At 39.7% G+C, this 133,822-nt stretch overlaps 8 protein-coding genes across 10 annotated transcripts; 6 read left to right on the forward strand and 2 right to left on the reverse strand.

The window, feature by feature from the left end:
- Nucleotides 1-7,156: 7,156 nt before the first annotated feature.
- Nucleotides 7,157-44,875, reverse strand: polrmt (polymerase (RNA) mitochondrial (DNA directed)). The gene is made up of 21 exons (XM_044044769.1): nt 44,631-44,875; nt 43,522-43,620; nt 42,327-43,153; nt 41,773-41,906; nt 38,885-39,071; nt 37,412-37,561; nt 35,818-35,985; nt 35,163-35,333; nt 33,720-33,959; nt 31,263-32,048; nt 30,400-30,522; nt 28,701-28,823; nt 27,013-27,192; nt 25,870-25,956; nt 23,900-24,013; nt 17,700-17,752; nt 14,611-14,709; nt 13,988-14,060; nt 12,826-12,917; nt 11,237-11,310; nt 7,157-7,941 (listed from the first exon to the last, which is right to left on the reverse strand). The coding sequence occupies exons 1-21, from the start codon at nt 44,770-44,772 to the stop codon at nt 7,892-7,894; spliced, it is 3,972 nt and encodes a 1,323-aa protein (XP_043900704.1). The 5' UTR covers nt 44,773-44,875; the 3' UTR covers nt 7,157-7,891.
- A 7,200-nt stretch (nt 44,876-52,075) lies between these two features.
- On the forward strand, nt 52,076-82,458 carry fgf22 (fibroblast growth factor 22). Its single transcript, XM_044043485.1, has 3 exons — nt 52,076-53,072; nt 79,143-79,246; nt 80,596-82,458. The coding sequence occupies exons 1-3, from the start codon at nt 52,700-52,702 to the stop codon at nt 80,788-80,790; spliced, it is 672 nt and encodes a 223-aa protein (XP_043899420.1). The 5' UTR covers nt 52,076-52,699; the 3' UTR covers nt 80,791-82,458.
- Nucleotides 82,459-91,004: 8,546 nt separating this feature from the next.
- On the forward strand, nt 91,005-92,341 carry LOC122780399 (granzyme-like protein 1). Its single transcript, XM_044043308.1, has 5 exons — nt 91,005-91,109; nt 91,200-91,347; nt 91,441-91,579; nt 91,720-91,986; nt 92,076-92,341. Exons 1-5 carry the CDS (start codon nt 91,055-91,057, stop codon nt 92,262-92,264), a joined length of 798 nt encoding a protein of 265 aa, XP_043899243.1. The 5' UTR covers nt 91,005-91,054; the 3' UTR covers nt 92,265-92,341.
- A 2,956-nt stretch (nt 92,342-95,297) lies between these two features.
- LOC122780400 (mast cell protease 1A-like) lies at nt 95,298-97,168 on the forward strand. The gene is made up of 5 exons (XM_044043309.1): nt 95,298-95,384; nt 95,466-95,619; nt 96,009-96,138; nt 96,280-96,534; nt 96,615-97,168. The coding sequence occupies exons 1-5, from the start codon at nt 95,342-95,344 to the stop codon at nt 96,780-96,782; spliced, it is 750 nt and encodes a 249-aa protein (XP_043899244.1). The 5' UTR covers nt 95,298-95,341; the 3' UTR covers nt 96,783-97,168.
- Nucleotides 97,169-98,370: 1,202 nt separating this feature from the next.
- LOC122781110 (spindlin-1-like) lies at nt 98,371-103,674 on the forward strand. Of its 2 annotated transcripts, none has more exons than XM_044044620.1 (5): nt 98,371-98,489; nt 99,101-99,142; nt 100,002-100,249; nt 100,344-100,577; nt 101,650-103,674. In XM_044044620.1, exons 2-5 carry the CDS (start codon nt 99,123-99,125, stop codon nt 101,853-101,855), a joined length of 708 nt encoding a protein of 235 aa, XP_043900555.1. In that variant the 5' UTR covers nt 98,371-98,489; nt 99,101-99,122; the 3' UTR covers nt 101,856-103,674. The 2 variants fall into 2 exon arrangements, with proteins under 2 accessions (XP_043900555.1, XP_043900556.1); XM_044044621.1 differs by lacking the exon at nt 98,371-98,489 and adding an exon at nt 98,538-98,694.
- A 65-nt stretch (nt 103,675-103,739) lies between these two features.
- micos13 (mitochondrial contact site and cristae organizing system subunit 13) lies at nt 103,740-106,020 on the reverse strand. Its single transcript, XM_044044622.1, has 4 exons — nt 105,879-106,020; nt 105,308-105,464; nt 104,427-104,484; nt 103,740-104,179 (listed from the first exon to the last, which is right to left on the reverse strand). The coding sequence occupies exons 1-4, from the start codon at nt 105,905-105,907 to the stop codon at nt 104,082-104,084; spliced, it is 342 nt and encodes a 113-aa protein (XP_043900557.1). The 5' UTR covers nt 105,908-106,020; the 3' UTR covers nt 103,740-104,081.
- Nucleotides 106,021-107,198: 1,178 nt separating this feature from the next.
- LOC122780384 (hydroxysteroid 11-beta-dehydrogenase 1-like protein) lies at nt 107,199-112,060 on the forward strand. The gene is made up of 6 exons (XM_044043283.1): nt 107,199-107,297; nt 108,805-108,935; nt 110,788-110,991; nt 111,085-111,178; nt 111,285-111,450; nt 111,556-112,060. Exons 1-6 carry the CDS (start codon nt 107,213-107,215, stop codon nt 111,737-111,739), a joined length of 864 nt encoding a protein of 287 aa, XP_043899218.1. The 5' UTR covers nt 107,199-107,212; the 3' UTR covers nt 111,740-112,060.
- Nucleotides 112,061-112,652: 592 nt separating this feature from the next.
- LOC122780383 (hydroxysteroid 11-beta-dehydrogenase 1-like protein) lies at nt 112,653-117,343 on the forward strand. Of its 2 annotated transcripts, none has more exons than XM_044043281.1 (6): nt 112,653-112,870; nt 115,045-115,175; nt 115,743-115,946; nt 116,021-116,114; nt 116,836-117,001; nt 117,106-117,343. In XM_044043281.1, the coding sequence occupies exons 1-6, from the start codon at nt 112,786-112,788 to the stop codon at nt 117,287-117,289; spliced, it is 864 nt and encodes a 287-aa protein (XP_043899216.1). In that variant the 5' UTR covers nt 112,653-112,785; the 3' UTR covers nt 117,290-117,343. The 2 variants fall into 2 exon arrangements, with proteins under 2 accessions (XP_043899216.1, XP_043899217.1); XM_044043282.1 differs by having other exon boundaries at nt 112,653-112,752.
- Nucleotides 117,344-133,822: the final 16,479 nt, after the last annotated feature.

Genomic DNA, 133,822 nt, shown 5'->3' on the forward strand with positions numbered 1-133,822 from the left:
CTATGACATTTTTGTCAAATTTTGGACGACATGCTAAACTATGACATTTTTGAGTGATTTTGGACGACATACTATACTATGAAATTTTTGTCTCATTTTGGACAACATAGTAAATTTTGACTTTTTTGACCGATTTTGGACAACTAACTATAAAATGACTTTTTTGACCGATTTTGGACGACATAGTAAATTATGACTTTTTTGACCGATTTTGAATGACAAATTATTCTATGACTTTTGTCTTTTAATCAGGCTTCTTTCTTTGAAGAACAACATGGTGGTGAGATGATGGTGCAGAAAGAAACTGACTGACAAAGGGCTTGCATATCGAATAAAGAGGATTTTATTCGTCACAGATCAACCATCAGATCAAGCACTTCAGTTTACTTGAGAGAGTTTGTTTCAGCTGAATCTCTGAACAACTCTGGCCTTTTGGAGCAGGCCCACACTTTTTTTAAAGGCTAGCTGACGTCATCCTATGCATCGCCTTTGCCCATTGTAGGGCACACTCTGAGTATAGAAGCCACGTGGTGATGGACAGAGAAGTCAAAAAATGGTCCCCGCTGTCTCCCGTTGTCTAGGTATCACGTCCCTGAAAAAAAAAGTATATCTGTTGAACTATATATACATTCTCTAAGATGACTGGAGCCCAAACAAGGCAGTGTCCAGGCCTGAGCTATAGACCTCTGTTGTAAAACTGTCTTTTCTCGTCCAAAATGAGACAAAAAAGTCATAGTATAGTACGTCGTCCAGAATCGGTCAAAAAAGTCATAGTATAGTATGTCGTCCAAAATGAGACAAAAAAGTCATAGTATAGTATGTCTTCCAAATTTTCACAAAAAAGTCATAGTATAGTATGTCATCCAAAATAGGTCAAAAAAGTCATAGTATAGTATGTCTTCCAAAATCGGTCAAAAAAATTATAGTATAGTGGGTCATCCAAAATGAGACCAAAAAGTCCTAGAATAGTATTTAGTCCAAAATCGGTCAAAAAAGTCATAGTATAGTATGTCGTTCAAAATGAGACAAAAAAGTCACAGTATAGTATGTCGTCAAAAATCGGTCAAAAAAGTCATAGTATAGTATGTCTTCCAAATGTTGTCAAAAAAGTCATAGTACAGTATAACCAAAAGTCAGTATAGTAGCATGTCAGTCCAAGATAGGTCAAAAGTCATAGTAAAAAGTAGTATGTCTTCCGTCAAAAAAGTCATAGTATGTCCCAAACGGTCAAAAATTCATAGTATAGTACATCGTCCAAAATAGGTAAAAAATGTCATAGTATGTTGTCCAAAATCGGTCAAAAAAGTCATAGTATAGTATGTCTTCCAAAATCGGTCAAAAATCATAGTATAGTGTGTCAGCCCAAAAATGAGACCAAAAGTCCTAGAATAGTATTTCGTTCCAAAAATCGGGTCAAAAAGTCATAGTATAGTATGTCGTCAAAATGTACAAAAAGTCAGTATAGTAAGTCGCCCAAAACGTCAAAAAGTCATAGTATAGTATGGTGTGTCTTCCAAATTTTGACAAAATTCATAGTATAGTATGTCGTCATTAAACAAAAAGTCATAGTATAGTATATCTTCAAAAAATTTTCAAAAAAGTCATAGTATAGTATGTCTTCCAAAATCAGTCAAAAAGTCATAGTATAGTATGTCGTCCAAAATGAGACAAAAAAGTCATAGTATAGTAAGTCGTCCAAAATCGGTCAAAAAAGTCATAGTCTAGTATGTCATTCAAAATGAGACAAAAAAGTCATAGTATAGTAAGTCAAAATCGGTCAAAAGTGCAATCAGTCCAAAAAGACAAAAAGTCATAGTATAGTAAGTCCAAAATCGGTCAAAAAGTCATAGTATAGTATGTCATTCAAAATGGTCAAAAAAGTCATAGTATAGTATGTCTTCCAAATTTTGTCAAAAAAGTCATAGTATAGTATGTCATCCAAAATAGGTCAAAAAGTCATAGTATAGTATGTCTTCCAAAATCGGTCAAAAAAGTCATAGTATAGTATGTCGTTCAAAATGAGACAAAAAAGTCATAGTATAGTATGTCGTTCAAAATGAGACAAAAAAGTCATAGTATAGTAAGTCGTCCAAAATCGATCAAAAAAGTCACAGTATAGTATGGTGTGTCTTCCAAATTTTGACAAAAAAGTCATAGTATAGTATGTCTTCCAAATTTTGACAAAAAAGTCATAGTATAGTATGTCGTCCAAAATAGGTCAAAAAAGTCATAGTATAGTATATCTTCAAAAAATTTTCAAAAAAGTCATAGTATAGTATGTCAGTCAAAATTTGACAAAAAGTCATAGTATAGTATGTCGTCCAAAATGAGACAAAAAAGTCATAGTATAGTATGTCATCCAAAATAGGTAAAAAAAAATCATAGTGTAGTATGTCGTCCACATTTTGACAAAAAAGTCATTATATAGTATTAGTCAAAAAACGGTCAAAAAAGTCATAGTATAGTATGTCGTCCAAAATCAGTCAAAAAAGTCATAGTATAGTATGTCCTCCAAAATCAGTCAAAAAAGTCATAGTATGTCGTCCAAAATCGGTCAAAAAAGTAATAGTATAGTATGTCGCTCAACGTCAAAAGTCATAGTATAGTATGTCGCCCAAAATCGGTCAAAAAAGTCATAGTATAGTATGCCTTCCTAATTTTGTCAAAAAAGTCATAGTATAGTATGTTGTCCAAAAATGGTCAAAAAAGTCATAGTATAGTGTGTCGTCCAAAATGAGACCAAAAAGTCCTGGTATAGTATGTCGTCCAAAATCGGCCAAAAATGTCATAGTATAGTATGTCGGCCCAAAATTTGACAAAAATGTCATAGTATAGTATGTCGTCCAAAATGAGTCAAAAAGTCATAGTAAAGTATGTCATCCAAAATGAGTCAAAAAAATTATAGTAAAGTATGTCATCCAAATTTTGTCAAAAAAGTCATAGTATAGTATGTCGTCCAAAATCAGTCAAAAAAGTCATAGTATAGTACATCGTCCAAAATAGGTAAAAAAAAGTCATAGTAAGTTGTCCAAAATTGGTCAAAAACGTCGTAGTATAGTATGTCGTCCAACATCAGTGAAAAAAGTCATAGTATAGTATGTAGTCCAAAATTAGACATAAAAGTCATAGTATAGTATGTCTTCCAAAATTTGACAAAAATGTCATAGTTTAGTATGTCGTCCAAAATGAGACAAATATGTCATAGTTTAGCATATCGTCCAAAATTTGACAAAAATGTCATAGTTTAGTTTGTTGTCCAAAATGAGATAAAAATGTCATAATTTAGTATGTCGTCCAAAATGAGACAAAAATGTCATAGTTTACTATGTCGTCCAAAATGAGACAAAAATGTCATAGTTTAGTTTGTCGTCCAAAATGAGACAAAAAGTCATAATTTACTATGTCGTCCAAAATGAGACAAAAATGTCATAGTTTACTATGTCGTTCAAAATGAGACAAAAAAGTCATAGTTTACTATGTCGTTCAAAATGAGACAAAAAAATCATAGTATAGTATGTTGTCCAGAATGAGACAAAAAAGTCTTAGTATAGTATGTCGTCCAAATTTTGACAAAAAGTCATAGTATAGTATGTCGGTCAAAAAAGTCATATTATTCTAAGTCGTCCAAAATGATACAAAAAAATCATAGAACTCGAGTTCCAGAGGGGAGTATGACGACAGTGTGACGACACTGTGATGCTCCAAAGTGGGCTTGGTCTTCTCCTAAATGAGGAATAATATCAAGAAGAAGAAACGCGGAAGAATAACAAGAGATGCTTGCCCTGCAATGCATTCTCCTGAGTACTCTTGAGTCTAACTAATATGCCTTGCAGCAGCAGGCACTAAATAGACATCATGTTGTTTTTGCAACCAGCTGAGTTAGCCCCCTGGTGGTTATCCAGTGTATTCTTACATCCTGACTACCTTCACCCAACAAACTGGAAGACTCCGTCCAGTTTTTGCATGAGCTATGTACAATAGCAAAGAATGTTCCTTAAGAGGAGAAGATTGCACACTCTCCACCTCTCCACACTGTGCTGCCCCTTGCTTCCTCTCCCTCACTGTCACGGATCTCTGGTCCCATTTGCTCTCCACCAGAACTGTGTGCACACTCTGCTCCCTCGCTGGTGCTGCTGAGTGTCGGCCACTCATGACGCCACGGCAGGAGATAGGCTGGGAGATCCCGAGAGCCTGGCAGAGAAATCAAAGTGCTCTCAGTGAGAGTGAGTGGTCGAGCTATCGAAGAGCAGCTTCCAGCTCTGGCATGTCTGGCAGATAGTGAGCAACACTTCTACAGTGTCCACTGTCTGATGATCCTGTGACTGGAATAAAGAGCTCACTAAAAGCCCCACACAACTGTCTGCGCTAAATGTGATACACTTAACGTCCGTGAGTGACACAGTCAGTCTCACCAGATCAGCAAACATGGCGTTTGAGGTCTTCTATTGTGTCTTAAGTGGATATAAAAACAGATATTAAATGATCAATGTTTGAATTTTTAAAGGAGCTGTTAATTGTAGTCCTTCATTTTTACCTGCAGATTTCTAGCTGGAAGCCTACAAGTGTAGAATTAACTCCTTTTCAGACCAGAAATATAATTTAAAATTCAACTGATTAAGAATATTGTGGGGTTTTTTCTGCAAATAAAAAAATCAAATCACAATTAATCCCTGCATGATTTGGTTTTGAAGCACTGACAATCTTAACTCTTAGGGATAATGCACAGGCCTTGATTTTCAAATACAGCCATAGTTAATGGACGGATACTGAACCAATTAAATGAATGGCAGGTGCTCCACTGCCATTCTCATTCATAGTTCGGGGCATTTTCTCCACTCGATGAAGTCCAGCTGCACACCTTCGTGAGTTGGATGAACCCAAGTCCACGTGGAAGAAAAAAAAAAAAATCAAATCTAGGAAACGCTGAAAACAGAAGGTGTGATGTTACCCAGACTCTTCCAGTGCTGAGGAACAAATTGTATTATAATTCAAGCTCAGGTGAGCGTGCTGAGCTCTATTTCAACATGAGTGAGGTATCTCACTACCTCAACAAAAAAAAAAGGCTTTTCAATAAGAAAAAATAAAGCAGGATCACAGTGCATTTACATTACAGCAGGTTGCACTGGTGCAGACATCCTTGGTATCACCCCAGAGAAAGGGGAGACAGACCCATCAAGACACACAGCAGCTGCAATTTGCTGTAAGGACATCTTCAATATCCTGTTTACGCCAGCAGCCAAAGTCAACGGTAGTTTACACGCGACACAGCTTACACAGTGCACGTCATCCCCAACAAAAATGGATGTCAAGATTATCTGATCCATGAGCCACTTCTCTGCAAACCCCCGAGACATGCAGTGAGACGTGAGTGTTGTAGCACCAGTATTTTAGAGTCAGTTGTTAGCCATCACACTCTCCCTCTGGCATGAGTCACAGCTATTGATTGAGCCACTTATACCCTCAGCATCCACCTTATATACTTCACCATACATCCGTTCATCCACCCATGACAACTCCTGGGTTTAAAGCGCAGGTCATGTAGTTTTTTTCTTACGTCAGAAGTTTGGTTGTGAAATGCGATACGTGTAAAGTACGTGCGATCCTCGGAGCACTTTACAGGAGAGAGCAGTGTCCTTGATGAATGACCTCAAAGAGATGAAGGGGAGACGGAGACACACACTGGGCTAATGCCTGCTGCGAGGACACCTGGGCTTAGTTTGCTTTACTTTTTAGATTTAAGGAGGCGTGGTTGAGCTGACTGATGTCAGTTTAAATGAAATAAAGTAAATAGTTAAAGTGAATGACTCTTTGAAAGATGTTATTCTTGTTGTGTAACTAGAGTTTCAATACAGGATGTCTCTGGGCAGCAGAGATGAGCTGATGCAATACTAATTCCTAGTATTGGTTCGACACTGGGAAAAATGAATACATTGGGCAATGGAAAAAGACACACATAAAATCCAATATTCAAAACCCCCAAATTTCACAATATAAGTGCAAAGTTACAGCAATGATGAAGCAATATTGCAGCATTAAAGTTGCAGTCAGTGATGTATTTTTGGCCGAGATCCTTCTGCTGTCTCACTGCGTCACCTTCTGAACATGTTTGTAATGGGGGGGGGTTGGATTATTCACAACAACAAACAGCTTAACCTCACAAGCAGAGAGGACCGCCTCTTTGTGGAGTTCTGACGGTGGATTGGCTAAAGCCTTGCCAGATGCTTGTAAAAGACTTTCCTGCAGACCTGAGGCTGAGACCCATGTCTCTGACTAAACATGAATCTGAATCCTGGACTCATGTACGACACTGGCTCTAGTCCTGTTTCGATAACTTTAAATAAAGACATTTTCCTTTGTTTCCATTCCTTATGCAAAGCTACATTAACATCTTCTGCCTGTAGCTTCACATTTTGTGTGTGATATGAGTGACATCTTCTCCAACATGTGACAAAAAAACAACAACAACTTGAGGCATATTTTTCCATTCTCATTAGAAAACGTCTGCATTAATGTTGTTTTCTGGTGCCATTAAAGGTTTGCTGCTTTTATTTGAAATGTCTATAAACATGAAAAGGGAAATGAGGTTGTGTTATCGATGCTAATCAGGTGAGAACTCCGAAACCCTTCAAACTCAAACTTGTCATTCAGTGTGCGAATGTACCTTTAAATTGGCTGCTTCTCACAGAGAGCAGTAAAAAAACAAAGATGGCTCATTTGTATAAAAAACAAACAGAATCCTCGAGTTTACATCGCCACATATGAAGAGCATCTGCATGGACACGTTGCCATGCAAATCACATGGAAACATATTGTGTCATCAGTACAATATGGCCCCTCCAAGATTATCTCCGTTTCACTAGATTGTCGCTCAGCCAGCTTTGTTTGGCTGAGCCTACATTTCCCTTTGAACATCCACAGCACCTTTTGTCTGGAACTGCTGTAATGTTTCCAGCAACGATCAGATAGCACTTCTGCTATTTTTACTTCTGGAGTCGGCACTGGCCCAGAAAAATAAGATCTGACTTGATTAGTGAAGCCTGCAAAGGCTTTTGTGGTGCATCTAAAGGGAGGCCTTCGTTTTTCATGATGCACAGAAGAATAGAAATATGCAGACTTAACTATATTTCATTTGAACCAGCGAATGAATGACGGAACATTTTAAGAACCACATTTATTTTATCGCGACTGCCAAGTGCTTTGTCACACCACAACCATACGGGTCAACAGGACACCGGGACACAATGCCGTCTGTAAGCACCTCGATTCATCCGTCTTTGCTTGTCTCGTTGTTCCAGGTTACCCGTTTTTGGCCACTCAAGAAGTCTCTTCTGTAATAGTTATTGAGAAAAAAAAGTTTGAAACGTTGAGTCAGAGAGCAGTGAGTGATAGATCGATGATGAGGTGGGGTAGTAGCAGAGGCAGGTCAGTGCTCTGTGGTCTCCACAGCATGAAAACACACACACACACCACCCATCACTAGTAATTAACACACTTCACATGTGATTCAAGTCTGTTCGGCTCATACACACACACACACACACACACACTCATTCTCTCACACCTGAATATGTCCTAAGCATCATTATAAGAGGTACTTTACACTGACTGAAGCCATAACATCTCATTCCCTCATCTTTTTCGCCTGGATGAGTGAACCACCTTTCCCTTCCATCAACACACCAGTCACTTAATCAGGCAGGTTCACTGTGTGTGAACGCCTCCAGCAGCTCCAACCAGCCTGCAGACCAGTAGGCAGGCGGGATGCAGCTGGATCGATGTGCTGATGTCTGGGGGAGACAAGACCAGTTGCGACCCTGGGTTCTGCAGCTCCCCCGCTGCATTCTGTCAATTCCATTCATCTTCCTCCGCCGGCTCGTCCCTCACGAACCTTTCAGCTGAAGAAATAAGTGGATTCTTTCACCCGCTCGAGGTCAAATTCACCTGGAGAGACGAGAGACAAAGCGTCACAGCAGGTTTAAATCAGTGGATAGTTGATAAACCGAGTAAATCCCAAGTAAAGCAGGTTTTAAGAAAGACAGTATGTTGAGATAGTATGCTCACACGCACAGAGATACAGATGTGACTATCTTGCTTTAACACTAATACTCAAACTGTCACCTGGCAGTACATCTTCAAGGAAAAGAGTGACGTTACATGTTCAATAAGCTCTCACAAACTTATCTTAGGAATGGTTTGCTACCAGCATGCTACAATGCTCTGGATGATGCTGCCAAATGAGGAGAAGGGTACACATGGATGAAAATATATAAACACAATTATAGTGGTCATTAAGTCCACGTACCTTGCAGGGAATATACTGTATTCATTTTTGGATTATTCAATCAATTGAAAGAATAATAACCAACTATCCATGTGACAAAAAAATCTGTAGATGATGTTCTATTTGGAAAGATCTGTTCAGGAAGAAAGCAAGTTTTGTATGCACTTATGGTTTGAAATCCACTGAGCGTAAGATGGGACATTAATGCGATTGTTAATCCTAAGACATAAAGAAAACATCTGAACTACATTAAGCCACAAATTCTCCTGATGAATGTGTTTGGCCTGAGGACTGAACTTCAATTGCCATGAACAGAAAAGTAGGGTATTTCTTTTTGTTAGAGACAAATAGGAGATTAGATGTAACGTTATAGTTTTATTGGGCACCAGTAAATGTTCTATGAAATTGAACATAGGAGTAGAATACAAATTTTAGCACTGGGTGAGGCCCCGCCCTTCTCCCTGTGTCTCTCTGAAAGCTACGTACATACACCACTGAGGAAAAGCCCCAATAACCCCAATAACAGTGCAGCTACCTACTTGTGTCTTGGTTCTTGTCAAAATATAACACTTTGGTGGTGTTAATACAGAACAGTCTGCAACTGTATGCCTTCTTGATAACACACATGTACTTTGTAGTTGCTGTTTTGAACTTTTCTGGTGTCATTATACTTTCAAACAGGTGATTATGTCATCATGGTAAAAGACAGACGTCCTGCACTGTGTACCAAAGTGTTGAAGCATATACTGCACTCCGTGATGACAGCCTTCATTTATCTTTGTTGTATTCAATGAAAGTTGAGGTATAAGCCTGAACAGAGGAAGGACATGGGCACACTGAGTAACTTAGTGCATTTGCTATGCCTCAGTAACAGCCACTTTATCATCATATAATTCAGACAAAAAACATCTGTGAAGTTATTCAAGTCCTCTCCAGCCTTTTCTCCGCCAGGTGTCTGCACTGACTCATGTGATCTCCTCATGCATCACGTACGAAAGCACGATTCATATGACTAATGAAATCCTACAGAGTGAACAATTCAATGAATTCAGTATATTATTGGAGATTTAATACGGGGAGCACACAGGGACACAGGCAAACACACTCACCCCTCAGGAGCACACCTGCCTGATCTCAGCCACATAAGCTGATTATGCAGAGGAGGAGCAAAATTAACAGTAATCAATTTATACAACCCAGCTGTCAGAGCCAAGCTGAGAGTTAAGTGCACAGATGACGTTGGAGTGAAGGGTTACGCAAGAGCAAATCTCCCACCCACCTGAGAGACAGAGACACTCTGCCTCTGCTGCTGTACAGTGCATTCACTGCAATAGACAGACACTTACAGTGGCATCAGAGGAAACCAAGGGGATCTGGCACGAGCACTTGACATGCAAGTACACATGAACACACAGTGTATCATGTCAGCAAAACAACAACAACAGCAACAACAACAACAAAAGCCCGGGGAACACAGGCAGACAGCTGCAAAAAACCACCACAGACAATGCGCTGCTGCAAAAATCACCAATGTCTGTCATTAATTATAAAACAGAGCAGGAAGCACAGCAGAGTTATGATGCTAATCTTAACTGGAGAAAAGCCAACCCACTGAAACCAACTACGGAGTTTGTGTGTGGTATGATTCTATTAAGTGTAAAATAGAAGATAAATCAAAGCATCTATACTGGGCGTGGACACCGAGTTTGACAGGTAGTGCAGTCCAAACGGTGGACAAAGACTTCTGAGTAAATATGGTTACTTGGTATTTCCAAAAACCAACATGGCTCCGGCTACAATACTAAACTCAAGGCTTTAAAGCTTTCAGTGATTTTTGTTGTTGTTTATGTTATTATTCTGTCTCTGCTTGGCTGTCAAGCAATACCATCAGACCTGATTGAGGGAGCGTTTGTGTGTGTGTATAGCAGCAGTGCCGGGCGGGCGGGGGCAAGAAGCGTTAATCCCATCAAATTGATGACAGACGAGGGTTTTTTTGAGCAGTAGAATTCCCTTTTGAAACTTTTTTTGTGAGCGCTTCTTTGTGTTTTCAGTCACACTCCAACCGGTTTGCGGTTGCAAACTACAAGAGCACTGTTGTTCTCTGCCTCTGACTGTAGCTCGGCCATGTCACTAGGCAACACAAAACATTAGAACTAAACACCTATACACTGAGAGATACAGTGAGGAGCTCACAGGCTTCACCAGCATTGTGTGAAGTCAGTTGATACTAGTTTGAATGTGACAGATGTTTGTTTTTATAAGTTACAGACTACAGTTTTAAAATGGTAAACTAGCAGCTGAAGTCACAATAGGTGGCCAAACACTGTGCGTGTTCACTAGGCCCAGGCCTAACTACACAAACCTTTGTGGTTATCAAAGTAACTTCAGGTGGACACTATGTTTACATCTCAATAACTTATATCACCATGGCAACACATAAGATGACCCCTTATCCTGCTCTACAGCACATTAAGTTGAGAGGATCATATTACAACTTGTCGACGGCCAAACTACTGACCAGTCAGGTCACTGGTAAACCAGAGTCATCACTTCTACTGGATGCAGACGGAGAAATGAAGATATTTTTATAGCTCAGTGGACACATTTTTACTGTTCCAGACATTCCATGTGTCCTTTATGGTTAACAGAATGTCTTTAAACAGAGGGAACATTTATCACACCTAATGAAAACATCACAACTAATACTTTACACTTATTTTTTGCTCATATTATACTTCTCTATTCTGTAATGCCTCATTGTCATACGTCATATTTATTTGTGGTTTTGATGATGATGATGATGATGCAATTCATTGAGTTGATGACCAGTGAGTTCAGGGTTATCCAGGACAGTGGATATTAGGCTCAGTGAGGCCTGACAACAAAATACATTATGAGTGTGTTGAGCATGCTTTGTAGTACAGGCCCCAGGTGTTAAAGAGGCAGAAAGCTGACCTGTCTCAGGCACTTTGGCCAGCAGCTGCATCAGTGTCTTGTACTCCTGGTACTTCTTTTTCTTGGCTTCAGTTCTGCCACAGTGAGAGAGAGAGAGAGAGAGAGAGAATGCAAATGTAAGACTGTAGAAACTTGGTGTTCACAGAAGCAGTTTCTTTTTTTATTTCACCAAGTGGTACACTGCAGTTAATCTTGCCATGATACATTATGGAACGGTAAGCAAGGATGTGGTTTGTGCTTTAAAGCAATAGCTGTGTCAGCTACATAAACAGCATGACACCTTGCCAGCACAGCACAATTTAGCCTGCCAATAACTCAGATATTGTAAAGAATACAACCCATTTACCACTCCTGTATGTTGACATTGTTAAAAAAAAGAGTACCACCCTTTACTGTCGGTGCCCTTCTGCTAGAGTACCCAGCACAGTGATGTGTGGGACGGTACGGACCACTTACTTCGGTACCTTTCATAAGCTTTGATAATCAAAAATCACATAATTAAGTGACATACCAAAATGAAACAAAATGTTCCGCTAAGTGGAAAAAGGACTTGAGGCAGCCAGACTTTCAAATTCTCATTTAAGTGCCTTCATCACCTTCGTTGACTGCGATTCCAACAAGTGCCACATTCGGAGTGGTTAAGGTTACAAATTGGTTGTTTTTTAAGATTAGTCACTCCCACAGGTACATTTTACAGAGGCTCTGGGAGCTTAACACACCACAGCTTAAGAAGGAAATAGACAAAACACAATACAACACAACTAAATAGATAAAACACAGCGCAGACATAAATTATTGAATAAAAATGGAACAGATGGTAACAAACTTCAATTGGTTCACATTGTGACAAGTGAATCAACCTGAGCATCTGCAGTGAAGTCCCACATAACCACATCTGAGAATGAGATTAGGTTTAGTTAACAGCTTTGTGTGTGTGTGTGTGTGTGTGTGTGTGTGTGCGCGCTGAAGAGACAGAGGGAGAGACACAAAGGGAACGCAGTAAAGGCTGTAGAGAAGGTTTCCAATTATCCCAAAGAGAGAAAAACACAGTCAGATGACGAGCATAACCCACCCTGAAGCCAGGAAGACAGATACACGGAGAGAAGAGAGGAAAATCTCTCGTCTAATGTCACACACAAACTGGAGGAAAAACTCTGTCACACCACTATAACTTTTACAGTCTTACAATCAAACTTCTTCCGTGTGGGTACATAGTGTTTGGACAGTTTTATAATGTGTGTACACGTGGGAGTCGCGTATCAACTGTATGACAGCATTTGTCTATACCATAAAAGTCCATAAAGATTACAGTGTAGCATAAATACACACACGGACGGATGGTAATGATGGCTTGTTGTGCAAGAACAATTCAAGCAGAAAGAGAGGGACAGAATGCAGGTGGGGGTAACGGAGTGTAACTATTATATAATATTTTGTACGGCATATTTTATGTGAATAAAATATAGACACTGCGTTTGTCTCTAGTAAATTTCGTTCGTAAAAATACAGGCAGATGAGCAAACTACGGTGTAGCTCCTCGGACGTCAATGTGTGCGATACTGTTCCTACATGCAGGTGTATAAACTCACATGGGCCCAGTGCAGTATTTCTTTAGCAGGAAGTTGGACAGCTCTTCAAGGATTGGCTGGCTGTGCAGGGCGACAAACTGTTCCCGACATATCTGTCAGGGGTAAGCAAATTTCAAATAATTAGGCATTCATGTTCTGTACCGATTGCAAGATATCAGGATCACTCCTACAGTATTCAGTATTTCTTGTTTATAGTTATAAAAATGTGTGTTTATCAGTAAAAATGAGTGTGAGCACATACTTTTATACATACACTCTCTGACCACTTTATTAGCTACACCTGCAATTAGCTAGTAAGCTGTCTCAGATTTACAAACCACCTTTCACCTTATTAAAAAGATCTAAGACACGTATTAAATTACATTTCATTACATGTCATTTAGCAGACGCTTTTATCCAAAGCGACTAACAATAAGTCTTAAATCATGGAGTTTTCCACAGAAACAATCAGTCCAGACAATAGATGGGTGAAGGATAAAAAGAAAAAGAAAAAAAGAAGGTATTTATTAGCCCCATCTCCCGCTGTTGTGTGAAAGCACCTGTGTAATGAGGAGGGTTGACACTCTCACATCAGGAGAATGAGATAAAAATGTGTGGCTACTTTGGGTTGGTAGATTGGGTGAAGACATAACATTGTTACAGTGCTATGAAGCTACAAAAAAACAGAAAATTGGGGCTTTATGGTAATTTAGTCCATTTTATTCTACGCTGTGTTTCAGTCGGTGCCTGATGACAGGGTACTTTCAGACGGCAGAGACACATAGTCATTAATTCAGCGCGACAGACTCTGTGTGACTGTGCTACCTGCAGTCAACAGCCTGTTTAATTTATGAGGCAGCGAAGGCAAAAAGTTGACTTTACCTTAATAGAAACACTATGTAATAGCACGTACAAATATGTCTCGTGTTTATTCTAACTGTCAGCATATTTATCTACAAAAATAAACTAAAGAGGAGCCTGGATCAGATTAACAGACTTGTATGTGCAAAGCCACATTTAGCTTCAATTAATCAGCAAAAAAAAGGGGAGAACATAAACCCTAACGATCCATGATCGGACAGGATAGAAATAGCTGTGGTGGGGAATAACAGTGAGGACGAGGAACAGCGAAAGAGTCTGGACATGTGGGAGTTAAAACAATGGTCGTACTGTAATGTGATACCTTGTTCATGGTGTCCACTGTGAGGGCGTGTGTCCAGAAACAGTCGTGAACTGAGACGAATGTCAGACCAGCACTAAGATTGAAAGAGGGGGAGGGAGGGAGAGAGAGAGAGGGACAGGGGGAGAGGAAAAAAAACACTTGATAACATGTTACATTCACAAAGGTATTTGAGGTCATACTTAGATGAAAAGACAATTTCAGCTCTCATTAGAAACAGCATTTAAAAATAAAATCACTTTATTTTAGAGCTGAAACAAGTACTCAATTATCAATCGATTACTAAATGAATCGCTTTTTTCGTTCAACTTCAGCTTTTTTCAAGATTAAAACATGATTTCTGATTGTTTCAGTTTCTTGTATGTATGACAATTTTCTGGTTTCTTGGCTCCACATAACAAAGAAATCCTTACAACTGAATCATTACGGTACAAGGACAAAACAAAGCATTTGAGAATATCATCATTTCCAGGTTTTGACAACATCCATGCCATTTTATGGACCAAACAATTACTCAAATAATCGAGAAAATAATCAACAGATTATTCGATCATGAAAATAATTGTTAGTTGCAGCTCTACTTTATTTAATATGTTCAGATAATATTGCAGTACGGTAAAACATACCTGTAGCAGTGGAGGGCAGTCAACATCATGTGCGTGGAGTCCAGAGAGTGGATGAAGTTTGGCGGGAAGGCGTTCTTTTGTTTAACCGTGTCTGGCCTCCTGTGAAGGGACAGAAAACCAAGCAAAGACATACTTTATAAACACTCTATTGTTTTGTGTAGTGTTTCTACTCTTTCATGTTTTGGAATATAACTGGACATTTTAGCCAAGCTGCTTGATTACTCTTAATTCACTGGTTTTCACGTAAAATGCCTCGAGCTGCTTTAAAGTTGTAGTACACATAGTTTTAGATTGGTGAGTCTCATCTCCACGTATAATAATTTGGGATCAAGGATCAAGTCCGTCTCACTAAATGAGCACAGGCAGTCACAAAATACTTTGCTCAGACCAGTTTATAAGAAACAGATTTCTCTCTGGAAATGTTACCATGACAACGAGAGGAAAGTGCATTTTATTTTTAAAAATCATTTAAGAAAAAGAAGATTTTCATATTTTACAGATTAATACAGAGCTGCTGGTAGTGGCTCCACACAGGGTCAAAAAGTCCAGTGGCCCTTATTTTTTTGGCAGTGATGCAAAGTGCAGACTCGTTTTTTATTGTTGACGTTTAAATATAAACACAAAATAAGTGTAACTGCACTGGCAGGAACAGCACTCGTACAGTATTACTGAAGACTGCATCATGAAGCGTTGTTACTTTCCCTTGCAATGAGTCAGAATCTGTGAGCCCAGATTTCAGCATCAATATTTATTCCCTACTGCGTGACCCTCAGGTGACTTGCATCTTCTAAACAACAGTCAATATTAGAAATGTATGATGTGGTGTAAAAGAGGTATTACAAGGTAATATAAAGGCAGTGTCGCTGCTACTGATGATGGAGGAGGAGGCAGTAAAAAAAGAAAAAGAAAAAGAAAAACTCCTGCCAATTTGCATCACCATATTCCCATTACACTGAGCCTATGCCATTCAAATCCTCTGGGCTGCCACAGACCAGAACGCTCTTCTAATGGAAATGCAAACAGAGCGGAGAGATGTTGGTGTGAAAATGTTTTTAAATGTGCTTTGAGTTTTGCTGTTTAAGGCAAAAAAAACAATAATGCGTAGAGAGTGTCTTTCTCTTTCTCCTTCTTTGTCTTACATCTCCTTTTGCACACAAAACAAATATGTCACCTTGAAATCCACATGGGCCTGACTGACTAGAAAGGTGCACAGTCAGTACTCTAAGGGTTAGCAACCACAGCTCTCTGAAGTGGCACTGTTTTCCCTGTGGAGCTACAGAGCAGGATGAGTTCACTTTATATAAACAACGCAAACTTGAACCGTGTGTATTTATATATATATATATAGGGTATATATGTATAAATACACATATGTGTGTGTGTGTTTATTTTCCACCCTGCAGTTAGACACCTGGATAATACAGCTGAAGGTTGTCACAGGTCTGTTTTTTTTAAGGATCTTTAATTACAGTGAGGGAAAACGTGGGTGCTCCCATTTGTGCGTCTCTCTTTGGAAGGAAAAGCCAAAGGAAATCTGCCGTGAAGATTGCATCAAGTTTAGCTTCAAATGTCGCCGTAGACTTCACATTTCAGACACGGCAGCCTTTCCGAGTGTCACCCTGCAATTCCACTCCTGCCTAATTACTCCCAATTTCCTCCATTCCTTCATCCCTTCACCCTCTTCTGACGCATTCACACCGCTGGGTCTGTGGAATACTGTGTAGACGCCAAACTGAGGTGTCAGTCTGTCAGTCTTCGCCATCTGTGTCTCCAGTGATCGTGCACATTCTTCCCTCACCCTCTCCCCTACTGTCATTCAGGTGAAGAACATTAATAATTCAACATGTAGTGTGTTGACCCCATTTACATTTTAAATATCAATCGCCCCATATGAACCTATTGACACTTAAGTCCTTTGTCATTTGTGATGCGCAGCTGCACTGCAGTGAAACAAATGCACATTTAGTTCTTTAAGCTGATCACGGACTAAAAAACTAATCAAAGAGCTATAAACACACATAATTACACTACACATATAGTGCTTAACACATTTATTAGACCACCACCCAAAGCCACAGCTGCCCCAAATTAACAGCATTATTAATTATCATTAATAAAGCAATTTGTTATGTTGTATGTAGGAGCTATTTAACCGAAAGGCTGTTTTTAATGCTTATTTCTTGATAAAGAAGTACAATTATAGTTATCTACTTACATTCCTAATCAAAGAAATCTGTGTATAATAGTTTTGAATATAATGCTTGATTAACGTTTGACTTCTCAGAGAAAAAGCCCAGTGAGCCGGCTCAAATGTAGGTATAAAAAGTTTATTATTTGCCAAATAAATAATAATAAACAAGTTTTTGAAGATTTCTAATATAGTTATGTTTTCTGTTTTTTATGAAAGGGGGTCTAATAAATAAAACAGATTCATGTGCCGATTTATTATTATCAATATTAGGTACTATATTATACAACTGTATTATTACGGTAGGGATTATATATTGCATTTCATCCACAGGTAAAACAGCCACGAGTCAGCCATTCTGTGAGGATGTTGTCTATCGCTTTCTGTCATTTCGCTGCGTCTTTCTATGGCTATCATTTCTGTGTGTATGCCAGCTTGTTGTAATAACTAGGCAGATTGGTTAGTGATGGACAGATACACTAGCAAATAATTCCATGTGGTATGAATGAAATGATTTTGATGTGTGCATTACACAACAGTTTATTTTTCCTTATGCCATGTCTTATATTTGCTCCCATTTCATACTCCCTGTTTTGTTTTGTCATACTCTTTTCTATGTTACCACTTTGAAATCAAAATCAAAAGGTGACTGATACATAAGCTTTGCTTGCTTAATAACAACATTAAAGACCCACTGCTGTAAACACAATTTCCTATTAGCAGCCGCTCTGTGACCTTGTTCCAGGTCAGTCAAATTTGACTAAATGGTGACATTTCTGGCCTAAAATGTCAGTGATTACCATGAGAGAATTAATTAGTAAGAGTGCAATTCTTGGGGGTCTGTGGTGGAATGAGAGCAAAGGAACAGATGGGAACAGAAGTTGGCTACAGGACAACTTACTCTTTGGCGTCGTAGTTGATCTGGAGGTTGATACATTGCATGGTGCTCTTTATCTGCACAGGAAAAACAGAGACACGGTAAAGACAGGGTTAATAATATCACTTCCATCAGGCTGATAGTGGTAGTTATAATATCATCGTAAATCTACAGATTGTAAGGTTTTTGTAGATTTATGGCCATGAATGAAATTAATTAAGTTCACACCAATTTTATTTCATGATCACTCGCGAGAATGAAAAACAAAAATAACTATATAAAAAAACATGTTTGATAAAACCAAGATTTTTTTTCTATTAATCCACATTACACTTGGCAGATGCTTATTTAGGTCAGTGGCCACAGGGAGCCAGGTGTCACTGGAGCTCAACACAAGCTCCACAGAGTCTGAGAGCTGTGACAGCGGTCCAAGAACTTCTACTTTCAAGTGCATTTTTAAATGTATATTACTGTAAAAAATTTAATTACTGGCTTTTCAACCAAATGTGATGGCATTCTTTAGGGAATGTCCAGCAACCCATAAAGGCACTGATAGACGTAGGAGGTACAGTGTAGCAGTAAGAGGCTAAACTAGGCTAAACCTGGTCATGGTCAAATGTGCCATGTGATGGGAATTCCCCGGAAAAGTGGCAGATGTTATTGTCCCCTGGAAAAAAGTGAATCTTTACGGGTTACCTCACCCTGAAAGCAAGTAAATGTAATCAAAACCCCAAACAGTGATGCGTCACAGCCGATATCAATCTTAAAATGTTGTAACATCGCATTATAAGAGTACATCTAACCACACACGGGTGGAGAATTAACTTATGGTGACAGAATAGATATGGAAAGCAAAAGCCATGCAGGGAAAGGTTATTGATTAAATAGCTGGAGTATGCCACAAACCTACAGCTAACAAGAGTTAGGCGGTAATCATAGTGATTTATGATTTGATTTAGTTAAATGAAAATATTACCTCATCTTCTCCACAATCTCAGCTGATTCTAAATATAGAATAACTTACAAAAGACCCACATGCCTAAAGCCGCTTTCAGACAATAACTCTGGAAGATTGAGTGAAGACATTTTGCGGAATTCGCCATTCACTTATTAAAAAAAGCAGTGGGAGATTATCTGGGTCAGATGCATTCACAACAGCAGAGCGGGAGGCAGGATGCTATGAATTATCCAGAGCTTTGCTGTTTCCTACTGTGATCTCACATGGACACACTTGGACATTATCTAGAAACATGACTAGGGAACGGGCAAGAGAAGTTAAAGAAAATGTCCTCACGACTTCAGCACACCTCATGTTATGGCAGGGTAGTGGAGGAATGCCTCACTGTGATCTGCGAGGTTTTCTTCACCACTTTTAGTTTAAAAAAAAAAAACACTCAACACCTCAGCTACAACTGACAGTTGTTCTTAATGTGGAGAAGAGTTAACACTATAATCACCAAAACTGCAGTGAGCTGTGCCAAGGCATCTGCAACAGGTCACACTTTCACTGACCCTTGGAACCATGCCTGGGTGGGAGCGACAGGCCACTATCAGGAAAGCGATATGACTGGCAGAAGGCAGCCAACTCCATGCAAAGTGAGCACAGTTTGCTTTTGTGTTCCGCGTACACCAACTTATCTATGACTTTAAGTCTGTTACTATGTCTGAACACATTTTCTTTGTTCCACTGATGAAGAGCGGCTTTGTCACAGATCTGTCTGTACTCTGAATAATGAATGGGCTTTTATTGTGGCTATCAGACAGAATTACCGTTTAGAAACATATGGATGAAAATAATTTGTTTCTTGACAAATTATTAATGGAATCACACAAAATTTGGATTTTGCTGCTTGTTTTTTTTTTATCAATTACATAGATTTAAAGGGATTTTATTACAAAACACAAACCAAAAAGCGACAGCATGACCACTGCCATTCTGACAATTCAATAGCCTTCAATAATCAAACGTTCAGTGCTTATGTGCACACTTTATTTGATCTTTCTTACTTCTCTGTGAAATCAACAGGGAGGACACACAAACTCATTCAAATGCAAATCCATTGGTAACTCTTGACTATTCCCCCATTTGTTCATTATTATTATCATTATCCTTGTCATGTATCAGTAAAACCATCATAGTTGTTAAATTATTCATAGTCTATGGAGCAGTTTAAAAACATTCTGAGTGGGGAGTTCAAAAGCAAAAAAAAGCATCCATTTGTCTCACTTCTATCCCAAGAGCCACACTGCAAAAACTATAATTAAAAATATATATATATAGTGCAATTTAATGATCACCTTTTTCTACACCTTTGTATCTACTTTACAGTGACTAATTATAATAATAATAAAGCTGTGCTATATTAATATTAGGGTTGGATAAATGTACTTTCTTTTCTGTAATAGATTCCTGTTGTGAAATTCAAACTCTGATATTATACATAAGAAGGTCTTGATGGAAAGGGATTAAAGTGACAAGAGTTCACATAGATGGAAGCTACTGGGTCTGGTCATGTCTAGTGGATTGCCTGAAGGTCGCTGTGTGATGAATGACAGAATCACACAATTATCAAGAGATGGTTTTAAATAGAGGCATAGTGGTGGTGAAACCCTATTAGTTTCTGCTACGGCTGCTATCTCATCCATCATTCCTCTAAGGGGACGTGTGTGAAGATCTGTCCATCACTCCACTCTATACATCCCAGATTTGGGTCCTGATGGATCGTTTTGATGGAGATGAAAAGTGGTGAGGGGAAAAAATGGAGGTTACCTTTGATGTGAGTAATGGACTGCCACACTGTAAATGGGGTCACTGCCAAATGCTGCACTCCTGTTCATTATAATAAATATGTGCATGATCTGTGTACAAGACTTGACTGAAACCTTGAGGCTATGATGAATGAGACCTGTGGGGAATAGACTCCTGCGGTGCGAGTCACCTGAGAGTTTGCAGATGGCCATGGATACAAGAGCCATCAGTAACCACATTCAAGCCCCACTGCCAAGAGGGAAATCCCCATTTTTCAAATTGTGGTTAATAAAGCATGTCTCATTTTGTCAAGGGGAAGCAGCACTGAGCTGCAAGTCACACACGGTATCGCTCTCTGCTGTTTCAGGTCACCTGGTTCTTTACCTCACTCTTTCCCCCTGAGGGCAGTTGAAGACAGCTGCAGACTCAGACTCCCTCACACCACCGAGTCTCGCCACCGTTCCACCGACCTTTATCAGCTCTCCTTTTCTGGCTAACTTTTCTTTTCTGCCTCTCAGGCATGTCCTTATAATTCAGTCAGCATTTATTATTTCAACTCAAAAATGCCGCAGGATTTTGCAAGATGAACTTAACATCATTTTGCCACTGTGAAGGGCTTGCCTATGTTCAAAAGAAAAAAGAGGTCATGGAGGGCATCAAGTAGACATTTAAAAAGCTACTTTCCAAGAATTCAAAATAAAAGCAGGTGCATAGTACAGACTTTATGTACTATGACCTTTTGATTGTTCTATCATACATCATATAATTAAAAAAAAAGAAAAAAAGATCTCATACGTAACAGTTCTCATCCTTGCAATAGAATGCGGATAAGTTACCATTTTGATGGTGTCATGTAGTAATGCCCCATTCAATTAATTAAAATGGAGAGACACAAAACATTGCAATTAGATGCTAAGGGGATTGAAAAACTAAGAAGACATGCAAAATGTATATAAATATAGTAACACAAAACAATGATAAAGAAAATTCAAAATGACAACAGAAAAAAAGCAAAGCGAACATGTTTTGTCTCAATAATAATTATCTTAAATAACATGATTGTTATTTAAGAGGTATGACATAGATTACATAGATATTAATTAATTACAGTGTCATTCTATATTGTTGTATTGCCATAAACCACAAGCAGCTACTGCACTTGCAGTACCGTTATAACCCAAAGTAACTTAGTATACTGATTCTTTCCACATAGAGGACATTAGATCACAAGCTTTTGCAAATCCACTCAAATCCAAATCCAGCTGATGACTCCCATGGGTCACCATCCGCTGAGTGAGCTTTTCACTGTAACCTTGCTTGGTGGGGGGGGGGAGATGAAAAATAAACAAGGCATGAGAGCTTGGGTGACCTCTGATCTGATTAGTATCACCTAATCCTGTTAGGCATCCTCCCTTATGTATGGTCATACTCCATTCAGCTACTCCATCCTATTCGAATTTCCTCACCTCACATCAACTATGACAAATGCCCCATTTCACAAGTCCCCAGAGATGAGCTGATCCAATAATCAGCATTGGTATCGATCTGATTGTGGTCGAAATCAATGTATCAGATATCAGTAAAAGAAAAATGTCCAAACAAATTTGATCTATAAATGGGTCACTAAGCACAGGCTATAGCGAGGACACGCACCACCAACACAGACACAGTGTAATTCTGTAAAAAGACTGCATTGGATTGATATCAGTACTGGAAGATTCTCAAGGTTGTGATATCAGTATCAGTATCTAACACAATATAGTGGTACTGAGCCATCCCGAGTATGCCAATCTGGGTGCACACTGAAACCACCAAACAACCAAAATCCAGAGGAGCACTCAAACACACTCCTGTTTGATTATGTCACGCTACTGTAACTACTTTCTCTCCACTCTAACAACCCTCAGAAACACTGTGGCCTTGGATTTAAGAGAGGAGACCAGGAGATTGAATTTAATCCAGCTATAGAGAGAAAAGGTGACCTTTCTGCAAGTTAGTTTTCATTTATGTTGCTGAGTGACGTAACTGGATCAGAGAACTATTGCAACGGCTAGAAGAGAAAGTTATCTATGAGTAGTAACTTAAAACATCTTTCTCCCTTGAAGTCATCATTTATCTATTAAAAGAAAGTGATCAAATTAAGGGAATGTGCCTTCCTATATCCACAGAGAGCACTGCACCCACAGGGGACTCACCATCTGTCAACATTGCTCCTGTCAGTCCCTTGCATCTGTTTTTCAGGTGTAAGTCCCCTCCAAGATAACCTTCTGCTTGATGTCATAGTAACAGAGCGGATTGGGTCAGTCTATGAACTCAATGTCTACCTGCACTTGGCATCAAAGGCGATACATACTCCTTCTTTTAGTTGGTTAATGAGCTTCAGCTGTCAGGATCTCCAATATGATGAGCTCCAGTGGATGTTGTTCAGCTATATTTAAGTTAGGCCCCTCACAGCAAACACGATGCAGTGACACACACATTCAGTACATGGAACCTATCAAGACCTGGAAAACCCAGCTGGGATATTTCATATATATAATATAATATCCCAGTGTGTAAATACTCAGCCTCCTGTCGGCTCACAGCTGACCAGCTGAATTATGACCAGGTTCAACAAAAATTCCATCAAATTTACAATGGATGAAAATTACGATGAGATTGAAAGAGATGATCCAAGTCTCCTCACTGCCTGGTGGAGATTATGGATCAAATGTCATATAGAAGCCATAGGCAGCAGTTTCTACACACACAGCAGTTTCTATCAATGGACAGTATGTCAAGACAGAGATTAATGAGGACTGTTTGTTTTGGAGAAATTAGCCAAGTCAGAAAGTGGATAGACTATATTTAATGAAAAGGTCAGTTGCAAGAGTTTTGAGAATATGAAAACTGAGACAAATAGAGGAGGAGGATGAGGAGGAGGATAAACAGGTCGAGATATAAGTGAGTATATCAGAAAGGTCAGATAGTTAATTTCTGAAGCTATAGAGAAATTTAGATGGGCCTTTAATTGGCCACACTCTCTGGACAATACCAGCTACAAATCACACTGATGTCCACATGTGCCATATTTAATTGTCTATTTTTCAGTTCGTTTTGTTAGGATGATGAAAAAAACAAAAAAAAAAACAAGAACAAAACTAACGTCATGTGCTGTTGAAAAATGACCCTAAATCCCACATGTACCTCCTCCCACATACACTCTGTTTACTGATATTATAAATCAAGTGAGAAGTAGGCTCATTTCACATAAACTTTCCTTCATTCAAACAGAGTTCTTTTTTGAAAACACTGGACTTCCCCCCTGAGTGGCTATTAAGTATTTTTTATTCCCTAATTGGCTTCAGGATGAACCAAGAAGACTATATCCATCCTATATATACAGTCTTCGTATAACACCAGTACTTTAGCTTGAAACCCTTTCATCCACATTTTATTATATTTTCACTTTCGAGAGTCTTAGAGTAAGACTTACCACTTGGGTGCGTGCACGATGGTAGGGCTGAATGATGGGTAAACCAAGCGGTGTCACCCACTCCACAGTGTGGCCCGACTTGGAGATGAGTCTGGCACTCTCCGTCAGCCAATCCTGCAAACAGAAGATTGGCAGCAGAAGTAAACTGACAGCACACACCGCAACGAGGGGTTACTCTTCAATATGAAATATGAAGTGTGAAGGAGGCTCTCCGCGAGTCTATGTGCCTTTTTTTTCTGTGCAATCCATCTTCCTCCATGGGTGAAATTAATTAGAGACTCTAACTTAGTGATGAGACAATAAACAATATTATCACTTATCAGGATTAAAAGCACTTACAATAAGATAATCGTGGTGAATTTATATTAACATGCTAGTTGTGAATGAAGAAAATCATCTTGTGCCTTGAAAATCCTGTCCAGCGTACAGTGCTTATGATCCATTTCTTAACATGTCTATGGGAGCTGCATCTTTCCTCATGACTTATTATTCATTCATTCATTCATCATCTATCATCTTCAATGGTGACATAAACCTTTAAAATCATCCCTTGCCTACTCTTAATTGCCCGTGGATGTGAATTGCCTCTGTATGTTGACCTCTCAATTAGTGTCATGTGCATGACACTCAAATGATAAGCAATGTGGATCATGGAAGGATGAACCTTTTCTTAGTCTTACTCTCTTAGGATTTAATAAATCTGGCTATAAATATAGACGCTTAAGTACTTTTTGAACAAACTTCTCCACAGCATAAATCATTGATTCATGCATTTAGATTTGCTGCTGCTGCTCTCCTTTAAAAAGCTCCAAACTACTGTTGAAATCCTGCTGAGGAACAGGTGAGAAGTTGCTTATTTTAAAAACTGCCGGAGCAACAGTGCTGTTTACATATCTGGAACAGTTTGTCTCCAGGAATGGAAGCCCTATTAATGTCCCACATGTGCCTCCTCCCACATACACACATTTATATTGAGCTGTAGGAAAGATAAATACATGCTATCAACTCGTGGTAGCAGTCTGGCCCAAAGCTGCTTCATTCATCATCAACTCCCTCCATATATACGCAGACACAATAAAATGGAGATAGCATGAAAGCAAAGAAGCAGGAGTGAGAGATCTGCCAGAGAGATTGACGGATTTATCAACAGACTGATAAAAGGCAGACAGAGGTGGGGGGTAAGGTGTGAACAGAGACTCCCGTGTAGGGAATAAAGAGCAGTAGTGACTCAGTGAAGGGAAAATGTATAGAAAATATAGGAGTGGACATCAGGGATGACTGCATCCGCAACTCATCTGCTACTTCTCCTGTCTCCTGCAACTCAACCCTGTGAAATAGAAGAGGATGTGACCTACTTAAAAAGATCAGGTGCTTTTACACACAAAAACACACTCGCACTGAGGCATGACTGGATGGGAATTTTTCATCCGAGACTGGGTCGTCCCCACACGTTCCCCAAAGGACATATATACACAAACACTCCAGCAGTGGGTGGTGGTTCTATTATCTCACCAGACTCCTCTCTGCCTGTGGAGATAATGTACAATCTCAGGTGTTAGACCTACATTTTATTAATAGAGGCTCTGTAATGAGTGGGTGCCGTTGCTGGGGTAATAGTGAAGTAAACTAGTCATTAATAAAAATAAAATAACATCCTATATTGCAGTACTAGGTCAGTAGTGAAGAATTGTAGTCACAGAAGAGCTGTGTGTTGGGTTCCTGAACGGAGCAATACAATCTAAATAAAAAAAAAGTTTATCAAGTAGAGTAAATTCATTTACACAGCTTCCATTTTCCACTTAGTTTGAAACCAATTATGATCATACTTCATACCAAAGGTATTAAGAAATTACTGAGGAGCTATTCCTGAAATTTGTGCCAATATACTATATTGTCATGGACATGATGAGAAAGTTAGTTATGTAAGCTTGCAGAGTGTAATTGCTTTTCCATGGCTGTGATTAACCCACCTGGATCTCTCTGGTCCCCGTAAACATCTCTTTTAAGGCACCGAACACCATTCGTACCAGGTACTGTGACGCATCCCAAACATGATCCTGGAAAAAACAACACATAATTAAACTTATGTCTCCACATCATCTTTTTTAATTTTTGAAGCAACATAATTTGTTACTTTGTGATATTATTAGTAAATTATGAAAGCTACAGCACACAACAAAAAAAGGACATTCCTTGTATTATTACAGAGATATAATCTCCACTTTAGTGGAGCTGCTTCATCCCGCTCATCCATCCCCTGTAATCAGTCCCAATTACACTTCCACCTAATTCCCTGTTTAAACAATTAGAGACATTATGCAGAAGTCATTTAGCACAATCTTCTGGCTTTGAGACACTCACAGTAGAATCATGCTGATTCCATCTACACAGACAACGAGGTTATTGCAAGGAACTATACAGCTATTTGACAGATAATAAGCACTACACTGCTGTAAGAAGATTAAATGCTTCCATTTTCCTGCCACAGAGTCATTTGACAGAACGGGTGTGCCCATCAGTTGACCAAATCACAAAGATTGATGGTTTTGAACTAAAAATAGATCCAGCCGCGTAGTCAGTGATATCAAATGTTATACCTATTGGTGCATTACAAGCATGGCCTCTCTGATTCAACCATGAAATATTTCATTTCACTGCATTAATATAATATGTGCATAAACTTGACATTCTGCTCTTGCTCACAGCTCACTTGGAGACAGTGAGATGGGACTAGTCAGACTCACCGGCAGAGGCTGGGGTTTAAGCCTGCTTGTAGGTGGCACGTTTTGATGGAGATTTTAATTGTGCAAATCCAAGCTACTGTTTGTCTTTTACTGTTTGGTGAAGCAATATTACAGCCAAATTTACAATCAACTAATTTGGGTGCAAAGACAAAAAGCCTTCATACTAATTCAGAGGACAATGGGGCAATACTATGAAAGGAGGATACACCTCAGTGGAGTCAACCTGGGCTCAATGTGTGTGTGTGCAAAAAATATATAGCTTGAGAGTAAAATGAAATGAGAGCCCTACATGGAGGAGTCATATCACACTGCTCTGAATCTAAAAATAAAACGATCCATAGTGTGAGGGAAGCCCCTTATCCACCATACCTTAGGGAACTCATCAATCTCCTTCAGTCTTTTTTCTATCTGAAGGCGTCCTCCATACCGCGTGACCCCATACACCACAGTCATCACTGTCTGTTTGACCACCTTCCTGTTGATGAAGCCCTCCAGGACCTGCGCGACCTTCAGACCACGCTCTGCATCGTGTGCTCGTAGCTCCTCTACCTGAAATGCATGACTATTTGAATTTAACTTGTTTTTTCTGTTTTATAATTATTATTATTATTTTTATTATTGTTGTTATCATTATGCCCTAGCACTCTCTCAAACCGTAATATCTATCCATATTTCAATAAATAATTCAGCACAGCTGTAAAAGTAATATAATTTATTTAAAATAAATCTCTAGTAAAATATATAGTAGCATGTCCTGAACATTAGTAACGTCTGGAAAATAAGTGGAAAGTGGTGTTTGAATATATGCTGATTTCACTGCTGCACACTAATTCTACATTTTTCTAAAATATCAATGGTCATTTATTTGGTTGTAATCGGCCAATGAGCTCAATCCCTGGACACAGGCACACTTTCTGACACAAATGAATGGTCAGCACACCACTGTGTGCACACATTTTTCTTTTCTTTTTTTTGGTTGCCTCCTTTCGTCCTCAACATGCATCAGCTTCTTCCTATAGTTTTTAACATAAGGAAAGCCAGCAGAGAAAAACAGAAGAGTGTGTACACCCCTATCTTCTGTTCACCTGTTAAACAGCTCCCGGTGTCACACCTCAACCGTCACCTGCTTTTTCTTGCATTTTTTATACTCTTTAGATATACACTGATCTCACACAGACCCATCCCCCTCTCTAGAACCCAACTGACGGAAATTAGTTACAGCAACAAATAACTTTAATACCTGAGCCACCGCTGTGACTATTGTTCAGCTTATCTTTGCAAGTACACAAGATTGATTTTCCCAGGTAGCTCACTCGCACTTTCAATAGTGATAATCTACAGTATCATCTAATAAATGACTGCAATCCCAAAGCGACTACTTCACAAATGACTTAACATTGTTTCTCTATAAAAAGGGGCATGTTCATAGCAAGCTAGGTGCCTCTGATAGCATTATACACAATGTACACTTGCCCTTTGAGGCTTTGCATGCAGGAATCTATTCACTCTCTGCACTCAGATATTTTAAATATAATCTCATTACATTAGTACATCGTAAATGAGGGGTCTAGTGAGTCACCAGATTAACTAAACTATACTAGGCAAGATCACTAGAAAAAATAGATGACTGTTGAGTCCGATCACCAGGTTATTAAATCCTAACATTTAGGGATATAGGGCTCCCTCTTCTGAGCCCCTCCTACCAGATGAGCATGAATAGATCCACATGCTTAAATTTTTGATTTATGTTTTGTTACTAAAAGCTAGAATAGTGACTTTCCAATGGAGGTGTGCAACAGCCAACAGCAGCAAACTCTCTTGCAACTGCCCGAGTTTCGAAAGTTTCCAATCAGATTCCATATTAAGATCCTCAATGAGGTGCAGAAACCTAGTTCTCTCTGTTGATGGAATTACTGATCAATAACATATGGTGCCTATCCCAGCTTTAATACCTGAGCAGGTGCAGCAACTGAAATCAACATTTCTATTAAATGTATTTTAAAGAAAAGGGACAAAACACTGTAACAATGCACCAAAAATGCCCAGTTGCTCCTGACCTGCTGTGCTACTCCGCTGTACACATCCTGAGGCACATCACAGGGCATGAGGTTGACCGATGTGGCACCAATAACATCTCTGCCTAAAGCGGCATAGTGCTGGAGACCATTACAGGAGCCGTCCTGGAAGAGAGGTGCACAGAAGGAAGAAAAGTTCAAAAGCAGTGATGTGAGAGAGAGAGACGGGTTAAAGGCGATTGTAACATGAAAACATGAAAAACAACATGAAAGTGAAGAGAGGACAGACAAAACACAGAGGAAAGGATGAGAGATGAAACACATGAGCATCAGTTCAATAAAAACATGATTTGGTTGAGGCTGTTAGTCACTGGTCATAACAACATATTACTATGTCCTGCAGCCAAAAGCGGCTGAGAGAGACCATCAGACATCTGTGAGCATCAGGGACAGCAACATATGTAATTGATTAAGCATCTGAGAAAGGGACTGAAAACAGAATCTTAAAGTTTGTGAAGTGATCAATCCATTCATCAGTTTGTGCCTTTCATATTCAGAAAAAAAACATTTAGATTATTTTATTTAATTGTCAATCAGAGGCAGCACATAATTATTATTAAATCCGTTTCATATAAATGTGTTAAATTTAGTCAAGGAGGTGTTTAAAACATTTTTAACAAATGCTCTGAGCTACTACTGCATTGTGCACAGTATATTTAAATGAAATGCTTTATCTCTTATCTTGTTCTTTTGAATATGGACGCACAATGTGTTTACTGTGACTAGGTGTTTACAAACTGCACCGTTTCCACTTCTTGTTTATATATTTTGTTTTGAATAAATTTGTTTATTGCTGCTGGTCTGTCTGTGAGCTACCAAATAAACTTCTGTTGCATTCTGTAACAACGATAAAGTATCGTTTGGATCAAGTCAAGAAAATACTGGCTATTATTTGGCTTTATTTGCTTTTTTTAATTACACTACACTAAAATGAATCATATCAATTTAGAGTTATAATATAGTATAATTTGTACATAAACTAAAAATGAAGAAGCGATGTTTCCCCAAGTGTCGACTGAATACTAAACTAAAACTAGACCCTGAAGAAGACGTTCCTTTATCATTCCATTTAAAGGTATAAATCACTGTATAGAACAAAAGAAAAGACTCACCACTGACATTTTTGCCAGAGATTTGTTTGTTGATTTGGGTTGTGTATAAAAAAATGCTGGGGACTGAAATGACAGATCTCAGCTCAGGAGGACTCAAGCTGTGATCTGCTCTGAAGATTAGAGCTCCAGGTTTATGACCGATGACATAATATGGCCCCACGTGACTCAGGAGGTCTTGGATTGTGGACCTTGATGTGCCCTCTAAAATAGCACCATTAAAGATGACTAAATGGCACAAAGTTTTGAGAGGCTATAAATAAGAATTAGAATTGGCTTAAGGTACTGTAAGATGAGTTAATTACTAGAACTAATATGGTGTGTTTGTCTCGTAGTTAGACTATTTGGTTTACTGTTAGTATTTTTGTATTCTTGTGATTTCTCATTGTAGTGAAGGACTTTGAATTTCAGCCAACTGTAAATTTAGATGGATTAAATTATTGAATTGTATATTTTAGTCTTGAATTATGTGTTAAAAAGCCCACATTAGTAAGAGATGAGACATTTTATCTGCTATGCATCTATGTTAACAGGTGAAATATCTTTTTATTGATGTGTGTGTTTAATGGTACCTGATGAACAGGAAAATTGGAGATGAACTTGGTTGGATCAGGAGATCTCACAGCACTAGCAATCTCCTTGCAGCAGGCCAGAGCCTGCCAAGGCTCATCTGCATTCATCCACCATTTCTTACCCTGTAAGAGACAAATACAAGCACATGCCACATTATCCTGCATACATAAACATAGCCGGGAGATTGTTTTTATTTCAATTTAAAAGTCAGAAGATGGATATACTTTTTAGATGTTGCAACTTATTATATTGACTCGATTTCCCAAATGATAAAAGGCTAATATATATTCTGCATAAGTAGAATAGGAAATAAAAAAAAAATAATTAGTTTGTCTATATCTTTAAGGTGTTTCTCACCACAAAAAAAGAGGTTCTAACCATAGACCGTGTATAAGAAATTGAACATTTGAAAAGTGAAACCAAGCAAGGAAAACAAAAGCAGCATATAGCCACAAGGGGGTGCCTGCACTGGTTTCAAAATGATCTGTTTGAATGCAAATCTATGGGGAAATGAGCACACTTGTCACTTAATTTATCACGTCAATAAACATTTTCCTGAGGAGTAAATGGTCTTAATCACTAGATTTAAGTCTGCTTCTATTGAATACAATGTCAATTTTGTTTCCATTTGGAGGTAAATAGATGATAATTCAAAACATATGCTGGGAATTATTATATTAATGGACACCATGTGATTGACAGACAGAACCATCCAGACACTGTTGTAGTGTGATGTTCCTGAACTGGAGGAGTTATCAGAAGACTACTTTCGCTTCTTACGCACAAGCTATAGTTTTAACAAGACTTGCTATGTGGCATTGTGAAAATAAGATTTAAGACTTGGCAACAAAAAATAACTGACATTGAGAGGGTTGTCTGCAGAGTCCAGTATGTCCTCCATGATAGAGTTGGCGTACTCCAGGCGTCCCTCCTGTGAGCTCCTCTTCTTTAACCCTGTCAGATTGACTAAGTGGATCTTTAGCCAGTCCAGGCCCTTGGGACCAAGGGGTTTGCCCTCTGCAAACACTAGGATGGCCCGTGTCACATCACTTCCCAGGTGATTGAAGTATGGAGGACAGGGGTAGGTACGTCCCCTGAAGTCCATGTTGTGGGGGAACCAGAAAACGTCATCCCGTATGTGGTTTGCGATGGACAGTTGATAGAGAGCATTCATACGCAGACTGTGCATCTCGCTGCATTTCCTTTTAGCATTAACCACATCTTTTCTCAACTCGGCCTTCTCAGAAGGCGTGTAAGTGTGATCGTGGGGGTTGAATTGTGGTATTTTGGGGGCCTCTGATAGCGGAGGAGGGATGTCTAGCTTATCACTACCCCGATCATTGAAAATGGAGATAATAATATCCAACAGGGGCTTGTTGATCCTCCAGGCACAGCTGCCCAGCTGATTGAGAGAGTCCATAACTGCATGAAGATTCTGGCATTTTTCCAGCAACTCCTCATGTTGTACCGCCCCGTCGACTGAGCGCATCAGCTTGGTTGGTGTCAGCAGGTAAGCTCCAAACTTCACAGAAGTCCAGGGCACAGGAGGGCACAGCATGGGCATCACATAGGAGTCAAAAGTCAGTTTGGTCTCTGTTGCTTCCTGCTGCATCTGAATGAGGATTGGGTGGGGCTTGATGAAGCCAATCTGTCAGAGGAAAACATCAAGAGTAAGAAACTTAAAATGAGCTGCGACAGGGAAAAAACCCTCTTATAAACGGAGACCAATGTGTTAATCCTCTTTTAAATTCAGGTGCACGTTAATCATGATAGCGTGTGGCTACTTCGAGTTTAAATCTAATGAATACATTGAAGCTCCATAAATTTAAAATCTAGCCTCAACATTTTTTGTTTTCTTTGTTGAGTTATTAAAAATCCTATTTAGATGCAGGGTTGCAGGTGAATAACTTCATGTTGAGGTATTTTGCTTCAGTGTGAGAGAATAACTGTGTCCTATTTCTGATGCAACACACTTGCAGCATGTACAACTAGACATTAAGACCATGATATGGAAATAAATGAATAAAAATTCCAGCATCGCCTGCATAATTCACACTGCCATGCAGTGCTGTAAAATCATGAGAATGCTTCCACGAAATGCTAAGAAGTATGAAAAATACACAAGAGCAATTTTTGCAATAGTAAATCCTGTCATTCAGGGTCTATACTGATTATTAGAAAAACAATATGGCCAATGGCTGCTGTTATTTTTTTTATTGCCATAAATACTTTTGATGTGTGTAGTGATTATGATTTCCTAAAAACTCAATAAAACCACAACTGAAACTGTGTGAAATATCCAACATGAAACTAATTTCACAGACTCTTTCAGATCCAGCAGTGTTTGCTTTCTTTAAACTCAGTTCACCGCAGTCTTAATGAGATGCTAATCCTACGCAACAGACTTAAAATCATGTTTCTACATCAAAAATAACTTTTCAGCGAGTACATTGTGATGGAGCCACTCCCACAGCCCCGTTACTGACTGAAGGCAGTGCAGAAGGCACTTGTTTTTTGCACTTGATCTGCTTATATGGCGATAGCGTCGGGCTAATAAATCAATTAATCCATTTGTGCATCTCTTGGCCAAAGTATATAAAGTTAAAAACAATTTAAAAAACCATCAATTTCCTCTTTCCCTCGCTGTTTCTCTTCCCTCACATGGCTGCCTCACCCTCCCGCAGGGTCCCATGGCGATAAATCAGCAAGCCAATTAAGGGGACACTAAGAAAGGGATTAGCCTGGAACATATTCATCTTACTCAACTGTTCCTCCTGCCAATTCAAGCAGGGATGAAATGGTTTTATAATTCACACTCATTGGAGCTTCACACAGGAGAGGAGGATGTTCAAATGTTCAAGGTAACCGGCTTTAGAATGGCTGACACTCTTCCCATCGGAGTGAAGGTCAAGTGTTTCGAGTTATTTTCATTATTTCTACTCCACTGTGCTTCTTTCCTTATTAATGAAAATGTCAACTCGACAGGTGCTTGAACCTCACTTGGTCAATCTTTTAATCACACTCACCATGTCCCTTTTTATTTTTAATCCTTTCAATTACATGCGGCATACTGTACACTCCATATTAGTTTGCAGCAGATCCTGATGACTAATCCTTCAGACTTTTTTCCCCATTAATTCTCAGATGGAAAGATCTTTCTCAGTGTGGATTATTGCTTATGAATCCTCTTATCTCAGATCTGGATGTGATTGGTTTTATCATAGGCACTGACTGACCCTATTACCACAGCATTTTCGATAACACTGCTTAAACAGAAGTACGACCAACTCTGAGGCTGCGGACCAAGTTGCAACTGTACCTGTCTGGTGCTACGGAAGGTGTACATGTGGTAGAGGATGGGGATGAGCTTCCTCTCATGGGATGGGTTCAGGATGTCACTGTTGATTTTGAGGTTCTTGACCATCATATCCACCAAGTGCGTGCCCAGCTCCAGAGTTATAATATGTGGCCAGCTCAGCTCTCCCCCCTGCAGCATGGGTCCTGAACTCTGCTCCATCTCCAAGTTACACCACTTCTCTCTGGGAAGGATGTTGAACTCCTAGAGAGAGAGGTGATCAGAAGGGGGGGGCTGCTTTCTTTCATTCATTCATTTTTATCATGTGGATTATGAAAGTCTCACCAAAAGATGTTATGTTTGAAAAACAGCAGTTTGTCAAACAAAAAATATTTCCTTCCTAGAAGATATGATAGCTAATGTCAAACCATAGATCCATTACATACTATAAGTACTACAAGTAATCTGCATTTTCATGTTCAATAAATCTACCAAAAAAGATCTATCAAATGATCATGTTTTTTTTGTCTATTACATGACAAAAGATTCCAGTTTCAAAGTCAAAGGTCTTGTTTTGTCAACAGGTTAAAACCTATAGATGTTTCTCATAAAAGCACAACACATTAAAATAGCAACAGAAAACAACAAAAACACACACAGCAATGTGAGAATTATCAAAAGAATAGCAGAGGTTTTTGACTAGATCAACAACACAGGTATTAAAGTGGGTGAAACGGTGCAGAACAATACCATGCTCAGGGACCTGATTAAAGTAAAGCTTTATGCATAACCAGTGAAACGATATTAAGCTACAGAGACTCCAGCCATGTGGTCATGATCGAAATAAATAAGACTGACCACAAGTGAGAAGCTCAGTCAAACATTTATAGTGTTTTTCCACAGAGGATGCATGAAAATGTAAATTGGTAAAAGGGAAAAGTCAGACTAATGTTTGGTGCAGTAACAGTGGAAAAAGTGGGCATACATTCGGCTACATTCGGGGGTGAAGTGGCTGAGTGGTTAAGACCAGTACCCTGTGTGCTAAAGACATCATGGTCGCAATGGTTGCAAGTTCGACTCCACCCCTGGCTGATTGTACTCAATTCCATTGTAAGTCGCTTTGGATAAAAGCGTCTGCTAAATGACATGTAATGTAATGTACAAAGGTGGACTGTAAAATAACATACACATGAAGCAAACACCTTAACTAATGACTGGTCTAACTAGGCACTGGAGTATAATGAGCATAATGTATACATCTTTTATATAAGTATACATTGATGCAATGCTAAAAACATGGATTTTGTTTTAATTTTGTAGTCATTCCTTCTAATACATTTATATTGTTCTGGACCATAAGGGACGCAAAGGAAAATACATTTTCCATTAAAAACACACATGAGAAGAACCCACAAAAACAAACATCTGGCAAATCTTTAAAAGACAAGTACGATGTAGTTTCTCTACCTTGGTATCTTTGGCCAGCAGCTCTGTGTAAGTGTTGTAAATGTTGGCCAACTTTTCCACGATGTGATTCTGGTGTTTCTGTCGCACAGCGTACTTGGTGAAGACCCTGTTGCCCAGATCTGCGGCCAACAATCTCAGCGACTCTCCACTGGGAGGCAGGTTGGCAACACTCTGGACAAGAACAGGACATTTTTCAAAAAGTGAAAACATCACCAAAATAAGGTTTTAGTCAGGCATTTGTCAGATATAGTAGGGGTAATGAAAAATAAATCCTTCAGTCAGAGGGGAAATTAAAGTGAATCCGAAACCCAAAAACAGGCCCTGTACATTTTACGTGGGAAGGTGTCAGATGAAATGCATGCTCCTCTTTACTGCCAAAGAGAAAAGTCAATGCCTTTGCAATTGCTGTCCTTACTGTTACCTATATGATTTGTGTTTTATGATTTCTCAGACTGGTCATGTTGTGTTGCACTGTGCCAATGTCCATAAGAGAAAGGTGCAATAACCCAACAGCATTGTAACAAGGCTTCTTTTTATGTCAAATAAAATAGACATTAATCAAATGTCTTTGACTTAAACACAGACAGTTCAAACCTTGGTTTTCAGGCAAGGTTTTTTCAGGTTTTCAGGCATTTGACTAAGTGGGTTGTTTTACCTGTATCATGATCTCAACATACTCCTTATCCTCCAGCAGACAGAGGTAGGGATAAAGGTTAAGCCTGTAGTCCTTGGTGTTGGTATTCACTAGTATCATCTTGCTCTCCCTCAGGGCCTGGAGGAGGATCGTACGCCACTGAGCTCGGTGTTTGGTCAACTGCTCCCTCTGAAAACACAACACCTGTTTATGTCATCCATCTCATGACTGCAGGTGACAGAAATGTGTCAAGTAAAATGGTAAAATGATCAAAATGGAAAGTCATTTTAAACTGACAATTTGTTATCCCTGCCTGTAGAGGTTTTGTGATATCCAGTACAGTATGTAAATTTTGTGCATGACTGTGTTTGTGTCAATGTTTACTGTTAAGCTGAGGAGTTTCACTTGAAGGGCTTTAGTCTGAAGCAGAGGCACAGGCTGGATATTGGATGGAGGGTGACTCTGCATCGACTTTAGAGGCCTCTATTACAATACATTATTATTCTGCACTGTCCATCTGTAAATGCTTCCTGACCACCAGGGATTGTCAGCCAGCTCGCTTCCCACGAAGCCCATCTGCAGAGGCAGACGAGCCAGGCTGGACTGTAAATGCCAAATTTGAAAAAAAAAAGAAAGAGAAAGAAAAAAAAAAAAGCACACCACAGGAATATGGTGTTCCTTCTTCTGACCTGCAAGGCTTAAATGCATATATTATTTCAAAGTTTGGATCAGGAAAGAGAGGAACTTTACTCACAGAAGACAATGTGAACCCATGGACGTGAAAAGTATACTAATTGCAAATGTAAATGGTTTTATATTGGTATAATTACTTCGAAACAAAGCAGATAACTGTCAAGATGATCTTAACATTATGTGCCAGCACAGTGGGCATTTTGTAGTTTAAAAGGCACAAACATTGTAATGTGTTCTTTCTTTGTAAAGCAACTGTGTTATTGTCAAATGCAGTCTTCAAAAAAAGAATCTGCAACGACAAGATTGTGGTACAGTTACAGTTAACCCACTGTGATGCCACCTACTCGTTTTTGAAGTACTATTTTAAAGCATCGACATTAGTATTTTAACCATACTTTTTAAAAAAACCTTTGTGCCTGACCGAGAGCTCGTCCACTGCACATCTGCCAATCGATTTTACTCTAAATGGGACCATACATTTAAAACAGACATCATGCTATATTGACAAAGACGTGAACTAGCATTCGAGAGGCTAGTGAAAATGTTTACTCCTGTTATAAATCATGTGAGAGGGAGGGTCATTTTCTTTCAGACTTACAGAGAAAACTATTACACCTCACTTTCCACACCAAAAGACTACTGCATGTCCATTTTATTAATGCAAAGTCTATGATTATTACAATTATGTGAGCTACCATTGATCTACATGTGTCAAAACAACAATACTTAAAAGTGCTTATGTGTATATAGTGAAGAAAAAAAGGCAGGGTATCGCTTTGAAACTAAACTCATTCAATACAGTCTATGATCTGGATCTTCTTCATGTCGTCGGTGTCAGAGTCACAGTCACAGTGCAATGCACCTGAGGTCTGCATAGAAGATGATATATAGTCAAAGTGAGGCAACATGTGAGCTTAATTACCATTTTGGTCATGTTTTCAGTGACGGGCTTGGCAGTCTCCACTGAGTCGATGGTGACAGTGCAGGCCTGTTCCACACTGAGCTGACGCTGGAAACGCTCCTGAAGCTCCGCCTGAGTGAAGTCCAGTTTTGGGTATTGGTGGTCTGCCCTCTAAGACACAAAGAAAAACAAGAACAGACAGAGAGAAAATACAAACCGCTTACTATCTGGGTATAAGCTTTGATTGACAGGGTGAATTCACTGTAAAAAGCATAAAGGGAGCCTTTTCATGCTAGTCAACAAAGGCCATGGTCATTTTGATTAATCTCTGTTTAAGCACTGTGGCCTCACAGCCAGAAGGTTGCTGGTTCACGTCCCGGTCCGGGAATTTCTGTGTGGAGTTTGAATGTTCTCCCTGTGTGTGTGTGTGTGTGTGTGTGTGTGTGTGTGTGTGTGTGTGTGTGTGTGTGTGTGTGTGTGTGTGTGTGTGTGTGTCGGGGGGGTGGGGGTTTCTGTGGCTAAAAACATGCAGTGGTTAATTGAGCTGTTGGCAACCTGTCCACCCGCCCCTTTTCACCCTATGTCACTGGAATAGGTCACGTGGGGAATGAAGCGGTAGATGATGAATGAATGAATGAATGAATGAGATACTGCATACAGATAAAGATAAAATGTTAACAGATCCCTATTTTGCTGCTCATAAAAAGAACAAAGTGGTTTGTACAGGCCAAGCTAATATCTGAAATAGCCTATTTTTAAGAGATAAGCAATTAACTTTTAATTTCAAATTCCTAATGAAATAGTTGCCTTACCAAGGCATTGAGCACTCGATATACTTTGTGTTCACATCCTATAGATGCAGGTCAGCTTTTGCAGTAATAAAGCAGCATTCATGAGGCAATATTTAAAAACTATATGCAAAATGGACACTTTTCAAAATGAGTTGCATAGTTACACATACAGATATGTACATTGTTCACATCACACACACACACACATAGACGCAAAGCCAAAAATATGTCAATCCATTGGCGTTCAAAGTAAACATGGTGTATGTAAAAAAAAAATGTGGCTAAAAATACCACACAAATAAATAAAAGCTGTTAATGAATCAAGCGAGAATCAGCAGTGGGGGTGAGAGGAGCGGAGAGCAGAGCAAATATTCGAAAGAAGAGTTGGCCAACTATAAATAGGCCGGTGCTTGTCTGGCTGTAAAAGGGTGACAGGCAAATCTTTCATCATCACACTGGAGCCTACTGACAGCTTTCCCAGCTTTCTCATTCTTTAACTAGCTAAACATACATGACTCAGGTATAAAATAACCCATTTATACAATCATACATTAATACTTTTGAAAAATAAATCCACACTTTTGAGTGCAAATCAACTCCCTTAAGAGATTTCCATTCATATGTTTAACACTTCAGCAGTTAGTATGAAAACCCTATGTCTTTACAGGAAGAGACTGATAATGTCAATGTAATTCTGCAGTACCTGTGTGTAGAGGTCCCGAACCAATGATGTATAGGACTCGCTTGTGTTTGGGTTGAGGCCGGGCAGATAGTCAGGCTGGATCGTGTGTACGGCCTTCAGCACCATGTCTCTCTCATCTTGACGAAACACACTCTGGTTGAACAGATCGTCCACGGAAATTCCGTCCTCTTTCATCCGACTCAGGCACCTGCACATACAGGGGCATTTATCATAGTATCAAGCGTTAATACTATCTTGACACTTGGGCACTTATTATGCTGTGTGATACCTGCAGAGGGGAAAACCAAGCAGAAATTGCCACACCTGTTTTAATCATTTCCTAGTTTAAGAGTGAGACACTAAACCTGGTTAAACACTAAGTGTGGATGCAGTAAGCAGTAAAACAAATGTCCCTCTCCCCATGTAACACAACAATTCATTGATCCCCTTTTTATACTATTGGTTGCAAGGTTGTTCACTAAAATACAACAAGTATGTGAGAAACTGATGCATGTGATGTTTGTGCAGCAATGGTTTATCTGACTGCAGACAGGAACATTTGCATATAGTCAGGAGCCATTCTTGGAAGAGGGCAGTTTTAGGGACAAAAATAACAAATTCTGAAATGAAATTAAATGAATTAAGAATCTCCATAAGAGTATAGTGTCTGTGACAGGCCTGCCGAGAATGCCAACGTGTCACCAGTCCCTGGAATACAAATGCAAATGAGAGGTGAAATAAAAAGTTTATTCCATAATTCAACTAGACATATATCACCTAAGATGAAAAGAAAAACTATAATTTCAGCCTGATGTATCTATTTTCTTTTGAGATTAGCAGGGCAGAAGTGATAAATAGTTGTGTTAAATACTTCATGAACGTTGCTATTAAATTTTATAAAGATTATTTAAAAAATAATATTCCAATGTTTGACTCTAGAAAGTAAAACTTGGCTCTGTATTTCACACACTGCCTGCTGCACTGCACGTTGGCTTAATCGGAAGACCGAAAGTCAACTAAGTGACAAGCAATTTGTCTGATGACTTCTATGATCATGAAATGTACTGTACAGCGTACTGTGCAGTACACTATCCATCATTTTATATACACAAAAATGCACGTTTATGGAGGGAAGCTTGTTAGAAAGCCCCTGCCACTCATGGGGGTGAGGAGCTGCTCCCTGGAGGGAAACAACAGAAATACACTGAAAGAAGTGAGGAAACCCAATTTATCATCAACCAGAGAGAAGCGGCATGAGCGCTTCTCCCTTCACACGTTTCCTCTGGACAATTATTAATAACCGCACACTAATTAGCCTGAGGAGGAACCCCATCTCAGCAATTTCCACTGACTTAATCAGGACTGAACTTAGCAGTGGTCTACAAATGAATGCATAAAAAACTGAAAGAAGACACAAGTCATAAACCTACTGTTTAACTATATGTGATGCATTTAAACAAGGAAGCCACTGAGGTGCAGTTTTTTTGAATACTTGAGTCTCTTGTGATGCCAACATGCAATTTTACTCTGAGTAAATGAGAGAGCCACGAACAAAGAGAGGATTAGTCTGGGTGTTAGTGTGGTCCAGAGGAACAAAGATGGAAGAAAGGCCGAAAGATAGAGAATAATCGGCCTAGTGACTGCTCTGCTACACCGTAGGGAGCAAAGAGCTCTGAAGGACACAGCGCTCACAAAGGGAAAACTTAAAGGGATAAGTGCGCATAGGTCAGTGTGTTCATGTGTGTGTGTGTGTGTGTGTGTGTGTGTGTGAGTGACAGAGACTGAGAAGAGAGGAAGGAGCTAGTATGTTGAGGGAAAAGGATACTGCAGGAGAGACTTCAGAGGCAGAAGTAATAACAGGAGTTTTTTTTAATAAACAACACAGTAAAGAGAAGAACAAGCACCGCAAAAAAAAAAAAACGTGAAGAAATTAAGAAGATAAGGGAAAAGAAAAACTGAACATCTTCCATTTTCCATGTGTGTTTTACAGCAGTCAATATGCCATGTTGTATTATTGCCTCCTCCTCTTTGCTTTCCTTTCTGGTCTCAATTCAGGTTTAAAACAATTCAACAATTCATAACTCAAAATGGCACTTTAAAACAATGCAACTAGAACATTACAAAGGCTGCAATTTTGGAAAAAATAGGACAACTGAGGGTTTGTAATTTACTGTTTTTACAATTTCATGCCATCCTCCACACATACTCACCATCCGCTTGAGCCACGAGTTCATTGTTCACATTTGTATTTGTACTTTATTTATTTAGCACAGTCCATTTTGTGATAATTGTTCTATTTTTGACACACAGTATTTTGATGGTATCTCTGTGACATTTTTCACAACTGGACATGAATAACAGCATCTAACCCATCTCCTGAATTGAGATATAGATTACGTGGCTCATTTCATTTGTTCAGCAGTAACTTTAAATCATTCTCTACCAAAAATGGAAATTCAGTATGAGCTCTGCCTCTGTCTGGGAAGCGGGCCAACTGGTTGTATTGGCTGCCATCAAACTAGCACAAACTGTGCACAAACTGAGGCAGTCAGCGATGCCCTACAAGCCTGAGATGCTGTAGTTCGTTATTTTGTATTTTTGTAGGGATACTTCCCTGACAACAACATTAGGATAAAAAAAATATGTCATCAACAGGCATAGTTATAGATAAGTCATTAATTATACCAGACTCAAAGGCTGTCGAGGAAAAAAAGACACTCATTGTGATAGCCTGACACCTGCTGGTGAGTCTGTGTACTGCTGCCCTCCCCCTCTCGATCCATCTATTTTCTACCGCCTTCTAGTTATATATATTAACTGGTAGTGAATAAACGTGTTTACATGTATGACATCACAAACACAGCTCTTTGTGATCCTCGTTTGTGAGTAGCGTGCATGTGTGCTCATACCTAGTGATGACATTCGGGGAGCAGTTGGGGTTGCGGCCCATACACTCCAGTGCAGCACAGTAAGATCTTGGATTTGGCTTCAGACCAGCCTCTTCTAGCAGAATAAACATGCGTCCGATCTGATGTAGCATGCCCTAAAACAGAAAGACCACATTAGAACTATGCACAATGTGGACTAATGTTTAATCCAGCAAATGAACCCAGAAACATTAATGATAAAAAACTGGCCAAACTCTAACCTTAAGATTATGAATACCAGTACTTCCCCACTTTTGTTGTGTTTGTAACAGTAATTATATAAGAAATGTTATTTAATACATTTATGATACAGTGAGAGCCTTAATGGGCTCATAATCGGAAATGCTGCCCACTGCTACTGCGCCCAGCTCTCCCAAATTCATTATCACTAATTTGTGTGTGTGCAAACATTTCTAATTCAAAGAAATGTACACAATGTACACTTTTGATAGAAAGTTCAGATACAAATAAATTAAATTCTGTCTCAAAGCATAAAAAGCTGACTGCTTACTCAGTTTTTAAACACTTTATCTCACCTTCTTGGCCCACAACCTCATCATGATGTTGTAAACATCTGTGTTCAGAAGTTTACGACGGCCCCTCATTCGGTGCTGGCTAAGCAGGAAACGGTGTGCTCTGTCAATGTTCTCTGTGAACACACAGGCCTCCAGGTAGGAGCGGACGCTCTGCTGAAAGTCCCCACATGCATTTGCTTCACCATCCCCATCATGCAGGAGCTCTGACATACCGGAAGAGGTCCACTGATCAACCTTTTGAACAAGCGTCCTCTCCAGCTCCTTTGCCTTGCCATCAGCATCACCATCAGTCTGGATTCGACCCACTTCTCTGAGATGCTGATTTTTTAAGTCCTTCTTCTTTTCTTCAGAGACTGTACGTGGTTTGACCACTTTAACAGTAGCAGCAGCAGAAGTCGCTACTGGATAAACTGCAGCACGGATTTGATCTGATAATGTCTTTTTTTTTTTGCTTGTCTGTGTGAGAGGTGTTGTCTTCTTAGCTGTTGTAGATATTGTTTTATGTGTTGTGCCTGGGAGCATCTTGGAGATGCTTTTACTACTTTGAGATTTTGGTGCTGGTTTCTCCTTAACAGTACCTGAACATTTCTTCTGGAGATGCTGCTGTTGTTTAAGTTTGTTTTTTTTCTCCCAAGTTAATTTTTCCATCTGAGGTTTTGCTCCTTTAGATCCTGATTTGGATAGGTCCGCTTTGTCCTGATTTGAGCTTTTGGAACCCCTGCCAGATAAAGCCACTCTTTCAGAAGAAGGGACTTTAAGAAAGTGAACTTCAGCATGTTGGACGTCCAAAATGTCAGTTTGGAGTTGCTGGATTCTGGCTTCAAGCACTGAGTTTGAGAAAAATAGACATCTCATGTGAGTACACAAAATGATCTGGCTATCTTTGAAGTGAAATTGAGAAAGCACAACACACAAAAATGTAGGATATAAAGGACCAAAATAAGAAACACCAAAACCTGCATAAATCAATGTAGCTATTAAAACTTACCGTGACAGTCTCTAAGGATTTAAGAATGTACATCTGTACAGGCAATGTACAGATCAAGACAAGACATGAGTGAGTATAAATTACTCAGCACTTTGGTTTACAGTATATAAAAACTCAAACAACTCTTTAAATATATGGATTTGGTATGACAATGCAATAATTTATGACATATGTTTAGCATAGTGCCTGCTGACAACAATAACATACCGTCTAGTAGCTGAGACTGTTCCTGGACACGTTTCTTTGCATCTTCTTTCTTTGGGAAAACAAATGAAACATTTCTTCTCTGAAGCTGGAGAGGTGTCTCTATAAAAAACAAAACAACAGTATACAATACAGCTTCCTTGCAATACAACACAGTAAAATAAATATTGTGATTTCACCCTGTTAAGTGTGAATATGTTTTGGTTTCTTTGCTTCTCTATGACAGTAAAATTAATTTATTATACATTTGAGGGCATTGTCATTTTTTACATTTGAGAAACATCAATCAACATTTTCACAATTCTCTGGCATTTATGGACCAAAGAAGTGCAACTGTATTCAAACCACGATGCTATGATAATAAACAATAAATCAACGTTCACTGGAGGGGCACAAGCATGTTCAGTGTCCTGCTAAAGTAACAAGGAAAAGGGAAAATGATTTTGCACCTTAAATGAGGCTTTTCATTGTACCTGAATCATTTACTGTACCTGTACAATAACAATCAGTGGTGCGCACAGACATTTGGAAGGACAGGGGCACCGGCACTAATATGCTTAAGGCAGGCATGTCTGATTTTGTAGTAATGGGAATGGCATAAGGGGGATTGAATGAGTTTTAAATCAAAAAGGCCCCTGTACAGAACCATGGGTTTATCCCATAAGAGCACCCACTAAACCCCTCACAGCACAACATCACTTTCTATCACAGAGATGGGCATTTTCTATACATCACTCAACAGCAAGGACATTGTTCAGGACACTGTAGGGACAGTGGGTAACTTCATAACAACACCCTCTTTGATTGTAAAGGCATAGGAAGTAAAGTTGCAAGGGCATCTTATCACTTTTGCAATAATACTTTTCTTTTGTTTAATTAGATGTTTACTTTAGAGGCCACATATGAATGGCAGCCAGTAGGACACTACTGCCACTCTAGAGAGCACTAGAGTGTGGTGTTTTTGTCAATTTGAGCACCAGAGCGACATAAACGATTCAGGAGAATCTGGGGTAAATCGTGAACGCATTGGTTTCTAAAACAAGTGTCCTCGACATAAACTTGACTTGTACTGCAGCCGCACAGCCTTAGAAAGAGAGTATCCTTCAGCTCACCTGATATTGATCTGACTGCGCCGTATCTCACCAGCGCACACAGCTGACAGTGTTCCTTAAAAGACAGGCGAACGGTACACTTTTCAAACACATTTCGACGACTGAGACATTTAGTGACGGCACAAATTCTGAGAAGAGACATGTTGACATGTTATAACCGCGTTACTTCTCAGCAGCAAGCAGCCATCTTAACTCAGACCTGGCTAATCGCTGTTCAAGGCGTGTGTAGACGATCGCAGATAAACAGAGTGAGGTAGGGTTTCTCTCTCTCTCTCTCTCTCTCCCTTTTTCGCTCTGTTCATCTTTTATGAAAACTACACTTTTAAGAGAACAGCAGGTGAGAAATACAAAAAAAGAAAATAAAGAGGTATATGTGAATTCAAAACAAGGGGGAAAAGGAAATATGTCGTACCATGCACGGGGAGAGGGGGGAAATCGCTCCCCCTTGTGGCCAAATGGATAAACGCACACTAAAGTACCCTCTAGTGGTAAAAATATGAAAAGTGCCCTACTAGGTGACATTCATATGTGGCCTTTAAAGCAAAGTATACGCTAAACAATATTAATGTACTAGTGTGCCTTTCTAGAGGAGGAAAAGTGATGCAGTGCCCTATAAGATGTCCTTGTAACTTTGTTTTCTATGCATGTTGATGTCCTTCCAATCTGAAATATGAAGTTACCTACTGCCCCTACATGACACACAGGGTGTCCTTAAATGAAATTATATTCAGTGCTATGCTATTTAGAAAATGCCCAGGCTATACAGAAGGTGCCCTTTTAATTTTCACCTGTGTCCTAAAAACTACAATTTTAAGAGTTGAAATGATGAAAAAAATACAAAGAAACCGGGAAATCTGGTAAATAAAAGTTCAAAAAAGAAAGAAAGAAAGAAATGTGATACTTTGTAAAAGTGTGTGTGAAGCTTCTCAGTTATCCAGGTTTTATCTGTGTCATATTATTATCATGTACTTTTTGCTTTTATCAGCAACTTGAAATAACTTAAACTATACTTCTTTGGCTTTCTAACATTCCATTAGCCATTCCATTCTGTTCCATTAGAAGTATTATTGTATATTAAACATATACAAACAGCAGTTTGAAACAGTGTAAATTATGTTTGTCCTACAGGTGGCAGTCTCAGCACAGTTCTACAGCAAGTAGAACTTGAGGTCAAACAGGGAGCCAGAGTGTAAACAACTAAGCAGTTACATTTGTTTTATTATTTCCCCCACTGTGGGACTAATAAAGGACTATCTTATCATATCCAAACTACTTAATTGTTGATGTAAATGTTATTTATTTGAATTTCACAGTGTCAGCCACCTTGAGAGAGGAGTGTTTATGTTATTTTGCTTATTAAAAATTCTCACTAACTGAAGGGAATAACTGCATACGAGGTTACACTTGTAATGTAATATGATGCTGGTTGTATACACCTGCAACCTGGTCTCCTGATGTCTTGACCAAAGCACTTGTTCCAGCCTGTGGAAAATGACTGTTTTCTTTTTCCAGGTGACTTTTGAAGTTCAACTAGCATGCAGTTTAAATCAAGTGTGACTCAACTCCAAATTGTTAGTAAAACCAAACTGATCTCATTCACATCCAGGTTACTTTCTGACCCCCAGCAGTGTCAGCCTCGCCTTGTCATGCATCCATAGAGCATTCTAAAACACTTTAGCGGCTCTTTGTGTCTCGGCATGCTGGAGGTTAACACAAGCGCTACTTGACAGAGAGAGAGAAGGGGGGCAGAGGGAAATGAGGTCCAGGCTAGTACATCTTTTCTCAGTGGAGGCAGAGGCTGAGAGCACAGCGGTGGGTGTCTGCTGCAGAGCTGTAGGTGAGGATCAGGAGGTGTTTGTTGCCACGGTTCACAAGCAGGGCCCCTTGACAGCCTCGTTTGATGTGGTTGGCCCCTGTCGGCGGCTGGCTCTTTGCACTGGTGTGACAGTCATTGCCGGGTGAGTGACTGTCAATGCCCCGACCGACAAAAGAGGAGAAGACAGGCATTCATGGGGCCTGATAATGGCTAGGCAAGGACAAGGCTGCCATTCTCATACACTTTGATCATGTGGATTCTTTTGCACACCTTTGTAGGGGCTGCCTATTTGTTTAACAGTTGGAGAGAGAGGGCTGTTTTTGAAACTTGCTTCACCTGGTCAAGGGAACTTGATGGAGATTCTTGTCTGTAAGATGCTGGTGTTGGCAAATGCCTTTGGTGTGTGTGTGTGTGTGTGTGTGTGTGTGTGTGTGATTTGATACCTTTTTAGGACCTTTTCTGGTATTAACACTGACTTGTCAGGACCAGTAGTCCACAAGGAGACCAAAACGTTTTCCTAGTAAGGCAGAACCTCATTTCTGGTTAAATTTAAGGCTAAGATATGAATTGTGTTAATGTTAGGCTGGTTAAATAAATGGAAGTCAGTGCAGTGTCCTATGAAGAATAGCTGTGCAAACCTGTGTGTGTGTGTGTGTGTGTGTGTGTGTGTGTGTGTGTGTGTGTGTGTGTGTATTAGTGACCTGACCTCTGTGGGAAAAATGTTTCAGCTAGATTTGGAAACTCTATTAAACATATTAGCAAATTATTTAGAGCTGAAGCGATTAATCGATGAATCGATTATTAATCGATTACGAAATTAATTAAAATTAATTTTTATAATCGAATAATTGTTTTGAAGATTTTTTTCATGATTAAAATAAGATTTCCAATTGTTTAAGCTTCTTCAATGTGAATATTTTCTTCATTTCTTTGCTCTGGATGACAAAGAAATAATTAAAAGTTAATCATTTTGGTTTGTGGACAAAACAAGACATTTGAGAACATCATCATTTCCAGGTTTGACGAACACCGATCCACATTTTTTTAAGGTTTTCTGATATTCTGAACACCAAATGATTAATTGATTAATTGAGAAAATAATCGACAGAAAATAATTGTTAGTTGCAGCTCTAAAATTATTAAAGATCACACTTTTGGGCACGAGACAAGTCATGTAACACATTATAATTTTGCAATATTTTCATAATTGATCAATCTGTCGATTATTTTCTTGATTAATCTTTTAGTTATTCAGTCTATAAAATGCCAAAATTATGATCTTCTCAAATGCTATGCTATGTTCACTGACCAAATTGATTTAGTTTTAATGATTTATTTGTTATATGGTGCAAAGAAACCACAAAATATTTACATTTAAGAAGTAAGAAAACATTATAAAACTTGTTTTGATTATTAAAAAAAAAAAACACTCAAACAGATTAATCGATTAATTGTTGCAGCCCTTGTTATGTCTGCTATAAACTTCCAGAGCGCTACAACAAATGCTAGTTATAAAATATCACTCATCAGATCCCGCATTTATGTCCATCACTGTCCATTACAGATGGATGGGAAAGGATCCCTCCTCCTCATGCACAGGACTTAACTGGACTGCAGTGACTCACACCGCTCAGACTGGGTTTCCCAGCAAATGCATTTTAAGATGGTTTCAATTACAGTGTCTGTAAAAATGAGATGTGTCATGCTCCCCGTTCTATCAAGCACATCTTAATTGAACAATTTGAGATGATTGCGTACACTTCAGACTTAAATGATTCGGCATCATCCTCAAAGTTCAGACAGAGTTGCTGTAGCAGCAACAGCACGCCTCACTTTCATTAGATGAGTGGAGACATGCAGACTCAGCAAAGAGTTTAAAAAGGGTTTGTTTGTTTTCCCATCCTTGCCTTCTCTACATCTGATAGATCAGGTTATCAGGGCAGGGATGATAAATCTCTTACATTTTTCCATTAAACATTCCACTAACTCGGCATCTCTCCGCGCTCTTCACAGCATCAGATACAGTACATGACCCAGTTATCGTATAGCCACTCACAATAGACAGTACTTAACAAAGCAGGATATGCAAAGGGCCATGTCATTCAGCAGAGAGCTGCAGTGGCAGTCTGGTCACTTCCTTTAACCACGTCCGGATGTTTGTCAGCCAACCACAGCAGACGACTCAAAGGTGTCAGACTACACCTGTGTTGGGTCTGATCCAACAACACAAAGCAACGTTGCACACACTGAAAGCATAAATTGCATAATTGCTAAAATGATTAAAGAATTTACCTGTGAATAAAATATGTGATCATTCCCATATGTGGCTCATGCTTTGCATCTACAATCGAGGCAAAGTAGTTGTCATGTATCTGGAAACGGTTTTATCCAAGGGAAACAAGTACCCCTCCAGCAAAAACATACGAGTTGCACACATAAAAGCAGTAGGTCAAGGGTGAGCTGCTAAAAACACAACTACAGGAGTAAGAGGGAGAAAGAAAGAGACATGGACTTAGCAGGCAGGCAAAACAATTAATAATAGGGAGCTATTACTGAGGGACTGTCAGTGCGAGGAGGGAGGTCAGGTTTCAGACCCTTTTGAGGACTTTGATGGTACAAAACAGGCCTCATTATAGAGATATTATCTCTATTCATACACTTACAGAGCCGCTTGGATCCCTGCTGGGAAAGATTAGGTTCCTCCACTTGAGAACATCCTCCTTGGGTGCCTGGATCACAGAGTGGTGTTCTCAGCTCAGGACACACCCACACAACACAACTCAACTCAGCTCAGACTCATGAGCGTTGAAGTTACACAGTGGGCCGCACACTTACAAATAGTGCCTGAGATAGACAATAACATGCACCACTTTGTTAACTGGACGTGTATCAAATGGCCAGTGTTTGTAATGAACTTGAAACAATCTAAATGGCTGTATTTTGCAACATCAAAGACGCATACTGTAAAACAGCGAGGCACCGCATATTAAGAACTTTAACAAAGAAATACATTATGCTTGTGGCGTCTGAGCTCAGAGCCTAAACATTTACTTCCGACACACCACAAAGTAATCTGCTGCCACATCAGATGTTCACACGAGGCCCGAGCTTTGCTGTTGACCTCCGGGGCAACTCCGAGTTGACAGCACATAGAGTGATTGTATGATTTTAATTACATGGAATTTCACAATAGGAAGGACAACTGGAGCATCTTGTACGTTCTCTTTTCCTGTCTTTATTCTGTTTTGTTTGCATTCATGTTTCCTTTTCGTTTTGAAGAAGAGAAATAGAAACTTAGAGAGAAATAGAAATTTATACTAAAAAGTAAAGTTTAACCAATATATATATATATATATATATATATATATATATATATATATATATATATATATATATATATATATATATATATATATATATATATATATATATATATACATATAGAGTGCATTGTTTATTTGGCATGAGGTGTGCAAATTAACACAATCAATTACACTTGGGGCAAGTGTGCAATTGCGTCATTAAAGGAACACATTTTTTACTGTACCCTCTGGGAAGAAATATATTGATAATATATTGTCTTTTCTTTTTCAGTTATGCTGGATTTTCAAGGACAGAGACGGGAGAGAAAATATGAGTAAAGACCCAGAACGCATATTAAGCCAGAGGAAGTGTGGTTTAATTCAGGATGAAAGTCTGTGGTTTTTCTAAAGGGTCGCAGAAATTTGCTTGGCCAGGGGAAATTAAGGGTTAACGCTAACTGGTTTCTCTCACATAGATTTTGTGTGGCTAAAATTTAAATAGAGGCTGGGGACAGTAATTGTCTCGAGGCAGTAACAAAAAGAGTGTGAAGTGAATGTTATTAGAATGTATTAAAATGTATATTCTTAAACATTTAAAAAACTAAACTATGATTTTCAATAATGGATGTCTGTTGCATTTGTAAATTGGGTCCATTTCTTGATCAGTGACTTATAACACGCAGCATTTATGTCTTTATTTTCTTCAACCAAAAACAATGAAGTAAGCAAATGAGCTATTCCTCTATTGTTTCTAATACACATGAAGTGCAGCATTCAGTTCCTGCACATTTGCAGTCTGCAAGCAAATCTACAGCTGTCCATGGTATCATCTGATCTCATTGACATGCGACCAACCCTTAGATTTTCTTATCAATCAGCCCCCTCATCATGTGGGTATAATTCACAGGTGGTTAGCTTTATAAGGGATAAGCAGGTCTACTTTGTCTCCTAAAGTTTTTGTAGTATTTATTCATATTATATCCATCCATCCAGCTATCCATTATCTACCACTTTATCCTCAAGGGTCGTGGGGGGTGCTGTGCCAATCTCAGCTGACATAGGGCGATAGGCGGGGTACACCCAGTTCGCCAGTCCATCGCAGCGGCTACATACTATATATAATGTTACATTTTTGCCTAATTTGTACAGCAATTGTTAGTTTTACCCACTCGTTTCAAGGGGGTTCAGTTTCTCAGTCAAAAGGGACCTGGAGGCTCATACATTGAACCAAAGTGACCCACCACCTGACCTCCAAACTGAAGGCACTAGCCAATACAATCTGCCAATCATACATGAACAGTTTAGAGTACTGAACATAAGTACTACATAGCAACAGCAAGACGCTAGCAAAGTAAATATGCATGTTTCCTGAATGTAAAAAAAAATGCCCTTGTACATTCAGAAATGATACAGAAAAACATCACCACCACGATTGCTTGTTTAGTTTAGAACAAGCCTTGTTCTAATCGGGTTAATTACACAGCTTGTAAAAAGCAGACAAGTGTGTGGGAAGTCACAAAAAAAGGTGCTTTTCATTTCGGTCCTGTTCTGCCAAAATGAAATGACAAAGATCAGAGAGGGCCCCTCAATGAAATATTGACACACGTGATCAGAGAGCCTCTCAGACTTCATCTGCACTAACTCCACCAACACTCCTGCAACCTGCTCTGTGTTTCTGACTGCTTGATAATTCAAACCAGCGACCATAAAAAAAAAAAAGGGAACGGCTCCCTTAATTTGCCCCATGTGGACAGAGAGAGGAAAAGAGAAGTGAAGGTGTCAAAAGCGGTTTCCTAGCTGGGGTCACTGGACAGTAATGGAGGTGATTTGAGTTACAAAAAGCTTCAGTCTTCACATCAAGGTGGGACACAACAGAGGGCATGGGATTGAAAAGGGGATGAAAGTCTTTCCAGGTGTCTGCGGCTGTGAAATGAGGGCAATAAAACCCTCAGGTGAGAAAGTTGCTCACAGAATAAACTTTTCTGAGTGAGCACAGAAGGGGAAGAGTGTTTGTTGCAGGCTCTCTCATTTGTTTGAAATGGTTATGAATGAGTGAAGGTAGCCCCACCCCACCTCCCTCTACACCACCCCCAACCCGCTTCTTTCAACCCCCTTGATGCCGGCCCTGCCCAGGATAAAATGCAGGACAGCTCAGCCGGTGCCTCCACAGAAGAGAGGGCTGGCTGGCTGACTGACTGACTGCACACAGAAGAGCGAGAGGCCATTAGCTTACTGCTTCACTGCCCCGTGCTAGCTGACACACACACTCGCTGACTGCCACTCACTCTGACACATACATACACACACTCACTGCCTCTCTCTCTCTCTCCCTCTCTGTCGCAAACACACACTCACTCTATCCCTCCCATACTCTCGCTCTTACTTTTAGTGTCATCCTCTCACACACACACACACACACACACACACACTGATAGAGTCAGTCACCAAACCTCATTCAACTCCCTCCCAGGCGTGGGCCAGCAGCTCAGACAGGCACCTTATTACTATCCAGCTGGTAAGAACATAGCTTGCAAGGTGCACACACACACACACACACACACACTCCATCCATACACACAAACCCTCACACATCCTAGGACTTTTCTCTGTGGACCGGAAAAAGAAGAAGGAAGACAAACTGAGAGTGAACAAGTGGGATTAAAGAAGAACTTCTAAAGGAGGATTGACTTTATGAAAGACGTGGACAAACAGACAAACAGAACTGAAGATGACACTCGGAGTAACAAGCGTGTTGCTGTAGACCGGCCTGCTCTCAGCCCAAAGTGGAGACCGGTCATTGCTGACATCCAGAGGATCTCCTGTGAGTGCGAGATTTCCCTCCCTTCTCTCTTCTGGACTCCCACCCTCCTGTCATCTCTCCGCGGGGACATCTCCTGATCATCAGCATGCCTACAGCTTGCACAAGGTGCACCTTGGGAGTCTGACCCACCATGTGCAGATGGACGCCATCCGTGGATCATCTCTGTCCTGAACCTGCCCTTGGCACCACCACTGCTACAGCCTCCGCCAGGCAACTTCTCCCTCTGCCTAGTGCAGCTTCCCTGTGCCTGGCATGCTTCACTGTGCTCCTGGTCACCGCTGGCACTACCACAGGGGCCTGTCCTCCTGGCGTAGGGCATGAACCCCTTCAGGTGCTCGCCAGTGTCACCAACTGTTCGTGGACATTGGAAAGGCACACTCGCAGTTATAATCACCTAGAGGGTGATGTCCGACTACGGCGGCTTTACTCTGCCAACAAGTTTTTCCTGTGCATTGACAAAACGGGCAAGGTGGATGGCACTCGGCGGAAAAACTACGTCGACAGTAAGTAGCTGGCACAGCCAGAGTGCAATTGATGTGTGTCACATGTCAGAGATACTCTGTGACATTCTCACTTTTATTGTTATGGCCGTGCTTTCTTATCTGTTCACTTTTATAACACTTTTAAAGTTCATAGGGATATCCTAAGGTTGTATCACTGCTGAGCTATTTGTGTTGTGTTTAGAGCACGGGCGACGCGTTGCTAGGTAAGAAGGGAATACACCAGTGTGGATTTAGGTCTCCTCATGGGACAGTCGGCACTGCGTTTACAAGAAAAGCTGACTTGAGGAAAGACATTGAGCATCAGTTGGCATTGCAAACTGGTGCTGGAAAAAAAAAGCTTGAGTTTTCCTGGGGATTAACTTGTCAAAACTGTGATGGAGTTGCATCAATTGTGAGTAGCAGGTGTGAACGGAAACACGGTATTCCTACAAATGCAAACACAAATGTGTGTGTGTGTGCATAGATAGTAACTTCAGGCCAGTGTAGTGAGTTGGCCTCTGCTCTTAAAGGTAACTTGTTTTAGCATTGGGGCTCACTTCACTGACAATTGTACACACAGCTGTAAGTCCCTCTTCAGATTTCTCTGCGGGACCCTTTTTGCACCTGCTCAGACAGGACAACATTTTCTGAAGTGCACCATTAAAAGCACAACAGATTGAGATTGACATAGGTTATAAGCCTCTTGGGTGTGTCAATGGGTCCCTTTTAGATTCTTGACCTGGTCAGAGGAACCGACTCCGCTCCATGATCCCTCTCCATTAGTCACTCCATGTCTGACTGACTGGGAAGCCCTTAGAGACATTTATGCCTTTGACGGTAATATTTATGTGTTTGGTCATTTTTTATTTTTTTTTTACGAGTGGGTGAGTCAGATTTTTCCGTACAGCTACTGTGGGCAGAGGCAGCTGTTGAGTTCAGTCGACGGCCCAATCAGTCTGATGCCGCAGTCTCAGTAAGCTCCAGGCTGCAGACTGGATGACATTTGTTAACCTGTCAGGATTAGTATCTGATAAAACCACACACACACACACACAGATAAGAATTTGCAGTTGTTTAAACTGTGTTTATATTTGGTCAAAGTTCAGACATTATTTGCAGCACTACACAGTATGTTAGCTACTATAATAGAATATTACTCGAAAAAGTTGCTTAGTTTGACACCTTAAAAGTCGAGCAGGAAGACTGGTAGCAAATTGGAAACATGAGAAGGCTTTAAGTGGGGGCAAAAGTGATGTCTGGTGATGGTGAAGCTTGTGCTTTTCCTTGTCACACTCGTGTCATTTACGCTTAGGTGGTTGCAGTAGCTCTCAGAAAAAGTGCAGTCCCCTTAATTAGTATGCCCTCATACACTTTGGCCATCATCCTCTCATTTCCTTTGGTGGAAAGAACAATTCTTTCACACAGAGTAAGGGTGTGTACCAGCACCCTGAGGTAAGCGTCCTGCCAAACCAATGGTCATGTAAGCTTTTCCTCAAATTTAACAAAACGGATCTTGTGATCGGTCTGTGGTCACACCTTAAATCGAGACTGATCCAATTTAAATTTCAAGTCTTGCTGTATTCCTTTGTGAGGCTTCTGTTATGTCTACCATATTCCCAGACGATAACATGATACTGATATGGTGGCAATGCTTAAGTGACAGGACATACAGGAAGTTGTACATATTTAATGAAACAAGCGGTGGCAGTGATACTTGACTGCAACATCTGACCCAAGAAAGAACCCAAGAGATTTATTTTTTTAAGTTCTATAAATATTTGAGACAACCTTTGCATCTGCTGTAAAACATGCAGTATAATGTACATTTAAACAGGAATACATGCATATGTGCGTGTTTGCAAAAACACATTACGTCCACAGTTGTCAGCTCAGGACTGTACTCAGCTTCCATGAACGCTGCCCCCTCCTCTGTCCTCTGTGTTGCCCTTACACTCTTGTCGACACAGCGTATATTACCCCAACAGCTCTGCCTGCTACACCCCGGCCTTGGCCTTCACCTCCACCCCTCTCAGTTTTTCCAGCCCCAACTCCCAACTCCCTCTCAGGTGCAAAAACAGTTGGAATTAGTCAACAGGCTCTCTGCTAATTGAGGGTGGAAAATTTTGTATCAATCCCAGTGGAGCAGGGGCATGGAACAGCTGAGGGAGAAACACGGGAGGGATGAGAAAGCTGGACAGAGTTGAAAAGAGGCAGACAAAATGCAAAGCATACACAAATGAGTGTATTTTTGTTTTTGTCACACGTTCGCATTCCAGTACATGAGGATTTATGTGATAAATCAATATGACGCAGGAGTCATCGCAAGTGTCCTACGTGTCCTCGTAAAAGGACAAATAAAAGATTGAGTTTAAAGTGATGAAATTTAAAACTATCAGTTGCAACAGAGGTCAGACTAAACGTGTATCAGTTACTGTACATCGCCAAAGTGCTCTGAGAAAAATGTCCTGCCTTGTCACAGCATGCAGAAATATACACAGACAGGAGCTTCAGGTTTCTGTTCCTGAAGTGTGTGTAATCAGAATCAAGCACGCACGTGTTACAGCTGAACATTTGCTTATCAAACCGGAGCGATAGGGATCAGATAAGATTAATGACACGGTTATAGACTACAGCCTGTGAAACCACACACTCCCTTTTTGGAGCCACATATAATTGTAATTATAAACTACTTAATCAGCACAGTTGCTAAAAATAACTTGATCTGTCCACAAGAGGAGACAAAGTACAGTAGTTTGAGTGATAGAAGGAGAGGGCTTTGACGTGTTTTCCTTTTGACCTGTGGCAAAGCAGAAAATGATCGAGAGGAAAAACACAACCAAGTGTTTACAAAAGCTCGGGAGGCAGGTATGCATCATATCCTGTCCTGGGTCATCAGTCATAGCCTGCTAATTAGACTTTTCTACAGCACAACAGCTGTGCCGGCACACCCAGCGACTTTTTCACAATCAAGTGCACCAGCAAACCACACAACTGAGTAAAGAGTAGAATATAGCAGAAAATAAACACAGTGTCATTCAAGTCAGATTCATGTAATATGTGTAGGGTGACTGAGTGTCTTATGGCTTTAATTAAAAGCCTTATTTCTATGTTTTTTTCCACTTTGTCGTTCAAAGTCTTCCATTTTTGGGCGACTGCACTGCATTCATTTTATGCATTATTTATGCATTATTTTTCTAGTGGGTATTTTTCATTTTCAAGGATAGCCTGTAAAAGTTTGGGTGTGTGAGGCTTAGGGCATCAAACGCTTGTGCAGACTCCAAGTAGTGACAGCCAATTGGCCATTCGGAAATAAGGTCACCTCATCAGTCCACTACATAATCGCAGAAATCACTGCTCAACTACACAAGCTTAATTCTGCCTCTACAGCCATGCCGCGTTCACAGCCAAGGCATGCTGTGTTTACCAAACTTCCTTTGGGGTGCTACATTTTGCTGTTTGAAGTGAGAGTTTTCCAAGTTCACAAGTATATTTGACTTGGATGGGTCCAGTGGGAAGAAAACCTTCCACCCACTGAAATGTGTTGTGGAAATTATTCAAACTCTGTTGTGGACAGGGGAAACTCGTGACATTAGAAAAAAAAAAACAATTAGTCAGGCTCACTGAGATGTGATTGGGAGTCCAGTGTCTGGTGCACTTGATCTTGAAAATGAAAAAAAGTGGACATAGTGCAGTACCCGTACCCGTTCCCTTGCATTTCTTATCCAAACAATGCCAAAGTCGGCACTGCACACACTCGTTTGAATCCTGCCAAGTGACCGTTGGACGGTCAGGCGATTAAAAGACAGACAAACAGCCGTTCCTTGCATTTATAGATCGACAGCCACCACAGGCTGGTTACAAAAACAACTCAGTTTGTATGGAAGTCTATGGGAAAATCCTACTCACTTTTTTGTAACATCAGTAAACGTTTTCTGGAGGAGTTAAAATCTCAGTCACTAGTTTCAGGTGTTCAATAGCACATGATGTCGGATTTGTAAATGATGTTTCCAATTAGAGGAAAATAAAAGAATAAAGCACAGCACATGTCAGTGAACTCAAGTGTGATTGTCTCAAGGGTGACTCAATCATGGTGCTGGTTAAATCATAAAACTCGAGGCTTTAAAAGTGCAGCAAGGATGTATTTTGAGTTCTACATCATAGGTGTGGGGCAGTGGAGGAAGCACGGACCGGCAGCAGAGTTATTAACCACGTGCAACTAATTGTAATAGTAATAAATAATGTTGTCACATTTGTTTATGCTAGCAGGGTAAATATCGTAATATATTTAAAGGAGTAGTGTGTCACGTAATATTTGTTTGAACTTGATATTTGGAAAAAGTGACGGCCCTAACAGTTTTACAGTTTTTAATCTTTTGTAAATATTAGACGTATTCACACATAATATTTACATGTTCAGGTATGTAATCTTCGTGTAATGAAATAGCTGTTCATATAGCTTTAATGAAGTGTGAGGTCAGATGTGTTGTTGATAATGGCATTCGCATGCCAAAACAACAGACATTACAAAATGTCTGTTCTGTTCTGTCTGCAATTTTAAATGTCTAAGGCCATTTATTCTGTCCGGGACTTTCTACATCATCACCATGACTCATTTTTGGTAGGGCTCAGATGGGAATGTGTGACAGGATCAACAGTGCCGCGGCTGGAGGGGCTAAAGAGGGAAGCACCTGGCTGAAGGAAGTGCTTTGGTGTTTTGAATCAGGAGAATACACATGTTAATGAGGCTAGGAGAAGGGCTTGGGTGTGCTCTGCTCAGTATTGAGGTGGAAATTAAAGGCTAGAGGAGTGCTGGAGCGTTTCCCGTTGCTCATTAGGCATTATGTAAGGTTTCCTCTGGGTCGTCTCAACCGAGAGAGGATTCGTGGACATTTTAGATGCCAATGGGAGGGTAAAATCCCACGAATCATGCATTTATTATTTCCCCCAAATAACGACAGTGTAAGGCCTCAGCCTGTGGGAGACACATGAAAATGGACCATTTGCCAGCTGTTGCTGGTTGTAAGCGTCTGAAAGCGACATAAAACACCAGTGACACATGCATCCATGGTAAACAGGCATGGCAAATCAATCACACTATCACCATTACTGTCCTGGGAACATCAGAGGACAAGAGTGTCAGTGTCACCCTAATTAGCCTGCTGGTCTTCACCGCCAGAGTTTGATATCCTATCATGAATAGGCAGTAGAAATGTAGCAATTAGTAGCTAACAACGTTAAGTAGTGTGTCTGTCGTGGCTCTCTGGGACGAACTGGGTTCATCAGCAGGTTTACATACTCTGACATCATATTTTGGGTGCTCAGTGGACGTGAGGGGAATACAAAGGTGAAGTGTACGGAGCCCCAGGTGTGACATGGGGGGAAGAACTCTGTTTCGTGGCCACAAAATATCAATTTGTGCACACAAATTAGTATTTCATGGCCATGAAATAGATATAAGGCAATTTAGTGTGATTGTCCTGTAGGTTGGGAGTGAGTTACAAAGGTATTCTCGAAATCCTGGCATTGCAAGGAATCATTATTACCAAAGTTCAGTAAAGTTAGAAAGATATTCCTAGATAAGAAATTCTGGGATCAAAAACATTGAAACTAAACATTGTTGAAACACATATTTTGAATCATAGTGATGTAGACAACAAACTTTAACCTCATTTCCATCAAAACAATGAACAGAAAGCAATATTTCGTGGCCACGACATAGAGTTTATTTCCCCCATGTCATGTCTGAGCTCCATAGAAGCCTCAGGATTACATAGCCATTGATAAAGGATGACTGGCTCACTATGAACATTAATGCGAAATATACTGATTTTAAGGTTAAAATTAGAATGATATTTTTTATATTTGTACACACAAATGAATTAATGGATTAACACACCAGTGAACACACAACCTGGGTCCAGGAGCAGTTGTAGGAACGAATAGCAGGAGAAAGATGCATTGATTCAGATTAATTATAATGCAGCAAACCTGATGTATGAGTTTAAGGAAAGTCCGATTTTTTGCAATCCACATTTGGAGAGCAAAATTGCTGATTTTCCCAAAATATGTATGTGGTTTGAAATGAATCAGATTTGAGAAAATGCTGTTGAGAACACACAACAGTACACACAACAGCGATTTAAAAACCACACCTCTCAAGCTAGTCATAATAGCAATGCATGGAACTCTGCCACATTTGTGCACCAGTCTCCTTCATTGCTGAGTTCTTCTTGTTCGGCACCACAACTTGACAGGGCAATCGTTCGGAGAGCATTGCTAACAAAACGACCCATGCAGACGGGTTAGTTGGACACACGACACACAAATCCAATACGATCACTTACAATTAACAGTGCAGACAGCCTCCACGCATCGGGATCAAGATCGGAACATAGTCTATGAGTTCCTCCCACAATGATTTAGGTTCTTTCTACAACGTCATAATAAGTCAGATTAATTATAGTAGAACACGGTCACAGCCAAACTGCAAGTTTTATAAAAGGGGAGTGAAGAGTTTGAGAACACATTAGTGCTCCTAATACTGTAAATTTTGTGAAAGGTGTAAAATGAGTATTAATTAGATCAGTTGGGAACAGTCGGGACAGCGTGTCTTACTCATGCAGCACCACATGTTTGAAATCATTTGCCAAAGGAAATACTCACCAAGGAGCGGTGGCAGCTCGTGCACACACACACACACACACACACACACATACACACGCACTGACATAATCAGCCCATTAAGTCAGGGGAGACAGGTCTTGCCTCAACCTCAGATAGACCAAGACAGATTAATGGTTTTGTTTCGACGCTTCCAATAAAGCCTTTCACCTCCCTGCTCGTACTGGGCCAGACATCATGTCTTGGAAGGCGTTTAACCACTGGCCCAGGAATAAAGGAATTGAAAGAGATCCCCTGCTGTAGACTGGGGGGAAAAAAAAGAAACAACTTGGCATCCCTAAATACCGGCTCTCTAACAACAGCTGCATGAGTCTAAAGGTGTTCAAATTTAACCTGAACACACATGGAGCCTGGGACTATGAAGCAATAATAAGAGGAATGTACCAGTTGCCTTTGAGGCAGATTTCCCTGCTGATCCAAATCATAAAGGAAACAATAAGAGGCAGTAAAATCAGGTGTCTCAGTTTGTCTCTCAGGTGACATTCAAGTAAATCTGGGGGTCTCCACCCTTTTATCTGCCAGTTTATAAACCACAATAACACAAATGATCTCCGTGGACTTTCAATAGACTTCAATCTCTCTTTTTATTTTAAACTTCGCCTCAAACCCCTCACACCACAACCTGCCTGTCATTCTGAAGGACTAAATATTGACTTGCTGTCAGGCAATCAAATCATAAACAGTTTAGTTTACAGCTTCTGTCTATGTGTAACAGACGCAACGTATCAACATGTGCTATCTCACAGGAAAACAGAGCGACATCACACTGAGCGTCATCTCTGGACGTGACGTACGTGCATGTTCGTAATCTGTCCTATATAGTTCTCTTAAGTTGTACTTTAGGAGAAATTAGGAGAAAATCTAATTCCTGTTCACACAAGCTCAGCGCACCTAAATATTCATGTGATTATACAATGTCTGGTGTGTTAGTGTGGCTGCAGTTCACTGCAGATACAGAGATGAATGTTGAAAAACAAAAATATAGTACTATAGACGTAGTCCAAGTTTATGAATATTAATTTACCCTTTCATGGAGGTTTATCCTAAGGTTGTTGAACCATAGTCTGGACCAAAGTGGTGAGCTGACCAAACATTGATTAAAAATATTAACAGCATCAGATGGTTCAAGAGAAATTAGCATATGTCAGACTAGTCTACAAACGAGAGATCAGGTCATGATGTAAGATGGTGGATATAGATATAGAATATAGCGTCTTTCATTTTCTGGAACTCGGCGTCTTTTCTTACTCTACACAAGTTTGGTGAATGAAAAACAAGTCCAGGTGAATGTATATATTATATGAAGCTCAAGAGTGACGCTGACTTGAATCAGTCTAAAAGAACTCAGTTAGAAAGACTCGTACAGGTCATCAAACGTGCTTTCATTGTGGCGTTTTTGCTAAAGTGACAGAACATCCAGCAACAGTCAAATTTACTTGTTTTAATCTGAATTTTTTTGCTAAAAAAATAAATACAAATCTTACACTTAGGATTACATTTTGGATTTAGTGGTGATGTTTGACAGAAAGAAAAAAAAAAACTTCTGTTAGGTTAACAGCCTCAGTGCTGAAGTTCTTTGCCTGCATGTGCTTCAAATTCTGAAGCAGGGAAGTCGCTATCTGGACTAAATAACTTGTGCAGATTTCCTGAAAGTAGAATAATTAATGCAAATGTGGGAGGCTTAAAAACAGTGACTCCGGTACAGATCCACGCATACCACCAGTTTGAGTCTATATACAGCTCTTTTCTCTGCGCTGCATTACACACATACACCCATACCTGCGTTTTATCTCTGAGGTAATTTCGCTAAACGAACATGAGCAGGATGTGAGTATCGTGTCAGGACTCTTTGAAAGTGTGTGTACACGTAGAATGAATGTGACTGTGTTTAGACCTGTGCCACTGTGGGAGCATGAAGTGGACCCTAAACTGAAAAAGATGTGCTTTTCCATTCCCTAATGGCTAATATGAACCAGACCTTACCTTGCTCTCATATCATATGCATTCTCTGTGTGTGTGTGTACTTGTATTTGTTACCTCTTCATGACTTTTTCTAGCACAAATGCTGACCTTGTCAGGACCAGTAAGTCCTTGTGGAGACCAAAACCTGGTCCTTATAAGGCATTTCTGAGGAACTGGTTATGTTTAGGGCTTGAGTTGTGTTTAGGTTAAGGTAAGGGTTAGAATTAATGGAAGTTGCAGTGTACTATGAAGAATAGCTACACAAACCTGTGTGTGTGTGTGCATGTGTGCTTTTACATGGGTGTTTTTCCCAAGTGGAGAGCATTGTAGTGATATTTGTGTGTGGAGGCAGTACAGCCCATACGTTATGCCATCATCTCAGCATTGACACAGATACTGTTCTTAAATGCAGAGGCAGATGTTTATTTTAATTGCCAGTAGAGAAGTTTTCTGTTTTTTGTGTTTTTCTGGTGAGTCATTGGTGGGTTAAGTTAGTTCTGGATTAGTTGAGCTTTATTGCTCACAATGTGTAAAATTGTTTTTGGCTCTCCGTAAAAACACACAACCTATATAACAAATACAAGTCCAAATTGATGTGTCATATAGCAGTTTTTTGATACTGGACACATCAAAAATGAGAAAATGTAAAAGGAGATTAGAGCGTGGAGCACAGGGCATCTTGAAGACTATGATCATTCTATGGTAGTTACACTTTTATAAGTTTGACTTGAACAATTTTAGATCACTGCTTGTGACTGCGTGTATCATTTATAACTACTGCAGTCATTTGACCCCAGGACTGAATGGTGATTTCATCCATCACCATTGCAGATAAAATATTAGCAGGGTTTTTTACCAGTGGCCTGAAAGAAAAGGTTTATCTAGTCATCCTTGACCAGCAAGTGGATAAAATAATACAATTTCACTAAAAACCAGAACACACTTTCACTCTGGATGGAGCGACTTCTCTCTTTCTGTACCTACTTCTCTATCCCATTCATTATCTCGCTCTTTATTCCACACCTCGTTACACATATATCACCATCTCTTTCCCTTCTGCTGTCTCCATTTCGCCCCGGTCCTCCCCTGCAGTGGATAGGATTGAGGTCAAGGCCCTTTGACCAGTGGAGCAAGCGACAGCTCTGACATGGCCCTGATTTTGCTCTTGTGCCTTCTGTCACCTTCACGTAAGCCCATCTCATTTTAATAATGTAAATATGGGGCAAGTTAAGGCCACAGAGAATATTCTGTGTCCTCGTGTTCACTCACTGGAAACTTGCTGCACACCTGAGCCACGCATGCACGCTCTTAAACTTGGCAGTACACTCTAAAAAACACACTTTCTGGTTTTCACAGTGAAACTACAAACAAAGACCACATATTTAAAAACCAAATGTCTATAAATGGCTGCAGAAAGGACAAGATTGACTAACTCATGCAATTACAGACAATGAATGCACATTAGCCAATCAGGGCAAGGCAAATATTGCATTCAACTGTCGCTGTAAATGTAAAATCACCTGTTTTGTTTCCCACAATACAACTAGATATACAGTCCTTCGTCAGATGACATGACGTGAATCCGTAATTGCCCTCCTCTTTCAATCTTTACATGTCCATTTTTAAAGGACTGGTGTGGAACATTTAGGAAGGCTTATGTGTTTAATGTATTGTGTTTGCATATGTTGCGTATTTGTTTTAAAATAAAAACAATGTTTAGATTCTGTAGCTTAGAATAAGCATATATGTACTTTAGGCCAGAAGATCCACTATCTTCTGCCACTGTGTTTCTGCAGGAGCCTAAACAGACAAACCAGCCAGAGTGTGTTTAGCAGAAACTTACAATGGCAATGAAGAACAATTACATGCTTTCCGTTTATGTGAAGGCCGCCACAGTTCACTGCTTCACTTAGGAAGATGTGTTGCGAGAGGAGGACTCCTTGTTTGTTGCAATCTGCCATTAGATGTCTCTAATTCTTACTGTTAATTACCCTAATGACATCATCGGTTGTCACAATGGTAAGATCAGTATGGACGTGGATATATTGATGTGCCTTACAACATTTGTTTTTAGTCTTTTTAGTTTACCATTCACAACCATTGTTCACTCAACAAATCTATGCAGTCAAAGTGAAACATGCATGTTGCATGCATGCACCACCATATTTGCTTTTCATTGTTATCATTGAGATCTGACATCTATTTTCACTCTAGGCTAGGAACAGGTCTACTGTACTATAAACTGACTGATGGCTTGTGCAATAACTGGGTCATTTTTGAGCCCCATGAAGAAGAGGTTAAAGAAATGTAAACAAAGCCTTTGTTTTCTCCTGATAACATTTCGACGGGCTGATTGGTTGGTGACTTAATTTGTTCTGGACAGCCTTCCAAAGCAGTCACAGATGCATCACACCATCCTATTGCAATTTAGTGGCACAGAGGGGGAATGAGCTCAGACTAAAATGGATTCCACCGTGCCGTCCGCCTCGCCCGCGGTAACAAAGTGCAGGAAACTGCAGGAGCCATGAGTCACAAAGCTCTCAGTGGGAAGATCTGCTCGTAACTGTCTGTGAAGCCTTTGATAGCTCACTATTTGCTTGTTACGGATGTGATGGATGATTTGAAGGCAGTTTGCCTTCCCCATTCTGCCTCCTTGATTAAAGAAAAAGGCCTCTTGGTCTGTTAGATTGCGGCCCCTCAGTGCCACACAGACTCAGAGGAGCAGGCCGGCTGCACACTACCTTCATTAACCTTTTTCACCTCTGTTATCCCTCAGCCTCCCGCTCCTTCAGATCGTGCTGTAGCGTTACCTTTGCCCCCAGCGTGCTTGTAAATTCAGGGTTTGATCAGCATAGGGTCGTTGCACTTTGACTCAGTTTCCTGGAGGTCCTTAATGAAATGATTGATGTTCCATTACATACAATCACAACTTAGCATGTCCGAGGAAGTTTGTGTTCAGCGGTGTAACTACCATGACGTGCATGTTGATAGAACATGCCGATTACTGTTTGGTGGAGAGTGTGTTTTTGATTCCGTTCTGCTCCAGTCTTTGACCTGTTGATAATGGGAGTCAAACTGAATTTACACAGAGCCATTGACTCCTTTGCCGTTGATTTTCACAGGACATTTTTCTTTCTATTCACATTCAGTGGTATGGTTAAAACTTTTTAATTGACTGTACTGTGAATTACTCAAATACACACATGCACAGATATATCCAGATGTGGGTGGTGATTCTGAAATATTGGGTCGGTCCGTCTGGGGATAAATCAGTAAGGCTAATCTGTCCTGTGAGGGGATGGAGGGTAATTGGTCACATTTGACCCCCGGCCTTGTGGACTATGGGAACGCGGTTTATCTTCCAGCGGTAATTGGCTAATGAAACACTTCCGCATGTCCTCTACTAGATTGTCATCCACCGGTTGGTATAGGGTGAGGCATGTGTGTGTGTGTGTGTGTGTGTGAGTGACTGTGTGGTCCATACAACAGGCCATGAGGCATTTTTGTGTGGGACAAGAGTGCATGTGTAGTCAAGAGAAAATGGCAGGATGCGGAACTCCCTGTGGCCATCTCCATGACTTTATCAACAGCATCAGACTCATGAATCCTGCAGCATAGTGATTCATTGACAGAACACACATTAATGGTTGTGTGGTTGCCATTACAATTTAAATTTAAGTCTGTGGCAGAAATGGTTAATGTAAGTTAAATTAGATCTCTGACCGAGGATAGAGCAATTTGTGTGGCCCATGCAGCAATTTGGACACAGTATACAGTCAAGAGGTGATGCATGGCAGCCACATACCTACATTTTTTAAAAAGGGATATATATATTAAAAAAGTATAACTATCTTTAGCATTTTGAACCGTTACGGTAATCCTAATTCAAAACATTGTACAGTGTGGTTGCCCAGGTTTCCAACAGAGGGATGGACCTGCACCTATGCATGATGCTACACTGTGTTAATGTAAATAGGTATAACTGCCTGAGCCATTTCTGTTAATTTTCTCGTGTCAACTACACACCTCCACTGGTCAAGACATTTTTGAGAAGTCAGTGAGGCTTTTTACATTTGGTAACATTTGGCATTTCCAATGTTGTTGGCAACCTAAATATTGACGCTGCATTTTTGCAGAACTGAACCGAAGATACTGGCCGCACATTGTTATCAGTAAAGCCAATATTTCAATTTAAAAGCTTCATTAATTTGTGATGACATATCATGATTATTTAAGCACTGTTAAGATTGTGTGATCATTTATCTGGTCAATGTCATGCCTACATCAATCGAATTACAAGAATAACCAGGGTAGGGAGGGTGAGGCCTGTGTGTGGGGGTGTACTAAGAAAAAAAGGCTAAAGTTACGGTGGTGAGACAATGTCTCTGAGGTCCCATCAAGTGAACCATTCATAGAGGCTGGTCTACCAGTTTGTGGAGCCAGGGAGACACTCCGATAGAGTGGGGCCCAGGGTGGCCTTGTCTTTTTGTCCCAAGCTGACCCCTGCTCTCCTGCCTGGCCTCTGCGCCCCTCACCTGGCCTGTCCCAGCGCACTGGTAACAGGATACCTGTAATTTGCTCTAATGGCCTTTGAAAGACCTGACTGGGCTAATCCCTGGAGTGCTTCTCCCAGCAGTACCGCATGAAAGGGTGGGGGTAACAGGGCCGAGTGCAAGTCCTGAAAGAGGACCAGCCTCTGGATTGTGTGCAAGAGAATGTCACCCCTTGCGGCCGGGGCTGAGGCTGAGTGTGGGAGTCAGCTTTCAGCAGATCACCACCATGTGGCTTGTTCACAGGATCCAAAAAAAAAAAAAAACAGGGCTCAGGCTTGTAGAAAAATACATTCTCTCTGCTTTACACCTCCCTTAGTGACTCAGTCTGGCAGACAGACAGAATAGCCTGAAAACCAAACACAACCTCATAGTGCACTTAAAATTGTTTCCAGATTCCTTTGTAATTTGTGCTAAGGTACGTACTGTATAGCTCTTGATGGATGACATTTTCTCCATTCAATAATTAGAAAGATTATTATTATTATTTCTAGGCCAAATGGTGGATGGTGTCAGGTTTGATGGGCCATATGATTCTGTATGTGCTTTTTGTGGATGACGTGGTCGTCTTGGCATTGTTGAATAGTAACCTCTGGTTGGCACTAAAATGGTTTGCCAAGTGTGGAGCGGCTGGGATGCGGATCAGCACGTCTAAGTCTGAGGCCATGATTCTCAACTGGAAAAGGATGAAATGCCCACAAGCGGTTGGGAAGGAGTTGCTGCCCCAAGTTCAAGTATCAGTACAGTTCGGTTCAAACAATTATTTGTGTTTCCATTGCCAAACATTGAGAAAGGTACTAAAATATTCAAGCCATACTGTTCCAGTTTTAGGGTACCAAGCCCAGTGGTATGGAGCTGGACATGCTGTAGTCCACTGAAGAGTCGACAGAGAATTGACACTTAAGGGGAACAATAGGGGAAAAAAAATGCCGTGTTTTTCTACTTCCACTTAAAGCTTTGTCTTCTTCTTGTGATGAACATCCACATGCCAAGAAGACACAGAATGCCGGATGTCCTCCATTGTTGCCCGTGTTTGCTGTGTTGTGTTCTTCTTTGTTGTCGATTTTTTTTAGTGAGCTACATTGTATGACGTCACGCTATTTACGTAGCTGATGAATCTGTGTGAAGATACGTATCTGGCCCACACACCACACAGTGGAAACACAAGCCAGATCCAAGTGTACCATTGGTGGGAACGAGACACAAGTTTTTTGTTCATGAGGTGAACAGGTGGATTAGGAGGGGTGTGCAGTTATGTGGACACTATACCCATCTAGTATGAGGAACAGATAATTAAGCCAGAGGGCAAAGCTTTCAATTCAACGGTTGAGTTTCAGTCTTCATGATAGTCACGATCTGTAGGTTAAGACTGAGAGAACAAGATCGCTAATACATGTAGCTGAAACGAGTCTCCTACATGGCTGGACTCAGGTCTAGGACAGAGCTAGGACATCCAGGAGGAGAGCCACTGTTCTGCACCGAGAAGAGTCGGCTGAGGTGGTTCAGGCATCTGGTCAAACATGCCTGTCAATTGTCTCCGTTTCAATGGTGTATGTCTCTTTAGCTTGTTGTGAAGTGAAATGAATGATTTCATGTCGTCTGAATTAAATTGTTGCTCGTGTTTATTACAATATAGGAAAGGCTTCAGACACCTTTCTTGCTCAGGCAAGTTTATTTAAGAAATGACTGATCAGGCCAAGAAGAGGATTTCAACAACTCAGATAAGAAGTGGCTCAGAAAAACAATTTACAATATTTCTAAATCATAATAACAAAATAATAATAATAATTATAATAAAAAGAAGAAGACTTCCTTCAGTTTCAATAATTAAACTCCCTGTTTGCTGTTTGTCTTGCCTGACTATGGCTGTAGCTGATAATAATAATTAATACTACAGCTACTAATACTAATAATAGACATAATATCAATATAATGATAATAAAATCACTGCGGAACAAAAAGTCCTGGCTATTGACTATAGAGAGAGATTAAAAAGACAGGACAAAAACAATCTTATCAGTCTCATCTTCATTCTCTTGTCTCCAGAGATTTTAATGGAATGTGGGAACAGCAAGTGATATGTGGGCAGGGAAGACCAGCCCTCTGCCAGTCTTTTCTCTCCTTTCTTCTTGTCCTTTCTATCCAAAGTCCTTGTTTTTTGACAGGGTGGACCACCAAAACAGACAGAAACACACACACACACATAGTCTCTCTGTGTTCCACTCCCTCATGGAGGACATTGTATACAATCATATTTAAATGACAGCACACAGAGCGATTTAGAAAGTGACAGCATGTTTAGATCTGTAAAAGTTCCAAGTGTGCATGAAAGAAAAAATGCGGAGGGGTCACAAAAAATAATCCTGTTTCTTATTTCCTTTGCTGTGACTGTAATGTGCTTTTTAAATGTTGCTTGATCAAAGCCAGCACGAGTTGAGTTGAAAGATTCCTAACTGTCCAGGAATGCAGAGCTAAACTTGGGAAGAGAAACAGTGTTCAGACTTCCAAACGACCCGAGCTCATTGCATGTCGGCTTGGATGAGATGCACTCAGTAACATGTGGTGGAGGATCGGTCTCAGGTTGGTCACTTAAGCTACCTCGGAGATTTGCTTAAGTTGTGTTCTAGAGGGCAACTGATATGTTCTTTTATTTGCTCTTTTTTGTTATTATTTATGGCCGATGCTGATCTTCAGAAATCATGGCATTCAATTGCCAATATATGATGCAATTTATTTATTTATTTTGGCTGATATATTTGGCTTTGGCACCTTGAATTTTTTTCTACCGCATGGTTAAATAGAACAATTTAATAATAATAATAACAAATGAGACACAATATTGCTTAACTGAAATAAACATTTATTGAACGGTCTATAAATAATGTTCAAACTAAATATAAAATAGACAAAAACAAACCTTGAAATTAAATAAAATGGAGAAAAAAAAGATGCATTTATCAGGTTTTGAAAGCAAACTGGCCAATGCAGATTATTTCAAAATGGCAAAAATCAGCCTGATTAAATGGCTGACTGGTCTAACCCGATTCTGTTCTGTTCTAAAAAAAAAACCTGACAGTTATTGTGTGTGTGATTAGCAGTGTTGGGCAAGTCACTCAGTAAGTATAAGTTATGTACTACATGTTACTCATTTAAATTAAAGTAATATAATTATACATAACTCATTACTTGGTATACAAGTCTCGCTACTATATCACTTTCTCAGTAATGGTGAAGTTACTGTGTAAAGTGTTACTGCCCAACAGAAGTGATCAGTCCAGTTTTATTGGTTATGTCTGTCACACCTCCCCAGTCAAGGTAGGAGACAGACAGACAGACAGACAGACAAAAGAGGTAAAGCAAAGAAGGGAGATTGAGGGGCAGATGGACAGGTAGTTGAAAGCAGGATAGCAGATGGAAGACAGAAGGAGACAGAGGGAGAGAAAGACAGGCACAATTGTAAGAATGGAGGGAGGTGCTGCCTTTTCAATCAAAAATGCATGTCTTTTTTTCATCAGTCTTCTTATGGACTTTAACCAAACAAGTGTGTTCTTACATTAATTACAGGGACAAACCCTACTCTCTAGCCAAATAATGAAGTGCACCTAATGTTTAAAAGTGACACTAAAATGGAGGCTACACAACTGCCACAAGATAATAGCCATGACAGTGACGATACAGTAAACCTGAGACATGATAAAGTACATAGAAAAACATGCAACTGCTTACAAATTGATTATAAATTGAATTCACCCTACAAGAGGGTCTAAAAAGTGTGGAACTAGGGTTGCAGGTTCAAGCCTCGGACCAAGGCTCGGACCAAGTGTCATTGGTGAGCACGTAACACAAAATACTACCCCTATTCTAGTAATACGAAGCTAAATGCATATCAGTGAAGTTTAACTATAAGGCAATATGAAAAGAAAAGTGATTGATTCTTGACCATTCACAATGACAACCTCTTTATTCTCAGGCTTAGTTTTAAACCTATCAACTTTAAGAGCCAGGGGGAGGATTCCTGTTCGTAGCTGTGCCACTTAAGTGTTATTTGTCTGCTTTTGAGAGATTAAATTAAGTATATTTTCATATATATAGTATAGGACTCACTGTTTTTTTTTTTCTAATGTCATGTCAACGTACTGATTGTAAGTGAGAGCGGAATAATGTACAGTTTAAGACCATGACCAGCCCAGATGTTGCAGTGTCATCCTGGTATCCAGTGTGTTTTAACACTGCAACACTGTTTTGTTTTGTTTTGTTGATGCGTTGTGTTTTTATGGAAACGATGATGCTGCTATGAGGAAGATCATATTGGTTCAGAAAGGTGGAGCTCACATGTAGCTCTGATTTGCTGAAAAGTTTAATCATGGCAATATATCGTTCTGACAAATGGTTAAAGATAGGTCAAAACCATTAAAGGCGGATTTGCATTATGTATTTTAGGTATACAAAAATAAATCTTCTGAACTTGCAGGGTCGTGTTTTTTTTTGTCTGTATGCCATCAGTGGCTGAGTGTCTTTATTGGACCTTTGCAAACAGATATTATTGTTATTATAAGAGACACATCAGTAAACAGAACTAATTAAATATATAGAAAGGTAGCTGTTACTGTTAAGTGAATTTGACTGTAATACACAATAAGGTCCAGTATACCATGTTCCCTGTAAATTATTTCTGTCCTTCTTGGGAGAATTGTCATATCCCACAGCAGATAGAAGATCCGCTTTCATATTAGCTACTCTCACTGCAGTGAGATCATCACTGACCATCAATGGGTATCATGTGTGGCAAATATTGGGCAGATGAGCCAACTTCTGTCAGATATGATAAAGATTTTTTCCCATTTACACAGAGCATTTTTGCCAAAATCATTTCACTGAACCAAGCTCAGGTTAAAACTCATATTGAATGTATAATAAAAATACATGAATCTAATAGTTCTGGGAGCTCACATTTGAGGGGGAGGTCAAGGTCTCCTCATGTGTCCTCAGAGCCACTGAAACAAAAGCAGAGATTCTCAGTGACAGTTGGATTTGTATTAGCCACTATATGCTGAAGTAAACAATGACAGTTTGTTGCCAGGACATAAACAATGTCCTCTGCCCTATGACTGTGTCATGATATTTTATAGGCTATTAAATGAATCACTGCTTGAATTTCATCATGACTTTCAGACTACAGGTAAGCCTGGCCTGGCCTCTGGATTTAAATCTGTATATATGTATATATATATATATATATATATATACACCATAAATAATTTAACCCTATTATATACCACATATATATATATATATATACATATACATATGTATATATGTAAATATATACTAAAATTACAAATACAAATTTTACTAAAACACATTCCAATTATGATTTGATATAATATTTTGTAGTCAAGGTTCTGTTTAATATCCACTCTTTAATAATAAAGTGTGTTGGAGCATTACCACACTACGCCATCAAAACAGGAACTACTTGGAATTCTTTTCTAGGGTTTCCACCATTTATGGGTCAAATTTTAGTTTGCAGTGAAGATAGGATATTAAAAAAAATGAAATTGTTGTGATTACTGTCCAACAGGAGTCTTTTGGTAGATATTAAAGGAATCTGTTAGTGGCCTCAGTATGGTTCAAACAGACAAGGTCACATAATATGCTATGTGACTTTTATTATTTTGCCTCTTGTCACGCTCAAAGGTGCAGCCCAAAACACATTAGTTTTCCCTCTGGGCTTCACCTCACTGGCTCCCCAGTCTTCTTCCACAAACTCAGTCTCAGTTACATGTCTCTGCCATATCAACATGATGAAGTGGACGAATGGAGATGATGGCACACACTCTCAGACTGTGTTTACTAAAAGAATTTCATGACGCTACAGTCAGGTGCACACATGACTTAAGACTTAAGAAAATGCAAAAAAAAAAAAACCTTAGTAACAACCTTAGTAACCAAATAGGCTGTCTACTGAAGTAGCACTGCTGTGTCATTACTGGTTACATGTATATTATCAGTTTTACGATAATAACATTTATGCTCAGAGAATAATAAAAACTTGTTAAATTTAGGAAAAGATTGTGGATTGAGTAAGAACGAGAAATCGATATATTCATGTCAAATAGGAGAAGAAACGTTTTGTCCTGTCTTTTGTTGATCAAACCAGGCACTACAATATACTGCTGACACATATTTGTCGTAACTGCCGGAGACACTTGTACCGACGACCTTTGGGCTATTTTTTCTTTTTTCTTTTTTTTTACAGTAGGACAGTCTTAGTTAAGTATTGTTAAGATTGACAGCTTGTCTGTTTTGAAAAGTTCAAAAGTGGTTGCCATTGGCTGTAAGATGACTCATCAAACACATGGTTTATTGAGGCTTTTAGTAGGAACGTGGAGGGTACAATGAATTGTACAATGGCAATAATTTGTATCCACTCCATTCCAATAGACTTTACTACCTGGAGCATGTGCACTCGACTTGTACAGTCAGCACAGTCACAAATTTTAGGATGCAAAACAGAGGTAAATAACCAAGGGCCATGGTTAGCATTTAATTTGGTGGTGCATGTTTTCCCCATGTATGTGTGGGTACTGTGTTGGTCCTGTGAAGGACTGGCAACCTGTCCAGGATGACCCTGCATTTTGCCCCATGTCAGGTGGGATTGGCACTGGCCCCCCCATGACCCCCGTGATAAAACGGTAGACAATGAGTGAGATAAATAACATGCATAAGATGAAGTTGTGATTCATTAATCGAACACCTTGAAAATGGCGGGTTCACCTACCTATTCAAAATAATATTTGCTCATACGTATCCTCTTATCATGATTTATATTGTGATTTGGATCGTGATTGTTAAAAGGTGGGTCCCAATTTGAAAAAGTGCGAGAAACGCCGCTGTTTTCTTGCAAATACTCATCTTACTGATTGTCAAATAAACAATGACATAGATAAATACTGAATATATTGATCGGTGAAAATGTAAATAGTTGACAGGTCTCTCTGGTATTAACTGAGCAAAGCCTCCCTCCATTGAGAAATCCTTATTATTATCGGTTTGGCATTTTTACCGTTCGTATCACAACACCCAGGAAGGCCTCCACTACAGCCTGTTCTCATGATAATCTCTCAAGGTGTTTAAAGCAATAGTGAGTGATGCAGCCTTTTTCTGTGCTGATGCACACAGACGACTGCTTCGCCCACTACCAGACCCATCGAGGGGGTCATGGCAGATCAAAGGTGGTGGTCACAGCCATTAGGCCCGGCAGCCCAGACCTGACATGAAAAGCTTGTATTTTGAAAAGGAGGGCAGAAGGAAAAAAAAAAACAACAGGGCCCTCTTCATCTAAAAAGCAAGCAAACTGTGAAATAATTGAAAAGGTATGTCAATCAAGAGCAGGAGCACAGCGGGAACTCCGAAATTCCCAGGCTCTGCTCTGGTCGAGCACTGAGCCATGGAGGGCTGTTCAAGGGGGCAACCCAAAAATTAAAGACCTGGAAAAAGGAACAAAAAGAAGACAGGAGTAAAAAATCTCTTTCCCTTCTCTCTTTGCTCGGTCTTTCATTCTTTTCTGCTTTAAATTTGTGATGGAAAGAACCATTTTGCCACACTTTGTAGAGCCCCATTGAAAATGCTTGGTCATTAATAAGATCTTGCCTAGCTCTTCACCTCTCAGGTGAGTAACAAAGACTTGTTGGAGGGAGCAGGCTTTGTAAGGGCCACCCCACCATCACCCAAACCCCCCAGCCCCCCCGTCTTATAACCGGCACCTTCACCCTGTACTTACTCCCTCCTCCTCCTCTATACCATGTGTCTGACAAAAGGGAACCCCGTGAGAGTGTCTCTCTCTGTCCTTTCTGCCTTTTTTTCAAGGTCAGAAAAGGCTTGAATGATCTGACGATGGGCTAATGTCCAAAAAATGGGGGTTGGAAGAAAAGAAAGAGTAAAAAGAAAAAAAAGACTGGATAAAAAGACTTTTTCTATGCTTTTAAAAATCCCATAGAGAAGAAATAAATGGCAAGTCCACAGTTGACTAGACAAGTATAGTGCAGGATTTGCTTGTAATGGCAGCTGGAGCTTATTGACAGTCCCAGCCAAAACATGTCAAAGGTTAAGAGATCTGGCCAATTGCACGTGGGAAGCCAAAAGTACCTTTTTCATGAGCTCAAAAGGGCCATCGGTTGATACTTGCTCTGCAGAACACGGTGAAGAAGTGACCTTCAGTTTCCAAAGCAACTGAGGAACAAAAAGTTAATTTGTCTCAATTGCTTCTCTCTGTTCTATCTAATCCTGATAATAACGGGTCAAAAGGTTTTGTAAATGGTGAATATTTCTTCCCAGCTCTTAATGAAATATAGCTATACATGATTTCTTTAAGCAAAATTATAAATTACAGTCTCAACAATTTTCCACAGATTATAAAACAGGTGCTTATTAAGACAGGATTACTTTACAGTTACATGTTTTAAATATCTTATATTGTACATAGACAGACACACAAGGCTATTTATTAAACTAAGCCCAAATAAATTAGTTTTAAAGGTGCCAATAGAACGCAATGTATCACTACGAACTTGTATTGAGGAAGAATATCCAAAGAGAAAGAGAATGGATTGGACGAGAAAAACAAGGCAGGGATGAAACGTTACACATGCAAATTTCTGTACAACAGATAAAATGAAAAATGTTCTCATAACATCACAAATCTTCAGGTCTGGAAGCCAAATCCAGCATTACTCCTTCCTTCCAGTATAGTGACCTTTGGGTTTCAGCAGTTAGGGAAACTCGCTAATAGCTTGAAATACCTCACTCTGATTTCTCAGGCTTTGAACACAATGGAGTGACTTTTCAAAGGGGCAACTGTGAGTTATATGGATCTAACTGGTCTTTATACATGTGTGGTCAAGCATCCAGAGCCCAAGTGATTTCTCTAGACAATGAGAAATCCCCAGCTTTTGTGTCTGCTTGTTGCAACACTGAGGTGATGCATAGGGTAAGGTATCTATGAGTCCTTAAGAGAGAAAGGACAGTATTTGGTGTTCCATATGTAAGACATGGGGACTTTTGCTTAAGTGCTTATTGCTAACACAAAATTGAAAACCTATTGCCAAAAACCAATTTGATAAAAGAGGTAATGGACAACTTTTGTGTCATTAGTCGTTCTCGTTTGCTTAGCAGTGGCTCGTACTTTTCCTCAGAGTTGTTGTTGTGTCACTCGTCTGTGAAAAATGCTTTTCTCTTCATGGTTTTTGGATGAAGAATATCACAGTGTTCGTAAAATTGAATCACACTGGCAAAGATAAGTGAGACTTAGTGAAAACAAGGCTTATAGGGATCAATATCAATATAGATGGTGTCACTTTTCTATCATCAGTACACTGTGCAATAAGTTTGAGCCAAAAAGTTATCTATTTCAGTCTATTTTCTTATCATCATTGCCAAGTTGTAATGTCTCTTATGTGACCAACTGTTGCTTCCAACACACCTACTGTGCCTGGAACTCAAGCCAGCAAATAATGGCAATTACTGCTGGCACCACTTTCAGGCACCAGCGGTTTTCATAGGCCTGGACTAATCCCCCATAAATCCTTGCAGCACTCCAATCACCAGTCAGGCCTCAGCTAATTGCTTATAAGTCCCTTGCACGCTCCAGGTGCCACCACGGCACACCCGGTGTTTGTAAACACAGCTCATAAAAAGGAGACTGCCATCAAAGTGTTAATGTTTCCTCGGAGGATCAGAGTAGGAATGATGGGGGTGCAGCTGGGCTGATACCTAGATGGACTCAACTGAGGCATTCCCTCCTTCCCTGCAGCTGTGGAGAAAGAGAGGGCTTCATTTACACGCTCCTGTCAGAGAAGAAAGACACTCAACAGGAGTTTGTGTTTGTTTACTTTTCCCCGCTTTTTTCCTCCCTCTTACTCTTTGTACTTCTTTGTGTCTGGGCCCAAAGAAGATGACCTCACTCGGTAAGGATGACTAGTGATGTTCAGACACGAGTAAAAAAGGAAGACGATAATTGCTTGTTAAGGAAATCTCGAGGAGCAGATGTGTTTTTTGATTTTTTTTTTTTTTGGAGCTCCTCGGACATGCTCTTTCAGATCTACGACAGTAGTGAGATGGTAACAGCAGCTGTCCCTGATAGACGATCAGTTAGAAGGATCCTAGTGCACCGTATTCAGCAATCTTTTCTTACTATGATCATGTGTTTATTACACACACTCTAAAATGAGTGGACATGTGGACAACAGTGTGCTGGAAATACATCACTGGCAAAAATAAAAAGCAAACCAAGAAGAAGTGAGTGTGTCTTATGCTCCCACGGATGCCTAATGGAGCAGAAGCCGATAAAAATCCACATGAAATGCAAAGTCATTTGACCGGGGAGTGAATGCCAATTAAACACATTCCCACTGGTGAAAAACCTGTTCACACCCAGGGTTTAATGGGTTTGACCAGTGGGAATGGGGTATTACTGTAACCATGGTGACAAAGGTCCCATAACAATGTAATTAGAGCACTGCACTTCACATTTCTCTTAGAACTTGATGCGACTCGACCAAGCCTGACACAAATCAGACAAGCATTCTGATTCTGCATGTGATAACAGGCCACATTGATGCCAGATTTTTAAGGTTTCTAAGTCTTTTTAATTGATCACAGTTAAGCATCACTCTTAAACTTGCTGGGCCCGATTCTGGCATTTCAAGTCACATATCATCAATAAGTTACACACCTCTCACAGTCATATACCTATTCAAATTACGGTGCTAGAACACATGTTTAGAGCGGGAGTGAAAGAGACGCCATTCTCCCAACGTCCCACATCTGGTCAGTGACCCATCAAAATGATTTTTATACTCCAAAAAGGTTCATACCATCTTCTTGGTAATATCATTGAGTCAATTTTGAGTCAAAAACCTTTGCCATATCATAGTTGCATCACAAAATCAATCTTTTAGTCAGTATATGTTGGTTTGGCAGAGCAAAAGCCTTTAGGTATACATAGATGCACATATTTTGTGAGTTAATTTGTAGATAAATACAGATTTTAAGAAACGTTAACATTTCCTGATTAAAATAAAGCACCTATAATTCACTTAATGTCTTATAAATAAACAGAGTTTGGATGTGCACATTTAAATAGGTGTAAAAAGTACAGTGCAGACCCTTATTCTTCATTGGTGGATGATAACCAGCAAGACTATTCAGGAATTCAGTTGTACAGGAAGCAGCCGGGAGTTAGTCAGCTGGGTACTGCTTTTATGACTTCTTCATTTCCTATCAGCTCTGGGTCACCTGCCCTTCAGCACCTTGATATGGTGCCGCATTTACATCATCAGTCAAAATCTGTCCACACAAACATCCAGCATTACCTACCCTTTGAGCAACAAGATTACATGTTATTTTTCCTGGTGAGATGTGGTTTCCTGGGGTGTAAAAAGAAGATTCCATACTCTGATCAGATAGCAGACCACATAAGGGTACTTCTGAAGGTTTAAGTGGGCAAATCAAGCCAAAAAAACATCAGGAGGACAGCATCATCTCCACCAATTACTTTCTATTCAGGAGCCGGCGGTAAGCCCTTAGGTCACCTCCAAAAGATCCCCCTGTCGTAGTCATGACAATGGGTGTGTGCTGTTATTTTTGTGTGCAGACAAAAAGCAGATCAAGAAAGAAGCCACATGGGACTTGTTTGCAATCTTTGCCCTGAGGAAACAATTAGCTCAGCAGCTTGCCAGCTTTTTCATGGGGTGAAGAGAGCTAGAGAAGCAGTGTTAGAGGGTTTATGTGTCCCTCAGTAAACACCACTGGGGATCATTATGATACAGTGTCACATCTGGGGACAGGAGGGTTTTATGGGTGCATGTTGCAAGACAGACTGATTCTGTGCTGGCTCTGTTACAGTGTTTGTCTGTTATAGAAGTTGCTCACTCACTGCTTGATCCTCCACATGAGGGGGGCGCTGGTGCCAATCCCAGCTGACAGGGCGAAAGATGTGGTACACCTTAGACAGGTCGTCCTGTTATGGAAGTGTGTCTTGCAAATTTGATTTATTTCAAACATTGTGTGGGGTTTAAAATAGGGAGGGGGCAATATGATACACCAGATTGGATATATATATAAAAAAAGAACTAAGCACAAAGATCAGATCAATTGTATTGTTAATAGCTTGGTAACTTAAAAGATGTAAAAAAATGACTGTATCGATCTTATCAGTATCCGTAGATACTCAAGTTCAACATCCGTCAAGAAAAAGTGTGAACAAGATGTCTCAAATATTCAATGAATTGATTCTAAGCATCTCGTGCTATTCATTTATGAAGTCCTGACAATGAATCTTCCAAACTATTTGACATTTCTTCCAAACAAAATCCACCTACTCCTTAAACTTTGATGTCCCTCATGTGCGGACTAATATTGACCATACCGGTTTCATGAGTTATGCTCCGTTTAGATGGAATGAACTCCAATATGTCCTTAAACTTGAGTGTCGCATTCCCATTGGAGAATTTAATGTTTTATTTGGTGATTCTTGTAACTGTTTTTCATAATCTTCTTCTTTGTAATGTTTCTTTGTTTTTGTCATTTGGATTTTATAGTTGTTCCTTGTTGCACCGGCCTCTCTTGGAAAAGAGATCCTGATCTCGATTCGACTGCCTGACTAAATAAAAGTTAAACTAATAAATAATAAAAATAAAAAAAATGACTGATGAAAAATTGAATTATTACCCGTCCTTTGAAATGCTTGGTTTCTCACAGGTCATGGTCAATTGGCTCTCTTTCCCCATAGCCTATGAGCATAATCTGGTATAATAATCAGAAATGATAGAATGGCTTTTGATGAGGAACCTTGAAAAGCTTTCTAAACCTGACTCTCGCTCCCTGTTTTATTTTCCAGGTCTGATGGAAATCCGATCTGTCAGTGTGGGAGTTGTTGCTATCAAATCTGTCAGCACTGGGCTCTACTTAGCCATGTCCAAGAAAGGCACACTCTTTGGATCGGTACGTATGCAAGCTGGCAACATTGTTTCTGGAGGTCATAGATGGGAAAGTGGAAGAGAGTGACGGTGGTATACAGTATAGTATACATGCAAATCTCCGGAATCCTATATATGAGAGCCCAGAGGAAGGTCAGAGTCACTATCAAACATTGCCGTACACCTGGACCATGGTTGATGATACCTGTAGCTTGAATAGGCTTGTTCCACTGTCAAAATAGATAGAACACAGTAACGAAACCCAACCGGCAATGACAAAGAGCCAGCTGGCCTCTTTTAAGAGGGCTCTTTTAAGAGTGTGCGTGTCATCTGCCAATTGTTGCTTTGCGCAGCAAGCTTTCAATAGTAATCACCTCTCTTTGTTAAAATCACACACCGCACATCAGACCTGCGATATGTGGTGTCTAGCCCATGTATTTACATCTTAGAAAAGAGAGAAATCAGAGACAAGCAATCAGTCAGCCAGCAGTGATAAGACAAGTGCCTCAAACAAGGTAACACAGACGATGTGACATAAATAGACCTGAAGACCCGGGCCTTCAAAAACTCTGAAACCTCAAATAAAAACAGAAAGGCAGGTGATACACGGTAGGTCCATATTATCCTGATGCTATCACAGAGAGCTCAGAGAGGGCAGGAAAATGATCTGGAAGAGAAGTTAGGGCAGAATCTCTTGTGGTTGCATTGTTGCATTTGAGAAACCTAAGAGACATTTCACCACACACACACACACATGCACACACACAAAGGTTTGCGCAGCTATTCTTCTGAGGACACTGCATGAAAAGAGATAGATTTTACTACAACCGTCATTTAAATGATAGTTTAAGGACTTGCATGTATGCCTAAATTCTTTGTTATGGAAAATCGAACCCAGCATTCAGAATGGTTTATTGTAAACATAGACAATAAAGGGATAGTTCAAGTTTTGTGTAAGTGTATTCACTGCCTAGCGTGAGGCAGTGAAACAGCCTGTGACCCATACACTCGCTCTCACTAGTGATATGGATATTAGGGACATAGAGAAACAAATCTACGCCTGCTTATGTCTACAATACCTTGAGAATATGTTTCCCTTGCTTTCTCACTGTTAGATAGTCTTTTCTGTCTGGAGACAGAAACAGTTTGCAAACCTCTTCATCAAAGTCCATAGAGAAAATCAGATTTTTCCTTCGGTCAGTAATGTCAGTAGAAAAGGCAACACGCTCTTGACATTGTACTCAGTTTTGAGAAGCTGTTAATCCCACAAAAAAACAGAACTATCTCTTTAATTTCTTAATACCTCATGGAAGCTGGTCAGTTTACTCCTCTGTAATAACCTCCTTAACCTCACACTTGTCTTTCTGACCACAGGTGAAGTACAACCCGAGCTGTAAGTTCAAGGAGCGCATTGAGGAGAACGGCTACAACACATATGCCTCCCTCAGGTGGAAACATGGCGGCAGACAAATGTTCGTTTCACTGAATGGACGTGGGAAGCCACGGCGAGGACACAAGGCTCGACGAAGACACCCATCCACTCATTTCCTGCCTATGCTCCCATCCTAGCTTTCCAGTGATCCAAACTCTGACCGCCAACTGGCTGGTTCACCGGACTCCTCATCCTAGTATTGATTGGAACGTGATCTTTCATTTTTTTTGTATCCTATCCTGTCACAAAAATGTACATTTGTTGAACTCTGTAACATGTGTAGCATTAGTATAATATGTATGTTTAAGTTATTTTCACCATTTGTCTAATGATGTTCTGCAATACAGTCCAATAGACTTATCGTAGAATTACACTTTCTTCAAGAATCTGTCTGGTTACAGTATGTGTACATCTGTGTGTCTGAGGTGCATGCAAAGTGGCGTTTGGGGACTTTTAAGAGACTGAAAGATGACTGAAAACGGACAGCAAGGCTTGGAAATAAAGTCTGGCCACTAGTTTGTTAAGTACAGCATTTCAGATGTTCCACTAACTAACAAGGGATGTATCTAGCACATTAAGATAATGGGACACACACCTATTGGAGGTAGTTTATGGTCCGAGGTATTTTTGTTTTGTTTAAAGGTGATATTTGTCATGTTTCTCTTCTGCTGTGCATGGTTTGATGGTGGGTACAGACGGTGGTTATTGTTTATATTCATCGTCAGACAAAGGCAACTTACTCATGGCAGACTGGATGCCATATTTTAAACATGGACTGGCTAAAAATTAAGTGGAAGAGAAGACTAAAACAAGTGAACAGAGCCTTTTACTGCTGTAGACAGAAGAATTAATTTGATGCTTAACTTACAAAGTTGTGCGAATAAGTAACTGGTAGATTGGTGAGTAAACAGCATTTAACATTGGCTATGCAGCGTTAGCAAAAACTTTCATAACTCTCTTTATAATAACAACAATAATAATAATAATCATCATCATCATTAGCATCACAAAAATGACAAGGGAATTTACCAAACCATGCTAAACTCATTTCTAATTCAATTCAAAATTCCAATATTTATTGATTTACAAGTGTCTCATATACGGTACATTTTAATTAACAGATGCACAGTTTAATATGCTGTATGGTACAGTATGTATAGCATTATGCACATTTATACATATGACACCACAGAAACTAAGCTAACTATTGGGATTACATGTTGGATTTCCTGAGATGCCCTCCGTGTGTATGTGCATGCCTCGATTAGAAAACGTCTGTCGTCCAACAGCTCACGACTAAGAGATTAGAATCAGTGTCTCTGATTTTTCTGTCTTACATCTGTTGTCCAATAATGCACGTGTGTATTTCAGTGTATTATAATGGAGGGTACATCAGACAACACAGAAGCAAAACAATATTAATTTGTGGTTATTACATGTTGCCTCTCTGTCAATGCTTGCTAACATTTTCTCAACAGCAAACCTGTTGCTAATAGAGCATTTAATATATTTAAAACATTTTGTACTCTTTAACTGTTTCAGGTTGATGTTTATTGTTATTGTTGACTTTTTTTGTGTTGGATTGTAGTCCTACTGTTAACGGAAAAAAATAACTGCATTCAAGTCCATATTCAGCTCTTTTTGTATGGTAATACTACTGGATATTGGCCCATTTGTGACTCATTTATCATAAACTAACTGGTCAGTAATATCTTGAAATCATTTCAGGCAAGTAAATTCATTTTAATGTGCCTTGGTTCATGCTGAGTTTGGTAAACTTCAATAAAAGATGTGGATAAATCAAACGCCATGACTCAATGATGTGCAGAATTATGAATAAAATGGGATTTAAATCTCGCCATGTGCCTGCCACCGACTGTTAAGTGTGGGTAACATCTCTATCAGAGCTCTGCGACATCAGAGCCCCTTCTTCATCATGATCATGACAAAACACACAGAGGGAGAGCCGTTGATGTGCAGGACCTCCCTGTGCCTGCTGAAAGGTCTGCGGTTATGAACTATGAACAATTGAGCATCGAGGTCATTTACACACAGGCGAGCCCTCCAGTGGCACAGGAGGCCACTTGGTCCTTTCAGTGAACAGAAAGGAGAGTTGTGGATGAATAGTAGCTGTTAGGGGTGAATAAAGGCCAACCTTTCAGTCTGTCATAATGTGAGATTACTGTGACGGGGTACATGTCTGGTCAGAATGGCATGAAGTCACACTGCAGCTCACTTCCAAAAGTCTGGGTGTGGTACAAAAAAAGAAAATCAGTATGGGGGGTCTGGCAATACTGTTGCCATGCAAACGTCTTTGTCCTCAGCCATGTAGTCTTTGAAGGGCTGCTACAATGACAATGTAGTTGTACGTTTGCATTTAAACTTCAAAATACAGTCAAGCTATTTAAAGGGAAGAGTCTGAGTCTGTTCATGGAAATACACATTTACCATGTGCCATAAAAGAAGATCACTGCAGATGACTGTTGGCCAGCTTCCCACAAACAGGGGGAAACAGTCTGGCTCTCTGTGAGGGTAACACTACCAGCATCATCTTAAGTTCCAAATTCATTGTTTTTATTTACTTTAACCAGTACAGACACTGAAGTATAAACATCATCAGTTGCAAGGCCAGCAGAGATGACATTACAGGGAGAAACATATGTTGGTGAACAGATTTTTTTTCTTCCTTTAGACAGATGGAGGCTTGCCGCATCCCCCCCCTCCCTGAGATAAAGGAACTATCTGCTGGTTTATACAGGAGTATACCTTAGATTTCTTTACCCTAACAAACCTGCCACAGAAGGTGATTATGTTACTAGTTACATCACAAATGCTCCAGAGAGAAAACATACTGAAACTCAATGACATTACAGTCATTACTATTTTGTATCTGCAGCACCGAGTAAATGATTTTAAAGGTCTAATAATGTGCAATAAACCACATGGAGTGCTGTCCCAACTTGTAAAATGTAAGTTTCTCTACAAACATTCATGGCTAACATCTACGCTTATATATTTTTAACACAAGAAAGTACAGTGCATTTTATTCTGACAGGTACTGTACATGTACGATCTATGTCCAAGACTCAGCAGAAACACAGAGTAATCCCGTTTTCTGCCTGTTCTCTTGATCGACTCGCTGCTCTATCAATGTGTCTCCCGTCTCTTCTCTGCACTTCTCTTTTAACCATTCAAGAATCTTTCCTTTCTTCTTGGCCCGAGGGTGCGACTGGCTGCTGGTGCCAGCTCCAAGGACACCAAATGGGAGCTGTAATTATCATTGCTCCACCACTGTCCTGTCAGCGTGCTTGCCAGAAAAACAATGGGGACCCCTTGGAAGTCCTGATCAAAAGCTTTGGACCTTTGATCACGGGGCAAAAGAAAAATCCTAAACAATGTGCAAATCAACGAGGAATGTCACAAACAGAACCCAGGAGGATGGAAATGACAGCCACCCAGAAGACATCACCGGCTCTTCCTTTGCTAATATGTGTTGATGTTGAGCGGACAGGTGTTTGGGCTGCGTTTGATCTGATCCATGTTAAACAGAAGACAGATGCTAGTGTTTATCAGATAGCACCTGTTTGCTCTATGGCAGGTCATTATGTAACTGCAAGGTCCTCATCAGTGTAACAAGCTGATTTTAATAGAAATGTCTGCACTCTTAAACACTCGCCATGAAGTGCATGTCTTGGACAGAGGTATTCTACATGACAAAACTGGTATTTACAGAGAAGGTTACTGTGAATGCTTCAAAATTAATTTGCAGCTGAGTGACAGAAAAAATGTAATAATAGGAACCCATTTTGAGGGCTTTAGCCAAAATCTACAGGGGCACAAGTCATGCTGCTTCAGCGACAACAAACCATAGCCTCTGGAACCTTTGAAACCCTGTGTGGTCATTTTCTCTCAGAGTGACTGAAAAGAACTGTGGTGGGTGGGAAAGATAAAAAAAAAAAAGAACCCCTCGCCACTCATAATACCAATCTTATGTATGTAGACGAAAATGGGAGGGATGGGAGGGGTTTGGGGGGTGGCGGTCAGACTAAGGCACAAGTTTAAAGCGCTTATTGAATTGCCATTACAGCTCCTGAGACTAATTGTGGCTGTTGTGTGTCCCTCGGTGGCCTAGGGGGCTCTGGAGTGGCCCTGTATGCTCTTACTCAGTGGGGTTTTCAAACCGAGTGGCCCTGAAAGAGAACAGGACCACCGTAGATCAATGGCAAACCTTTCACTCTTTCACAGGCCCTCGCTAATCCTTCTCATTTGTCTGCCATTTGTTGAGGCACATTCACAGTTCTCTGAATTTAGGATTAGGCCTTGTTTTGTTACAAAAACAGCCCAAGTTATAATGCTGAATAGACGAACTAAAGGGTGGATGATGGAAGAGTTTGCATGTGAGTTTGTGTGCGCATATGTGAGTGTGTGTATGGGTATTGGGTATACACACTGCGTTTATGACCGAATTCATGAGAATACAGTAGGGAATTTATTCACTGCTTTGTCTTAATTCTTATTTTGGCGATTTGAGGATTTTTGCTAAGGATTTGTTGCAGCTTTAATTCACAAAGTCTACCAGGCTGAAATGACTTCAAATTGTTTTCCATTAATTTGATCAGTTCGGTCCCCCATTTCAATATAGAGTGGTCTTACAAATATTTCTGTTGTTGTTCACAAATCTGATTTGTAGCTTATTGGAATTGAGTTTGAATTGAACACTGTGGCTGGTAATGTGAATAAAAATTCTATCATCCTTGTAGACACCTTGTAAAATGTAGGCATCCCGTGTTTCTGAAGACTTAAAGCAGTCATAGAGTTCATAGTCCTGTACCTCCTTTGGAACAGATAGCTTAAAAACATGAACTAAGTGATCAATCACAGTCAAAATTCCTGCAAAGGAAATATAATTTTGTTGAAGTCACAATAATTTCCCTTTGAAGTCCAGAGTTGGTCTCCATTGTGCTCTGTCTGAAGCAGAGACAGTGCTCTGACAGCCTTGGCAGCCTGTAGCACAGCCATCAGTCTGTGGCCTTCTCATCACTGAGTGGATTAGTGTTCATGTCTGAAGCCACTTACTCAACATTGGATGAGGCTGCTGAGTGGCACATGCGCCCCTAAAGCCCTGCCATGCCACAGCGCAGGTATGCTGTGCAGACCGGCCAAACCCCAAGTCAGGCATTCTCAGGATGCCTGCAGCAGAGCCAGGCACCAGTGGGTGAGGTGAAGAGATGGATGGAAGGATGGCTGCATGTGTCCGAATGGATAAGACTAAGAGTAAGGAAAGTAGATGAGTGTACGTCTAACATGGGTGGATAAATGGGTAGTATAATGATGCCTGGCTAATATGTTGCTCTGATTACAGTGTGTTATGTGTTTGTGGCTCTTCACCATGAGGTCACCAAGCAACCAGTAAGTACTTGAGATTGAATGTACCTTATGGAAGAAATGTGGGGTGGCTGGAGCCAGTTGACACGGGGCGAAAGGTGAGGTATACCCTGGACAGGTCGCCAGAAAATCAAATTTAAAATCAATTTAGACTGTCCAATTCACCTCTGCATATTTTTGGACTGTGGGTGGAAACCAGAGAACCCAGAGAAAACTCACACACGCGCAAACTCCATACAGAAAGGCCCTTTTGCTGTGAGGTAATATTGAGGAAACATTAAATTGACATATGGGCCTGACTAACACGAGTAACCTCCATCAAGAAACTGTATTTTATGTAGCTTCAGTTACTACTTTCTACAAATATAATGGGGCCTGGTTACAGCAATCACATGACTTTTCAGCCATCAAAATATAGGAAAATATTCACGTATGGAAAAGATAACGTTAAGTAAAATCTAAACACGTAAGATCACAGAAAAGGTGGTGGCATTCTCCCAGGCCACAGACCCTCTCCTCTTACGGTATGTCATTTGGTCAGCTGAAGCAGGCCAGTCACATGTTGGCCATCGTCCCAGTCAACATCATAAGGTTGTCTTTGGCCGTTAGTGACTAGAAAAGACCAAAGTCGGTGCTACTACTTCATGCAAAGTGTGAGTTGTGCCAAAGCCTATCCACCCTGCCCTTCAAGCCCTGCTGAGTGTGAAGTAATTCTTCATGCCAGTGAAACAAGACAGACTCTGTTTTGTCATGAATCATGCATGGCGATGTTTCTTCAACGCTGCAGTTGCTTCTCAGTTCAAAGATTAACAGGTGCCTGTTCTTCCTTAACATACAGTGCACGTCAAAAAAGGTTGCTCTTGATACAGAGCAGGTGAGAAGGTTTTATTGGATTAAAGACCAGTGGGTTGTATCAGACAAAGAGCATGACATGCAAATGTCAGGTCCCTCGGTCAGGGTCAGTCATCATGCTGGAAACCAACCACGACAACTTAAAGATACAGTATGTAGGACTGAGCAAATGCTATGGGTGAAGTTGCATACATTGCAGCCCTTCACCGAGAGTGCAGATAAAGGTGCTTAGTTTTTCCATTAAAATTAAATGAAATTACATTTATTAATGTGGTGGTGTGACATGTATGGAGAGAGGACCTTCACTTGATGTAAATATAAAGGGCTCATTTTGTGGTAAAGAAAATGAGAAAATGAGGGACTATACATACATTCATACATTCATGGGACTGTACAATCAAAAATAAAAGAAAATAGATGGTATATTCAGTATGTTACACACTGGACCTTGGAGTTAGTATGAACACAATCTTGTTTCAAATTGTGGCCAATGATTAATAAACGAATATAAATTCTGTATCATATTTGTGAAATGTAGATAGTGCTGGCAATCAAACGAGGAACTGTGGGCCACATTCATTCACATCTGTAATTTATTCATTTATTAACGTTCACATCCTGATAAGCCATTAAGAAATAGAAATAAATCAGTAGCTGCATCCCTCACAATGCTGTAATAAGCATGAGTAATCTGGTGTAGCTTTCTGTCACTAACTGACCTGCTTATCTGCATTCACTCTGTCTCTGCTCTCACAGTTTGTGACTGGAGTCTTCACAACAAGCCACAGAGGCAAACACCACCGACACACAGACAAAAGCCAGAAGTTGTCCACTGCAATTACTCTCAATGTTTGAGAGAGATGATGGAAGGGGGTTTCATAATTCCCTCTCGTGGGACAATAAAGGTGTGTAAATTAAGCTGAATGCTCGTGTTTCCAGTTTTAAAGACCTTAGTTTTAATGATCAAAAGGCCACACCTTCCTACTGTTTCAACGTCTTTTGTTACAGCTTTTTAGAAAGACACCACGCAGAATAAAGTGCATGAGGTTCTGTATATAAGGCAGGTATAACTCCATAATTCCAGGCACAACAACTAATTCACACATTCAAACCAGAAACGGTTTTCTCCTCTAAGACAGAAGCTGTGGACCTGATTACTAAACTTCATCCTAAGAGTCAAACCAGAGTAAACAGCTGTACTGTAAATACTGAGAGCACAGAAAGACGAAATCTCAATTGTATATTGATACATACAGTACATTAAATATAAATGACCACTAATACACCTTGCCAGACTCAGTGGCGACAGAATTAAAGCTTGATTTGTTTCGACTCCAGAAGGTCTGCACTGTTTCTTCAAGCTTCAAGTTTGTTGTTTGCTGTTGTTGTCGGTCTCCTTATCAAACTTGAAATATTAAACTTGTCTATTTTTTACACAATTGAAAAGTAATATTTCTATTTTAGAATTTTAGTCTACATCAGGTGTTTTCTTTTCATACTCTTGTCCTACTTGTTCTTTTTCCCCATTTCATTTATTTATAATTATACAAACCCCTGCAGGCACACACACTCACTCAATGACCTGGGTGCCACTGAGTGTCTAGTCTGGTCAGTAGGGGATCGATCGAGTGAAAAAAAGCCCAACTTTTTGGGGAAAAGGCAACTGTTCAGCAGGTGTGGACTATATGAGCTTAAAATCATATAACAATATGCCATTTTTATTTTATTAAAGTTGGATTGAATTGGAGAATTTCAAAATAAATGTGTTTGTTTTGATACGCAACAATATTTAGTTCACAAATAATAATAAAGCAAACTTTTCTTTTTCAACAACATTACTGCTGACATGTATTGTATGTACTTTTATTGTACAGTTTATTTATAGTGTTATTATAAATTATAGTGTGTCTTGATCCCAAGGTATTGTGCCTTTTTGAAGCGAAGAGTTAGCAAACAAAATTCCGTTATTTGTATGCATAATGACAATAACACATTTTTGAATCTGCTACAGGAAAATGTTAAAATGACTGTTCAAATGTTACAGTTAAAAAACTGGCCTGACTAAATCAAAACAGGATTTTCAGTGGGTTCATGTTCTGGAGCACACATTAAGTGACACACAGCAGAATAACAATCCAAGACGAATGAAGAAGAATGAAGCAAGCAAATTACACTACAAAAAATAAGACTCAGGTCAAATAACCAAGTTCCTCTGCTTTGCTAAAAGCAAAGGGAATTTATTTGAATGTGTAACAGAAGGCAGAGGCAGATGTTCATAGACGTTTCATTAGATGGCTCAATTTGGGACTTCACACTTTTATTGTTAGAGATATGACGCCCTCTGATGGTCAAACATAGAACAACTTTAAAATGTATTCAGTGATCTCTGGGCCTCTCTGATGGATATTACATGGAACTGACCAAAGTAACAGTAACAGCTGGGCTCTATGTGTAGTATTGCAATTCCCATGAATTGGAGTTTGTCCTGAAAATATCATGACTTGGATGATTTATCAAGAGTTCTAGACAGAACTTTACAACACAAGACTTAAAACTTGTAAGGAGGGTTTACTGTATCGACTTACACCCAGAGATTTATCCTGAAAAATATGAATTAATCAAAAATACAACACAATAAAGTGACAGCCTGAGACATAATTATCCACAGGCTGTTCATTGTCAGTGATTACAACGACAGCGTTAGTGTCATAACTGCCACTGTGATACTCAAGTCTGAATTTTGTAACTGTGGTTTTTGTTACTCATCTGGTGCAATGACATCATAACAAAAGTAAAATGCAGCCCCTAGCCCTGTATGTAATTTCTAAGGAAATGATCTTAGTCTTTCATTTCATTTCACTTCACAACACTATGCTCACTGGCTACTTTATATGGTACATCATGCTGCTACTGAGTTGGATCTATTCTGCCTTCAGAGTTGTCTCAATCATTTTTGTCATATATTCAACAAGGTGCAGGAAACATTCCTCAGATACGTTGGTTCAGACTGACATCATAGCATCTGGCAGTTGTGGCAGATTCATCAGCTGATGCAAAAGTTCAGCTTCAAAAATGCAGTCTGCGGTGATTTGAGCTTTGTGATATTCTCTAGTTTCCTCACACAGTCCAAAAACATGCAGATTTGGGGATTGGGCAAATTGGACACTCTAAATTGACCACAGGTGTGAGAGTGGATGGTTGTTTGTCTCTATGCGGCCTTGTAAAGGACTGGCAACCTGTCCCCCGCCTTTTGCCCTATGTCATCCTGCTAAATGTAGCCATTAGAAGATGCTACACTATGACCATAAAGACATGAATATTTTCCGCAACTATTTACCAGCAGACTGTGACAAAACATGACAAGGAAATAACCCCCACCCCATTAAACCACCAACACCAGCATAAACTGCGGTGAGCCTATGTGAAGTGTTTCATCAGTTTCCTGTTCTTAGTTGACAGGAGTGCCCTCCAGTGTGCTCTTTTGCTCCTGTCGTCCATCTACCTCATGGTTTCAGTGTGATGTGCCTTAAAAGATGGTTTCTGTATATCTACTGTAGGTTGTAACAAATGATTGTTTGAGTTACCGTTGCTGCTCTATGATCTCAAATGAGTCTTCTCTTTTCACTAGAAACCTGAAGCTCAGTTGATATTTTCTGACCATCCTCTGTGAGAGGTGGTTGTACATGAAAATCCCAGTAGATCACCAGTAGAATCATCACCTTTCCTCTTCATTCCGATGCTGCATTTGAACTTCAGCAAGTCATCTTGACCATGTCTACATGCCTAGAATACATTGGGTTGCTGCCCTGTTACTGTCTGATTAGATATTTGTGTTAACAAGAACAGGTATACATATGAGTACCTAAATAAATATGGGGAGATATTCTAAATGACTAGTGACTAATAGACGGACCATAAGGCAGCAGAAAAATAAGCCACGTAATTACTCTAACAATGACAATGGTGCATGACAACTCATACCAATACTGCTCACACACATACACCCTAACATATGATGCACGTATGCACAGAAGCTGCAGACACAGAAGGCAAGATGAAGAAGATAACTAAAACCGCAAGGTCACTTACTAAAGCACACGGCTGTATAAAAAGGGTGACACCCTCAAGATTACAGGTTGGGTCTGCTAGTCTGCTACCAGCACAATGTGTGGCTTACACATTGTTCTGTTTTTTCTTCTGACATGTTTCAGCCAAGAAGGTAAGATTACTAAATAAAATGATTACTTATTATATATATATACACAAATTTCCTACATCATCTCATCCTTTATTGACTTTATTTTGACAGCGCTGGCGAGTGAGATCATACGTGGTAAAAAAGTGCCGGATAACTTAATGCTGTACATGGCCTCAGTGCAGAACGACAATGGTCATATATGTGGAGGATTCCTGGTCAGTGAAGACGTTGTGGTCACGGCTGCACACTGTAACAAACAGTGAGTTCTTCCGCTTTAAGAAATCTGCTTCATTTTACATTTTATGAATCTACTGAACAACTACTGACGATCTTTCAATCATCACCCATTCAGCAAGCCTTCAAGTGTTGTACTTGGGAACCACAATCTCAAGAAGGTTCGCAACGGCACAGAGAGATATGATGTCATCAAGAGATGCATGCACCCAGATTATGTGAAAGTGTCAAAGGGTAATGACATCATGCTTCTCAGAGTAAGTCCATTGTAAATGAATAGGCTAATTTTTGCGTTGTTTCCAAGACTTCATGGTACTATCACGGCATCATCTTCAATCGTGATGACTAATATGGGAAATCTTTCACCTTTTAAACTTGTGATTGTGTGTTTCCAAAGCTGGCTAAGAAACCTCAACTGGGCAACAGAATACAACCGATTCAACTTCCAAAGACCAAGAATGACGTAAAGGATAAATCAAAGTGTCGTGTAGCTGGATGGGGGAAAATAAAAACAGACGGTCACACTATTGATGTCCTGCAAGCGGTGGAGCTGCCTGTCATTGACCTGAAAGTCTGTTCCACACAATGGAAAGAATTGAAAATCAAACTCCCTGCCAATGTCATCTGCGCAGGTGGATATGGAACAAATAAAGGATTCTGTCAGGTATGATTTCAGGTCATGTCGAGTCTCACCGTTTTCTAGTCTTAAATAATGAATCAACAAATAAGGATCCTTCTTCTTGCTCCTCACAGGGTGACTCCGGAGGCCCTCTGGTGTGCGGTGGTACAGCAGTTGGTGTTGTGTCTTTCAACCTGGGAGGAAACTGTGACTACCCAAATGTACCCAACGTCTACACAGATGTATCAAAATATCTGCCGTGGATCAAAGAAATTCTCAAGAAAAAGAACTTTAACAAAGCACTCTGTGGCGTACTTTCCTGATGTCGCAGATGTATCTGTGTGTTTAAAGAATAACATGTACTTTATCTGGAATGTGGAATAAAAAGCTTAATTTCAAATGCTGTTTCGAATCTTCATTACGATGCAGACATGAGATTATGTTAGTTTGAAGGCCCATATTCCGTACTGCAAAACTGATTTCCACTCACCAATGAGTAAAATGTGTTTTGTTAACTTAAAAAGTTGTTTAAAGCAGGGATCTCAAACTCAAATGACCTGGGGGTTGCATGAGCTTCAAGACTCGTAAGAGGGGCCCGTCAAGTCAAAAAAAACACTAACTCTGTCAGGAAAAACAAATCTGTCATATGAGCAATTATCACAACAACATTGGTCACAATATTTTACATAATTTCAAAACAAAGGTGCTTGTTTATGGAGGACCAAAAGGGCCAACATTAAATAAATAAATACACCATTAAATAATTCATTAAATGTGTCATTAAATAATTAAATGTATTGAATTAACCCTAACCCATGACACATTTAATTATTTATTAAATTTTGGCCCTTTTGAGCCTCCATATTTGTTTTGATACATAATGATTTACAAAAAAAAAATAAAAAATATTTATCATGCAAAATGAGTCTTTATATAAAAAACATTTAAGTGGTGGGCCGCATGGAATCGCTTGAAGGGCCACAGTTGTCTTGCGGGCCAAGAGTTTGAGACCTCTGGTTTGAAGCCTTTTATTGTCAGTTGAAGAAAAGTTTCAAATTTTGAAGCCTGTCCACATAAAACACCCACATAAAAAAGTGTGACAGTCAGTAATGAAATGGACTTTAAAAAAAGTAGAAGCATGGGTTTCATAACTGGGACTATGAGAACACTGATGCTCTAATGTGAAACTGTGGTCTCTGTGGTTTGTAACAGAGTTGCACCTAACTTTGTGAAGTAGGACGATGCCGCTTCCTTGTTATAGGACCTAAAAAAAGAGAAGTATGCAGTGTGGCTGATTTGATTCTTTACACAAGGAGTGGACTGGGTTCAGAAACAACACTATTGCTGCTCCGGTCTTATTCTGGGTCAGTGTTTGACTGGGCAAGAGAGTGCGTAAAATTCCTCTTTCACAATAAAAAATAAAGTGGTGAAAAGACTACTTAGAATCAAGAGCATCACATGCTGATGCACTTCACCTTGCTCCATCACTAGATCTGTTGCTTTTTCACTCAAGACAAGGGGCCTCATCAAGGATGATGATAAAACACAGTGACAGGAGCCATGTTTACTGTGTCCAAGTCAGGGCACAGCTTTACATAATAGTGAGAAAATAAAAATTGTATAATAGTTGTACCATGTGAACATAGAACATTGTATGCAATATTTATACATATTTATATTCTTTACTGAGCCTGCTCATTGACAACACACTGTATTTATTTATGCATCTACCTGCAACTTGCAATATTCTCTAGCCTTCATTCCATGTATATAATGCCCTTATCCTTTTCTTGTACTTAATGCACATAGCCTTTAGCCATTAGTTATTTTTCTGTTTTACCTTCCTTTAACCCTTGTTTTTCATGTGTTGTCTGATTTTGCTGTCTGTTTTAACAATTTTTACTGCTGTAACGAGTGAATTTCCCTGATGAGGGATAAACAAAGTTTACCTCATCTTATCTTACTTTTTATTCCCTTGCTCTTGGGATGAACACTACAAATACAACTTGCATTTCTCAAAACAATTAGTGCAAACTGCAAAACCTAGTGGATAATCTGCAAAAGCACGTCACTTGCTCAAAATGGACAGTCCATTCCTCAAAAGCAAGTATTCATGTCAATGAAACTGCCAGTGTCATCAAGTTGAGAAGTCTTGACACCATCGTTTTGAACAAGATAGTCAAATGGCTTTGTCAAGTTTTGATTATGAGTCATTTCATTATGATCAGTTTATTCTCACAAGTGTTTTCCAATGCAAAAAAAAGGTCAGACCTCAGTGTCACCTGAAAATGCTCAAGACAGCACTATACACTACTTGTAAAGCCATTTGAAAACTACAGTAAAGTCACACATTGCTGTAGTTAGGGGAGTAGGTGAGTACAAGACACTGATTACGTACTTTTCACATTTTTACTGTATATGGTCTTTGCAATTCTCCTGCATTGTGCAAAAGAAAAATACACTACAGTCACTTATTTAGAACAAACATAAGAGACACCCTTTTGTGCACAAATGCAAGGTTGTCATTCAATCCTATGTGGTGCAGAGTAATGTACAGTAAACATGAGATGTTTGATTACTGTCCAATACTATACATACCTGTTCTCCCTACCAAATGTTTGAATGATTGAATTCACAGTGGTTCTTCAAACATTTGGTTGCACCCTCCCACCAGCCTCAGCCATTGTGAGGCCGTAATTGACAATATGGTTCACAACTATAGCCCTAATTTCATTAGGAATCTGCCTATGTATTTGGCCTCTTCTCCCTCTTCCCCTGAATTTTCATTCTGATCTGAGAAAAGCACCAAAGCGACTGAGAAAAACTGTAAAAAAACATGTAGCTGACCTCACAGGAAGACATGCAGAAGTCTGGTCTGAACGCTGACATGCACACGAGGTTGGAAACTGTGGTTTCTCAAGTTTACCGTGTTTCTCATGCAGTTCAGAGAAATGTTCGAGTGGGCTACGCCGATTCTCAGCAAAGTGTCTTTAAAAAAAACAAATAGAATATGGCTCTAACTGTATGTGTACGATAGATAGATAGATAGATAGATAGATAGATGTTTTGTCATGTTGAAAAAACATGTGATATACTGTGATATAACCACTGGACATGATCGTAGGGGACACACTGTAGCGTTATGTGAACTTCCTGAGCATGTCTTCATGTCTAAAACCGTTTAGCCTTGACCACAACCATCCCATGCATCTTTTAGGAAACTCTGTTTTGCAAATAAACCACATCTTTTGTAATCCAAGCAACAGCAACTTCACAAAAAAGCATGTTGGCAAATTCACTGAAGCAACAAAGACCACAAAATAAGCAAGATGTGCTTTGTTTTTTTCTCTCTGAGGAATTATATAATCAAAAGGGGAAACTATAGATTTGACTAGAGACCATGGCAGTTATTGTCATACTCCTGCTGCTCTCAGTTCTAAATAGTAAGTTATACTGTATGATAAAAAAAATCCTGAAGCAAATAACCACTGATGATTTAAATCATGATGTATTTTGTATTTCAGGAGCCGAGGCGTCTCACATCGTTAATGGCAGAGATGCTGCCCCACACTCACGACCCTACATGGCCTCGCTGCAAGTTCGAGGTCGCCATAACTGTGGAGGAGTTCTGGTGAGAGAAGACTTCGTACTCACAGCAGCACATTGTGAGCTACGGAGGTAAGAGATCTATAAAGATTTTGTTGCTGTCGTTTTCTTTTATTTCTTGACAGACCTTGGGATTTGAAATCATTTTAAAAGCTGATAGACACCTCTCGGAACAGATTTAATATTTTCCCACAACATACTGACAAAGTTTTGGGGATATGAGATTCTCGCAGCTACTCGTTTCCTTTCATGTAAAAGATAACTCACAGAAACACCGATTTACAAGGACAATCCATCATGAAAGTATGTTTTTACAAGTTACAATAAGGAGCATTTTTATTTGGTAATATCCCTGAGTCTTCCATTCATCTGAACACACACACAATCCAATATAGTGAGTCAAGACTTGCAGCCTTAATAACATATCTAATGTCCAGTATTTATTCATCTGTGATTTGTAGCCCGTACACTGTTGTGCTCGGAGCTGACTCCCTCTCAGGTAATGAGGATACAAAGCAGGAATTCCGATCTGTTCGATCCATTCCACACCCCAACTATGATAACCATGCAAATGACATCATGCTCCTACAGGTGATGATGCTTTAAACTTTTGTCTGTGTTAGATTATAAGTATGCAGTGTTTTAATGGGTCTAGCTTGCCCAGAAAAAACTATACAACATGGTGAGAATCCACAATATCTGTATTTTTAAACATTCATCTCCATGTTGTAGCTCAACGGCAGGGCTAACCTGACAGAAGCAGTGCAGCTGATCTCTCTGAAAAGTGACAGGGTGAACACAGCGAGTCGCTGCATCACAGCAGGCTGGGGTGACATAGGAGATAACAACACCTTACCACGTACACTTCAGGAAGTCAACGTAACCACTCTGCCTCAGCGAATGTGTCGTCGGAGATGGGGAAGGGTTCCCATAGCTAGATCAATGGTTTGCGGTGTTGGGTCAAGGGCCTTTCAAGGTTTCTGCTCGGTAAGAAAATATACTAACTGGACTCTCAATAATAAGGTATATAAAAACGTACCTTCTTCTAAGTTTCACTTGTCTTGTAGGGGGATTCAGGTGGTCCTTTGGTGTGTGATGGAGCTGCAGCAGGTGTCGTCTCCTTCTCTGGGCGGCGATGTGGAAACCCCAGGACGCCTGATGTCTACACACGTGTTTCAACCTTCAGGGAATGGATTCAAAGTGTGATGAATAACCCGCTAGTAATATCAGTTTGACAATGCAATGCTGTGACTGTTGAGGTTAAAAGACAAAGGCCCTGTTTATTTTGATGGCACAGTATGCATTTAAAATGTGCATAACTGTAATGCACACATTTTGGTCTGTGAAAATACGTAACATGTATTAACATGACCTTAACTGGTTAAAAAATAAGTCAGCTTTTGAGGAAAAAAATATTTTAGCGTTCAAAATTTTGTTCTTTTCGACACTAAGAGCCATTGCAAAGTTATTATGAAGGAATCGACAGGTGAATATGACTTAAAGCCTGTGTCACTAACAAGTTTGTTTTCAAAGCCCATCATGCTACTCATGTGAGCCTTTACTTGTGCTACTGGTTTTGTACATTAAGTAGTAAATAAATGACCTAAAGATGCTCATTAAATTCTTGAATGTAAGGTGTCATTTGTTTTGCACTAGTCTTTGACATAAATGTTAAAAACACTTGAACATAATAATCACTTTGATGACACATGAGGATGCTATTGCTATCACTTCTGTCAGAGGTTCCCAAATGGAAAGGCCCAATCGCCACTTGAGGGCGCCAAAGTTCCACAGGGTCATCCAAACCCTCTGTAAAAACTTGTATAAACTTAATATATCTTGTTGTTTACTTTTCTGAAGAGAAAACTAAATGCAAGTGTTAAATTACAACTTGATTAATCAAAAAATGACTTTATAAACTTATTTTCAAATCTTGTAAGCGTAAAGGCATGTGCAGGTGTGAGCACCCACATTATTCACATTGTTAATTTCCAGGAAAGCCAACTCTCCTGGATGCTTGGTGTGTGGATGAAAATATATAATATAACACTGAGAGTAATTAATTCCTAAAATACGAGGACACAAACATCATCTGATACTTTGCAATAACCACAGAAAAAAGGGGTCAGGGGTCTACAGTGTCTTCGTATACCGGAGAGGAAGATTCTGCTTGAAATTGCAAAACGCATGCCCTCTGGCTTGTTTGTCTATTAGGCCTGTTGTAGAAACATTGTGGCACAGTATGGTTGTTTCTGCAAAGCAAGGCCCTTGCCAAAGTATATTCTAGGGTGACAAGAAGACATACATGTTGAGGTGATTCCCATTTGTTCATTTGCAAAAATTTTAACAAAGATAATAAAAATAGTTCAAAGTAAGAAGATTATTTCCTCTTGTTGTTTACACAGGTGAATCTTAAAATGTTGTTCCCTCAGGACATAGTTTGGACACTATTTCATACAGTTTTCATATTTGTTCCGTCTGCTCCTTTAAGAGACATTTTAGGCATCTCCTGCGTCACAACAAATCCCAAAAGTCCAGTGTCACGTGGGGGAGTTGTGTGGGTTAACCTGTGACGTGAATACCTTGTCGTGTCGTGACGTGACGCTTGTAGGCGCTGAACTATTTCCGAACATGCTCGAATGCATCACACACACACTGCAGCGTTGTGAAACCGCTGCTGAGCCGGTTTTTCAAAGTCTCCATGGCTGTAATTTCAAAAAAACTACACTTCCCAGTGCCCCTTGCGCCAGCGGTCACGTTCTGCTCTGTGGCCATGGCAGCCGAGGGCTCGCTGGGAACCGGAGTGTATTTTCCCTCTTCTCGCCACCACCTCCCGTTTTCCTCAGCGTTCGCGAGATTTACATAGACGGACTGGTGGTGTGTGTGGGATCATTTTGTCCGCCAGGCAAACTGAACAATATTGATATGAAATCTGCGTAAAGGTAATAAAATGTATGCATTGATTTGTGAGAACAGGGCAGGTGGCGCCCGGTTTTACGCTAGTGTTTGTTAGCTGTCATTAGCGGATGTTACTAGCCGCCTCCACTTTTCACCTACAGTCACATCTGCATTGAGGTGCAGCTACGACAGACAGACGAGTGTTAACCCAGAGTGAGGTGGAGGTGTGTTCGGCTCAGTCCAGGACAGGTGGGCTTCGGCATGACTCACCGCGTAGTCCATCGAGCTTATCAAGTTATATGTATGTGGAATATGCTAACGTTTGAATAACTGGCTGTGAATACGTTACGTTTACATGCTGTCATGTGCCTGACACTGTGAAATGGCTGACGTATTCTCTAGTATAGTTGTCTTTTTAATCTTAAACTCGGGCATATGACGAAGGCTATGACCTCCATATAGCCGCGTAGTTCAAGTAAATACCCAGGAAGTTATTCCATCATGCTAATCGAGTTGGCTGCCGGTGCTGTCAGTCTCCTGACAGGAAGGAGGGGGCCTTTCTTATATTATGCTGTAGCTCACTTTATGTGGAGTTGTCAGCTGTCACGCAAATAACTGAGCATTGACCTGTTTTTTCTCTCTCTCTCTTAATCAGTATCCTTTGGATCTCTGGAGGCATGTCCAAGAAAAGGGGCAGGTAAGTAGAAACAAAGCTACTGCCACTACTGGTAGTTCTTTAATGTACTACAGTAATGTGAGAGTGTTACAGCTACATGACAAAAGCAGTAATCCCGGTGTGACTCATTGAAGTCAATCACAGTAAACGAAAGTAATGCACAATTCATGCTCCATTCAAAGGTCCATTGTGTAACACTTCAAGGCGCTTAATGGCAGAATTTGAATATGCTACCCATATACAGTATATATTTCATATATAATAAGTGCATTCACTTAAGAATAGTTAGATTTACATGTACTTCAGCAAGGGCCGTACTTTACAGAGTCCATTGTCTCGCTACAGCAGCCCACATGGACAAACCAGACAGAGTGTGTGTTTTGAAGCAGAGAGTCACTGCATAAATGATAAAAGAATGACATGCTCTCTGATATACTGATTTTTACACACTGGACCTTTAAATAATCAAATAGGCCCGTCTAAGTAATGTAGTAACGTAGTTGTAGTAATGTAGTGCTACCACTTTAGGGCAGCCCGTGGCCAAGTGGAAAGGGAACTTGGCTTGTAACCGGAAGGTCGCTGGTTCAAGCCCACTGCTCCTAATTCTAGCATTTCGATGCGTCAAATGCAGAGAAACAATATCCCTAAATGGAAAATTGTTGATATTTCACGTAAATATTAGATTAGATTACTAATGACGACGCTTACGTAAAAGATTGTGCAGCCCGAGATTTGATGTGACCTGAGTTTAAGGAACAGTATTCGGTCATGTGCAGTCCAATTAGGGAAATAACTCACATATCGTTTTTTTTTTTTTGGGATTTGTGTGAGACACCAAGTTTGTTTGAAACCTCAACCGCTCTTCATACTGTTTCACCAGAAAGCGAAGCAGCGGGGAACTGAGTGACACACTAAGCCCAGACCCTAATAGCATCCTGGGAGTTCGTATTCAGCATAACTGGCGTGAGAAGGGAAATCAGAGCAAATGGAAGGGAACAGTGCTCGACAGGCTAAGTGTAAATCCTTCTCTCTTCATGGTGAAGTACGACGGCTTTGACTGTGTCTACGGCATCGAGCTGTTCAAGGATGAGAGAGTGTCTAACTTGCAAGTCCTGACAGAAAAAGTTGGTGAGTTAGGACAAGCTTTTATTTTCCTTTAATGTTTTTTGTTTTTTAGATATATTTACATAATAGGATTTCCTTGGTGCCTGTGTGTCCACAGCAAACAACAAAATCAAGATACCAACAGGGGCTGAGGACCTGGTGGGCAAAGCTGTGGAGCATCTGTTCGAAAAGGAGGATGGAGAGAAGAATGAATGGAGAGGCATGGTTCTCTCCAGAGCTCCCATCATGACCAATTGGTATTATATAACATATGAAAAGGACCCTGTTCTTTATATGTACCAGCTGTGGGATGACTATGCTGATGGCGACCTCAGGATTCTGCCTGAAGCAGGTACCAGTAATGTGTGCATGGCGAAGACAGAGTGATGGCTTTGAAAATCTTGATTAATGGAAAAGGTCATGAGCAGCCACAGTGTGATGATAATTGGTTGCCTATAGTAGACATGGATACCATGTGAGTTCACTAGCAGTCTTTACTCAGACATGTCTTCATCAGGGGCTTTGCCATCCATTTGCAAATAGGCAAAAATATGTAAATCAAAATGAAGTGCTTGGACTAAGATCAGGGATTGTTCTTTGTGGAAGAGTCAAAATTTATCTTTATGAGAATATTTCTACCAAAATGAAGTCTGGGGCTGTTCCAGAAGGTCATAGGACTGTTTTGTAAATTGTGGTGCACACAGATATTCATTTTAACTCTTAATCAACACACATTAGGAAAATAGGAGCCTTTTTTAACTACAGTCTTGGGTTTTTGCACTTTTTACTTTACAGTTAGTTCTGATTAAATATAATAGCATGGAATTTTAAGTTTTGGAAAAGTTTGGAAAACTTTTTGTGAGGGTAGCATTTTTTATCAGCTGATAATTATTATTATTATTATTGAGTGAATTGGACAATTGTTTTTCACATATACATTTCACAGACTTGATAAATGCTGCTGTCACTAAAACTTTATTTATTATAAAAAACCTTAACTTTATTAAAGTTTATTTTTTATTACTGGTTTCCTGTATTTCATATTAAGTTCATATATTAACTTTATTTAAGGGTAGTGCAGAGACAAATGCAGATTGGACTGTTGTTCAGTAAGTATTTAATTAAGCAATTGTGTGTATAATTTATTATAAAAATCACACATCCTACTGTTTATTTGGCCATCAGCTGCCCTGACTTCTAAAAATCATCTGCAGCCATAGAATGATAAATACCAATTGACCTCTAGTTTTTACTTGTATAAAAACGATTGTAAAATGGTTTTAGCTTGAGGGGAATGACATTCCTTAATTCTGTACTAAACTAAAGTAACTGTTTGCCCAGAAACAAAATTGGATATTAAGTTGTTGTGTTTAAGTTTGCTCTACCTCACTTGTGTTGTTGTGATGTTTCGTGCCTCTCTTCAGAAAACAAGCACCTGTTGCCTGCGGACAGGAAGCCAGGAGAAGAGACGGAGAGTCTGGTGGGGAAACAAGTGGAGTATGTAACAGACAAGGGTGTGAAGAGAACTGGCCTGGTCATCTACCAGGTCCCAGCCAAACCCTCTGTCTACTATATCAAATATGATGATGACTTTCATATCCATGTGTATGACCTGGTCAAAACCACCTAGAGCAAGTGGACACTCTCCTGTCTCCCCCTTCTCTCACTTGTGTTCCACTCATTGTTACAAACTGTTCTTCGAAGCCATGGATGGCAGAGTTGATGAGTTAATAGGCTTTACTGTTCAGAAGTGCAATCTTTTTCTTCTGTGTGTGTATAGCAGAACTGTAGCACTGCTATGCTCTGCTATTGTGACTGTTTTATTTTTGCTGCTTTACTTTTTAATGTCCCATATAATTTTACATTTAGACAGTCCCAGATTTAACTGCCCAGCAGCTGCAAAGTGCAACTGATACTACACTTGTCTGTAAAGTACTCACTGATCTGTCCTCATAGTAATTATGTAATTACTAAAAAGCTGCTTAAAAAATTAATTTCTTTGGTTAAATGTAAAAGCTTCTGCATAGATGCCTTACATGGAGAAATTCATTTAATGTAACGGTAGCTACTTATATTGTATTTATACTATATCTAAAAATATCAAATTAGTCAGTGCTAGTACTGGAAGGGGTTGATAAAAAGCAGCCTTCTAAAGTCACCTTTACAAAGCCCTTATAATTCTTGAAACAATAGAGAATAATTATTCTCATGTGGTTATATACCACTGCACTTCTGAACCAAACTTTCACTGCAGTATCCATGACTGTAAATTAGCCACATTTTCATGCTGGGCATATCCCCCTGTTTTGACTCGAGGGAAGGTTTCTGCACAAGTTCCAAGTCAGATTAAAACAGCACAAGGAACATAAGATTCTTTGTTCTGCTAAACAAGATGCTAAATTCCCATTTATCCAAGACAAATCATCAAGTGCCTTCTGGCTTGTCATTTTGCAATATTGTACATACTGTATCTTTGTCTCTTAATGGCTTTTAGTGAACCTTAATATGTGAAGGCTACTCTTGGGTTTTCATTCAGAAGTGGAGACACTGACAGCTTGAGAGAGGTTTTGCAACCATTCATTTATAATAGTGCTGTGTTTTGCTCTTAACACACTATTATTGTCCTTTAAATTTGACAAAAATCATCATTGGTTTTATAATTATACTGCTGATTTTGTGGGGAGCACTTTAACTGTAAAGTTTACATTACAAAGTTTAGGTTCTGCTGTTTCCTCAAAGTGCATCAGATTAATGCTTGATATCACATGGATTAAGAAAAGAGGGGGAAACAAAATCACTACAAGCAGATCACAATATTTAGCTTGTGTAAAATGCCTTGTTATGTTGCCTGTTGTGATCATTTAATACCACAAACATCTCATCAACACACTACCAGTTTCAAGTGAAGATTCAAGTGTGCATAAATTATAAAAGGTTAAATCAACTGGCATAACACTTAAACAACTACATGTGGTTGCTGCCTGCTGTAACTGTCTCACATTTTTGCAAACATGACATATACGCTTGCAATATGGAGTTCATCCTCACTTGTGTCAGTACGTCATTCTCAGCCTTCTCCAAGTCATTTGGTGTGAAGTAGTAAATCAGTAGGTGTACTGTTATTGTTATTTTTAGCTGTGAAATCTCTGCATGCACCATCTGAGCAGAGTGCCTGAAGATTTTCAAACTTTGACAGTGGAGAAGTGACAGTGTGTGGCAGCATTAGTAGTTTGTTTAAACAAAATTAAAATATAAATCAAAGAAAAAAATAAGCCAACACCGTACCTCTCCATAAGTGGGGCTGTGAAGTGTTCTTTTGTTGAGTGGAAATACAAGTAAGTGTACACTCTCCACTCTTTTTTCCCCCCTGGTCTGCAGCTGTAGCACCATCAACAGGTAATTTGTGTCATTATTATTCTGTCATGAGTAATAAAGATTTTTGCACATTTTCTTCAGTCATCTTTTGAATACAATGCTACAATGTAGGACACTGTACACAGACTCAAACTGGAAATGTTTTAGGATTGATGTATTTGTCACATTTAGCGAAACTAAATACAACAGACACATTGTTACAATATCTGGCTACTTTGAAAACAAGGGGACGCAAAAATTAGTCTGTACATGAACAAATTAGTATACACAAAATTATTGAATTTTTTAAACCACTTTACTTTTTTTTTTTGCATTATTTACAACTTGGCCAATGCTTCTGTTATTCAGAAAACTAACTTTATCTTAGGATTTTCTTTCATGTTGAGTTTCTTTTTTAATGTGTGAGGCCACAGGCTTTGAAAATGTCTCAAGTGCAAGAGTCAGAAACATTAATGAATGTCAGGTTGCCCAATGTTCCCGTTCACTTAGTGAGATCTTTCAGATACTGCACACCCTGATGCGAGTATTCAGTTGCCTTTGTTGGAGCCTCTGAAAGTGATGAAATTGTCCACCGCACACCTGCAATAACAAAACAAATGAGGTTTCAGGCATACAAAACATAAACTATTTATGAAGAGTAGTTTGTTTATACTTAAGGTTGATAACAGAAGCTCTCAATGCTTTTATGTCTGTTGAAATTGATCACCAATGAAATTCCCACGGTTCTTAACTGCATCCAAGAAGTGATTAGTATGACTCTGTACAAGCTTAAAGACCACAATCAATCGCCATACTGTAGAAAAAGAGCTTTGTATTCATTCCTCACCAGAGTTCCATGTCTGGACAGGGGAAAATTCGATCTTCGGCATGGTTGGAAGCTGAGCCTGAGGAGAGGACACAATGCTATAGTATAGTATATAATGTACGTTATTATTGCGTGATTATATAAAACACCACAGACGCAAGTTCAACAAGATACAGAATGATATTAGAAAGACTAATTTCTCTGATGACTATTCTTTCAAGGTGCTAGTCAGCACCATAAGATAACTAACATCTAATACAATTAATTAAAAGAAATTCTCCAGAAATTCTTCTATACTATACTGGTTATTGTAGTCACAATAAAGATGTTTAACATTCATTACGACTTTAGGAACAAACATATAATACAGTTAAATAATATAGTAAATAACCATCCATTAAAAGCTGTGGATGTAAAATATAACATACAAACTGTGATCAATTGCAGATGATAGATGAGAGCTGTTATACCTTTAGTTATGCAAAGAAATAAAAATAAATAGTTAAATACCTAGGATTCACAACACATAACTCAGAACCGAAGACGCCTCTTAGATGAGAGGTGAAATATCTTCAAGAATCTATTAACAAATCTACTTGCTACTGTCTTTACTCAAGGTCAAGTATTTATTTACCTCTGCCAAAGAGGTTATGTTTTTGGCTGATTTTGTCTGTGAGCAGCATAGCTCAAGAAGAACAGGATGTTTTTGAATTCAAAATTCTGGCAACATAGGTTCTGGTTTAAGAAGAAAACAGCTAAATTTTATTGGTGATACGAATACGGATTATGTTGATGTTTTAAATAATTGTAAGATATGGACAGTGTATATTGAAACTGAGCAGACTTGTTGTCTAATTGCTTTCTTTAGGTGAGGTGTGTGTGTATGAGTGTGTCGTCTGTACCTCCAGGCCAAAGTACTTCATCCAGTCCTGTATTGCTGGAGGTAATGCAGCCTTTGCCTTGTCCAGGGCCACTGATCCCTGCTCACTACTCCCCAACAAACCAGAGTCACAGGCAATATACAAAGCTCCTCCTGCGATGGTCACCTTGGTAGCCAGTCTGAGAGAAAAGAGAGCAAAGGCAGTCAGGCTGTTGGCCAGAAATACATACAACCGTATCTACTCAAAATGGATAGGAAGCACGGGGGCATGGTTGTTATTATTATTATTATTATTATGACGACAGTGCGAGTGCCTTATGCTTATAGAAACTATCTATTGGTAGCTATATAGCCCAAAGAAAAAAATAAGCTCTTCGTCTACGTCAATCTGAGAAAATACAGATGGTTATGTGGGTACATTGCTAAGCAAAGTAACTAACTAGCTACCCGGGAAGAAAGACAGCTGGAGTGAATCACAGCTAGCTTAGCGTCAGGTAAGTTAGCTGGCTAATGAACAGTTAGTTCCTAGCTACCTTGCTACCAACCAATAACTCGGGGGAATTATGGGCATTTTTTCGATGACAAATACTAACTTCACCAAGGGCAGAATCTTTGGTGCCATGATCCAAGGTGTAGTTTGTTTCTTCGAGCAGTTACTCCAGGTATGAGATGGAGTGAAAGCTAACAGATGAGCTGCACTGAAGGACAACTGAGCCCACTGGATTTGTGTCAATAAAGTTGTCCATTCAAAAATGGCGATAATGTTATTTCAAAGCGCAGATTCGTTTCTCTCGTCATTTTTGTATTTGAATCAAGAGTTCATTATTTTGTGGTGGTAGTTATTTTGAAACTGTTGGCGCGGTATTTGGAACACGAAAAAAATAAAATTAACATTTGAAGCAGACATGCCAAAGTTTTATTAGGCAGTTGACATACCACGATTAGGTGTAATACTGCCACCTACTGACAGAAGTGCGGACTCGTTTGGAATATCCAACTGCTTATATGCATAGTTTGTATAATTTTACACGTATATTTTTTACAATACGTATATACTTTTCAATATTTCTTACATTTTCCTGTTGTTGTAATTCATGCTTACAATGTATCACCTACCATTGAGTTGCAGGAAGGATGTTTAAAGTTCAGCAAAAAGAGATGCCTTAAGCATGGGTTTTAATAGGGACACCCCATAAGAAAAACTGCAAAGATGATTTTAAATTACTTCAAGCCTAGAGCATTCTGATTACCGGATTACTTCCAGTTAAAACATTATATTTTGGAGGTATTTTGGTAGTGTTTACCTAAACATTACTCACTTAGAAGAAGATGTTTTTTTAAGTATGTGTGCAGTGCACATAGGTATCTGTTTCTTGTGTAATAATGTATCTATATAGTAGCACGTGTTCTTATTTTTTAGTGTCCTAAAATGTTATATATTGTACCACTTTCATCTTTGATGAGGCACACTGGATTATTCATCCTTGTCAGACAAGACTACATGACCTTGGGCCTGTTTGAATGGTTTAGGACTTTTTTTCTTTCTTTTTTAATTTTTTTATATACTGTTTGGTTTACTGTTGAATCTGGGAGAAGAAATAATGACAACAAAATGCATAATGGAGCCAGATGTAAATGTGTGGGTGGTGGAAAGCTATGCTTAATGTTCTGCATTGAACAGAACAGAAGTGTGTACAATATTGAGATTTGTGGAAGTTAAGGTTTGGGAAGTGTGGCTCAAACTAAGTCAGTAGTTTAGGGCTTGTGCCAGTCAGAGGGAGAGAGAGAAAAATTATACAAGTATAACATGTGATCTCCCCTTTCACGCCCTATTTAACTTGTGAGGAAAAGTTTGTTGGGAGGCTATAAAACGAGTATTCAAATGTTGTTTACTATCGCAGGCTGAACTTACAATCAATTTTAAAAGATGGGGAAATTTGTAAAAATCCTCTTACTGAGTGTATGTGTTGGTTTCCTCGCAGTCAAGTGGACTGAACCCACCTTTGATGCAGGTAAGAGCAGGTAAGAGTCACTGAACTGTTCGGTTTGTTTGGTGTTTAGGCTCAGAGAACTCTGACAGCGTTTAAGTCGTGATGACCAAAATTCTCTAAAGCGAGATCGGTAATAAAGTGATACAGTGTATTTTCAGTGCCTTGCTATAATGTACTGCTTGGGAAAAAGTTTCACCTCTGAGCGTTGCACAATCTGGATCCATATATTTCTTTCAATTTTGAATACATTTTGGATACTGTATTTGAGACTTTACATGAAACCTTAGATCAAACACAGTGTGTTTTGACATCTAATAATCTGCTTATCTGCTTACTCTGCCATCACATGACTTTGAAATTATTAAACTTTTTTACCCCCCTGAAGTGGTTGAGGTTGGTGGCTCTTCGGGGGGTTTTCCATTCATGATTTCCTCACAGTCATGTACACATATAATTTAGGGAAGTTCCCACAAAGTTCCATTGAAGTTAACAAACTTGATCAATAGTTCTTTATGGGGCTACCTCTCAGCTCAGAGTATCTGGGAAATTTCAGCTTTTACTACCGTGTCCTATACTGATCCTACAATATCCCTGACCTTACAGACTAAATATAATAACAGTATAATTTGAAGCGCTTCTTGTGATGGACCTATTGGATATTTATAATAAGGTGTTTATGATGTTCTGTGAGACTCGATGTCTCTACATTTGCTATAAAAAATATGATTATTGAACTGCATTTCTATGTGTTGTATATATTTTCTCTGAATGGGTTCTGTCACAGCTGAGTTTATTATATTGGATATCATAATGTGTCTGGTACATCTACACCTGCAGCCATGCTCCTATTTGCTTGGACTGTTGATTACATGGTGTCCACACACCAATACATTCTGTGTGTCATCATCGATTTTATCTAAATGGATCATGCTCTATCTAAGAATACCTGAAAACCAGCTATTGAGACCATAAAACAGCTAAGGAAAATGTTTCTTAGTGTGTAAAATGAAGCGAGAGTTGGGTCATCTGCTTAGACTTACATAAAAAATGACTTCTTGTTGCACAAAAAACAGCCATTTAAGATAAATAAGGTTTTCCACATTCAATCCCACAATGGCGTCACCTTCCATATCTGGCGAGTAATTAAAATTTGGTTTGCATTTTTTTATTTTGCCTGTTTACTGGTTGGAATAGGAACCTCAAACTGAGTGAGTAGTTTCCTGCTTGTGACTCTGTGTCCTTTTCACATATAATGCAATTATATGGTTTGAATTGAGTGTGAAAATCAGCAATCTTCTATTGCAGCTTAATTAAGAATTTGACATTTGATTTGAGGACATTTCTCAACAATGATACTTTACAGTTTTACATGCACACCATAAAGCATCTACACACTAGGAAAAGCAACATTGTGTGTGTGCATGAAATGTGAAATTATATCTATGTTTAGACAGAGAGACGACTTTATTAATCCCTTTGGGAGGTTCCCTCTGGGAAATTAACAATGATTTACATGATTTTGTTTCAGAATCTCTCAAAGGTGCCAGGGTATTGGTGACTGGAGCCAGCACAGGCATTGGTGAACAGCTGGCATATCATTACGCTCGCTTTGGAGCCCAAATAGTCATCACAGCAAGGCGGGAAAAGGTGTTACAGCAGGTCAGTGAAGTTGACGCTGTTTTCTGTAGTTAGATGCTGCAAAAGCCAGGTCTTAACAAGGCCTGGTATGTGTGGGTGTAATATAATAAGGAGCACAACGAGGAACAGAAGCAAGAGAGACATAAATTAAAGGGGGTAAGCACAAATAAAAGCAAAGCAAACTAATCAAACAATAAAACACAAGACAAAAGGTTTTTTTTTTTTTTTTTTTTTAAAGAGTCAATCTCATGTGAAGGAAACAGCATAACAGAGGGAAAAGAGTAACAGGGCTTTGGGGATTTGAACAAATAAGGGCAAACATGAACAATGTGGAAAAAGATGTGTATATGCAGTTGTTGATTTTGACTAATTACCATGACAATAAGAAATCATTGAACCTGGAAGAGAGTAGTCATTGCAGATACCAAGTGCTGTGGAGCACGAGAGAAGAAAAAGAAGACAAGAAGGAAGGAGGAGAAGAAATAATGGGTGATTAAATCCAGAAGGCGATTATGCAACATTACAGATGCCAACTGTCATTAAATACCACTACAAACTCAATAAATGTTTTTTTTTTAAAGGGATTTAAAGGTATCCACTAAATCTGTGAGACATTTCTCCTCAGGCAAGTTGTTTCAAAGTCAAGGGGCCCCTGATGCAATCTCTAATCTCTGTCACGTTTAGATTTAAGTCTTGACTTTGGAACATACACAGAGAGGCCCCACCTGAAGTTCTAAAGCTGTGAACTGGCTCAAACAGGATCAACAAAGCTGCTGTGCAGCTCAAGGCAAGATGCATCTGTGCTTTGAAAGTGATCAGAAAAATCTTAAATCAAATCTAAAACACACAGGGAGCCAGTGGAGAGAAGCCAGGATTGGGGTGATGGGATTTGTCACATTTAAAACCAGAAAGAAGCAGTAAAAAAAGAAGAATCTGAAGTCCCGCTTTGAAGCATCCAGAATCACGATTTTTAAAAACCTGTAAAATATCGTGAACACACCTGGAAAACAAGACCTCGGATGACAGACTGTGTATGAGTTATCATGGAGCTGATACACACACGCTGACAATTTATGGCACAGTGGTCGAGATAGTTGTCAGTACAAAGTTCTTGGGTCCTCCAACTCCTCCAACTCAACTCCGTACTCTCAAAGCAAGATAGACGTTATCTGTTACGACCACAATCACACAAATGAAATATGGAAACGCACATCAATAAATGATGACGGAAAAAAAGAACTTTTGCAAAACAATCCCCCACAGGTTTTAATGTGTGATTCAAGCAGATGAACAAAAGAGTTCGGTGACTGAAGACAGAACAAAGATGAATGCCAAATCAGTGAAAACAAAACAAAACTGGGCCTGACTAACAGCTATTCTAAACACCCTTAAAACAATAAAAGGCTAGTCTAAGTGGCCCTTGAAAAGACACTTTCAAGTCTTTTGAGAATATCTGATGATATTCAAATGCTGTGTAATAGCATTGTGTTCCTGTGCTTGTCTCTTTTACTGTTAAGCCCTGTTACCCTGCATTAAGGCGACACTAATTAGTTTTTTTTGGGGTTTTCTCCAGGAACTTCCTCCCACAGTTCAAAAAACATGCAGACAGGCTCATCGGACTGGTCTGAATTAGTCATTAGGTGTGAATGTGAGAGTGAATGGTGATTTGTCTCTGTATGTGTGCCCTACCATGGACTGGTAACCATGTATGTCAGCGGGGATTGGCTCCAGCCTCCTTGATCCTCATGCGGAGGAGAAATCGGTAGACGATGAGTGAGTGAGCAGCACAAAGGCCTGCTCTTTAACCACTTTCTTTCTTTGTGACCCTGTGCCTTGGACAGTAAACCCCATTCCCTGTGATCTCTTCTCACAGGTGGCAGAGAAGTGCAAGAATTTGGGAGCCCAGCAAGCGCTTTACATAGCAGCAGACATGGGCAACGACTCAGACCCTGACAAAGTGGTAGATTTTGCTTTGGAAAGGTTTGGTGGATTGGATTACCTGGTGCTCAACCACATTGGCCCAGTCCCCTTTGGCATGTGGGAGGGAGACGTAGAGCACGTCAGGTGGCTGATGAAGGTAAAGCAGTATTTCGGTGAACTTCAAGCACATAGTAAATGAGGGCAATGCTCTGATATCTGTATGCGTGTGTGTGTGTGTGTGTGTTGAAAGGTCAATTTCTTCAGCTATGTACAGATGGCATGGCGAGCATTGGACTCTCTTGAGCAAAGTCGAGGATCGCTGATCATTGTTTCATCACTTTTAGGTGGGTTTGACACTGCATATCTACTCCCGTTGTCTTATTGTGTCACATAAGAATCACACACTGTAAACAAATGAATAAGTAATAACTAGTCACAAATGCTTCACAGGTAAACTATCAAGTCCCTTTATGGCACCATATTCCTCAACAAAATCAGCCTTGAATGGTTTCTTTGGATCCCTTTTTCATGAACTATCGATTAAGAAAAGCAACGTGTCCGTCACTATATGCACACTTGGGGTCATCGATACGGAGACAGCTATGGCCAAAATTGGGTGAGTCAAAACTACATATTTAGTAGTGCTGATTTAGCAGTAGCTTTTATTTTATTTTGCTTCGATTTTGTGATATATAAATATGGTATTTTTTCTGTTTCTTAGGGATCTCACTATTATCCCAGCATACCCGGCGTCAGATGCAGCCTTGAGCATCATCACTGGAGGAGCAAAGAGGACGGCAGAGATCTATTACCCATGGCTCACCTACATTGCGACCATAAGCAAAGACTGGTTCCCTTCTGTCACAAACTTTTTTATCCAGCATGCCATAAAGTATGATCCATGAAATATATCGGTGGTTATCATCCATGCCCTGAAGATGGCAAAGTAGGTAAATGAGTAAAGTTTGAGGGGGGGGGGACTAGTAGAGTGCAGACAAACAAGTAGACATGTAGACAAAAATCCATATTTTCTGGAGAACAAAATGTCATACATGTGTGAATGTAACTGAAGAAAATGTGTTTGTTATTACTCATAATAGCCCAAATACAGTATCACATGTTCTCAAATAAGCAACATGCTCAATGTAAACAACAGTCTTATGTATCATATTTCAGTATGAAAAGTGATTTTCTGATATAAAATGTACTCAAGTTTTACAAGTAAAAGTAAAGGTTTTAGTCTATATGTGTCACTGTGTTGAAGTGTGTGAATGGGTATGAAAGATGTGTGAATGGATGAATGGCAAAGGTAAAGGTACACAATTTATTGAGGAAATGTTGTGGAGTAAAAGCTGCTAGAAAAATAAATGTAACTAAAAAAGTAAAGTAACAATGGGGGAATTTTGTGCTTAAGTACAGTAACAAAATATTTGTACTTTGTTACATTACAGCAATGGAAAATCCAACGTGAACTACCTGAGGACCGCGGTCTGCGCAGCATCGGTAACTTGTCGGTGTTACTTTTCTGTAACGCCAACTTTTTTGTGCGAGATAACAAGATACGACAAACTATCACATTATTAAACAATCTTATCTCGAAATAACGTGATAGTTTCTCGTTATAACGAGAAAGCATCTTATCTCGTTATAACGAGACAGTTTCTCGTTATAACGAGTTAAAACCTCGTTATAACCTCGTTTTTGTGTATGTGTGGCAGCAAAACGGTTCCGTGTGAAACAAACTTGCTCCCACAGAATTTTTAAAAACATTTACCTCGAGTTCTGAGCCTAACCCCACCCACGCTTATCTGAAAGACACTCCCCCTAATAACCTCAGGAAAAAATGTATGTTTGGAGGTGAATCTGCTCAACTGTCATTCTTCTCACTGACACAAGTGACTGGACTTAAAACGAAGGAGTGAGTTCACTGTACTCTCACTGTGGTCACATCATGGGAACTTATGCAAACATTCTGGTGGCAAGTGTATGTATTGTTTTCCTTGCTATTAAGTGGACCGCACCTACTTTTGATGCAGGTAAGGGTGAGAGACTCTGTGAGCTTTTTGGAAAGGAAGCTCAAACCTAAACGAGTGCTTTGTAATAGTCTGACGTGATGTCTGCTTGTAGCTACATACATCTCCGTATACAATGTGAATTATGCTGCGGATACGCCTGCTACGGACTTCAGTAAAGTTGGAGAGATATTCCTTAATTCAAACTTCCGGGATTAATATATTGTGATTAAACCGTTCTGACACAATAGGGGGTATTATCCTACCACTGCAAGGTAAACAATCGGCTCCTCCGAGCTGAACACTGCGTTCAAAGCAGCCAATACATTGAATGCAGTCGCACATGTGGTACTTATATCATAACAAACCGAAAGTAATGTACTAAGACATGTATCTATTTGACTGTCTACATTTATACAACATACATATTGGAAAAAATACTCAACACAGTAAAGTTAAGTGAATTCAAGTGGTATTAAATCCCCAAAATGTTATTAGTAGTGTATGGTTTAAATATAATCGGATTGATAGTGTATGTACTTAATGGACTAGTTGAATGAATTATTTTTACTGTGCATTTTTTCTGTAATCCAGGGACAAAGTTCCATTTTTGAAGTGGAATAAAATCCACAAAATGTATTAGGAGTTCATGATTTTAGTCTTATTGCACTGAACGTACACATTATATGGAGCACGTTTACTGTGTAGGTTTGGACTAATCCAGTAATCCTAATAAATGTTGTCATATAATCTACAGGAGACCACTGAAGTATGGAGGAGTTTTATAGAGACTACTGACTGAAAATGATTAAAAAATGTCCTTTCCCCAAATAGTTATATATTGATTGTATGATATACATATAATGCCTTTATGATGGTGTCATATGAAATATCACTTTGTGGGACTGTTGTGGCTCTGTAGTCAGCTGACCCCATTTACAGACATTGTAGCACCAAAACCTTTTGCCTAAACAAGACCTGAACCTGTTTGTTTGCGAACAGATTCATGTCCAGTTTTCAAGTAAAAGCCGTGATCGTACAGAATGTCCAATAATTATGTGCAGGTTAAAGGTCCAGTGTGTAAAATGTAGTGACATAATAGTGAGACTCAGGAGTGCAACAAATAAAGGAAGTTATGGTGTCCTTGTCATAACAGAAAGTATGTTTTTGTTGTTTGTTTACATCATAAACCTCAATTTCCAAACGTGAAATGCACCTTTTGACTAGTTTGTCCATTCAGGCTGCTGTAGAAACATGGTGGTGCAAGATGAAAGCAAGGCCATCATCTAACGTATGCACTTTAGACTTGTTAAGGTTATTCTTAGGCTATAAAGGGCACTATTATCCTGCTGACAATGCATCGGTATGAGCCTCCATTTTAATGCAGGTTCAAGTTCAATGTAGCTGATTAGCAGCATAGGAAAGGAGCGTCCAGGACGAATCAGTTCATAGCAGGTCGTCTGTGGTTTTGTGGCATGTTGACAGCTGACAGGAAAAGGCTGGTTCAGTAAGAAGGCCGCCTCGATCCTGAAACGCCCGCTTGACTGAGTGGAGGTGGTAGTTACAGAGGAGAATGATAACTCAGCTGTCATCTCATCACTGTTGGGGAACCAGTCTTATCACTTCAGGACACAACCACAGCACTGGGCAGAAGACATATTTCAGGTCGTTTCTTTTTGCAAATGGTTGAGTGCCGGAACAGCACAGCGCTCAAAAAACCACAGGCACCAATCAATATCTCAGCTTCATCCAATTAACTGTGCAGGACCAATTCTATCTTTTATGTGCAATCCTTTACACTATTTACTCTGTACTTATTATGCCCAAGTTTACCCTTTATATGCTGGTTGCACACTATTATTCTCTTTTTACAACTTTTAAATTTTAAACATATATTTTATTTATCTACTTTGATGTTTCCTAGTGTTTTAATTGTATACATACTTTGTATCGCTGAAACACTTATTTTAGTTTATTAGAGTTAATAAACTTCAAGGACCAAGAACCACATAAAGAGCGTAAATGACATTGTGACATGTCAGGTTTATCTTATTAGGGGAAAGTTAGTTTGATTGTTCTAAGATGGGGATAAATGGATACATTTTCACTTAACGTAACATAAGATTTCAACTCATAATGTTAACCATTGTCATGCTCTTTATTGACTGGCATTTAACAAGTGTATGAATTTGTTTCAGAATCTCTCAAAGGTGCCAGGGTATTGGTGACTGGAGCCAGCACAGGCATTGGTGAGCAAATGGCATATCATTATGCTCGCTTTGGAGCCCAGATAGTTATTACAGCAAGGCGGGAAAAGGTGTTACAGCAGGTCAGTTAACTTGACAATATTTACTATAACTGTACTTTGCACATATACATGCACCTATATTTTTAAGATAAGATAAGCTAATCCTTTACATTTACAACTCTGTGAGATTTCCACATATATTGTGCTCTCCTGGTGTATAGTATTGCACAACACATTTTATTCTGATTCGTTGCCCAATCCTATCGTTAATAAACTCACAAAAAAGGTCCATGGATGATTTGGTGTCCCCCAGCCTGCATTTGGCACCAGTACATGCAAAACAAGGACTCACTGTACATCACAGAACGTTCATATACAGTATATATTGCCAGCTGATTGACCATTTATAGCACAGCAGTTGAGATAGTTGGCAGTACAAAGTTCCTGGGGCTGCACATCACTAATAAACTGCACTGGTCCTATAAGACCCCAACTGTCAAAGCCCAACAATGAGACCAACTCGTTGTTATCATTGTGCTCATAATTGGATCAACACTTTGGTCTTGACCTTGGTTTCATGTTGTTGGGTGTATTATTTTCTGCAGCTGCCCTGGACACTAACCCATTCCTTGTGATCTCTTCTCACAGGTGGCAGAGAAGTGCAAGAGTTTGGGAGCCCAGCAAGTGTTTTACATAGCAGCAGACATGGGCAACGACTCAGACCCTGATAAAGTGGTGGAGTTTGCTCTGGAAATGTTTGGTGGACTGGATTACCTGGTTCTCAACCACATCGGCCCAACTCCCTTTGGCATGTGGGAGGGAGATGTAGAACATGTCAAGTGGCTGATGAAGGTAATGCAGCATTTGAATAAACTATCAGCACATGACACAAGGACAATGCACTAAATTCTCTCTCTCTCATGTAGGTCAATTTCTTCAGCTATTTACAGATGGCTTGGAGAGCTTTGGACTCCCTTGAGCAAAATAAAGGATCAATTATCGTTGTTTCATCACTTTTAGGTGGGTTTCTATTCATGTCAATGGTGTGATAAAAAAAAAAACATGCAAACAAACGTGCTTATAACATAATCATAAAATATAAAATAGAATGTATTCTATTTGTTTTGTAAAATAAGTATTATAAAATAATTATGTATTTTAAATATGTTTTAATTAGAGGTCGACTGATATGGGTCTTTCTATGGCAGCTATTGGCCAATATATGATGCTGATTTTCTTTTGTCTGATATGTTTGGCAGATTTCCTTTTTTTCCCCTTTCATCTATTTAAACATAGCAGTTTAATATGAACAAATTATACCCATAATTGCTTAATTTGCCTTAAAAATATAATATATATTTAACAATTAAAGTCTGTCTTGCCAATCTGCATATTGTGTTTGCACTACAGTGCACTTGAATATTTTAATTACAATAATGTATGAGCTAAATATCAGATACATGAAATAGGTACTGTTTAAAGAGCAAATAAGGGTATAAAATAATTGTTCAGTTCATGATATAATTAACAGCCAATGTACGTTTGATCAGTATCTACCTCTAGTTTTAGTGCTGTTATGGATGTATACAACATAGTATGGATTTGTGTTTGGATCTACAGTAGTTAATAATAATAAATAAAAAAGTATTGGGCCACAAAACCACTGAAATGGTATGTTTGGACTCAGTCACTAAAAGGCAGAATCATCCTTAAATCTTATTTTGTCACAAATGCTTCACAGGTAAACTGCCAAGTCCCTTTGTGGCACCATATTCCTCAACAAAATGGGCCTTGAATGGTTTCTTTGGATCCCTTTACCATGAGCTGTGGATGAAGAAAAGCAACGTGTCCCTCACTATATGTACACTTGGACTGATCGATACTGAGTCGGCTATGTCGAAAGTCAAGTGAGTGAAATCAAAAAAGTATTTGGGCATCGCTGATATTTCTTGTGTGCGTTTCACTGTGTGTTATCCGCGGTGAATAAGTGCAGTATTTGTCTTTATTCTAGGGATCTCACGACTGCACCAGCATATCCTGCTACTGACGCAGCTTTGAACATCATCACTGCAGGAGCTTTGAGAGAGGCAGAGCTCTATTACCCCTATTTCACTTACATTGCGGCTTTAATCAAAGACTGGTTCCCTTCTATCACAAACTATTTCATTCGGACCACCTTCAAGTACAATACATGAAATGTTTAAACGTGGTTATTTGTAGGTCGATAAATAAATACAATGTATAAAACACTATCATGTATTCTTGATATATTATATAATATGATATATATCATGTATATTCTATTTATATTCTACCTAGTTAATCAATATATGCAATTGTGATTTACCCAAAGTTTTCCTTAAAAAATCGAGGCTGATAAGGTCCTTGTCTTGTTTTAAGGAGAGGTTAAATCGTCAAATAAATTCAGGGGAGAATGGGTATAAAGGTATTGTAATCCAGAACTATATTGGAAAGGGATGTTCATTTGTAATAAATCATGCACATAATGCAAGTAGTATGGGAAAAGAGCTACTAGTCTGAATTAAGTATTACCTTGCATGGCCACATGAGGGCAGTAGTGCTAAATTAGTGAAGTGAAATTGCCTCCTTTCTACAGGAATCAGTGAAGTCATTCCCTGTTGAAGGAAAATGCATGTGTTGCAAATGATTAAGTCTGTTGTTTAAAGACTTTCAAATCAACTCAAAGATCACTATAAGCCAACAGGACACAACATCAACACTCTGTGAGGTCCAATAATAAACTTGCATCTTAAAGAATCCCCTACGGAAACTTCTATAAAGATGTGTCTGAAACAAATTTAAGAGTCCTAATATAATCCCAAAACTACATTGAAAATGTAACTAACAGTGCAGGAAACTACAGTATATTGAGAAGGTAGTTGTCAGAATTAGAGGTATTACTTTATATGGCCACATGAGGGCAGTAGCACTAAAGTGGTGATATAAGTTTACTGCATTTCTGCAGGAATCTGTTGAAGGAAAGGGGCAAAGCACCATGTATTTTATGTTCATTTAGTCCAGATTAATAAAGTCTGTTGGTGTTATGGGCCAAATATGTCTCGGAGCCTTTATTTACTTACTTATTTATATATTAAGTTAATGGATTTCATTTATATATCAATCCTCTTCTTCGATCTTCTGTTTTCATGGTTGTCCCGTCCCCAGCTCAATTCTTCTTTAACTATTATGATGTCTTTTCATCTGCCCAAAGCTGTGGCCACAGCAGGAGTTAGCGGACTTCCTACAGAGCAGGACTTTCTCAGTGGGTTCCATTGTGTCTTTGTTTATCGTCCTTACAATCTCTGCAGGCTTCCCATGAACCCCGTGTAGCTGTTCAATCCATCCTGGTGGTCTTTTCATGAACGCGATTCACCCAGCTGTTTCCTGCTGACGGAGCAGTCTTCTACTGTATACCTGGAGTTACTTGACAAAAGCCATTTTTAAATATTTTAGTTTGACTTGAAATGTTGGGCGGAAAAAGTCAGTTTTTCCTGGATTTGAATCAATTATTCTCCAGAGGTATGAATACTTGGCCTCAGTGGGAACTTGCACTTTACTGTTTTCATGTGGACCTTCATTTGATAGACCTGACTGGTGAAGTCATGTGACTACACCTTCTCTTTGTCCTTCACATCTTGTAGATGGCATGACGTTGTGGCAGATTCTGCGTTAAGTAAAACCCTTTATCTCGCTCATTCTGCATTTTTTCCTCTGTCACACATGCACAAACACAAATGGTGGGGCCTCCTGAAGAGGAGAAGTTGTATGGCCGGGGAGAACAGTCAGAAAACACCTGCAACAGATTAGTGCTCCTAATGCTGGGTAATAAATCCTCTCACCCTTCTCTAACATCTCCATCTCCACCAAGCATGGATCATATGAATCTTTAAAAGGTGAGGAGCATCCAACCACAACACTGACTACAACACACACACACAAACACATTCATGAAATATATATATGTACACTGCCTTTTGAGGATATGAAGAAAATCTGGTTTTCCTCAGGGTTGAAATTTGGGCTCTAACTCATCATCAAACATTTTCATTTTTACTGACAACAGCCTCTGCAGAGACAAATCTGCTTTCAGCTAAATACTCATAAAAATTGAACGGTGACTGATTGGCCAACATGACATTTTCTTACTAAAGTTTGTTATTCTACTGTAATATCCTTGATAAAGCGTATCATTTCATCTTCACGTTGACAGATAAAGACAATGTGTGTGTGTGTGTGAGAGAGTTATAGTCACACTAGTGAAATCAAATCACATGTGAAATATGTCTATAATCATTTTTTTTCCGACATTGCATTCAGTATGTCCTCAGTTTTATATTTACCCACAGACGTTGCTGATGCAGCTGAAATGCCATGTTACAGACCATAAATACTCACTTATCCATGGAAATGCACCTCCATCATGCACAAGTCCCAATTTATGATTCTTCCTTGTCCTGCTTCCTTGAGCACAAAGAACACTGCTCCACAAATCTCCTCCCAACCTCATCCATCAGTTACTCTGAGCACCACGGAAAGAACGGCCTTGGTGCACACATGTGCAGCGGCTGCGACACTGGCCGCATTCCATACAAGAATTTTAGAATTGATTTTTAAGATCGTCTTGTTGGTTTTTACATCTTTGAATGGACTGGCACCTGACCACCTTGTCAACATGTTTTTGACGTACATCTCCCCAGATCACTCAGGTCCTCTGGCACTGGCCTGTAAGCTGTTCTACAGATGACGACAAAGCACTTTGGAGCCTGTGGACCTAAGAAAACCACAACCTCGACATGATTTTAAAAGCAGTGTTGTAACATAACAAGTACAAATACTTCATTACTATACTTAAGTACAAAATTCACATATCTGTACTTTGTTATTTATATTTCCAGCTACTTTTACTCCACTATTTCCTCTAAATATCTTTGTTACTCATTACTACCAAATAAAATCAGAAGAAGAAGAGTTGGTATTATGGTCTGTATGGTCGATGAGCTGCTTTACACTATAGTTTGGCCAATCATCCGTTGTTCATTCACACGCTTCAGCATGGGGTTAAGTGTCTTGCTCAAGGACACATGTAGACTAACAGAGCCAGGAATTAAACCCACAACCTGAGCTACCAGGGCTCAATCCTAACGCCTCACTTTTTTAATACCTAAACTTCTAAATGTTAAGTAGATTTTATATCATAAAAAGTAGCTTTGAAACTTAAATACAGTAAATATCATACACTGGTACTTCTTCCAAAGTCATCTTCTGGTAAGATACTTGCCCTTTTACGTAAGTATCCATTTTAGGTTCTTTATACAAGCCTGTTTAAAAGTAAATGTTTCTGATCACTTTTTTTGTATTATTTAATTTTAAGCCACTAGTTATATTTTTTCTGTATTTTATTGTGTGACTTTTAATCCATGTTAAACACTTTGTATTGCGTTGAAATGTGATTGATCAAACACCACGTTTTCCTTTGAAACTTGTATTTTCAAATAAAAACTCTCTGCATCTGTTTGTTTCAAAAAAGAACTACTAATGTGAAACAAAAAAGGGTGAAAATTAAGAACAAGGGTTTCTGTTATTAGCCTGACAACAAGGTAAAGTGAAACAATGTGAGTGTTTATGGACTTTTCTGTTGACAGCTGATCGTGGCGTTGTGCTTGAGAGCCAATCAGGAAGCAAATCCGAGTTTAAAAAAAGTGTCTTCAAACATCTCTGTTTCCGGGATTTTAAAATGCCAACTTAGTGTGGAGAGCAGGTTATTTATGAGGGGAATTTATGAGTTTTTAGACAAAAATGGAATAGTGTGGATGTGCCCTCAGGAGATAGAGCAGGTTGTCTTCTAAACAGAAGGTTTGCTTTTCAATATCTGAAAAAGTGCCTTTGAACAAGACTCTAAACCCAAAATTGCTCCTGACAGCATGCGAGTGGGTGTGAATGATGTCTAGTGTAACACAATTTAAGTGGTCAAAAAGCACTGCATACGGTAAATGCCAACCACTTACATGCATCATATCAGGCACACTACTTATTATTTATGACCCTCCTTTAACAAACAATTATAAAGTTATAATTTATGAACCGCACAAGTGCTGTTTGGTGAATTTGACAGAGCCTATATTAGGTTTTTTGTTTGGCTGAGCTACAGGAAGTGGCATTCAAGCCACACATAACAGAGTGAGCTTGGTAAGAAAGTCAAAAACCCCACAATGCCATTATATATTGTATATATACTATTTTTTACAACACAGGTAAACCAGCTTAGAGGAAGCAGAAGATCTGAAAGAAAGGGAGACGCCGAAAGAAAACAAAGAAGAAAAAGAACAAGAGGTAAACCAGCTTAAAAGGTGATTTCACTCTCTCTTTATGACTTTAGATCACCTTAAAAATTTGTGATTTGGCAGTTACCATGGTAACGTTTTTGCAACCAGAAGTTCAAAGACGTTACCTGCAACCAGGTTCCTATTGGAAGATACCAGCTGTCAATCAAAGTGGTGTCCACTTATATGAGCCTGGCTTTTATCTATTTTCCTCTAAATGGAAACGTACATTTTTAATAATGATAAAAAATCACGTGCTATTTAATAAGACCGGAAACTATAGATGGGAACAATAAAAATGTTTACTGATCAAGTGAAACGAAGGCTAATTTTCCCATAGACGTCCATTCAAATGGTGTTCTTTTTGCAACCAGCAGAGTTGCCCCCTGCTGGCTATTCAGTATATTCTTAGTGCCTGTTTAGCTTCAACCGGCGTCCACTTTTTACATACATACATACATAAAACAAATAAGTGAGCATAATATAATTCAGACAGATAAACTAAATTCTGCTTTTTAATTACAAATTGCTGTCCAAATGTTAGCCCACCTACAATCAACTCTTCATCCATTTATTGTCGCTTCAAGTTGAAACCAGCCATTGATCCGCATGGCCGTGTGAGCCAATTAATTTTAAGAAGAATGTTAATCTTCCTGAAAGCCGAGCTTGTGCTTGACCTCTGAGAAGTTTTCACTAAACATTGAGCTATGATAACAAAAGGAGAGAACGGGAGAGAGGGAGTGAGACAGAGGAGGAGCAGTGTGACACTGAAGAGTGTCAGTGGGAATAAAAAGCGTAGTGTGTGTGTGAGGTGGCCATGGTGGCCCTGTGACCCTTGACCTCCTTCCCCCTGGTCCATTCAGAGCAGGACAATGGTTGACACCTGTGTTCTTTCAATACTGGCACTATTTTTATTTACATCAGTCAGTGAGACAGAGGGAAAGACAGAAAGCGGCAAGAAGTTCTGTGAAGCACGGTGCACCAACCTCATGCCAGCCACCCCCTAACTCTTTGTTACAGAATCTCTCTCTTTCCGTGTGTGTGTGTGTGTGTGTGTGTGTGTGCATGTCCAATCTCTTCTCTCTAATTATTTCAGATAACACCAGACACATCAGCAAAAGGAAAGGATCCATGAATAGGACGTCCTGTACCTGCTGGTCTGTTGTTTCTGTTCTGCAGGGGTGTTCAGTAAAGTTAAGGAGGACACGCAGACATTTATTAATGGAATTACACTTTTGAAACGTCAAGAAATGAATGTTTTGTTGGATATGATATAATATTGAGTCTAACAGAGGTTTGTGAAGCATTTAAACGTGTATAGCATATGTTTTAGATATCAACAAATGCTGGAGGTAAGACTCAGAAGCTAATCTGCATGTGTTTGGACTGTGGGAGGAAGCCCAAGGACCTCGTGCACATGGGGAGAACATGCAACCTCCACACAGAAGGGCCCTTGGTTACTGTGTATGCATATGTATATGTACATATATACATCTACATATATACATATATATATATATATATATATATATATATATATATATATATATATATATATATATATATATATATATCTACATATATGATAAAATATAGAATCTAACACAGAGGTTTGTGTGTGTTTCAGCATTTAATGACATTTGCAGCACAGTCCATTTGTTATGTTGTTGTTATTTATCCCTCTCTTGCTGTTCAGGCTGGTGGGGAGAGTCACAGTGAGCATGGGTGGCAGGCTGGGGGTTACATGAATTCTTTTTCTTTCCACTGGGGGAGAGAAAGCCCAATTAACAAAGGATAAGAAGTGAACCGTAAATACCCTCAACAAGGCCCAACAAACCTACAAGAACAAGAGCTGTCTCTCTCTCTCTCTCTCCCTCCCTGCCTGCCTCCCTCTGCCTCTCTCTCTCCCTCACCCTCCTCTGCTGGACAACCTCCCCCCTCTTGCTCACTCACTCTCTCTCTTCCACTTCCCTCACAAAAGGAAGGCTCAGAGCTTACAAAGTGCCAATTAACACTGAATGTTTGCCCCTCACACCTCCCTCTCTGAACTGCTGACAGCTCTGGTGTTTGGGTTAATACCAAAGGCCTGCAAAGAATTATAATTCTCCTCCTTGCCCCATCCCCCCTTCTGTCCCTCTCCTATCCTTTTATTTTGTTTCCAATGGGGTGGTTTTACAGTTCAATGCACAGTCAAAGGGTGATATAAAATGACTTTCCAAAGAATTTCATCCAGGGAGAAGAGGGGCTGTGTTGCTTTGGGGCAACCAGGGGCAGAAGCGGGGATCTCGGGGGACCCTGGTGAGACAAAGAAAGACTAAGAAAAAAAGATGGACAACTTGAAAGATAGTGAAAGTACTTTCATGAAAATATTTCTACCATGCGTTGAGGATGCTTTTGTTTCCTTTGTACAAGCACAGAATTCATTTGCACTCATTTCTTTGATAATATTCATGAGTAATATACATACATACACCCTTTATTTGTGCTTGAGAAAGATTGAGTGGAATACAATTAATGAAAACATTACATGAATGACATTAAAACCTAAAAGAAAGTAAAATATACATATATAATGCATGTATGAACGCATATATGTGTACACTTAATACACACCCTTTTTAAATCATACTTGATGAAGACAACAGCGTGGGTCGTTTATCACAGACAACGCTGATGGCTATGCTATGCCTGTTTTTATTCCTTGTGAACTCCCAATAAATCAGCCCACTGAATAAAAGAGTGGCCAATGAGAAGAGGTGATGGGGTTAAACTCTGGGAGAAACAGAGAACTCTACTAAACTCTTTAAAGAAGCTTCTGCCCGCACTCATTTCTCTGTCCAAACTGAGTCTGCCTCGACAATTTATGACCTCCTGGGACCTGCTCTGTAGCCTCCTCTTTAATCTGCGATAAGGTCCCCTGTTAAAGTAGGTTTATTCTTGGGGATGGAGATTTTGAAGGGGTTGAATTGGATTTTGCTTTTGTCAAGAAGAGGCATAATATATCCAACAAGATCACAGTACACTACATAACTTGCACCAAAGGAAAAAGATAAGCCTTTTGGCAAATATGCTTATTTCTTATGCAGGGATCATTTATTAAATTTTCAAGACAAGGAGAAGGGAAACTATTATTTTAACACATGGGTTTTTGTACAATATTTAACATTATAAATACTGAGATTTCTAGGTGATGGCAGTCGACGATGCAGCAAAAATGTACGGGCTGGATTCAACCTGTCAGTGTTCACTGCATACTTTTAATCCACGGAGATTGACTGATATATCTCAAGACTTGACAGACTGAGTATGATCTTATAATGCCCCTGGTGTGCTTTTTATGAGTTTGGAACAGCCTTCGAGGACATTATTCCAGGCCTGCTGTATCCTGATTAACTTCCATTCATCTTACTCCAGAGAGTCACTGAAAGTTTACAAAGAACCTGAAGGGAAACAAATGGATGCAATTTGGCTTCGTGACAAACAGTCAACCCTGAAATCTACCGTCTAAAGATAGCGTTGTTGGCACTGGAAGGGTAATGGTGCTTTTACACAATAGGGTTATACCATGGCATGGCTCGACTCCTGAAAACATTAATCAGGTTCATCGTTAATCACCAACATTTAGCGAGGAAATTTCCAAAATCTCAATATTTAACAGAGGAGTCTGGTGTATTTAGCAACAGCAACAGTATTTTAATTCAGACGGAGTCTGTGCTCCGGTCATGCAGGAAGTACTGACCTAATGATTCAGTAAACCAAAAAGAACTGCTCTGCACACCTTTGTGTGTCGTGTATAAAACAACATCGTGGCATTTTCGGTATGGCTACCCCGCCCACATTGAGGTGCTACTGTAGGAATCTCTGTAAATCTAGTCTGAGTCCATGAGTTGCCAAGAGTTAACCACAAAATACGTTGCTTGTTCCCATTGCCCCGTCGTCTTCTCCTCACTGGGAACATGTTTAATCGCAGTGATTGAAACCTCCCGTCTCTGGATCTTTGGGGATCCTGTAAAATGTTAGTCTGGCTCCGTCTGTGTTGGCATCCTGTGGCACAACATCTATTCACCATCTTCACGTTTGTGATGAAAAGCATTTGCCAAAGAGAGGAGTTGTCAGACATGTTGCCTGATTTATACATCTATACAGGGGAACTGCGTTGTTTCCTGCCAGAGGGCGTTGCCTTGTTTGTGTGACATCAGCTCTATACTAAGGATTTTTAAACATTAATGAGGCAGGAATTTGGTTCACTGCCAAAATAAAAGCACAGGAAGAAGAGATGACTGGGCCCACCCGGGTCTTAAATTCCCACGAATGCACATTACTGCCGAAGCCGATAAAAACCAAATGTGTGCATTGCACTCATTTGAAGTAGGAGTGAATGCTGATTAAACACATTCCCACTGGTCAAACGCCTATTTAAACCCAGGATGAAAACTGAACAGGCAAGAGAGTGATGTCAATTTTCTCATCTAATTCACAGCAAAAGCGAGTTTGTTGGCCCTCACTAAAGAGGGGGAGTAGTACTGGTGGTGTGGGACCAAGCCAGTCTGGCATTATTTACATTCATGTAAGTGGAGCTGAGCACAGAGATGACATGAGCTGTCACGGTTCGTGGTTCCATTCCTAAGGCTGGCTGGGCCTCTACCTATCTATCAAGCCTGGGACCCTGGGACACAGTTGAAGAAACATGTGACTCTGGCGTCTGCTTAAAATCCTGAAATCTAGGATTTTCTCTAAATAAGGGGAACTTGAAATGGGAACTCGGGGAGATGTGGGAGTTTAACGAAGAACAAAATAAAAGGTCCACAAGGTTTCAGATGACCACATTTCCAGACATATGATCAAACCACAGTATATCATTTTTATCTAAAGATTTATGTGGAAGCAGGTGCTCCTCCTCTGGCTGGGCTGCCAGTAAGCAAAGGAGCACAAAGTCTCCTGTCTGTCATTTCTGATTCATATGACCCATAATGTCTGCTCGCCAAACGACAGATGCAATATTCAGTGATAAGGCAGTGTCAAACAAAGGTCATGCAAAAAGCAAAAAAGTGCCATGGTGGGTCAGACCAAAATGTCCCCTTTCCTCCATTTTTGTCATCCTATATATCACCTGCATGATCAGGCACATTAGTGAACCTCTTAAACTATGCATACCCAAAAAGACTTTGCGAATGAAACAGTACATTTACATGACTTCAGAAAAAGTGAATCAGAGCCATGTCTTCCTGATTCTAATAAATATGCTTAAGGTCATTAGCCAACTGATTATATAGTATGTGTCATCTTGAGAACTGAAGGTGCCGTTAAGCCGTGTACATGCTTGATGTTGCCTCTGTTCTCCTTGGCCAAGTATATTAAAATAAATTCCCTTCAACTTAACTAATAACAGACTGTAGGGCCTTCTTCAGCTCCGCTCCTGTTCTCCAAAACCTTGAAAGCAAAATTCCCCAAGAACAAGATAACCGAGTCAAGCACATTATTGTGCTCAGACTTAGAATGGCACTTGTCATGCTAACAATTAGCTGAAAGGGGGATATTCAATAAATCAACTCCCCACTAGTGCTTGTACACTCGGACAAGAAAAAGTAGACTGTCCAGTGCTTACTTCATGTCCCACGGTCAAATCTATGAACAAAGGATGATTGTGCCTTTGTAGCCGTGTCTCCAAAATTATGGACCACACTCCCGTTATTTTGATGAACAACAGCCTCTCTTTCTGTTTTTTTAAAAAGCCATCAACGATCCACCTGTTTGAATAGGACCTTCCATTAACGCAGTGGTTCTCAAACTTTTTCTGTTGGGCCCCCCTTTAGAGGAAGAAATGTCTCGGGGGCCCCCTTCTCGCACGAAATTGTAACAATGTGTCAAGTATAACATTTATTCAATCAATGTTAGAACAAACGTTTCACTTTTCTTTCAATAATCTGTTGTGCAAATGACATTTTTGCTTTAGCAACACACATAATCTCAATATTGCTTTGTGAGAAAGCAAATTTTAAACAAAAATATGAAATGTGCAAATAATAGTGTCATTTTAAACAATAAACACATTTGCATAACAAAGAATACTTTACCAACGTCAATAATTTGCTGTGATTTGTGTGTTTTGAGACACACAGAGAGGTCGTTTTCTCGTCTTGGGTTTTGGTCGTCGTGAATCATTGTTGTGTTCACCTGACGTTGGCTTGTTGCTAAACATTGCACAGTTTTCCTTTTGCCCCTGTCAAAAACTTCTCTATTATTCAAACCCTGTCACCAGTGTAGATTTTGTTGTGATACGTCACTTAAGAACTTGTTTTGTTGGTGTCTATTTTGCTCAGATGTGTGCTCCCATTTGTATGGTCTATGTTTTAGTCACTCTTGTATGGTTTGACTGTTTTCATTGTTTTTCATTGTTTGCCCCTCTTGTCGTTTTTGGGTTTTATTCTCGTACAGCGCTTATTTTTGAGAAAGATGCAATTCCTGTCAAATCCATAGGAATTTCCTTCAGTGGGACCATGATTGACGTGTCTTGTCTGGAGTCTGTTTGACCCTATCAGTTGTGAGCAGAGCCACAAAGAACACAAGGGACCTAAAAGACCTATTGGACACAAGTTCTGGCCCAGGATCCAGAACTGACTTCTGCACCACACTGGATTTCAGGCTGCAACTCACCCTCTGTCTATGGTTTGTGATGGTGCGGAGGTAGGGGTGAAACGCAGGTCAGCCATGGAGTGCTTGCTTTATTGTCTGTCTCCGGGAATGAGGGATGGAGGGAAGAGAGGGAGAAAAAGTGAGAGAGAAGGTAGGAGGTGAGGGTGGATGGGACAGGAGGTTGGTGGTTGGACAAGAGAGGCACAAAGCAGGGAGGAGAAAGGGATGAATTAAAAAACTGGCATAGAGGAGGATTTGACATGAGGGAAGATAGAGGAAAAAATGTATAGTCTGAAGATAGAGTGATGGCACCTCTAATCCCATATGTCTGTCCTCTTCATCTGTTAGCTCCATCCTCTAAAAATGGCAGATTGAAAGACAGTTTCCCCTCAGCAGACTGGCTGTAAGCTCACTGTGTTTAAAGCCTTGCCAAAATCCTTGACACCGTGTTTATATCAAGCAGATCAAAAGCAACTCCTCCAGTATGTATGTGTTCGACACTACGTGCAAACGTCTAATGAAACTTAGCTCTTGACAGTTTCGAAGTGAGCAGAATAGCACTGACGTGGACACAGCGGAGAGAATCTACACCTTTTGTACACGCAAGCAGATTTGTAGAGTTCTCTGGGTTATCAAGTGAGATGATTTCTCCCAGATTTTGGGTGTCAAAGTTCCTCACAGAAAGTGATTGATGAGCACTGGGTAATTGTCCATTGTGAGGAGATGTCAGAGGGAGACGGCATGTCACCTCGCAGTGAGAGTAAAAGAGCCGGCAAATGGAAGTGATTACATCTAATATTCTCCATCTGGGAGTGATTGCCTCAGAAGACGAGTTTCAAAGAGGAGAACGGCGGGGAGAAAAGAAAGAGGCAACAGTAATTTGCACAGGATTTACAAATCTCCTGAATCGAATTTGGGAATCTTTGTGCACATCTTGTTCTATTCCCTCGAGACAATCACTCATGAAATGCATGCACACATGCATAAACAACTCTGCACAAATAACTCACACTGTTTTATCTCACAGATGTATTCGCGGCGGGGGAGATAGCACAGTGCACAAACGCTAACAATCCTCAAGAATACATTTGTAATATTTCATGTAGCGTGCTGGAATTTGAGGCTCACACATCAATACTCAATATATTTCGTTGTCTGTCTGTGAGTAATCACAAACCACCCAAGAAATAGTTGCCAGTGTGTCAGAGCTGAGCTGGAGCCAGGTCAGAAGTGATCAAAGACTCCTGAGGAGAGAGAGAAAGAGAGAGGGAGAGGGGGTTATCTGGTCCCAATTACATTCAATCATGGGAAATTGGCAAAGTGCAAAGCGAGAGATCCTCATGATGAGAGCAGGAGGCCAGATGAGCCGAGGTGGTCTGTCGACATTTTTGACTTCACAGAGACGATGGGAAAATTGAGATTAGAACTCTAGTCAAGACTTTCCCCCATTTCTGGGGGATTTGAAGTATTATTTTTAGGGATAATGACAAGAATGGCATGAGAAGGATTTGTCACTCTGAAGTCAAACATGATGTAAACAGCAGTAGGAATTTAAATGTACACATCAGATAGAGGAAGTGGACACATCGTGACAAATAGAGTGTAAAGTAGACATATAAGTGAGATGTTTTGATTTATAAGTGGCATGAATGCACTCACAACAGTACATACCGAACAATGTGTTATCAATTGTTCACCAATAGTTATTGACAATAGAGCAATAATACTATTTTCTGTCCACAATTTTGGGGTTATTTGTTTTTTGAGAGCGTGATAGAGTTAGTGAATAACAGATTGGTCTACAGACTGGTCCAGCCATATGTAGGACATGTTGAGTATTACCAAAACGGGACAAAGAAATCTGATTGTGTCTTTTTTACTTGTTGCACATGTTTTTACAGGTCGGCCCTCTCGTCAACACTCAGCCCCTAAATCACTGTTGTCGTAGTGTAACTTGGAATTTTACCTGCACTTTCACTCATATTTTTTCACTCATGACTCACTTGCTAACCTCTGGTTATCATCTCTGGGCAGCAAATCATCTCATGTGGTATGAATGAAACCACTGGTCGTGTTTATTACTGACTTGCTTGGGCTGCAGAGACCGACGTTTTTGAGTGAACTTTTCTGTGATTCTATCAGGCCCAGAGGGTTTTTAGAAATAAATGGATTAAATGTACTACAACATATTCTGCCACAAACTGTAGACCTGAACACTCTGACCCCCTTTTTCATGGGTTGCTAATAAGTGAGATCAGGGCTTTAAAACCATCAGCAATTGAGGATTTAAATAATTAACTGTTGATAAGTGTGACAATGAGATGATAGTGAAAGAATCTTTAAAGATGATGAAGCTCAGACAAAAGGCTGTCTTTGCATACAAAAGAATTGAACAGACTTCACTTCCCCACCTAATGAATGCTGATGAATGGAGAAGAGATAACCAAACAGGCATAACAAAAGGGATTTCGCTCGCCGTGGTTTTCACTGTGATTCGTCAAGTGATTCTTTCTCCCCCTCTGATTGGTCGGGAGCCCTCACCAAGGAATATTACACAAAAGTGACCCTCCAGTGTGCACCTCCTCCTCTCTCCCTTATTGTCCCTCATCCCCCTCCCCCCTTCCTTCTATCGCACCCCCTGCTTCACTTCTCCACCACATCTCCCCCCCTCCCTCTGCCCTCTTGCGTTCTCTCCCAGTTGCCTCACGGCTTGCTGTGACCCATCTTGCACCTCCCAGAGTCCACAACAGACGCTTGGTGTGTGAAGAAGGTCAGGAGTTCAGGCTTGGCTGAGGCTCCATCCCTCCCTCTGCACAGAGGAGGCCTGCCCTTCGGGTTTATAATTGTCTGCCGTTGGCATTCAGCGCAGGTTCAAGCACAGTGCACGCACTGGCACCAGCGTGGGGGGATGCGCTTGGCTACACATTCAGTGATTAGTTGTCCCTAATTGTCAGTTCCTTTTTTACCTTTCTCTCCCTCTCCCAGTGCACACCCCCGACCCTCACCCTCCTCCTCAGTTAGAACATATCACATAAAACTCAGAGCTTGTGTTGTCGTGATTCACTCAGCTGTGCTTATTTCTGCTTCATTTAATATGTTTTCATGACATCAGGGGGAAAAAAACAGAATTGTCGTGTCAGTCCAACTAAATGCAGACTTTTAAAGTTCATGTAAACACATTTGTCAGATTGAAATTTAACTTACTAGCATTTCTCTAAGTCGGGCGACCACACCCAGACACTTTGGTTCAGAATCAAAATCCTATTGAATGCATACATGCTCTGCAAATGCGTCACAGTTCCCACCCCGTGGGTTTTGACCCAGAAATGGAAGGAGTGGTACAAAGAAAAGACAAACGTGGAGGAGTTTGTTCTCAGGTCAAAGAATTGAATAATTTAAAGTTCATGGATGGTAAAATGACTCATAATGGTGTTTGAAAATGCCTCATATTGCCATTTAGTGCAGTGCTAGTATTCTGGTACAAGGGGAGCTATAGCCTTTGTTAACAACTCAGCGTTTTATTCTTCTTATCAGTCTTTTAATCAGTCTTACTCCTCTTACAAAAGAAACGGCCTTCTGTTTTAGCGCCTATCATTCGCCACAATTCTTACATTTTTACTGAACATTTAAATGATTGTCACAACCCAGACTTTAACAAACGATATCAAAGTAACACCAAAAAAAACAACAAGGAACACAACCAACAAAATGTCTGCGCTAACAGAGGATTAAGTGCTGAGAGGCTGATGATCAGAGAGAGTGTGAGGAGTGTGACTGCCAGCTTTAAAGCAAAACAGGGAGAGTGGCCAGGTGCTCCCCGTTAAGTTAATTAACTCCGCCCACATACCTGCAGAGACAAGAACCAGGACAAGTCAAAAACATAGCAGTCTGACAAAATCATGCAGTGCCTGTTCATTGTTTCACAGCCATTTTCTTCAGCTTAGAAAAGTATTTGTTAATGTTTTTTAAGTTTTTTTATGATGAATTTGAACTTAAAGTGACTAATTCAAGGTTAGTCAAGGGATAAATAAAAATCTAAAAGCCAAAGATGACAAAGGTCTGTGTGAGTGACAGTCAACAGTTTTGGGCAGTAATGTGTTACTCAGTAGTGTAAGGGACAACAATATAACAAACAGTAATAATATTACAATTATGCAAAGTAACACAGAGTTACTGCATTACTAGATGGCAATTAGTTTTTTGTCGTGTGGATGTGTGGGGAAACTTATAAGGAAAATAATATTATGACATTTTAAAGAAGTAATATATAATAAGTAACACACTCTCTGAGTAACAACACTGACAGTCACTGAAATGTGAGAATCAGTTGAACTTGAACTTGTTCATTTACTCTACATGTGTTTATGTTTTCTGACCAGAATAAATGTTCTTTATCATCAACCTAAACTTCAGAATTTAGCAGGAACATGTGTTCTGTGTGCTTTAATCTGTTCCTGCTATCTGAATGTGCGTTTGATATTTAAATATCTCTTTCAAATGTTCTATAAATACTTTATGCCATGATTCATTGCAGGCTTTAACCCCGCGTTTTGTGAAGGAACTGAGTCGGTTGCACTCAAAGGTGAATGTGTGCTTTCTATCAGCCACTAATATTAGCACTGACAGGCGGAGTGATAAATGACACTGGATAAATCCATTCCTCAATGCCCTCAGAGATGTCTCTGCGCCATTAGTCACTCACACTCGAGATCTCTGAGAGAAGTCCATCATTGCTGCTCTGAGAAACACATCTGCAGACCTTGAGACAGACCCTGAAATGGGCTGACAACTGAACCAATAGTGTTGGGGGGAAAAGAAAGAGAGGAACAGCAGTCAGACAGATGTGGGGCCTGGACGCCTGCCAAGCAGCACCCTGTCATCCTACAGCAGACCCTTCATCTCACTGTGAGAGAGAGAGAGATGTGGAAAACAGCAGGGTGTAGGAGGAGGATAAATGGGGGACATGGATAGACTTTATACAAAGGCTCCATGACTATTCCTCCATCTGAGAACATCCTCTAAAGCTCTTGGCATTACAACCACACACCCACTGTTCAATCAGCAGTGCCAGCTGATGTTAGGAGGGGGAAAAAAATTGAATTTGAAATAATTTATTGTGCAAACACCTCGCCGAATGTTGCACCTTGAATGGCCTATTATTCTTTGACATTTTGAGTGGAAAGTAGAACTCGTCCGTCGAGCCCTCCATAAAAATCTATATTTAACACACGCACAGATGGTTGGAATAAAAACCCACATTTGCTCTTCTTCCCCTTTTGCTTTTGGTGAAAGGAAGACGTTGAGATTTTTGCCAATTTCCAAGAGCTATGTGTTATGAGACATGGACTTTTGACAGGTGTTTGTTTGAATATCAAACAGAGCCATGGAGCCTGCAGATGGCAAGCAGATTGCATTCCAGACAGGGGCATCAGTCTGGGACTGGGACAGTGGGGGGAGATCTCTGCTCTTCCACCTTTCTTCAGGGGGAAAGGAATAGCAAACTTTTCATCAACTTCTCTACAATCTTCATCATCATCATCATCAGCATCATCATCATGGTCAGGTTTTCCATGAGTTGTGTGCACAGACATGGACTCAGTGTTAGGTCATAACCAAAGACCACAGTTTTATTTTGTTGAGGAAAAATTTTTGGGAATTCAAATCAAACACCATCTTTAATTATGTTTTATCATATACTGACTGTGTTTTATTTCTGTGCGATAATGGTCGTTATGCTGCCTTTTTGCCAAGGTT

The sequence above is a fragment of the Solea senegalensis genome, linkage group LG14 (assembly GCF_019176455.1).
Source record: "Solea senegalensis isolate Sse05_10M linkage group LG14, IFAPA_SoseM_1, whole genome shotgun sequence".
In the NCBI taxonomy this organism is placed as follows: domain Eukaryota; kingdom Metazoa; phylum Chordata; class Actinopteri; order Pleuronectiformes; family Soleidae; genus Solea; species Solea senegalensis.

Excerpts from the sequence above, each read along its gene's own strand:
- LOC122780400 (XM_044043309.1), top strand. The coding sequence starts at position 95,342 with ATGGCAGTTATTGTCATACTCCTGCTGCTCTCAGTTCTAAATA. Across the intron at positions 95,385-95,465 it reads GCTGCTCTCAGTTCTAAATA|GAGCCGAGGCGTCTCACATC; the intron begins GTAAGTTATACT and ends TTTGTATTTCAG. Across the intron at positions 96,139-96,279 it reads ATGACATCATGCTCCTACAG|CTCAACGGCAGGGCTAACCT; the intron begins GTGATGATGCTT and ends TCCATGTTGTAG.
- LOC122781110 (XM_044044620.1), top strand. The coding sequence starts at position 99,123 with ATGTCCAAGAAAAGGGGCAG. Across the intron at positions 100,250-100,343 it reads AGTCCTGACAGAAAAAGTTG|CAAACAACAAAATCAAGATA; the intron begins GTGAGTTAGGAC and ends GTGTGTCCACAG. Across the intron at positions 100,578-101,649 it reads CAGGATTCTGCCTGAAGCAG|AAAACAAGCACCTGTTGCCT; the intron begins GTACCAGTAATG and ends GCCTCTCTTCAG.
- LOC122780399 (XM_044043308.1), top strand. The coding sequence starts at position 91,055 with ATGTGTGGCTTACACATTGTTCTGTTTTTTCTTCTGACATGTTTCAGC. Across the intron at positions 91,348-91,440 it reads GCTGCACACTGTAACAAACA|CAAGCCTTCAAGTGTTGTAC; the intron begins GTGAGTTCTTCC and ends TCACCCATTCAG. Across the intron at positions 91,580-91,719 it reads ATGACATCATGCTTCTCAGA|CTGGCTAAGAAACCTCAACT; the intron begins GTAAGTCCATTG and ends GTGTTTCCAAAG.
- micos13 (XM_044044622.1), bottom strand. The coding sequence starts at position 105,907 with ATGGCACCAAAGATTCTGCCCTTGGTGAA. Across the intron at positions 105,465-105,878 it reads AAGATTCTGCCCTTGGTGAA|ACTGGCTACCAAGGTGACCA; the intron begins GTTAGTATTTGT and ends CTTTTCTCTCAG. Across the intron at positions 104,180-104,426 it reads TGTCCAGACATGGAACTCTG|GTGTGCGGTGGACAATTTCA; the intron begins GTGAGGAATGAA and ends TTGTTATTGCAG.
- LOC122780383 (XM_044043281.1), top strand. The coding sequence starts at position 112,786 with ATGGGAACTTATGCAAACATTCTGGTGGCAAGTGTATGTATTGTTTTC. Across the intron at positions 112,871-115,044 it reads CGCACCTACTTTTGATGCAG|AATCTCTCAAAGGTGCCAGG; the intron begins GTAAGGGTGAGA and ends AATTTGTTTCAG. Across the intron at positions 116,115-116,835 it reads CGTTGTTTCATCACTTTTAG|GTAAACTGCCAAGTCCCTTT; the intron begins GTGGGTTTCTAT and ends AATGCTTCACAG.
- polrmt (XM_044044769.1), bottom strand. The coding sequence starts at position 44,772 with ATGTCTCTTCTCAGAATTTGTGCCGTCACTAAATGTCTCAGTCGTCGA. Across the intron at positions 25,957-27,012 it reads AGATTGATGAGTTCCCTAAG|GATCATGTTTGGGATGCGTC; the intron begins GTATGGTGGATA and ends TGTTTTTTCCAG. Across the intron at positions 11,311-12,825 it reads AAATACTGCACTGGGCCCAT|AACTGAAGCCAAGAAAAAGA; the intron begins GTGAGTTTATAC and ends TCACTGTGGCAG.
- LOC122780384 (XM_044043283.1), top strand. The coding sequence starts at position 107,213 with ATGGGGAAATTTGTAAAAATCCTCTTACTGAGTGTATGTGTTGGTTTC. Across the intron at positions 108,936-110,787 it reads GGGAAAAGGTGTTACAGCAG|GTGGCAGAGAAGTGCAAGAA; the intron begins GTCAGTGAAGTT and ends CTCTTCTCACAG. Across the intron at positions 111,451-111,555 it reads ACAGCTATGGCCAAAATTGG|GGATCTCACTATTATCCCAG; the intron begins GTGAGTCAAAAC and ends TCTGTTTCTTAG.
- fgf22 (XM_044043485.1), top strand. The coding sequence starts at position 52,700 with ATGTGCAGATGGACGCCATCCGTGGATCATCTCTGTCCTGAACCTGCC. Across the intron at positions 53,073-79,142 it reads GCGGAAAAACTACGTCGACA|GTCTGATGGAAATCCGATCT; the intron begins GTAAGTAGCTGG and ends TTTATTTTCCAG. Across the intron at positions 79,247-80,595 it reads AAGGCACACTCTTTGGATCG|GTGAAGTACAACCCGAGCTG; the intron begins GTACGTATGCAA and ends TTCTGACCACAG.